Genomic DNA, 121,896 nt, shown 5'->3' on the forward strand with positions numbered 1-121,896 from the left:
GTGGAGCTTGCATTTTATGTTTAATATATAAGGACTTTAAATTCAAATAATATATATTAAAACTGATACTTCATATCCCACAGACTCAAAACTCCAGTGCTTCAGATAAGACTAGGACCATGAGAGTTTATTCCCATATTCCACTGTATGCAAATAAACCCTAGGCCAGATCCTTTTCTTACTGATACCAATTGTGTAGTTCCCTATATTTTTAATGACTGAGTAATTAGATCCATTTTCACTTTTCTGTAAATGTGGTCTCTATTCATTATATTCTCTTTCTGACTGACACCACCTGTTCTCAGGTCTTTACACATGCATTATTTATCTCACATGTATAGGTTTCAACTGTGATAAACTTGATTAATCTCAGAACACAACTGAACCCACATCTGTAAAGAGATATTGATGCAGATATTGTATATTAGTCTTCTTCCCTTTAATTCTTCACCAGACAACACTAACATACATTACACCATCTGCTGTTGTTATTTAAATGAAATAGTTATATAATCTATTGGTGGTGGAAGTGATGTCTAATGCAGAAAACTATTTAGAATTACACCCATTATTTCTCCTGAGTGAGAAATTATGTTTTACAAATCATTTAATGTCTTTATTTCTTTGCACCTACCTAATAATATCCTTTATTACCTGTGACTTTTAATAACAGTCTAGCTTTCAGGAAATATCTTAGCATTTAGTTGCACAGTCATAATAACACAGAATGATACAGGCAAAATTAAAAAATAACCTTAAAATCCAATATGTGTTTAAAAGTGCTGTGGATAAGGGAACTTCCTTAATACACTGTGACAAAAGATATTGCAGAAATGCTCTGCAAAAATGGCTTTTGCTGCTACTAGTGTATTTCAGGATGAAAAACACTAGAAAACATCTTAAGAATATATCCAGAGATATAAATATACATGCAAATATATATATAAGCACATGCACTTACATAATGTAATTACTCATACCAAAACTATTATTAAATCTTTCTTCACTGCTAATTTCCTAGTCTGATGAAGATGTGTTGTGTAACTCTCACTTTCAGATATACAAAAACAGAGAAAAAATTAACTGCAAGTTCTGATCACAGAAATGAGCACACAGATGTGTGCACTACCCAGACTAGCTGAAAAATATCCTAGCTATGGCTCACTTAAATTAGAAAACAAAACAAAGTAAAGCTCCATTTTAAGTACAGAAGACCAATTCAATTCCAGACTGATGTGCAACTCTGTGAGCTTGCAGTTCCTTTCAACTTCCATGTTTTTTGGCAAGCATGGCTTCCACACCCTTCCTTATGCTGTTCCTGGAGTCTTCAGGTGACAAGCTACCCTGTGTACAAGGGTGTCAGACAAATTGTGCTGCCATGGAAATGGATAAACTACACTTTAATTAATCTCAGTCATAGTCTTAACTTGTGCCAGGGGAAGTTCAGGTTGGACATCAGGAGGAATTTCTTCCCAGAAAGGGTGATTAAACATTGGAATGGGCTGCCCAGGGAAGTGGTGGAGTCACTGTCCCTGGAGGCACTCAGTGCCACAGTGCGGCTGACATGGTGGAGCTCAGTCACATGTTGCCATCGATGACCACAAGGTCTTTTCCAACCCAACTGATTTTATGATTCCCTCCTGCCCGGCAGCCAGGGGAGGAGCAGGCAAGGGAAAGCACTTTGAAAGGTTTAGCGGTGGGCGCGCAAAGGCCCGAGCCGGCAGAGCCTCCCGGCGATCCCGGGGAGCAGCCAGGAAACTCCCTCACCGCCCGGCCCGGCCCGGCCCGGCCCCAGCACCGCTTCGCTTCCCGCCCCGCCCCGGCTCCATCGCGCATGCGCACGGCTGGCGGCGGCGCGCTCACTGCACAGGCAGGTAAGGCGCTAGCACAGCCGCATGCGCAGCGCAGCGGCCCTTTCTCTTCCGGGTTGGCGCCCGCTGTGCCCCGTAAGGAGTCGCGGCGCTGCCGGGGCACAGCTCCGAGGGTCCCTTTGCGCTGCGAGAGGCGGGGAGAGAGAACGCGCGTGCGGCCGCGGGACGCTCCCGGTCTGGCCCAGCCCGGTGTGTGCGGCGGCGCCACGCGGTGTCCCGCCCCGCCCCGCCCCGCCCCGCCATGCCGACAGCCTTTGCGCCTGCGCAGTCTGGCGGTGCCGGCGCGAGCTGACAGCGGGCGGAGCTCTCGCGGCCTGCCTGAGAGACACATTAATTAAATATAACCTGTCTTTACGTGGTGCCGGGGAGTCGTTAGCCTTGCTGATTATTCTTTTCTAAAGTAACGGAAGGTTGGCACTGAGTAGCTCTGAGAGGCTTTGTTACACCTGAGGCTATGGCAGAGCTACGAAAGGGGAGTTAGCCAAATACCCGCATTCGTGCCCAGCATGAGCACTGCAGCCACGAGTCAAGATAGGGATGCTTGGAGTTAGTCCTCCTATAATGATATGTGAATCACGCCTTGGTTTGTAAACTTAGTAGCGTTTTGAATATTAATCACAATTTATTGCATGTAATAGAATAATCTCTTTGGTGTCTCTTTAGGAGGAAGGAACGAGAGTTTTGTCTTATGGCTGCTCCAGGAAAGGTGGCAGCTTTCCGTCTGCCTCCCCTGCCAACTATTGGAGAGATTATTAAACTCTTTCGCCTTAAAGCACTGAAACAACTTTCCCAGAACTTCCTACTGGATTTGCGATTGACAGGTTCAATATTTTATTATAATATTTTTAGCTAATGTGGAACACATATCCCAGTTGTTGTGAGAATCTGGAGTATACCAAAGGAGATGATGTTTGCATGATGGCATTTGTCAGACTAATGGGAGCTCAATGGTGAACTTAAAGACCTCTTTTTAAAGTTGTTTTAGCTTAGACAAATTGTTTTTACCTATTCCTCAAAACTAGGTGTCTTTATAAATTGTAAGTTTTTTAGACAAGCTATTTTCCCATATAAAATTTGGGTTATTGACTGAAATGCAAAAATCTAAGCCAAGGTAGTACTTTTACCATTCAGGTGCTATTTTGGTTTATAAATTTGACTCAAAAATTTGTATTTCATGCATATTATTCTGTATCACAGAAAATACTTAACACACTGTGCAGTTTAGGCTTTGCTATATGCTGTAGTTAGAAGAGGCATTTACCTCAGTTTATCAGAAGTGTTGTAGCTTTTTTGAACCAGTTTCATTGTGCTGAACAATTCAGTTTTTTCTAGCTTCATGTGAGCAGTGGGTGACAAAGCTGGCACTGGTCTGTCAGTCAGGGTGGGTGTCTTCTGTGCCATAGTGGTGGCTGTGTTTTCATTCACAAATGCAGTATGGCTTCATGTAGCAAATGATTTGATTATGTTTGAAGATTCAAGTTGATAAAGATTCAGAACATGAAACTCAGTTCCACTTCCTGAACAACTGGATTCTTACCCCAGAATGTAAATGTCTGCATGCCTTTTGTAAAAATTGGCAAGTAGACAGGTCTTCAGATTTTTTTTTTATTTTTATTGCACACATAAGAGATTATGGAATGAACAGCATAATTTCTATCAGTATCTTTTCTCCATGCTTCCTAAGGATCCCTTTGTTTCATTAGCTACATTTTTAATCCTCATTTTAGTCCTTAATCTGTCTTTTTTCATGGCTATAAAGCTTTCTGATGTTGTATCCTTTCACTTATGTATGGATATTCCTTCCTCACCTTTCAGCTGCCCTGTTTCCTACAGCTACCAGTTGCTTGTTTACAGCTCTTCATTTAGTCCAGTTTCGCCCTCATAAAATTGCTCTGTGCATAATATAATCTTGAGAAAGCTTTACTGTATCTTTCTTACTTCTTAAATTTACTTGAAACAGAAGCACTGTAGTGCAATACCTTTATAAGGACAAGTAATGAGACTTCACGATATCAAACAGAAGTGCTTGTTTGCAGAGCAGTAGTACTGCTAGTGTACAGATGAGGAGTAATATTTGCTTTTTATTTGATTCTGTAATAAGCACAATAAATACTAAAGATGCAAGAGTAAAAATAGCTTTTTTCAAATAGCTCAGTATATCTTGTAGTATGAAACAAATCTGACTTCTGTGCAGTCTAGCGGGTATGTGATGATTTAACTGGGATGTGTCACTGTTTATGTCTGTTCTGAGATAAGCATGTTTGTGCTTGTGTAACAGCGAACAATGAGGTTATCTAAGTGAGCTGGATCGCCTGTAAAATAAAGGCTTAGTATGTTCTTTGTGTCTTGCAGACAAGATAGTGAAACAAGCTGGTGAGCTGAAAAATGCCCATGTTTGTGAAGTGGGCCCCGGGCCAGGAGGAATTACCAGGTCCATTCTCAGTGCTGGTGTTGAACAGCTCCTTTTAATTGAAAAAGATGCTCGATTTGTTCCAGGATTGCAGGTACCAACTGGAGAATAATTTGTATACATGCATCCACAGCATTGAATAAAAACATTTTAAGAACTTAAAGAGGTTCCAAATGTCTTGGGATCTCAGCACTGAAATAAGTTTGGTTTTGTGGCAGAAACCGGAGCTATAATTTGCATGAAGATAAAGATACACAGTATAACAATGAATTGGTCCTACTTTTTCATAGGCCCTTCAGGACCTGATCCTGCGACTGAATTAATGTCAAGGCTTGTCAGGGCTTTTTTTTCAGGTTGAGACACTTCAGGTGCCTTTCACCATGATGGTGAAATCATAATTTGAAGGCTGAATGTAATGTCCTTATGTATGGTCTTACATTTTCTTTTCATCCTAATAATTACACTTTATAAAATTGGGAAGACATATCTCCAGTTAATACAGTTCAATGTGGGTTAATATCCAGATAGCAAAGAATAAAACAACCATTTGTTTTTACATTTTCAAGAAAACACTCTTTAACTTTTCTTCCTTTCTTTTAAAGTTGGGTTCATAAGTCATTGTGGCATTTTCAAATGCTGTCTGCTTATGTTGGTGTTAAATTTCCATGTTTATGGAATTTGGTTGTATAAATCCATCAAGAAAAACAGAGTCCAAAAATCTCAAGATTTGACTGTTTTCTTATGTCTCTGCAGTCTCAGATTAGAGCAATTCAAAGGGCTTTCCTTAAATTGCACTGTGTCTTTTCCAGTAAATCAGCAGGAAAAATTAATAGGTAGTTCACTTGAGAACTGCTACCATCTCTTTATATGATAAAAACAGTGTAAGGTATGAATGAAACTTCTAATATCCTTAAACCTGAATGTGCATGTAATTATGTCCTTGTAGGGTTAACCACTGATAACGTACAGTATGCCATCTTAGTTTTATGAAATAAGAAACCTTCATGTTTTCACTTGAATGGGGAAAAATTAGCATTTTTGATTTAGATTTTAAGAACTGGCTTGAGACTGGAGAGAATTTGAGATTAAATGACACTTGTTTTCATTAAGAGAGCTTTTTGAGTCCTTGGATGTTTTTTCTGATCTTCGAAAATGCATCCACTGCAACAGATTTATCTGAATAAAAGTATACTTCTTGGCATTTTAAATGAGCTTTTGGTATGTAATTATCTTTACTGTTCAAGTGAGATAATGTTAGTCATTATTTTTAATTGCCAATCTCCTCACAGTAGAAGTGAACGTCTGAATGAGGTTATTGAACGTAGAGGTAGTATAACTCAGTAACAGTGGATGTGAATGAGCAAGAAATGCATTGCATTCATTAGTGTTAAATTCAGTATTGCTTTTTTTCCATACAAATAAGAAGATACATAACACTGAAGCTTTCTTTTCTGATAATGTGGTAATATGGGATGTAATAACTTCTCTGGTTTCCCATTGTGAACTATCAAAACTCATGCTCACAAAAGGCTTGAGATTTGAATAAGGGAAAATATCAGGGATTAAAATAACAATCGGGGACTATTACTCTAAAATGTCTCTTAGATACTTTTAAAATTGCTTATGTAAAGCATACAGTATTTTTCATTAACTCTTTTTCAAGCTGTGGTCTCTATCACAAAACGTGGGGATTTTCTTTACTGCAAAACTGAAATACAGTGAAGAACGTATGTGTACAGAGTTTAAAGTTTACACAAGCTGAAAGTCTGCCAGTTCTGTCTCACTCTTAAAGAATCACAACCTCCTTATGCCATATGCCCTAATAGTTTTTAGGCTGGAAAGATTGATGAGGAGAGAAAGAGAGCAAGAGAATGTATTGAATATAAAATCATTCTAGGAACAGTGTTTAATTTTTTAAGCTATGCCCCTTATGTTTCCTTTGTGCCCTTTTGGTCGTGTGTGAAGAATGAGAGTATCTGTATGATGGAACACTCTTGGCTGGTGTCCTTGATGCACAGCAGCTCCTGGAGGTGTGTTAGCTGCACACATTTTCCCTTCAAATGAAAAAAAGCTTCACTGGGTTTCCAAGTTTTTATTTCAAATTAGACATATAGGACTGTGATTTTCTGGTCACAAATTAAATACAGTTCTCAGTTACATAAAGAATGTTGCTCAGCAACCCCTAAACTCCTCTTGACAAGAAAACTGTTATTAACAAAGAATACTATTTTCTAGCTCTATTGATCTTACATTATCTTTCATCCTATTAAAGTGTTTATAACCACTTCAAAGAAAGATTTGACAAACCATGGCAGATTAGTGAGTTTGTATGACAGATAATTGCTAGTGTAATGCTGAAAAGTCCATTAAGTGGTTTGGAGTTGAGGTTAGTTTTATTTTTTGTATTTGGAAATAATTGCACTTAAAACATATAGGAACACTTAGATTTTTGTTAAGCTTCTATTGCTCTACATAAACTTTAGCTATTTTGATAATTAAAAACCCCAGACATTTACTCAAAAAAAATTTCATTATGACGTTTTGTGAACAGTATGAGAAAGCACTGTTTTCCTTGAGCTCAGAGAATGGTGAAAGCTCTTTGTGCCCCTGAGCTTATAAACATCATTCAGATTGAAGATGGGACTAACAATGGTGAGCAGTTTATTTTGGCAGTTAGGCCACTGGCACTTAACCATTTATGAGTTTGGATTTCTGTGCAAAAGCAAAGTTGTTCTTTCCACAATTTCTCATTATTCTCTCATAGGATCAGTAAATATCCTCAAATGTCATCTTTGACAAAGTTGCCACTGCTTTTGAATTGTGCTGTTTGTGCATAGTTTCATAATGTAAGCAAAAAGATTAGTACAACACTAAAAAAGCTTAACCAATTTTGATTGTGGGAACTGACACTAGAAATGAAAGAATTTGTTGTCAAACCACAACCAGTGCTGAGTTTGCATATTAGCCTGTATTAAATACTAGATAAATTGTGCAAGTGGCTTGCAGAAGCTGACAACAGAGATGATTTTGTAATGTCTAGAAAGACAGAAATTTTTGGAATCTTCCCTACTGCTAGGTACTCATTCCCTCTTTTGAATGGATTCCTTGTTTTTTAATGGAACAAGTGTGGACTACTACAGGGAGTATTAAGAGAATCTCTTCCGCTTTTTTCATATAAAAGGAAAAAGTTAGTATTTCTGCAGCCTTGTAGCACATACAGCTGAAATTGGATAATAGGCTCTAAAGCTGTGGGCGAAACAGGATAAACAACATGAACCCTTGTAACACTAGGTAATAGATATAAAAACCTTTCAAAACCTACTGCTTGCATTTTTACTTAAATCAGGTGAGGTCCTGCTTGTGGCCTGGGGCTTGTTAATTGTTGTTGTTGAAGAGACTCTTAGCAGTCTTTTCAAATTTGAATTCCCTATTAAGAATTCTACATCTGTGAATAGTTAAGTGTTTACAGAATCATACATTAACCTATTTCTAGTGTTCCCTTTCTGAAAGTAAATATTTCCTAATAGCGTTCTCAGTTTTAACTCCTACTGTGCTTTGTTGTATATTGCAGATAAATATATAGCAATGGTTTAATTCCTGCTGTGGCTGAATCTGGAAATCAGATTGGTTAACACTTGCTGTGGATTCTGCTTGTTTGCTTACAGATGCTGTCTGAAGCAGCTCCAGGAAAAGTGCGCATTGTTCATGGAGATATCCTGACCTATAAGATGGAGAAGGCTTTTCCAAAGTACTTAAAAAAGGACTGGGAGGATGGTTTGTGTTTGCATTTGGTTTATTTAATTTTCTAGGACTTCTGAGTTAGTCTTAAGTAGTGATAAAATTGAAGTTCATTTAGTGCAAGTGTTACTCTCTTCTGGTACATGTTGAAGATAAAAAGAAGCCCTCTTTTCTTTTTTTTCCCAGAAGGAAACAGAGCTGTCTTCCTTTTCTGAGACAAAACAGTGGAATTTGTGGGACATTGACCTTAGTTATCATTGAGGAACTTTGCAGTTATTAACCTTAGAGTGTCTTAACTGTACAGAAATTACTCTTGGAAAGCATAAAAGCAGATCAAATGGTGTACTTCCTGGCTTCTTCCTCTTTTTGAGGAAGTCAGAAATCACCACTGCTGTTGTTCTACTGAAGAAATTTCTGTAACTTGCTTTGAAGGTTTTGGAAAATTTACCCTCAAAAATTTAGGTTTCTCATTGTTTGGTTTCAGCTGAATATCTTTGGCAAAAGTAAAGTCTAATCAGGATTGTGGGTTTTTTGCCTTTTTTTTTTTAATCTGAGGTTGCAATAGGATACCATTTCACTTCCCTTTTAAAACATGTAATATTAATAGATAAATCAGAGATGACCTCCCAGTCCCCTTTACCAAATTATTAATTTAAGGTAAAGTCACTCTTTGCAGTGCCTGAAGAGCAGTGAAGTGCTTTCTGACTTAGGCTGTAAAAGGCCATGGCACATTGTCTTCACCTTGAAAAACTGTGTGTTGTATTTGCCTCATTGCAAAAGGTGAGTGCTTCACAATACAAACTGGGCAAATGTATGTGTGAGAGTGTAATGCAGTTTTAAAAATTTACCTTTCTTGAAGATATAGTCACTGTTGGGTTTTGAGCTGAATAATTAGTGGTAAGATACATTTCTTCTGTATTTTTGCCATATGCGAGTCTGAAAGGCTTGTGGGTTTCAAAAACCACCATCTCTGATAAATCTGTAATACCACAGATAGATTAGAAATATCAAGCTGAAAAAGTGCATAATAAGTAAAGTGTGCTGGAAAAACAGCTTGAATTTGGTATTGTCATTTCTTATTCATGTTATTAAATATTGTAGTATATAAGAAACAGCACACAGGTTTTGGGCTTTGCCCACTTCTCTTGCACTCCAGCTTGGACGTAAGGGTCCCTCCTAATGAAATCCTTGTGTTGTGTTGTACAACACACAGAGATACTGATATGATCCATAACTGAAAACCAGGTATCACTTCTTACAGCTGTCTTGTACTTTAAGACCTTTTGATTTCAGAGGGCTCTATACAGAATGAGAGCTCTGTCCAGTGTGAGTTAGGTGGTTGTTTTGGGGGTTGTTAGGACTCCATAAAATGGCCCTGGGAGAATGTGTTGGACAGAAGTGTGAGTATGGCTATTTACTCTGTACCTAGTAGACGTAGTTTGAAGTCACAGGAATGCTGTTGTAGTTTTGCTGTTCTAGAGTATCTCAGCTGGAATTTACTCATCAGCTGAAAATAATCTGAAAGCTACTGATTTATTCAAATGCAAATGAAACCCAAACCTAACCACTTTTTTCCAAGTAAATACTGAGAATAGTAGCACAGTTTTGTCAGTGTAAGAAGAGTATAAATGGAGAAGCATAATTTTGGTGTGGCTTGATAAAATTGTTTCCATATTTTAAGTCTGGATTGATAGGCATGTATTTTTCTTCTGTTTTATTTCTTGGCAAAATCTTAAGCAAAACTTCTTGACAGTTGTTTTTCTTCTGTCAAATGTGAACAGAACCACCAGATATACATATCATTGGGAATCTGCCCTTCAGTGTTTCAACTCCTCTAATCATCAAGTGGCTTGAGAATGTTTCTAAACGGGATGGACCTTTCATTTACGGCAGGACACAGATGACGCTGACTTTTCAAAAGGAAGTTGGGGAGGTAGATTTTTTCCAAAATCGTTCAGATGCTAAATTGAACAAAAAGTGGTTTACAGGCAATCAATCTTTTGTTTAAAACAACAAACCTAGTCTTAGTTGGCTTTGAAAAGAGAGGAAAGGGTTGGTTCAATTCTTAGTTTATGTCTGTAAATTACAAATTTTGATGAATTAATTATCTACTCTGGTCGTTTCATAAGCATTTAATTTTTTTTAATGTCTTATGGGAGTTATATTTCCTTGAGGTACTCTATAGTTTTCTGAAGTCTGATTTCTTTAATGTGAATACATTGCACAGATCTTCTGTTTTTAAATATGTTTATTCTCTCACAGTCATTTTTGCACTGTCATCAGTCTGTTTTTCCTCACCTTTCATTCATCTCAAGAAATACACTTGCATTTATTTTCTTTGTCCTCTTTATTAAAAATAATTTTTAATTTTAATTTTTAATTATCATATTCCTATTTAATTAAAATTCCATTATTTAATTTTTAATTATCATATTCCTATTTGAAATAAGGAAAAATGGAAGGTTAGCATGATTTCCAGTTGTGATTAAACAAAACAGAGGGGGTGTTTGTCAAGACCATGGAAACTGGCATTGGCTTTCTTGAGCAGGACTTGATACCAGAATTATTAATGTATTGCTGCCATTCTTGCGTGTATAAAATGGCCTTAATTGACTCCTGTCACCACAATTCCAAGGGTAAATTGATATTTTACTTTGTATTAATAGTTAGTTTCTTAAAGAAGGCCAAACTGATCTGCAGTGTAGTAGTGTTAATGCCAGGTGAGTTTACATTAGGTTGGCTTACTCCACAATGCTTTCAGACTTAACAGTTTATTTCTGTTGCCATTGCATGAAACATACTATAACATAGAGAATGGAAAGCTTTTTGCTTTGCAGTTATGGAAGCAGTCTGGCCTTTTACAAGCATCTCACTTGTTTCTATAAAGAAAAAGAGGAATTGCACATCAGCCTGAAAATTGAATTTCCGTCTTTTTACTCCAATATTTGTAAATACTGTTTTTTCTGTGCAGCCTCAATGTATATGTTGTTTTAATTTCAGTCCTTCAAAGTAAAAATTCAAATAGGAAGATTTTGCTGCTTCTTTTTTTTTTTTTTTTTGTGTGTATGTGAAAATTAGTAGTAATTATATATGCAAGTGACATGTCCACTGTTGTTTTTTGGGTCAAAGAAAACCATATTGTGCTATTGTTGCTCTAGCCTTGCAATGAAGAGTCAAGAAGTATTTCCAGTAGGTGGCTCCAGAGAATGCCAGGGACAAATATTTGGTATGGAATAAACTAGATTTCTTAATTCTGTTCTGGGTTTGTTTGGTTTCAGGCATTAAAGAATCCAGATTGATTTCCCAGAAGGACTTCATATCATGTGGAATTATGTTGTGTTGCAAAATATGGGTAATAGACTGTGGTCTAAAATGCAGAGTGACGATGACTGAGATACATAGTTTTGTGACAGCAGTGAAAAAATTCACCTAACGCTGTGTGAGAGCACTCTGGGCTTTATGCAGCTGTACCCAGCTGCACATGTCATTGGTGACATGCAGATTATAGTTCTACATCCACCATAGGCTCAGTTGGGTGCAAAATACTGTGCACACTTAAGCTCTTGGACTTAGAACACTGAGAAGTTAGAAACACTAGGAAATGGAATATTTTGTTCAAGGTCATACAGTGAATCACTGCTAATTGTCGTTGAGTTTACATTCTGAGATCTTTTGATTCTTGTTCAACACAATTTAAACACAGGTTTTTTCCTCTAAAGACAAAGCTGTTCATGGTTGTTGGTTTGCATTTCCAATATTGGTTTAATATCATTGAAAAAAATGTCTTAAAGATGCTATTTTATGATTAGGAGAAAGAGCAATGTATCTTTTCTCCTGACCCTCTGGAGTTGCTTAAGGTAACCATTGTAATTTGGTGTATACAGGCATATTCAATATCAGGAAAGAGAGAAAAGTGTAATGCAGATAATAGTGAGTTGCTGTTGATATTTTATGTATTTCTGGATTTATAGTCTTGATAGGGAAATGTCTTACGCTCAGAAATTTGGTGTCCTGCCTGGATGTTTGTAAGCTAAGAGCCTAAATATCAAAGAAATTCTCTGTGTATGTCATATGCTCAACAAAAGCATAAGATGCATCATGGAATGGAGTGATGTGCTCTATAATTAGTTAGGATAACTTGATGTTAACAGTAAGAAAGTGAAGCAATGTGCTCTTTTATTTATGGCCAGACTTTTTTTTGCCAGTATAACAGGGAAGTAAATATCTTTGCCTTTCTTGCTCATTGCATTTTCTTGCTTCTCTGTTTCCTTGCAGTGCAGCAATGTTGGTGTGAGTAATGTCACTACACACCTACTACTGCAGCCCACTCTGTTCTGATATGACTTAAATAAATTGATTAAAGCTGATGAGAACCAGCAGTTACTTTATATGCTGAATCTGAGGCCTGTTAAGGAGGATAAGGCCAAATATCTGCAGCACTAAAAATAAAGCAAGTGTCAAGCAGTTAATTTTTTTTCCTGTAGCCTAAATTTGTAAAATCATTATTCACTTTGTGGGTAAGAATTTTTGCATTGTCCCAGATTCCTCAGTACTTCATCTTAAATCTGTCAGCTAGGCCTGGTTCTTCCAGCCCACTTCCTCTAAAATTGATCCTCCAACAGGGCCTGTTGCTATAGAGCAAGGAGTAATGGTTTCAAACCAAAAGAGGGTAGATTTAAATACAAGGAGGAAATTTTTTACAGTGGGGGTGGTGAAACGCTGCAACAGGTTGCCAAGAGAAGTGGTGCATGCCCCATTGCTGGAAACATTCAAGGTCAGGCAGGGCAAGTCTCTGCGCAGCCTGATGTGACTGCAGATATCCTGCCCTGGCAGGGGGTTTGACTGGCTGATCTGTGTGTGTGTGCTGTACACAGGTATGTTCCTGCTGCTGTGGTTGAAGTGGTTTAAGATGTTACTACCCAGAGGTTGATGTTAACTTTTCCCTTTGTAACTAAGAAGCAGGAACTTACTGCCTGAGATTTGCTAGATGGTTTCTGGGAGAAAAAGTGATACACAGAAATAAGTTTGTTTGAGTTGGCACTGGAAATGTTGCTACAAGTGTTGCCATTAGGTCAGTTTCATTTCCACTGCAGGGGTTAAGGAAGTGTGTGTCTGATTACATTGTTAGACTTTGCAGTCTGGGTTTTTTCAGAGAATAATAATTTCCTCTGAAACATCAATGAAGGTAGCTTTAAATGCTGGCATAGGCAAAAAGAAAGAGCATTCTTTTCAGAAAGTCGTTGAAAAGTATTTATTTGCTCCATGCTGAACTGCCTTTCAGAAGAGTTGTTTAAAAAAATGTGAAACTTCAGCAGCAGGTTTAGCTTTTGTTTTCCAGGGATAGAGTTAATAAGCATGGCAGCATTTAGTGAGTAGGCATGTGAAGCTGCATGATGTACAGATGTTACTAGATATGCAGGTTGGGGTTTAGTGGTTTTTTTTTTTATTGAGGTGGTGGTAAATAAGAACAGAAGTCATCAAAATTTTGGTTTTGCATAATGAATTCTGTAATTTGAGACTTTACAGGTTGCTTTTTATGTTTAAATTTCATTTGTGCAAGCAAAACACAATAAAATGTGTTTCTTGCCAGGTCACAAAAGTGTAGAAAACCTCTGTCCAGGCTACTATTTTGTAAAAAGTTCTTGGGAAAATCAGAGAATGACTAAATTGAATTTTAAGTATTAAATGCTCTCAGTGCTAGGCATTCTAAATTTATGTAAAGCAGATCCAGCTTCCTTGCAAATATTGTAAGTGTAGACCAGTTAATTATGACAAAATTTTGGTTTCCAGCCAATCTTGAGTTTATGAAACTTTGTTTCATCTCAAAGAGGAAAAAAAGTAGTAATACTTTTTACAGAAACAGTGGAAGGAAAGGATTGTGAGAGTACTGTCAGATGGTGTTATGTTTGTTTTGAATCCTGCAGTCAGAATAGTTTTCGTTTTCTCTTGTATCCATACAAAATTCTTTTGACATTCATTTAATTCTGCAGAAGTTCGAGGAGTTCCTTTTCATGTGCATTTGATTGCAGGACTGAGGTTGTAAATCAGCATGATAACCTAGTGAATGCTGCTATATTAGAGAAAAAAAAATCTAGATGAACTGGGCATACAATTTGATACAAGTTTTTAATAATTAACTAGTGGTGGGGTTTTTTATTTGATTATACTGAAAATCAAGCTTTAATGTGACTGATCACTTGGTCAGTTCAGCATCACTGATGTACATGTTTGGATTCTCCCACAGAGACTTACAGCTAATCCGGGAAGTAACCAACGTAGCAGACTGTCCATCATGGCTCAGCATCTCTGCACTGTGGAAAACTGTTTTGTAATTCCAGGTGAAGCCTTTGTTCCAAAGCCAGAGGTAGGTTTTCCTGTATTTATTTGTGGGTTTTATTATTTGTCAGTCAAGCAATGTATCTTATATTGACTAAGGAACATCGGTGGCTGCTCTGGTTGACATCTCCATATTACAAAGTGGAGTGATAAAATTCTTGTAAATGAAGCATGCTTGCTCTAAGGAAGTGCTTTTTTGGTTTTTTTTGTTCCTCAGAACTTGGCTTTGACCTTCAAACCTATCTGCAAGGTCAGCATAATTCTTTGGGTGTTCTGGAGAGGGAGATTAGGATTTAATGGCAGGATAGTCTGCTAGGATTGGAATATTTTTTGAAAGCTTGCTATTTTACAATTTACATTTATAAACAGTTTGGGAATTGTGCCTAAAGAATTTGATGGGTCTTTTCAAAGACTATGATAAGAAAAGCTTTTCATTTGTCATCTTTGTCAAACATCTCTAATTTTACCAGATGTATAATCTTTATGTTTCACCCCAGTCATCTTTAGCATATTTTACTCACTCCTGTGTGCTATAGTACTTTGTCACCTATATCCCACTGACTGTTTTAAAAAGTAACGATCTTTTCTCCCTCTTGTATATTCGTGAGTGAGTAGAGAACAATCTCTTTATTGTTGTCTTGTCTACTACCACTGGTCTTTATTAGTAGCCATTATGATTATAGGAATCAAAACTGAAGCAATGAAGCAATCTTGTGAAAATAAAGGACCGTACTTAACAAATTTTATTTTTTGCTTTGAGGTTTTGGCTTAAGGCTTTTTTTCCTGTCTCCTAGCTGAATAGAAAATAATTTCAGGATGGCATCTCACTGTCAAATATGTGAAAAAAATTTAAGCAAGGCTAAAATTCCAGTTTTATGGTGGTGATTTTTCAATGGTGGGTACAATCAGTGTACTAGTAGAGCTAGTGTAGTCGAAAGTCTAGTGCAGACTGTGTCCCAGAATTGGGAAGCTATAACTGATACTTCCATTTTCCTGTACTGAAAAGGCCATAGTTGACCAAGAGAGAGGTAGCACAGAGTTGTGACAAATATCTTAGTATAAGCATATCCTACAGTCAGTTGGAGCCCTGTTGAATTAAAAAAGCAGTACAATTAAAGGCAGGCTTATTTATATTTAATATAATTTTTTGAGTTAACATGAGTATTGCTTGTGTTGCAAAAGCAGAAAGTACAGTTTTTTCAGACAGAACTTGCACCTGTTTTCATTATATTTTGTTTCCTTCAAACTCCTGTTATAGATTGATCTTCTGTTTTGTCCTTGTTCCTTTAGCTGTAGACTGATGTGGTTTTAGATGTTGTCATTTCTCATAGAATCTATTTTTTTCTGAGAGCTCTTGCAGTGTCTTGTGAATGAAATGGTTTAGTGCTTGATTTTTGTTTCATAGCTATACAAAGTTCAGGTACTTTTTTATAAAGTTTCAGGAAGAAAAAATTTCAGCATATGTAATCCATGGACATTTTATTTTGTTCATGGTATGCAATTATTACCTTTTTCTTATGCCCTCCTTTAAAAATGTCTCTTGGTTATAATTTTGCAAACAGATTTAATTCACGTACATGGCAATGATCATGGCAGTGTCATGTCAAACCCCTTTCTAAAGGTGGAGATGCATGTTTGGGAGAAGGAGTTGTTCATTTGCTCAATGTATGAATATTATTTCAACATTACTATGAATATTGAGACATAAGAGACTCTTGGTTAGTGGAATGGTGCTGCACAACGTTGTGTCTAGGGAAAAACATTGGCTTTTTGGTCATAGAGAAGTCTCTGCAATTCCCAATAACTGCTGATGGTTACATAAGGAATAGTACAAAACAAGCTCCTTGATTAAAACGTAGGAAATTCAAAACAGCTATGTAACAGTACAATAAAAGCAAGATGCCATTCTGTGTGTGAAGAATGAAAACTCTATGAATAAAGATTACTTACATATTAAGTGCATAAAACAGTCCACTTTCCCACATGCTGTAACAAAAGGTCTTTTTCCAATATCCTAAACATGTAATGTTTGAGCTCCTTCATGGTGTTCTAGGAAATTTCCGACTAGTACCATAGGAAATGAAAGTTGTGTATAAATAGATGGAATAAAGAGCAGTTGATTTTATTGAAAGACTCACCCAGCATTATATTCCTAAATTTAAAGGCCTGTATCATACCCTGTTTCATTCATTGATTTGGTTCTTATTTAGGGAATTATTTAGGTAGAATATACTTTGCCAATGACCGATACAAAACAAAATCTGTATGGTGAAAGAAAAGTTTAAAGGATTTAAGGTAATTATTCAAAATAAGGCAGTTTAAAAAATAAATAAAGAAGCTATCTCTTTATCCCTGTTGTATAGTACATTTTACAGTAATAGAATACCTGGGAGTGGGGCTGAAACAGACCCTACAGGAGTAAGACAATAAGTGGCAGCTGTGTTATTTAAGCTGTCAATAGCTACTTTTAGCAAGTATAAGCCAGAATGTTTACAGATGTTTCTTGAACAAAGATAATTTAGTTTCTATCCTGTTTGTTACTGTTTGCAGGTGTTTTCAGAGTTATGGTTACATTTGTCTTGTATTTCTCCTCATACTTAACATTCACTGTGTAGTGATAGATTAGTAGCAATTGGTGAATTTCCAGCAGACTTTTCTTTAACAATAATAAATGAAACCCACAGCAGGTGGCAGTTTGGGGCAGGAAAGCAGTGTTTGGCAAGGGCTGAATGGTACTGCTGATTCTTCAGCCTGATATGCAGAGTATACAGTGCAGCTAAGGTTTGGACCCTTCAGCTTTTGTTGTGGATTTGTTTTGGTTGGTTGATTTTTTTGTGTATGTATTTTTTAATTTTTTTTTTTTTTTTACAAAATCTAGCTAACAAGGCAATTTAGAATTGAAAATGAAAGGCAGATGTGTCTGCTTTTTAAAAACCATTTAATTTGGCTTCTTGCACAAATAGGTTTTGGGGTTTTTACCTTGCATCACAATTAAAACCAAGATAAAAACGTAAAATACACTGTAAAATATTATATGTTATTGAAAGCCTGATTCACTAAACAGAAAGCAGTTAGTTTTTAATCATGTTTGCTATAATAAGACATCAATACATGAATTGTACAGTCAGTTATGTTTTTAAAGTAGTTCCTTTTTCTTCAATAAGTGTTACTTGGGAAGTCAGAAAGAAGGCTTTGTAAAATCAACATAATGAAGTACTTTTGTAGCAGACAAGTATCTTTTCCTACTTTTTTCCTTTTTGTGGATGCTCCTGTAAATGAGATACCTTGCATAAACATGACTGCAACCAAGATAGAGAAAAAGTGCTGTTTTATACATTCTTTGAAATAATCAAACTACATTTAACACACAGAAAAGCCCCTTGAATGGATAGAAATACTTTAATGGATAAAAATAACTGTTTATACATAGTCCTTCAGGCTGTAACCTGCATTGCTTTCCTGCTCTGTGGGTGGGAATTGGTGCTGCTTTGGAGGGTACATCCATGCTCCTTGCTGCCTTTTAAAACAAGAAGAGCAGAAGATCACGCCTGCGGTAAGCAGAAACCCTGCTGAGATGAATCCTGTATAAACTGCTGCTCCTGGTTCGTGTTTACTACTCTCTGGAATGGTCTGGTCCAGAAAATTTGAAATAATTTCTCTTGTGTACCAGGATGTTGGTACTAATCCAAAGATTCCTGCAAGAATGAAGCAGATTCCTCCAGCAAAACAAGCATGATTTTTGCTGTCAGCATCCCCTCCCAACTTTGTGCATTTCATTCCGACTGTAGTGATGCAGATCCCAAAGGCTGACAGGATACACGACAGTACCATGGTGGTCCGTGCAGCCTGGATGTAGACAGGGAGAGAGAGAATGGAGTATTTCAGGGTGCAGCTGAACATCCCAGTGCTGTACCATGTGCAGTCCATCCAAAGTCCTTGCATCTGTGTTATAGCTGTTATGATATTAGAGCCAACATCTGCATTTACCTTCCAGTTTGGTAAAAGGGTGGCCGCGATATCTCCAAAAACACCAAACAACGCCAGAATAAAAGCGAAGAACTGCAGGCTTGCTGATGCCATGATGGTTATCTTCTGTCACCTTTTGTCTGCCTTTTCTCTGTGCAAATGAGTAACAGGGAGCTTCGTAGCCAAGCTGTGGCCGTCTGTGTAACAGGGAGGAAAGGGGGAGGATGAGAAGTGCGAGGGGGAAAGGAAAAGAAATCAGCAAACAAAAAAAGCTTGCATTTAAAATTAGAGCTATCTGAATGAATATCTGGATACGGCCCTGCAGCAGCTGAGCTGCTGTACACAAGGTGCTTGAACAGAAATGATGGCAAATGGACAGTGCTTTAGAATTGCTTGTAAAAAGGAGCTGCTGCCCTTTCATACATGATTGCAAGCCATCAAGCAAAACTTATTTTACTGCAGTTGGTTTTGGTAATAGCATACAGATTGCAGGCTTACTAGACAAATATATTTTGTAAATGGAACACTAGAAACTTGCAGGTTAGAAGTCATTGAGGTAGAAAAACACTGGTAGAAAATACATTGTACTCTTCAAGTACCTTGTTTAAGTGTGTTGATGGCTGTAGTGAGCTCCTCTTGACTATTTTATAACAATGAGTACTGTTATACTATCTCTTATTTGAAGTATAGTTAAAGGTAACCCCTTATTTCTGATTTTTTTTTAATATTACATGTTCATCTTTTTAGTAACTGTTAAAAAATATCTGGGTTTTGGACCAGAATAAAATGGAATTTAGTTTTTGCAGTATTTTCACAATTAGTCACATGTGACTTTTCTAAATCAATATTTATTTCCTTTTTATTTAAACTTACCAATTTTTTATTTTCAGTTATTTCTGTTCCTTGACTTAAAGCAGCAGTATTTAACAAGTCAGAAGGGTCAATATGATCTATTTCTGTCTCTAAAATAATATTTTTTTAATACTGATATGAAACAGGTCATTTATGCCTTTTTTGAATCAGTCACCTGTCTGAAGTAATTTTCAAATTTGCCATGAAGTGAAAGTTTAAAAAATTAATTTACAAAGTTCCCTGCTATTCTTTGTATAAAGAGTCCAATTTCATTTGACAGATGAGAACAATTTAGACAGTGTGATAACTGTGCAGCTGGGAAGACAGAACTGTTGTTGTTACATCAGCTGGACTGTTGGGATTGCAGATGCAGAACAGTGGTTTGAAACCTCCGAGAGCAGGATTAGAAAGTGATCCCCTGCCTTGCTTTTTGCTTGGGGCTGTATAATTGGCAGGTTTTGTCTTTACTCAGTGGTAGACAAAGGGCAGACCTCTGTCTTAGAAAGCATGATCCAGACTTTCTTAATAAATATGAACAGTGATAGTAAAATGGGTCTTCAGCATCAGAACTTTTTTGAAAAGCCATAATAGTAAGGGATAAAATTGAAATAAGTTGAATACAAAATATCTGCAGCATTGTACTCTTGTTTCACTTCATTATACATAAGACAACAAGGTTTTGATCAGTATGTATTCTAACAGTCTTCAGTGGCATTTCTGAACTTATATAATTAATATATTTGTCCTCGATAAATATAATACTGTTATCCTCTATAATAATATATGGTATAGTTATCTATATTCTCTATAATATATAATTTATATACTTCTACTCTAATCTTTTTGTATTGATTTCAGATAATTTTTTAAGGATGTGCTAACTCTATCCAGCATATATATTAAAAATGCTTCAGGTGAGAATTTTACCAGCTCCTCATTGTTAAAATCTTATTTCAAAGACCTGCCTATTTCCAAATCCCTTCCTTTTGTTCAGGCTGGGAAAAGATGTTCTGGCAAATACATATCATTTGCTGTACAGGCCCATGGGAAAGATGGCTTAACTTCCTTTTGCAGAAGGAACTGACAGGTCTGGATAGCTCAAAACTCGTTCAGAAAACTCATTCATATTCTCATTCGTATTCTGAAACAGCTAATTAGTACCTTGAATCAGTCTTTTTCATTGCTTCCTTTTTAAAATGTCAGTATATACAAACATGCAGGCATAAACACAAAACACTGCAAATGGTAGCCATACATTACATATAGTGGGATGAACCAAGTTAAAGACATGATAAATTTCAAGTATAAGCACTACAATTGTAATTAAAAATACAGTTATGTTTCATTCCTGTTTGTGTAGGACTTACTGCTGGGTGTGAGGTCTGAGACGTTTTCTTCACTGTAGATGTCCTGGAAAATGCAGTTTCTCTTGAATGGAACTATCCCTTCTCATATAAAACTGCATTGGCATGTATTAACAAAATTTCTTGGAATGTTGTTTTTTTTCTGTCCTCCACAGCAAGTGCATTACTGCTGTTTGTTCTCTCTCTTAGTTCCATCTACCCGAGAATAAAGGAGTACTTTGTTTAATGAGTTTTGTTTGAAAAACACTCAGTAAGGGAAAGCAAAGAGATTATGGAATAAAACAGATGGAGGCCCTTAGTCCTAAATACATAATGATATCCAGGTTCTATGATGAAAAGTGTGAGCAGTGATTAAATGGAGTAAAATCTTGAGAATCCAGAAACTGTAGACTTACAGACTGGGGGGATCATTTAAGTTGCACTGAGAGGCAGAGAGTTTTGTTGTTTGTCAGTTGTTGTTTTTTTCATCACAGATAATCTTATTAAGAGTTTTAATTTCCTAGAAAAGAACTGTGCAAATTATTTTAATTTTTTAATTGGAACAGCAGGACAGTTCTATTGAAGTGCAGGCTTTGCTTATCTATTCCTGATAGCTGTAGCCTTCCAGAGGTCATCCTATAACTTGTTACCTTTGTCTAAGACTGTATAAAAGAGCAAGGGAATAAAGCTACTGATAAGACTTCTATGGTAAATGCACCATATTGGAGAAGTAACCTCTACAAGTTGATGTGGGAAATCAAAAAGTTGGGAGAAAGGTCTTGCTCATTGCAGCAGTGATATACCCATAAGTTCTGTACCTGACTTCTGGTCTCCTGTGATTCTGTTTGTGAGCCTGATGTGAATGGAGAGCATTACTGCAGAGCTGTTCTTGTATAGAAATTATTTCTATTAGTGCAGAGGCATAGTTACTTTCTGCTGGAAGTGAACCAAAAGTAAACTCTCATTGGAACAAGATTGCTGTGAGATGCACATGTCTGGTGTTAGACCTAACCTTTGTTTGTAGTAGACAGATAAAATGCCACTGAGCACTTGGATTGTGAAAGTGCTGGCTTAGAACTATCTCAGTAGGATCTCAAGCAGTTGGTTTTAATGAAGTTGTAGTATGTTCTGCTTAGGTTTCAGTTCCCTATGAGTAAATTACAGCTTGAGGAAAGGTTATGTGGGTTTGCTTTTAATACAGCCCTGTTGCAAGATACATGTATTGCCCATTATGAGACCTTTATTGTCAACAATTAGCAAAAATTGTCTCACTTAAGCTTATTCTGATTTAGAGTGTTGATTTCATTAGCAAGGCAGCAGACCTTGCTACTTGTACTCTCTTATGTACTCCTCCTACCCTACCAGAACATAAACCTTCATTGTAAAGATATACTAAAACAGTAAGGGGTGAATAATTGCTGTACTATTGACAGTTTGGGATGTATCAATTGAATGATTTTCATATTCATTATTTTGTAAGACTTGAGTGTTATTTTGTAAATATTTCTAACATACTTGGTGGGGTGAGAAGTGTTACTACTAAAATTATTATCAAATCAACTTATGTATTTTAAGTGCTCTTGTGTACTCAATTGGCTTTTGTAATTCTGCTCTCTATTTGATACATATTAAAAGGTTAGGGGAAAACAGCATGTATAATTTTAAAGGAGTGGCCAATTACAAATGAAAAGCTTTCCTCTGTATCTGTTGCTATAGTAACCAAGCAGCTTTCCCGGGGTCCAAAGAAAACAGTGTCTGTAATGGACCTGAGGAGTGCTGTGTTTTGTTTCAGCGGCAGAAATTGTTGCCGCCTGGCCTTGAGATTGTAAATTGGGCTGTTTGGCTCTGAAGCTGTGCACTGCATCTAGATCATGTTCTGTTTTCCTTCAGAAATTTTTGTTAAATATGCAGTTCTAATTCCCAAAGAGCCCTCATTTCTCTCTTATGAGCATTTCTGCAAAATTGAGGTGACTAGGAGATGCCTCATGGACTCTGGTTGTTTTCTTACCCCTAATTTTTTAGTGATTTTAATTTAATTTTTGCGGGGAAATAATACTTTGTTTTATTTCCTGACCAAAATATAGATAAAAAATATAGATGTGCCCTTAGTATTTCTATACAAGGAGCTGATTGGACATGTGAAGTGTATATTTGCTCTGTTCAAAAAGATTAACTTTTCTTACATGCAGTGTGAACACAAGTTTTTTCTGTATCCCTGTGTTCTTCCTGTTAGCAGCAACTTGTGGCAAAGGCAGAAGCTCTAAACATTTGAAAAATTAAGAATCTGCTTTGGGAAGGAATTCATGTGTGTTTCACTGCAGATTCCGTATGCCAAGTTTTCTTTATCACCTGATTTTTAAATGAGTTCTAATGCTTCACATTTTAGTAATTTGAAGTATTTTTTCAGTCTTATTTTTAACTCTAGCCTTCAGAGAAGGTGGACAACTAGAGAAAAACACTCTAGTAATATATACTCGGGATCAGTCGTGCTAACACTGGAAGCTTGCTGTGGGTTTTTTTTCATCAGCACCATTAATTGGTATTTTCTGTCTCTAGCCAGTATTTTTGCTCAGCTTTGTAAGTTCTGTCTACATGAAAAACTTAAGTTTTTTGGATTTTACAGTTCCTTTGAAATACAGTAATTTGTGTTGTGGAAACATTTGTACTGGATAGATGTACTTGACAGCTGAGCTGTTCCCATGGAAAGAACAAAATAGATGGATGGTACCTTTGTGTCAGAATATGTTCACATCAGAGGTTGCTATGAGCAGTTTTGGTTGAAGCAGTAGGAAAATTCCTTTCTTTTTTGAAGTACTCTCGTGCTCTGGGTTATCTTGAGCAATTGGTACACTGAGAGTGTGCTTTGAGTGGCAGCTGTTCTTTGGTCTGATTGTGTTCCTTATTTCTGTCAGAACTAGCACAACTTAATATCACATTGAATCTGTTCTGCAAGTGCTAATATTGACTGTCAGATCTTTTAAAAAAGTTGCGTAATTGCTTATTATATTAACAGACTCCTTTTTAACAAAAGACTAAATATTTTTTAAAATCTGGCATTTACAAATTTTTAGTCATTCAGTACCAGTGCTTGTACACATTGTACAAATGTTCAATGTACTCCTCCACAGAAATTTTTCCTTTTTATTGTTGTTAATATCTAGTTTGGAAGACGAACTGCTTTATTCATTGTTGTGCAGAACTTGAATTTTAGTCCAGCTCCTAATTTTTAATACAGAAGTCTGAATTCAGGAAGTTTCTGTATAGTACAGTGTCTCTATAATTGCATGACACACGTTAGATATATATATTATTTCATTCCATTTTCAGACCTGGGGCAAGTGACTGTTCTGTGAACCAGTGTGAATTGAGAAGTATAGAAAATTATATACAAGCTTATCTTTGGGGAATCATTCAAACATAATTTTGGATGAACTGTGACACAGAGTGTTAATACAGAGTTGTGTGGTCACTTAAACTGAGTGCACTTATTTCTACCTACCATTCCTTCAAATAGACTAGAAATCTTAATACGTTGAAAAGCAATTTCTTGGCTTACATTTTAGAAAAGCCTTGGAGCAACAGAAAACATATAGGGAATGGGTTTGATTTCTAATTATAATACCAATTTTCTCCAGCTGCCCTTCAGCCTGTATATCAAAAATTGTCTAATTTGTGTGTTATGTCAGAATTATCTTGTGGAAGGATCTGAAGACAGAAGTGCTAATTACTTTACAGATTACATGGAAGTTGCTCTAAATGGACGAAGTGCCATGGGGGTAAAAAGTACCAAGTATTAATGGCATGTGAACTAATTGGAAATATGTAGATAACTAAGACTGAAATTCTGTAGGGTCTTTAAAGCTAAGGAAAATATTTCCATTCCATAGCATGACATTACTCATTAGTCACTACACAGCTGGGTTACCTGCTGCAATAAATCCTTCCTATGTTGTGCCTGTTTGCTGCTGTCTAGCCAGGTAACGTAGAATTAATGTGTCTCAGAGGAAGATGTCTACTCAAATTTATCTTTCTTTTCCATATAGGTGGATGTGGCTGTGGTACATTTCACTCCATTGGTGCAACCAAAGATACAGCAGCCATTTGAGCTGGTAGAAAAAGTGGTTCGAAGTGTTTTTCAGTTTAGAAGAAAATACTGCTTCCGTGGAATTGAGTAAGTATTTTTAATGAAAAATTCCAAGATAATGTTTTTGTAAAAGCATCAGCTACTGAATCAGTTAGCTGTGCATTTGATTTTATTCTTCCCATTTTAAATTTGCCATCATAGTTCATCAGATCTTTCAATTTCAGAATGGTTTCTGGACACAAAAGTACAAGGTGAATATCTAATATAATTACGTACTAATTACTGGTGCATTTTTGTTAGGGCAGTTGGAGTTGTTAAAATCACTAGGACAAAGTGGTCGTTTTCAATAGTTTGTCTCAGAAATGTAAAAAACCCAACCACAAAAACTACAGAATGATTGAATTTAAAAAAAAAGTATCAAAATCCAGAACCAAAGATGGCAGCATGAGGAGAACATAATGTGTAGGAAATTTTATTTATTTGGGGATAATGTCCAAAGGTCACATTATTGTTTTTGTGCTTGCCCTTTTATGGAGTTCTTACTGGCTCTTTAAAAATCCCCATGTCTTACTGAGGGAATTTATTAGGTTCTCTGATGTGAGAAACCTGCAGCCTCTTCACCAAGGATCCTGTTAAAACTCCATTACAGCCACATGTCTTAGTATGGGCAGCCCCCAGCACTGAGCACTGTAGAACATGTGACAGAGATGCTGTCAGGGCTAGAGGCACCTCCTGCAGCCTGGGCTCCCTGAATGTTGCTGGGCATAGTTTTGGCCCTAATGCAGACAAGAATTAGGGTGATGCCACCTTACTGTAACAAGCCTTTTTATATCACTGTTTTAAAGGTGAAAAAGAATTTTGCATCTAGTTTTGGTTTGTTGGACTTTTTTTCCTTGAGGCCATGAATGGCATTGATGTTGTGGGATGCAGGTATTGAATCTGAGTATAGATTTCTCTGTGTTGAAGTTTGAACATGCATTTGGAAGTGTCTAGAAAATGAAGTATCCAAACTCTAGAATGGTTTGGTTTTGACTTACAGGGTGGTAGTGGTTTTCTTTTTTCTTTTTCTTTTGGGAAGGAATGATTTCAGTTGACAATGTAAGCAGAAGGCATGTGCAATCAGCATATCTATGTTATGTACAATATTTTTACCAAAGTTAAAAAAAAACCAAAACCCTCCTGACTATTGTGTAATCTCAAATTGCTAATAACTGCTTTACATTCTTTTGAGGCAAAGAGGGGCAATCTGAACTTTTGGACGTCACGTATCACCCTAGCAGCTTATCATACTTTAGCCCTAGTGTGCAGCTAAGAAACACAATCCCCTTATTCTTTAGCTGACCTGAAAAAAAGAACGAATTTTGGTGTATAATAAAGCTGTTAAGTTCATTATAAGGTTATATATCACACAGACTGTATAAAAACAAGGCAATAGAACTAGTTTATATTTGTGTATGAATTCTGGGATTTGAGATGTGAAATATAAGATTGAGCTATGAAGTGCATATTATAGTTTGAGTTGTGGTTCACAGACATTTATAAGATGGTTCATAGTCTATAAGAGTAATTAAAACATTTTTTGCTCCAGTTATGTTTTTTTAACTAACATGCCAAAGGAAAGAGGGATATGAAAATAAAAATTGATCCATTTTAACCTTGCTGACCTAGATGCTGAACTAATGGGAACATTTTGACAAAGGTCTGAAATAGCATGTACATCAAACCAGGTTTCCCAGAAGTTTCATCCTTCGCTTGTAATTTTAAACCCCTTCTTAACCTTGTGTTCTATGCACCCACCAGGAACCAACTATCATTACTTACACAAAGCCTTTTCACTAGTTTGTCCAGTCAGGCTGCCAAACAGATCCTTTGAGGGGTGGTGCTGTTACTGTATTTGATGCATAACATTTTTAGGTATGATATATGTAACAGAGATAGAACTTGAAAATTGAGAAATGCCCATGAAACATGCAGATTTTTTGCCTTTCTGGCGTATTGTAGACTGAAAACTACTGCTAATAAGAGCTGGTCCTTTCAATAGTTCACACTCTGTAGTATGCATTTTTGTCTGACATGAAAAATCACTTCACTAATACCATTCAATAAAATTTGTGGAACTTCTGAGAGAGAGGTGCTAATGCATCTGGCCCCAGAGTAAATGTACTGATGTGCCTATCTATGAACAATGACAGAGCTGAAAACAAAATCTAGGACTCCTGCCACATTCTCCCACGTTCTAAATATTAAAAACTGAATGGCAATTAAATACTTCTTTCCTCCTTCTTGGCTTTTTTTTCTGGCATTAGAATTAGGGTATTAATGACAAGTGCTAACTGTCTTTCCCATTGGAATTAAACAGTCTGAAAGAAAGTCATATGGTTTGGATCTGATCTGTTTTGCACAGTTTAATCTGTTGTTGCTCTCTAAATATGAGGCTAATTCTAAGAAGGCTCTGTGCTTGCATCCATACCCAAAGCTCTCTTTAATGTTGGCAAACATGAAGGTACATGCATATGTTTAGTGTATATGTATGTGCTTTCCTATGGTGTCATAATTTGCATTTGCAAAAAAAGGACCATTATGTTTCCATTGATCAGATAATAAGCTATATTAAGAGTGTCAGAGCTAAAATAGTGACATAATTAATACTGGATTACCATAAAGTAAATTCTACATTACTCTTAAGGGAAACATAATTGTTTGTCTGAATTGTTGAACTTCGTTTTTCTTCATCCTGTATTTTTTAGGACCTTGTTTCCTGAAAATGGACGCTTGAAAAGAACAGAACAGCTGATGATGACAGCAGATGTTGATCCAACTCTGCGTCCTTTTCAGCTCTCCATGTCACAGTTTAGAAAACTGTGCAATGCATACAGGAAAATGTGTGATGAAGACCCAAGTCTTTTTGTGTTTGACTACAGAGAAGAACTAAGGCAAAAGAAGACAACAGGACATTTACGTGGAAGTACTGGTCAGCCTGAACAGACTGAAGAGGAAAATCAGCTGTAACAGCACAAGTCTGACTTTTTTTTATTAGTTTTAACTCCTTGATCTACAGGTGTTGACTCAGTAAAAGAAGCTTATATGTTCCTACATCTGTGCAGATACAAAAGAACTACTTTTGAGAAAGTAGTAGAGACAGAGGGCATCTCTCTGTATTCCATTCAGCTGCAGGCAAAAGGGAAAAGACAGGCCAGGTTCTTTTTGCTTCTGGGAAATGGCTAGAACAGACACCAAGAAACAAGGTATGTTGTGATACAGATAATTAAGTTGCAATACTTACGACATAACTGAATTTTGTATGAACGAAAGTGCTTTACTGAAATGGAGAAAAAATACTTTTCAGACTTCAGCATGTAAGATGGTGTTTGGGTTTTTGTGCTTTTTTTTATCCTGGAACATCCTACTGTACAGAGTAATTTAAAAAACAGAAGCCAAGACTCTTATAAATACACTCAAGTGACTGGCTTATGGGAGGATAAAGTGCACCAATTGCCTCAAGGTCTGTTAATACTCTTCTCATTTATGCAGAAGCAAAGAATTCAGGATTTAAAACTCCAACTACAGAAAAGCAGCACAATAAAAAATAGAAAACATGGCTAAGTACAATACTTATTTGTCTTTTACTGTACAGGCTTGTAGAGAAAATAAAAAATACAGTCAAATAAAAGATTACAGGCCAAGCTTTTTTTTTGTATTTACACATATGTATAAAGTATAAACAGCATTGAAACATACAAAAATGAAACTTCTGCACTGTTGTGCACTAAAACACATTAAAATAACTTAATTCTGCTTTAAATAAAGCGAACATGAAAACCAAAGAAATAAAATGCCCAAGGTATTGAAAAATTCAGTTTGCAATGCTACTTTCCATTGTAAACCCCTCTGTCACTCACTAGCACCTTTTCCACATTACTTAAAATATTAACGAGGCCATCCCCAAGAACACTACATCGTCTAATAACTGCTTGAAAGGGATGAACTAATTTACAAACCTGGGCCAACTTAATCTGTTTTTGATCCACAATAAATTAAAATAACTTAAGAATCCTTTACAGCTGTTTTTATGGAAAAATGTATTAGTGCACAAAATCAGATAGTAGTTTTCCTGCAGCTTCCATGAATTTACTAGTTTTAAAGTAACATGTTTGTTGAATTTTATGTGGACTTCAAATGAATATTTAATATAGTGCTTAAAAAGCTAGGATTTTCCATGCCTCTCCACAGCTTCATAAAAACAGTCCTCATTAACTACAGATGTTAAACTCTGGACACTAAATTCTCTCTCTAAAATAGAGTTCAGATCCAGGTTTGCAGCATCAGAGTGACTGTCAAGGGATTGGTGACGTTCTTGCATTGCCATTAGAGTTCCTCTATTACGCTTTGTGCTGTTTACTTTTCTCTTCACTGGGCAGAAATGGCCCCGCACGAGCTTTGGGTGCTCTGCTATCTGAAAGCCATCTCCTTCCTCATTTTCAGCAGCTTGATCCTGTTCAGAGTCAGCATTAGGTTCCTCTGAAATCTTCAGCCTCTGGAACTGTATTTCAATGTCTTTTGTAGGGCTGCCTTTCTTTAGGCTCCGATAGTCCTCGTCATCGTCATCATCACTGAGAATATCGGATTCTTTGACAAGGACATTAGAAAAGTCAGATGCAGAACCCTCTACATGTTTATCAGGAGATGAATTTTTGGGCTCCTGGATGCTCTCAGAAGTGTGGCAGCTGCTGCTCTGAGTGCTGCTGCTCAGGCTGCACTCATCAGAGTCCTGGAAGGTGCCTTTCCCCTGGTCACCATTCCACTCACTACTGGGCGAATTCTTCAGTACCTTTAAGGACCTCGTGGAAGCTGTGCAGAATAAAAATGCAGGTTTATTTTTTTCTGCAAAATATCAGCTGGTTATACCTTTTATCTTAATATCTCACTTATGATTATGATGTACATAGTCTCATTTGATAGTCCTTGCAAGTCAGATGTGTCAGCACTCTGATAACAACAGCGTGATCCCATGTCACAGTTTTCATTCCACCTATCCCAGGGCTCTGTGCTTTCCTTCATGTGTAATACATATAAAATTCTCCAAAAAGTGTAGTCATAAATTACACACTTTTCAGGAAAGAAAGACTGACTCAGGCACCTCAAGCACTGGAGGACAAAGATGAAGGCAGAAGTTCCAGATCCTGTGATGTTAAGGGGATTTTACAGAGGACTGATCAGATAGAGAAATTGAAATACTAGTAACTACACATTTAACTAAAAGGTCTGAAGCCTGTACTTAATTACAGTATCAGCTGGGATGCAGAGTTAGTGCATTGAAAGAAGAAAGACTCCTGCCTTTTGTCAGTTGTTTTAGCTATAGATCTTATTAGGGCTGAGTTACTAAAGGGAACCCAGAGGAAAGAACACTAATACTGTATGCCAAAGGGAGTCTGTTCCTTCCCAACAAAATTAATTTGGGCCTTATTAACTCTTCTCTGAAGAGAGCTAATGACACATCACAGTGTGGGGAGGAGGGATAGCCCTTGTCACACACTGGATGCTAGAGAAACTACACCTTCTCCAGTCCAAAAAAAAATAAATGGGATTTGTGGGTCTGACACATGACACTCTACAGTCACTAATAATTGTGAATCCTCTACCAGCACTGGAGTCCAGACATTATTTTTCACTTGAGGAGGTGTTTCTTACCCAGTTTGGCTGTTGCAGGTATACGATTCTTGAGTGGGACAAGGCGATCTTTGCTTGTTTTCTCCAATGGGAGCTCACATTTGATGTGACGTCTGAAATTCTCCCGCAGAATAGAACGGATGACCTTCACGATGTTAGTCTTGTTCTCAGAATCACTGCAAGTTCAAGAAAACACAGAACTTTGTTTTCCTCTCTGAAGCAAGATGCTGGGATAAAATGTTCCCACTTCCTTTCTGCTGATATGCTTTAGTGCAGTGGTTTTTTTCAAAAGCTTGCTTTAGTAGTAGTGGGTTTGCAACTATCATAAAATCATAGAATGTTCTGGGTTGGAAGGGAAATTCAAGATCATCTAGTTCACTCCCCCTGCCATGGGCAGGGATATCTTAACACTGTTAGACATTTCATGCATCTTGTGTTTTGAGCTCTCGGTTACTTCCTTTTAGAAAATAACTTGAAAGGTAAATTCTATATGAGGAAATCACCACTTTAAGTGGTCTTTATGAGAAAGTAATTCCTGTTAACCAAGAGTCTGATAAAATTAGTTTGCGCATACCATACTGGAACTTGTGTTCCTATATCTGCAGATTTCTGATGTTGGATCACTGCACCTAATTCACTCCCATTTGAATTTGTTATACTCTATACAGTTAAAGACTGGCATAGTGCCTGGCTTCAAGTAGTGGGTGCCACTGCTAAACTGCTGATACAAAGGTCACATGGGGGAAGATTTTAATTTTTTTAAATTTGATTAATGTGGTTTATGAAATACAACCTCCATGTAAAACTTACCTGCTGCACAATTGAAAAATTGTTTCTGGCCTGCCTTCTAGTTCTGACTTGGTGTGAATCAGTTCCCAGATACAGCTGTTCTCTGTTCCTGTGCATGGAAAGAAACGTTATTTTGCATACGCTCCACAAAACCTTTGGCATTAGAAAGACAAGGGTAGAGCTCCTCCATTCTCCCAACTGCAGTGTTAACACAGCCATGTGTGCATCTACAGAAGATCTCACCCAAATTGGAACCCAGCAGTCCCCTTGAGCTCTCTTGTTGCAGCAGCCTAGCACTGCCTTGAATAACTACTCTCTTGGAGAGTTGCTTCCCCCATTCTAGCTGCTTCTCCATGTCTTCCAGCCTTAACAGGCCTTCACTCAGGTGTGCTCTAAAGACCTTGTGACACTTTGCAGAGCATACAGAAGTGGACAGGACCATAAAGATCAAATTGAAAATAAACCTGCAGCCCTCTGCTACCACAAATTACAGTCAACTTTCCCCTGTTTGAAAAAACATGAGGATCAGCACACACAGCATCAGGGTGTCACCATGATGTCAACTATGGTAAATCACCTTCCTTTTACTGGGGGTTTCCATTTTGTCATTCCTTCACATCATGTTATATCTCCCTAAATGCACAGAAGAAGTGAACATACCAAATGAAGAAAGTCTGTGAATATATCAAGCCTGTACCCCCTGAGCACAGAGACAACACAGAGTGGATAGTATTTTCTCTACACCTGCCTGTTTCCAGAGGCTCCAGAAAGATGACTGGAAGAAGCAGCATTACAGAATCCCAGAAAAGCATTCAATCCTAAAGTATTTACTGCAAGAGTTACCTGCTGTGTTCCCCAGTCGAACTTGAAGAGCAGATAAAGGAATCAGCCAACGAAATTTAAATGCATCCAAGTCACCATAATTATGTGCAGCACGAACATTGGTAGGCTGTAAAAAGAAAAAAAAGGATATTTCTAAGATGTAGAAGTAGAAAAGTGGTGGTGTTTTGTGTTACTCTTAAAAGACCTGCTTCTGAAGAAAAACTAAGTTCATTAAACTTTCCTTCAGTACCTTAAAATATGCTTTTAAATGTAGTTGAAATGGTGATAGACACAACCTTTGGAATTCGTAATTGCTTCAACTTTTAAAAGCCATTTGATTTTAATGGATAAAAATAATACTTTGCCTGTAAAGTACTACCAGGGAACAAGTTTTCTCTGAAAGAACATGCAGACTGTTGATTAACAGAATACATTAATCATGTAGCTGACTGCTGCTACTTTTAGAGCCCCTCCATCTGTTAAAATAAGCAAGGTGCAGTACATTACCACTGGTACTTGGAACATACAACTTGCTACCTGCCTTCTACATTTTAGGTATGTAAATGGGTACAGAGGAGGTTATGTCTATAATGCCCCTTTTCCTTTCTTTCCAGGATGATCAAGGGTCTGTAAAACAAAGGTTTTTCACCTACACCCTGTGTTACGGTAGGCCATCATAAATGCTGTCTGGAAGAATCAGTGATTTCTGCATGGCTATGTTTCATATTCCACCTGATAAAACTAACATGGGGCTCACACAGAGAAGATGCTGCTGCTTACTAAATAACAAAAAATATTTATTGCTACACAGATATTGAATACTTGTTTTAGCTGGGATAGCCAGAATTCCAGCTTAGGAAGGGAAAGTGGTGTTTCACCTCAAACACTCCCCCTTCAATGCTGGTATGGTCTGTCTCACATTGCAAGATAAACATCCACCACCTCCACTGATACCAGACTTACCATTTTCTTTTTCAGTTTGTAGTTCTCCTTATACACCAGTATTACAGCCCTCTTGAAAACTAAAAAGAAAACAAAGAAAGGAAAACTTAATTACAGGCATAATATTCAATGAAAATACTATCTTGGAGAAACTGATTATTGTAGTCATGGGCATGTGAAGGATAAGCAAGCGTTGAAAAGCATTTGCCCTGGATTAAGATGACAACTGGGTTTTTCATCCTGCACTTCTATGCAATGGTATTATTTTTCCCTCAGATTTTGTTGCAGGCATTTAGGATGAAGCCATTCTGCACATATATTCTGATGCTGCCAGCAACCACCTATCTCCTGTAAGTCTTCACATAAAAAAATAGAGCAGCTGTAGATTAGATGTAAAAATTTTCTTTCTGTAATCAGTGGATATTTTCAAGTGGAGCAAAGGGCCTCTAAAAGCAGAGTGCTGTGAAGGACACAGTCTGTTCTTCGTGCAGTTTGACATTTGTTTAGTTTCTCAGACATCTCAATTCCTACTTTTCCTTCTGCAAGACTTCTCTGGCTTCTACAAAATCCCACTGGAGTGTCTCACTAACTTTATCTAATCTTTCAGACTCCAGGGAGACAGGGACATGTGGTCAGGGACATTGCTCCCATCTGTAAGGAGGAACAGAAACACAGAGGCATTGAAGTTGCAGATGAACTGAAGGATGGTTCCTCAGAGCCATCCTAGATCCCACATTGGTTGCTAGGGCAGAATTAGCTCTATCGCTGCTCATGCATCCATGTTTCCTTCCAGAGGAATGAGGGACAGTGGTATGAATTTGAGTCTTATTTCTACATTAAGCCAGGATGCAGCCACAGCAAGCACAGCATTAACCCCAGAGCTTGGCAGCTTCCTTCAGTTCTACATATTAGGTGCATTTTCTAAGCTGCCTGCAGGGAGTTCAAAGTGAGAATAATCAGTTTCCCAAGTGGCAGATGGCCAGTCCAAGCTAAGCATCAGGCCCAGAGTCCTTTCATTCATACATGTCTTGCTGGGAAGTGTCCAGCATACACACATCACTGAAAAGCTCATCCCAGGGAAGGAGTGCCCTGAGAAAGAGAAACTTGTCTGTCATCAACTGAAGCTACTCTGTAGTTCTTTATCCACTGAAATATTAAAATAATATTTTTTACAGAAATGGACTCTTGTTTGTATGCTCTCATTTCCACATCAAGTTTCAGGTTAAAATAATCTGGATGGTGATTTCAGTGCAGTAGCTGTAAAGCAGAAGTTATTCTGAATTCACAAGAGTAGAATAAATCATGGTTTTCCAACAAGTCTTTGAAAGCCTCATTTAACAGATTTTTCTAAAGAGTCTAATACTGCCTCTTGAAAATCACTGATTTCCATAGTTTAAATATAGGCAAGACAGCAGCTGAGGGTGGCTCACAGAGCAAACAGTACCAGCAAGCAAACAAATAGAATTTTTTTCATATTAGGAAATACAGCTATGTATTTTTTCAGATATAAGTCCGCCCTAGATATCACATGACTACAGGGAAGGCTTTTATCCTGTGAGAAGATCTAATGTGGCAATCTTTAGATTTGAAAGAGCAGAGTCATTAAGGAAGACACTTACCAAACACTGTAAGTTCAAGGTCTTTCCTTGCTTTGCCCAGTGATGGGAAGGGATTCAGCCATGTAACTGTAGAGTGCATAAGAAGTTCTCCCATTGAAAGCTCTGTCACCTGTATTAAATTATAACAGCAGACAATATAAATAAACAGTATAAATACATACATCAGTGCTGCATTTTACACATATGTAAAACATATGTGAGTACACATTGGTAACTTTAAGGATCTATGTTTTCTTTATTTACTCTATGTATAGAAAAAGATCTGCACTACAGCAGGAAAAGTGTCAGTGACTACACAAAGTAGTAGTCCCTAAGTTATGGAAGGTGGATAGAAGTTCTTACTATTTATAACTTGGAAAAATGTTGTGATCTAATAATCTTACATTTACATATAGCCAGTTGTGAACTGCCTGATTTATTAGCTGTAAGTATCTTTAATTTCTATGGAGTAATTAGTATTAATGCCACTGCAAATGCCAGAATTAATGGAGGTCTTGTTGTCTAAGGCTCTTTTCTTCTGTGGGACAACATAATGCTGAAGAATATCACACACAGGCTGTCAAATTTTGTTTCCCCATAAATTATGAGAAAGCAGGAGTCAACTGGGACAATTTGACTTTTACTAGCAGGAAATTAAACAACTGAGATGACATCTCTCTTATCTGATATCCAACTTAAAAGATTTTATCTGCTTAGTAATTGTTTGATGTAAATGGTTAAGTTGAGGCCTTGCTGCCCCAGTTCTGGGAGATGACTGCACACAGTCTGTATAACTAATGGGTTTTGCTCTGACAAATACCCATGGATGCCTCAGCACTGGAAGTGTAGAGAATGAGAATAACAGACCTTAATGTGAAATCCCTCGATTGCCATTTTCATTTACACGGGTGAAAAAATATGTTAAGAACTTAAGAATTCAATAGCATAAAATCTGAATGCCTTGGGGCATGGATAATCTCTGCAACATTTTGACAAGAGGAGGTTTTTTTCTAGTGAGAGCTATGTCTACTTCTGCTTGCAATTCCTGTCAGTCCAGAAGGTGACTATGGCAGCTGTCTGAAAATTTTACTGGAACCTACTGACAGAAAGAAACTTGACAGGCAGATACAAAAGAGAAGTCAAAATATTAAAGGAAAATGGAGCAAGCTGGATAATGCTTCAAGAGTCAATACAACATGTTGTTTCTTCTCTTACCTCTTTCTCTGTTCCACTTTGATCTGCAACCAGTTGGTCAAATACAGTGCCATAATCTTCATATATCTTCTGCATCTCATTGATGTGACTTGCTACTTTTTCCATTGCCTTCAGTGCTTCTGTAAGGTTTAAAATTTTCATAGACAGCTATTTAATTAATTTGTATTTTCTAAGCAAAATTTTTAATTGAATTTCCCTTGAGGCACGTAAAATTATGTTGCCTTTCCAAGGTCTGGTGAACTGAATTCTAGCTTTATATCACTGCTTTCTTGTAGCAACAGTACAAGGAATACTTCCTGGTCAGAGTAAGTGAAAAATGCTCATGTGGTGTCTTAAGTGCTTGAAAAGGCTGCAATAAGCATTCCAGTGACAAGCCCCCAAATGTATCAATATTTATAGCAATATGATAGTAATCATGGTTAAATTTTGCATCTTGCAAATATAGGGCCATTAGGACCTCTGGCGTAATCTACACTCATCCTATAATAAGTTATCTAATTATCTTTAGGAGAAACAAATTGCATTTGTCTACCCCAGAATGGACAAAGAAATACAGTGTGAGGCTGTACAGGTTCCTCATAGACTGTATACATTAAATGCTGGTGGCTAAGTTTTGTTTAAATTTCGTTTTCCAAATAAGAATGTCATTAGACTCCACTAGATTTTTGTATTAGTTCAGAACAGAATTGGACAAGGGTACTTTGTTTAATCAGTTCTTAATGGTACAGCATTTTAGCAGTTTGATATCCATCCTGACCTGCTCATATATCCCCTCCAAAGGAAAAATATCAGAAGCTCCTTTGAAGTCAGTAAGAGCCTCACGAGTTTTTACTGACAATGTATTTTGCCTGCATCTGTTTTGTGAAAATGACAATCAATCCATAAAATAGATCTCTTGATTTTCATCCACCATGTGCAGACAGACCTGAACTGGAATTTGCCAGGGTGAACTCCCAGGCATCTGAGCCTAGAAAAGCAATAAACTCTAATGTCGGTTAGACAAGTCACTCTACATGGGAGCACTGTAAAGATTTGGCAAAGATTTCTTCTACACAAGCAGGAGTCACAGAAAGACTTCAAATAACAAACATTTCCTTCTGTGGTGCTCTTAAACTTTGACATATTTCAAGAACTAAATAATAACCACAAGATGGAGCCTTGGTCAGTGTTTCTCAAGTAGGTAAAAAAAAGAAAAAGCAGCACTGTGACCTGACATGCTCCTGAGCATGAGAATAAAGACCTCAGTCCTACTTGCCATAGCAAATCCTGGGCATAACTACTCAAAGGGACTTGGTCATACCAAGCATGACTTTTAGCCAAAAGAATGAAAAAAATACTTATTATTTTTAAGGAAAGGAAAGGAAAGGAAAGGAAAGGAAAGGAATTCTCTCTAGGTTTTGACAAGTTCTGTGCTATCAACCAGAATGCCTACCTGTATCTTCAGAAAGGGCAGGAAATAAAACTTAACTCATGTTCATTCCTGCAGAAGAAAGGGAGAAGTTACCTGTCAGATGATAGTGCTCCTCACTCTCATTGTCTGTCAGAGACACTAGCTCTTTTAAAAGCAGAGGATATTTCAGCACTCTCTGAACAGGCTTTATGAGATATGACTCCAGTGTTGAAGAATGTTGCTTTGTGGGATTTCGAGCATCCAGAAAGGTCTTAAAGGCACTATCCGTTTTGGCTAGATGAAAAAAAAATATAAAAAGAAAAAAAAAGCATTGGTCACTTGAACATGGAAGTCATAGAAGCTACAATAATTTGAAAGTGTGGAATTGCAACTTGCTTGAACCCAGCACCTTTTCAATGGATGGTTTACAGAGTAGTATACACTATTCACTTCATACTAATTTCCTGCATTAAATCACATTCATAAGGGCTGAGAGAGCAATTTTATGAAGATGAGATTATTCCTATAATTTTTCCACTCCATTGCAGCGAATAGCAGAGGAAGTAATTCCTGACTTATTCTACCACTTGTTGCTGCTTTTGGGAGCCCGGGTCTGCAGACAGCACAAACTTGGGGAAGGAGTTTCTACTGCCTGGAGGTTACAAAAGGCAGTAGATCCTTCAGGTCTATACCATATTTCAGCAGAGCCTCTGATCTTAGATCTTCCTGTTGAAAGATACCTAATTAGACTTTGTTTTATAGCAATACTTATTCCTTGATTTGTACCAATATTCTCTGCATGTTCACAAGATTTGTTACGGTAGTTCACTGCAGCTTGAACTCATGTAAATGAATTACAATAATAAAGACAACCGTTACCTCTCTCAAGAACTTTCTGAACTTTGATGTGGTTTGCACAGAAGCCACTGTACAGTTTGAAGTGGTCAGCATAATACAGAAAGGAGCCTCCGAGGGAAAACAGCAATTTCTGAAATCAACACAATTAAAACACAAATTCACTACTAGAGTCCTAAATAAATATTCAGGCACACAACACACAGACTCAATGGCGCAATTATCTGCTATCTTTCTGTACAGACATATATACAACATGAACATACTACTGGTAGTAACTTGATGATATTTTTGTATTTTGTGGAGTGTAGAGGTCAGCCTATTTAGGCACAGCCTGCAATTTTCTCCTTTCTTCCTGTGCAGGTATTCTGTTTTACTTCATATTTCAGGCAGCATGGGAATAAAAATCAACAGACATGTAACTATGTTGTGCTGGGAAAAAAAACATGAGCAATAGGAAGCAAGATATAAAAGTGCCAAGCCAGAAGAGACAGAGTAAAACAAATACAGGATTGCTTTACAACTGTTTTAATTTTTTCAGGCAGGTGGTAATTACAAGACACCTCATGTTCTTGGATGAAGGGGAGGTTGGGAAGATGTAGGAGGGACTGATTAACAAGAGAGAGGGTTTTTAGAAAAATTCCTTTCCAAAGCAAATATAAGAAAGAGGAGTAGTGAGGAAGGAGAAAAGCAGCTCTTTGCCCTCTTTTAATCAGTGTTTGCTCCACAAAATGCAGCAGGTGTTGGGGAGACCTGCCAGAAGTTGCGCTCAGTCCTGAGCCAGTGACTCCATCGCCAGGGAACCTACTTCCTCCAGCCAGGGCAGGTAGTGAGTGGTGCTACAGCCATTTGCACTTTGCAGGCCCTCTGCTTGGACCTCACAATGTGGGAAACTCATGTGGCTTTTAAGAAGAAAAGCTCCCAGTCTGTAGTGGGTTAGTTGGGCACAGCAGTGAGAAGCATAGGCAGGGCAGAATTCAGTATAGCAACAAGAACCTCTCTACAAAGGAGTTCTGCCTCACAAACACTGTCAGTGTATCGTGTCCTCAAAGTCTACTCCGCCTTTTCCCATGCTGTAACTTTTGCCATGGGAAGGAGGAAGATAAGGCCACAAAAAATAGCACTTATCTTTCATTGCTGAATAGAAGTCTGTAATCCAAAGTAAAGCTTCAAACACAAAAGCAATCTTATGAAACTTCTTAGAGCCAGAAACTTCTTAGAGCCAGATTTTTAGAAACATTTGCAGGCACACTACAAAGTATGAAATGATGAAATATTTACCCGGAACTGAGATGGTGTTTCCAATGTGTTAAAATCTGAGGAAGAAGATATTCCATCTTCAAGGGTCTCCAAAAACACCTTCTGGAAATCCAGCATTTCTGGCAGGCTGCCAAACAAGGACTCCATCTGTGGAAAACAACAGGCTATGAAGTACAGCACTCCATGGACCTAAGAGTGGTCTTTTGAAAACAGTGCACTAAGGAGATGTAACACACAGAGATTGCAAAGGCCAATCATGTTTTCATTAATATTTTTCAAACAGGTTTTATAAAAATATCCATACAAAATGTGAAGATTTCTCAGCAGTTAATTCAGAAGAACAATTACGCTATAAGAAAAGGAAGTGACGCACACACCACACAGAAAGGCACTGACTGGTGTCATTCCTATTGACATCTTTGCTGTTTGCTTTTTCTGTTATGTTCTTAGCAATGAAAAACCCAAGTCCCAAGGTCTTAGCCCATAAAAGAATGAAAAGGATATTTTTCAGATGTTCCCTCACCTCATCCTGAGTAAGGAAGGTCTCTTTTTGAAGAGGCTCTAAGTACAGCTCGAAGAGGCAGCTCAAGTCCTGCAAGAAAGAGTATTTGTTCACTATTTATGTAACATTTTGAAACTGTTCTTCAAGTGGCAACCTTGAGATAGGGGTAAGTTTGGGGAATGAATTAAAGATACAATTCCTTTTCAGTAACAAAATTACCTGCATGTTGTTAGCAAAGAAGCTACTGCTAAATTAGAGGCAAACTGATTTCAGGGTAATGTTTTTATTTCATCCTTAAAGCTTCACAACTTGATTATAACAAATTTTAGCCTAGCATGAGGAAAAAAATGTTACAGGAAATTGTTTTCCAATGAGTCTACCTGTTATGGACAGCATCAAATGTTTTCATCATGTATGTTAAATAAACTATACAAATAACCATTTATTTAAACATCTGTAATAATATTCAGAAGATAGCATTTTAAAAACCTATTAGTTATTAAAGCGTTCAGTTATGTTGTCAGGTAGGTGTGGTCAAGGGCTTTTTCAGTCACTTCTTCAGAGAATTGATGCCACTTTTGAAGGCTTCTTCCCCCACACCAAAGCATGACAGCAGGGCTGGGGCCCACTACAGGGCTCTCCGACCCTGGGAAGAGACACACCAGAAATGCTATGCAGAAGGAATAATCAGCAGCTCCCCAAGAATGCCATAAAAAGTATGTGCAGCCTGCCAGGATTTTTCCTGATGCAAAATTTAATATATATCAGTGACCTCCATAGTAAGGCTTTGTTCAAGTGACTCCTCTAAAAGAAACATCAGGTGGACATAAATGAGGGTCCAGCATATAGCTGTATTAGTGCCTTGGTGGATGTACAAAGTGTTTTCTTTTCCACAAACATTATTGCAGCAAGCACTGATATCTGCAAATACATGTTTTCAGATCCAGAAAAGGAGACCTCCTTCTTGCTGGAAGTCAATGAAATCAATGTTTTCATGTTTCTTTTGGCATCCAGTCACATGCATTTAGGGTTTATTAAAAGAAGAGAGACACATTGAAAAAAATTACAGACTTATCAGTCAGAAGAGAAATAACTTTCATGTGATACTACAACCCACTGGACCTGTGCCTTCTAGCTTTGCTGATTCAAAAATAATCATGCACTATTTTCCACAATTAAGCTTTCCTTTCTCATTTTGTAAGAGACTATTCTATTCTTCTACCAGATTTATTTTCATCTTGAAAACTAGGGAGACATCCCCTGGAAAACCCTTTTTGTATTGCAGGTATCTTCTCCTCACAAGTGACCACTCTCCGATACAAACTGATGACAACTGATGCTACTACATCAAATCCTACAGCCTCAATTACAGGAGCACGTCTGCCAAAAACAACAGGAACAATTAGGTAAGGAGACTTTGTAGGTTATAGCCCTTGTAGAGGGCTGGTTATATAAAGATAAGATCAAAATATGCTAAGACCACCCACAAGTCATGGTTAGTCTCAAAAATAAGCCTCAAAAACAAGTGAGCCTTTTTTTTTTTTTTTACCTTGACATAAGATTTCTCAGTGTCCATAAGCTCTTGGATGACTTTCCTAAGTCTATCTGCATCAGAAAGGTGGCGAGCCAGTGGTCGTGGAGGTGGATCATGGTTGTCCTTCTGTCCTTCCATATTGCTTGCTTGGACTTCTTGGAAGTTCCGGCACAACGCACTGATCTGTTCCGCACTCTGTTGAGTAAGAAACAGACAAGCGACGATGTTTTAGAATACAAGTTGTACTACAATTATTTCTAAATCACTCTGATTTTGTTCATGCTACAAATTCAGGGGCCAGAGCATGCCACTGATTTTTGTCAGATGTGTATCTTGACAGCTTTGAACATCTTTAATTTATAGCAGAATGACATCATAGCAGTAAAAAGTATTTAAAATTTGCTAGAGATTTTCCAGCACAAATTATTTTCAGTTGTCCAATGCAAACTTGTGGAATGCAAAAGATGAGAGAGCACCTGGATCTACTGCATACTTTGATTCTTATGGCCCTAGCATCACACTGTTTTCCATCTCTCTGACTTTGCAACACTCACTGCATCAAAATAGAAAGAATTAGCAGATAAATATCTTACGAACATCCAGAATAATTCTTCTTTTTCGTCTGCTGCCTAAATTGTGTGTTTAGTTGTTGTTTTTTAAACAATGAGACATGGAGCTGAGGGTTAAGATTCCAATGTCAGAGGGTGTCAAAAGATGGTCAGATGCTTTCTCTCCAAGGAGAAAACTACATATCAGGATCTTTTGCTTTTAAAAAAGGCAAATGGAAACCAAAATCCTTCAGATTCTTTAGGAAGAATGAGATTCTTTAGAAGAATTTCTTTAGAAAAGAAAACAAAAAACCAGGAAATTTTCAAGCAAGGGTGGGAATTGAATATAGAAGAACAACAGTTAATCTTGTGAGGCAAAGATAGAAGAGAATGAGATATTTCTGACGCTATGAAATAGGTATGTAATTTGCTCATTTGACCACCACTAAGAGCAACTTTTGCAGGCAATAATCTTCAAAGCCTAATTTGACAATTATTTCACTATTCTCTTTTTTATGTGTTGCTTTCCTGAATGCTAAAATATCACCACCATTACCCAATTCTATGATACCAGCACTTGGTATCCACATTTTGAACTACACTTTGTAGTATACAAAACAATTCTTCTGCAGTGCTTCTGTCATTGAGACAGTTGCATATGCTGTGCGCCATTTACCACCTTGTATTTAGCAAGTGCATTCAAATGAGGACTTCATGAAGCTGCCTTATTTTCTCTGTAAGTCTTATTTCAGTGATGATATCAGGACATGAGTGCATTTCAGAACTGTCTTAATTTGTACTTATTTATTCCTCATGCTGTTTCAAGTAATCTTTTTTGGGTGTCCTGGTTCACCACTGATTACCTGTGTAGCTTGGTTCACCAACATACTTGGCCATCAAAAGAACAAATGAAAAGTTACTCTGAAAATGAATTGAGCTATACAAAGTCCCAGTAAAGCTGAGGCTAAATGAACTAGCAATATTTAATCTCAACCATTCCTGTGATAAAACACCTATATGATGAAAAATGAATGTTAAAATGTCTGATATTTGCCATATAGTCCATATTACTCTGTAGCTTCCCAGCTCCCGGTTTTGAAAAATGTCACCACTCTAAAAAACTTAAGTTACTTTCCTCACTGATATGTGCAACTAGCTTCATAATCCAGTATAATGACAACTTGCAGGACAATGAAATTTAGATACATTTAGTATTTTCAACACTTATTAGGATCTAACAACATGCAATATAAATTGAACAATGTTTGTTAGAATTACAGCTGCACAGTGATGGAATACATTTAAAAATTATAGTCAGTCTGTGACACTTAAATTAATTAGTGGTTTGCAAACAAATTGTTTAGGAAATGGTGTGTGTGTGTGTGTGTATGTGGGTGATTTTAAAGCAGCCTCTAAAGAACTGAATGCCAAAGCACTTCAGTTTTGTTTTCTTTGTTTCTGATGTCAGAAAGGTTTGTATTTGTATCAGAATTTTTCATATTTTACACTCTCTACAGCTCAAGATGCACATGGGCAGGTTGATTTACATCAGCCTTATGACTGATCAAGGACACAGGGATCAAGGATGCCAGGCAGCCTATTGAAAACAAGTCACAAGCACCATCATCAGGCACAGTTTAACAAGGAACAGTTAGAAGTCCTCTATTCCTCCTCAACCACCTTTGCATATAGAGCAGGCAGACATTGGGGAACATGCTATTTCTACATCCCCTTGAGTTTTGGGGTCAGTGCTGCATCTGTCACCAAGAATCACTGTATGGGAAAGCGTATGGAAATAGATGATACTCCTCAACATAAGTACTTTTTGATCACCTAAGCAATATAATTCTGCTTTCAAAAATTGTTCTGCATAGCTGGCTTAAGCCCAAGACACAGGATTACCTCTCAGATACTGCCAACAGGCACTGATTTTTATAAACTTCAATATGTTCCTGAATATGTTTGCAAATTTGGCATTAAAAACATTGCCCTTGGCCTCCCTGCTCACAGGATCTTTTCCTTAAGTCTTGCTGTTCTGTCTCCTTCCCTTTATGGGAGTCTTCCAGACTCTGCAATATCCAGACCTCATTCTTTGTACCCACTGTGGTACTTACATTTGGGTCAAAGCAAGCATGAAATGCTACTTGATCACAGGACAAAGGTGTTTCACATTCACTCACACATGTTGCACAGGCCACAGAAGATGAAGGATCCCATTTTGCCAGTGGAACCACTGGTTCTCAACAAAGAGCCTCGTATAAATGAGATACTTCATAGCAACAAATAAGTAGAGAAGTATAAAAAAATTCTTCCCCCACGTTTCTTCACAAAACTCTCTTACCACCTAGACTGGGATCTCTACCTTTTTCCCCTAGTGTTCTGGATGCTGCTTTCTGCCTCTGACATGAAACCATTTCCTTCTCTTTTAAAGTGTTTAAAACAGATCTTTTCTAGAAAGTCTCTGGTGATAACTCCTAGGACCATCTCTTTCCTATCTTGTATGTGTGGGTAAGAGAGGCTGAGCTGCTGCCCTGTGTTTGGAATTGTCCTACAGCTGGGATTTCGAAGCCAGCTGGGCATTCTGGATGTCAAATCAAAACTTGTTAGTCCTGTGCCCTTAAGCCAAGAAGTCTCAAAAGGAGCCCTCTGTTGATACTACACACATCCACTACAATCTTGAATAAAGGAGGAATTAACCCTGAATTTGCTCTGACCTTGACATTGCAATTGCTCGTACAAGCAGACACAACTCTCAGATAAAACTGATAAATTTCTCAAGCACACAGCTGCTTTTATTTGCGCAGGACCAAGACTGTTTGTACTTAGTATATGGTAAAAAAATCATTTATGCCAACCTGTGTACAGCTCATCAGAATAAAAATCTTTAAGTTTAAGAAAAGTCCAGATAACTGACTCTGGACAAGGCAGTTGGGTACAGATAAAAGCTGAGGAGAAACTACAGTGGAAGCAACGAACTTCCTCCAAAATCCATCACTTGACCTTATGTATGCCACTTTCAGCAATGTGTATAGGGGATTGCAAGCAGCTTAAGCTTACCTTTGGCACTGAACAGCAGACAGGTAAGGCTAAATATCCAAAAATTAAGACTAACAGTGCTAGAGCTGGGAGAGACAAATTGAGTTTATGCAGGGCTTATAGAAAAAAAAAACAACCCACATATACTTGCATTTCAGGGAGAAGGAAGCTAAGGAGCACTGTGCTGATTTATTTGCCATATTCAAGATCTTCCAACAAAGCTGTATAAACCCTTCGACAGATCTAACAGTCAGGGGAAGCAACCTCCTGCCCAATGCTCTCTTGGCCTCTTAGAAAACAGAAGGATGTGTAGAAGTAGCCTGGAGAAACATTTCTTTCATCCCTGCATATTTGAGACTCAGTCTTACGTTCCACATCCTTTTGCAGGGAGTATTCTCTGTGAATGTGGACTGCTTAAAGTAACCTTTGAAGGGAAAGTTCCAATTCACAGAGATGTCACCTTGACCCACACAGCCAACCACTGCAGTGGTGCTCAGCTTGTCAGATAGAGATATAGCACATTCCATTTTCAATAATAGTTCTGATAAGAAATATTACAGATTATTCCCCTAAAGTGAGCAAAAAGATACTCTTACAAGGATGTCTTACAAATTTTCTCTGGTCCCTGCAGACAAGCATATCATCATTTGAAGCTGTGCTATCCCCACCAGAGTAACAAAACCCCATAAAATTAATCACTGAGAAAGCAGAAGACACTAATCAGCAGTGGTTAAGAACTAGCACAACAATTTCATGGCTATCCTGTGACTTTCTACCAAATTATACTGATTGAGCATAAATGCTGCACAAGGTCAATTAGTGTTACAGGGTCTCTCCATGATGCTGTTTACTTTACCCTCATTTATACGTATCATGTACTCTGCCAGTCTGTCAGGGTTTGTTTGAAAAAGTGATAGAAAGGAACCTTTTGAGTAGGCTTAGAAAACTCTACACAGCTTAAGAAAGGCTCCTTGATGAAGTGAAAGCCATGCATGTCCTTTGAAGAGTTTTCAGGATTCTGTACCCTTTTGCAGGACACAGACCACATCTACAGGGTGGATCACCAATCCTTTGAATTGCCTACCCTAAGAAAAAACATGCTCAGAAACATCCTGCAGAAACAGATTAGATGTGTGCCCTCTAAAAATGAACAGCTAACACATCAGCTCTGTCTGATGTATGTATTTCCAGGAAAACTGAATGCACCAGTCAGCAGAAGAAATACAATTACATGGAATTTTGAGCAATGAACAGCTGGCCTGAGACCCTTCACATCACTTACCCTTTGTAAAAGGAAAGCTCTTGGAGATGTCTATCCATTTTACTTTGTGTTAGATAGTGTTTCTCTCCAGAACAAAGGTAGCCCTGATAGTCACCATTTTTTTATGGGTGCATCACTCTATGGGCATCTCTGGCATCTCCTCAGACTGGAAACTTCTTTTGTAACCAAGCAATAAAAAAGGCTAGAAAGTTGCAGGCCTTAGCTTCATTAAAGACCACAGAAAAAAAGTTGCTTTATGTTACACACCAGTACAATACCTCACTCCTCTAATTTGTTCATTAAAACTGGAAAATGCCAGCAGAGGTACAATACATCCCTCCTATAATTTGTTCATTAAAACTGGAAAATGCCAGCAGAGCTTTACTGAAAAATACCTTGTGCGATTTTCACCATAGATGTCTGGGCAAAAGTGCCGCTCAGCTTTTGGCAACAGAAGCTAAACCAAAGCAGTAGCCTCAGTCATTATTTATCTTCTGTTCTTTCTCCTTTTTTTCCCAACTTCAAGGCCACTCAGAATATGAAATTGTTCCTGACTGACAATGAAATTCTAGGGGTCTGCTTTGTTTCAATCTGTCTCTTGTGTGTCTTTTAAGTAAAATATTTAAAACTTTGCTAAAAGAAGGGCATTTTTTTTCAGTGTCCTCTCAGATTCTTCATAGCAATAAGCAAAGCATAGTTAGAGCTATGTTTTAAGGAAGGAGAAGCAAATCCTCTGCACCACAGTATGAGAAGCTGCCCTGCTAGACATTACCAGAAAATACAACAGGCAAGGAATTAACAATGAACTTTTGGTTTTGAGTTAGAATTTCCCAGTTTCAGAGAGACTCATGTTAGCAAATCAGCCTAACACAATTAGATGTCACCAACCTCATTTAGAATTATCATAGATACAATAAGAAGAGGGGCTGATGACCCAGTAGTTCTTTCCAGAGAACACAGGGTAAGGCCTGAAAGAAGGCTGAACATACAGCTGTGTAAAACAGCTAAGATGCAACCCACCTGATGTGGTGCCTGAGCTATTGATATTTGCAATGTGGCAAATCTTCCCTCTCACTTGTCACACAGAGAGATGCCCATCTTTCTCCTTGAGTACCGAAGATCCACCAGTGGTGACTGAGGTACTTGACTGAAACTCTTGTTATAAACCAAGCCATACAGCAGGGATCTGGGCCCAAGAACCTGCATTGACCAGGTCCCCAGGACAAGCAGCAACCACTGAGTTCATAGAGGCTGTGCTCAGTTTCTCTAGAATCAGTCCCCAAAGTCAACTGACCCAACTCATACCAAAGTCAAAAGCGAAACAGAAGTGATTTCCATCTCAGGATACTAAATCCTGACTATACAAAACGTAAAGGTCAGAGCATCAAGAAAACAAAAAGAGAAACCCTGACAGCCCAGCTCACAAAAAGGAGAGTTTCATGAGGTAGTACCAAAGCACACAATAAAAATATTCCCAAACTCTGATTTTGTAAAAACACTGTCAGTTCTTCCTTCCCTGGGTCCTTACCCTGATGTTGTCAATTATAATGCAGAAGGCTCATGTATTTTTCTGTCACCTGTGTAATACATATACACAGCTTCCTTATATTTTCCCAGCAATACCTTGATTATAGATCATATTTTTCCCTCCCTATTTCCACAATATTAACTTAGTTGTGAAAAAACACAGAAACAGTTAAAATATTCACGCTGCAGTTATTTCCAAATTTCCACAAAAAATCTCTTTTAAAACCTTCCCACTTCTTGTCAAAATATGGATCTTTCTTAGTCCTTTCTCTGAAAGATGTAAGAAATAACAATTTTCCTGAGCCCAGCAGCAAACAGTGCAGGCAACCAACCCACCGTTCCCTCCCCCAAACTTCAGAAACCCCAAGCTTTTTCCCATGCAGAGTACTGGTACAAACTCCCCCACCAACTACACACTGCCAGAACACAGTATTTGATTACAAATGCTGGGACAGTCATTATTTATCGAGTCCAGGCAGCTCAGATCTTCTGCAGCCCCATCACCCCAGCCTGATCAGGCAGCACCCCCAGCTGAAGCCACGCCGCTGCAGAACTCACCACCGAGAACATCCTGTGCAGGGAGCCGTAAGCTGCTGCTGCCTGCTGCTGGGTTTTGCGAGCCAGCGCTAAACTCTTAGCCCTGGTTTTACTCCTCCTGAAGGCGGGCATTGTGCCTTGTGAATGCAAACTTTGCCAAAGGAAAAGGGCTCTCGGAAGGAAGCCACGGATGTTGCGATACCCCACGAACACACCTTCCCTCTGAGCTCAGCTGCACAAGTTTCTCTTTTGTGCTGATTAACCAAAATCAGAGGCGCTGACAACATCCCAATGCAGCGAGGCTAAGCAGTGTATGAAAGTACAGACAGACCTGCCATGCCTCCCTTTCTTGCTACAAATGAAGGAAAAATATGCTAGATGTGAGTGCAGGAAAAGTGCAGTTATGACAAGGCAAGATGGATTTGATCTCCGCAGAAATATACCTGCCTCCCTGCCTGTGAAATTTACTGCATAAACAAAACATCAGGTGCTTTGAGAAAGTTAGCCAAATACCTAAAAATATCTAGAGGGTGCTGACTGCCCTGAAGGTCAGCATGATTTATCAATAGCACTGATGCTCTGTCAAGGGTATATATGCTGCTAAATGTTGTGGCATACAAATGCTCTTACAATGATAAAATGAAAAACAAATAGGCAGCTCTCTGGATGATTTCTTTATATAAGTATGCTTGTCCTTTGTTTGAACTTTTTAGCCATAATTATATCAATAAAAAGAAATTTAAAATGAGCTCAGTAATAAATTCAGGCTTGAAAGTAAGAGTCCTGATGTTGACATATTTACACAAAACCAATTGGGTCTATGGATAGATTACTCTAAGAACAATGCAACTTTAAATAAAACATTATAGGACATGACAACACTGAACTGAAGAGATAAAAGACTGACAACCAATTAATTAATAAAAGAGAACTACACCAGTGGCATAACAAAACACAGCACCTCCCATGTTGCCCCTATCACAGCACTCCTACAGTGCAACGAAGCTGAGCTCTAAGGCTTCATTCCACACTGCCCTTGCCAGCACCTCTTGCTCTCTAGCAAACTCTTCTCTTGAACCCAAATGATACACCAAGCCTGGGCATCTATATGTGCACTGCTTTAGAGGTTTCAAGGATATTCACCTTCATACAAGCAAGGGAATAACACAGCTTTCTCCTTTAATTACTGCAATTAAACTTACATCCATCTCTTTCCAAATCATTAGCACAACTTGACAGCTCAGCATTTGCCAAACTGTGCAGCTCAGTCACTGAGAGGCTGCCTATCAGAGGAAAAATGATGCTGGAGCTCTGAAACAACATGCTGCTGATAAGGCATGCAGAACTCATCACAGCAGCAGGAACCTCTTGCTTAGCGGATGGACTGTGCCCTTTCTTTCTCTTGGAGACCTATCAGGGTCACTGAGTGAGAAGACTATATTGAAGAAAATTGAGGAAATGGTCTCAAAGGAGCAAGAGAGGTTTTGCCTGCTCCCTAACATTTCATTTTCCAATGGATGTACTGTCTGGTTTAAAAATCCAATTACACAGACTACTGTGCAGTTTGTACAAAGCTACTGCTCTTATCCACCATTAGTGGTTGCCTCTGCAGTAGTCCACAGATCCTAGAGATCCACAGAGAAATTCTGAAGAAACAAAATTAAATAAGTAGTTTGTGGAGATCAAAGGTTTGCAGTGCTTCATATGGCATTTTAAAAATAACACGGGACAAGTTCATGTGTACTAAGAGTCTAACTATACTTTCTGGAGAGGTATTGTTTCTTTCTGGAGAGGTATTGTTTCCTATCTGCGTTAGTCATGGCACTTCCAAGCTCTGTTTTTCTAATAGATACATGTTAAAACACAGCTCATCCACTGGGACCGAGAGGAAAAAAAAAGGATGCTAAATTTCATGTCCAAGCAATATCGTCAATCTTGATGAAAAACAATGACAGGCCTTTTTAATTCCATATTAGGAAGTTATTCTTCCCCAGATTTGCTAATTAAGCCTGCATTATTAGCTAGCCATATGCCAGCTAAAAGATGTTACCAATTAACAGCTTTTTTTTAATGTGTATTCATTAGAAAAAAGACAATTATATTTCAGTAATCTTTCCAACTCCTATTGAGGGACTTGGACAAATCAAAAAAGGGAACAACACAAACTAAAGTAAAGCAAATGAATGAGTGCTTTTTATTTGGCCTTTCTTTTTTTTCTAGAAGCACACAAGCAGCACTCAAGCACTTTTCAAAAACACGTGAAACAATCCATCACTGTGAAATATTTTTAAGATCACTGGAAAAATGACATAGCCCAGTTGTTTGTTCCTGTGTACTTTCCTTTCACAGACATCTGGTTTTCATCTTTCTATTTCAGTGGCACCAGGCTTGATAGTTACCATAACAGTGACATCCTTCATAGTACAGGCTTCCCTCTATTGTCCTGATACATGTAGGTGTGCTTATCTGCACCCAGTTCATTTCCCATCCTGCCTTTGCCCTTAATGCATGAAGGTAAAAGGCTAATTTTGCTCCATCGATGTAGGCTTTGAATGAAAGGAAACAGTGGCTTGCCTCCAGGACAACCCTGAGCACTTTTGGGCTACTTTGTAACATCAGTCTGGAGCACTGGTGACATGGAAGCATAATTCATATACACAACATATATGTGTACACACACACACACACACATAAATATAAATATAAAAATATACAACATGTACTTACATACCCTGCACTAACAGGAGATCTGCGATGCTAGTGGTCTCTAGGCACCATAAACTCAGGATTAATGCAGCTTGTCTCCAGAGCTCTACACTGATCTAGAGGGAGTCTGTTTTTTGCTTTTTATAACTGTGGGTGGATGATTTTCTGCATATTTTCCTGTCATGCTTATTATACTAATAACATGGTTTTTAAATGCCTTCAAAATGTATTTTCAAAGCATAATTGACCACAGTGAAGACACTTGCTCCAATTCCAGTGATAAAAAAAATTGGTTAGCATTCCAAATGTTTAAAATGAATTCTTGTTTTATTTTTAAATATTGTTTGTAACATTCTCACTCAAAGTGTTTTGTGCTGAACGCAAAAACTTTTCTCAAGTATTGAATTAAAAACTATGGCAACCACTGAGACATTATCTTTGCAGTTGCATTCATGTTTCACAATAGAGTTTTGCAGTATGCCACCTTTGGAGGCAGAGAAGGCAACTGGAAATGCTCTTGTTAGTAGCCAGCATATTGCACTCCAAACGTTCAAAGATGCAATAACTCCCCTGTAAAGACAAATACAGATTCTCTCTCTAACCTCTACACCAACCTCTCCCCAGGTTTTGGCAAGGCTTGGTTTAGGCACTACAGCAGGATTCTGTTGTCTCAGAAAGAAATAATCACCATGTGAGTGGATGCCTGTGTCTGCTCACAGTATGTTAACAAGAGACAGCAGGTAACAAAACATGAAAATGTGGTGGAACCTCCCTGTGCATTTGACTCAATTGATCCCTTACTGGTTTTTTTAATTCTTCTGCCTCTTCCATTCTTTCAGGTACCTTTTTGTTACTTTTTATTTTGCAGAATCTGCTGCAGGTAGCAGATTTTTTTCCAGTTTTGGAATTTCAGGTCTACTTTTGTCATTACAAGTTCCTGACAGAGTAAAATAGGAACCAAAGCCTCAGTGAAGTTATGATGGTACCCAGGATGCAGTATTTGCCTGAAATCCTATACTGAAACTTTGTGCAAGTTTAAAGTGACTTCGTGTCCTATGGGAGACTGCTGGGCACATCACATACCTTGGCATGCACTAAAATCAAGCTTAGATGCTTTTGCATTGCAAGGATAAAACACATATGTCACTGTCAGCACTGTAACCGAAGAGTATCTTTATTTTTTAAAAAAATAAACAACCCACAAAATATTCTGCAGCTGGCGGAGAGGTTACCCAGTTCCCTGGGTCTGTCAGAAGTGTGATTAGATATCTGTCTTTCACTGTAAAGTGAAATGCTGCCGTCATATCCTGCACTGCAGGTGACCGGGGCTGCTTTTGGAGGCCCAGGGTGATGAGCTCCCAGGCAGCTTCCTGCTCTTCATCAGTGAAATCATGGGCGTCTCCAGAGACACTGCTAACCATATCCTGTTGCAATCATTCAGGACTGTTGTCATATGCTTCCCTTTTCACCTGCAGGTAAGCCTTATGGATTTTTCCCAGATGACTACAAAGAAAAGCTGTGTTATAAGTCATCTCCCACCGGCTTCCTTCATTTGCAAGCATCAACACAACACAGCTTCTTTTCCTGATCAAAACCATCTGCATGTTTTACACCAAAAGGTGTCTCAGTACTTTTGAGAAGACATTTCCTTCCACTGGAGGAAAGACAACAAAAACCCCCTCTCCCCAAGCCCCAGTGACTCAATGTAACAGCAGAAAAACAAAGCACAACAAGGTCACACCTCTGCACACGAGAACTGCAGCGTATCCCTTCTTTCCTACCATTCTTGTGCCTCCCTACCAGTAACAATGCAAGCAGGTCTCCATCTACAGCCTGACCTGGTTACAGGTTCACATCAGATACTGTGCACTTTCTGTGCTTTGGGCTTTGTGGTTTTGAAGCTCCTTTGCTGTGTTAGCAAAGATTTGCAACTCTTATATTTGAATTTTGGGCCATCCATAGTGGATGCAGAACTGCAGGATCAAGGCAACAAAGTGAAATCCAGGACTGGGCAGTAGCACTCACTGGTAGGTTTACAGCAAGCCTTCTGTAACCTGTAGTCCACCAGTTTTGGTGACTTCTCTGAGCGACAGGTTAATACATGGAAACCTAGATTAATTAGCAAAATTCTTATGGACTTCTAAGAGGCTACAGTTTCACTGATACCCTTCTTTCTCAAAAGGCACAGGAAGACAGCAGGGGTCCAGCAGCAGCTCCACTCTGCTGGAGCCACCAACTCTGGTAGGGGTCACCATAGGCTGGGCTATCTGCAAGGGAAGCACAATAATTAGCACAACTCCCCACAGGCTTGTCATGCTTTCAACGCAGAACTGTCCCCTCCAGGCACAAATGAATCAAGGAAACCACTGCTGAGAAACATGCTATTTTCCCATGTTAGCTCTGAGATTCCCTAAATGCATGTCACATCTGGAAGAAAATGACACTTGGATTGCAGAGGCTATACATGATTTTGAAAGTGCCATGCTGTTAATCCCCCTCCTACAAAGGAAAAAAAAATGGTAATTGCAGACTACTCCCCAAGCTTTTGGATCTCATCAACTGCTAAAGAGAAGTTTTCACTATTAAAATAAAGGAAAAATCCTTAATGTCCTATGGATGCTGAGTAAACCTTCAGGCAGGCAGCTCTCCTGCAATTAATGACATGCTGTGCAAGTGGGAACTGCCCAGGCAATGCAAAACAGAGCTAATGAGAAGCCATAACGACATTCAACTGGATTTGCCTCCATGCAAGGAGTAGGTTTGGGGCTTTGTTGAGCTTCTGGTCATTTCTGCTTGGCTTTCTTTCAGTGGAGCTCAACAATTGATGTTCACTTGATAAGTACTAAAATTTCCTTTCCAAGATTTTTGATTTTTACAGTCTGCTTAACAAAATTACTTGTACACTTCCAACCCCTCCCCCCCACTAGTTTTCCCACACTTTTATTTCAATGATAATATTTCTTTGATGTTCTGAGGGTTAGGGATCACTAACTGACTAGAAAGAATGATGCCAAATGGAGAGAAATACAGCTCTGAAATCTAGCAGACACATGTAAAAACACATACATAGCCACACCATCCTAAATGTAACCAAAACACAATTTATGCTTGTCAGTTTTTATGTTTTATGCACTATACAACTGCAAATCTTCCTTCTAATTCAGTATCGTTTGTTATATCTTTAACTTTTTCGCTGAAAAGTCATACCAGGAAACTGTTTAACTTTGGTGGAAAAGAATAAACATTGGACATTTACCCACTAAAAAATGACCATCCACTGCTTATATACAAATATTCAGACTGATGATCCCAAACTCACCTCTGAGAGTGAGAAGTGCCATCACCAGATCAAAATAAATAAATGAACCACCACATATATATTATCTATAATACATATGATCCGTATAATAAATAGGATTACATTTGCTGACAGCAGCAGTACTAGGCAGTTGGGCTGAATAACAGTTGAGTAACAGTGCCCTGAGCTACTCCACAGCGCATCTGCTACACATCACAGTGCACAACGTTTTCTAGGTAATAAATGATAGGAATACATCATTCCTAGCATCCACTTGCATTCTTCTGGAAGATAAAATACCATTCAAACCTTCCACAAACACTGAACAATTGCATGAATCTTCTGTTGGGATTGGACTATATGAGTAGTGATTACTAACTGCTTTCCACCCCTGCCACAGTTGCCCCCTTCCTCTGCCCAAAAACCACACTATGCTTTTTCTCTCTAACAGCTGAGCGTTCAGGCAGATCAGCAATGAGATACATCTTCTCTCATCCAGGTTGGAACCTAGACCTCAATGTATATTGTATCTCAGGATTTTTACCCTTAAATTATTCTGCATGAGAAGATGATGGCTGTAGTCCTACTGTTAATGAAGGGGTTCTGAAATCAGCTCTAGAGATTTTAAAGACAAAATACTAATTTCTTCAACTTATGAAAACCACCCCCCCAGCGGTGGCTATGTTGTATACGCAGGAGACCAAAATCACAAAATGCAGCAAACTCTTCACAATACTTGCTGATTTTCATTACACATATAGCTGTGTGAAATCAGGTAACAGAGGGATTTCCTTTTTGAAATCCTAGCACATGTATTTTGCATCTGTTGAAAGCACTGCTTTGGGAAGCTTCTTAAGGTAGCTGCATGATGTGGAACTTGGAAGGTGGGTTTGCTTTCTGACCCAGTCTCCCTCTCTCTCTTCATTCTCACCTCCTGGGCACGATCAGATATGCAAACGAGCTGCTCAACTGCATGTATACTTTATATCAGGAGGGCTACAAAAAAACCCCTGAAGAGTTTCCCCAGTCAGGCATGTTTGCATGTTGGCTCCTTGAGCATGAAAAGCGGCACTGCGTGCAGGGAGACCAATACCCAGATTTCTCACCTTGGTCCCTGACATGCCATCTTCACAGAAACATATTTCTCACTGCACTGTCAAGTGGAAGAATGTCCACAATTGGCATCACAATAAACAGAATACACAGCTTCAACAATACTGGAAGAATTATTTGATATTACAGAGGAAACTCAAGCCTCCAAAAATCAGACTCCAGAAACACACAAGGACGTACTTTTTCTACCTCATTTTTGTCCACTATATCTGTAAATATGGGCATTTCAAGTAGGGCCATCATATTGACCTGGACCTCACCCCCAGGAAAAGCTGAAGGCACTTGATGAAAATGTTCCCTCCTGCAGATTTGAGTTTGTCAAAGATGTCATGAACTCTGCTGATCAAACTTGCCATGAATTCTCATTTCCTTATCATATGAAGGGAAAGTGAATAAGGTCGTGAAACAGGAGGGGAAGATGAATTAGTTGAAATAATTTAAATAAACTCAAGATAGGGAAACGTGTTCAGGGATTTTTAACCGTAACTTCTGTTCATTGCATTAAGGATGGTATTCCCAAGGAAAAGAAGTTTATTTTCCATCTCGGCAGTGTATAGAATTTTTTATTTCTTTTTTAAGAGGTGATGGGGATAGATTTGTCCATATATACACATATTCATGTACGATCAATAACTTCTGCTGAGAGTAAAGGGACTATTTCAAGAGGCAACAGCAAAGGCAATTTCCCCAAGTTTCTATATTCAACTTATTCCCAGGATCAATTTTACTTCATTTTTTTGAAAGAAATACAGCACCATTTCAAAAGCATTACAAAAATTAAACCAGTTGGACATTCTTGAGAAAGCAAATTCTAGTTAACATTCAACATTTCTCACACAGCAGCTTCCATTTCTGCACCTGCAAAGTTAATTTTTGAAGATGCTTCCATAAAACCATTCTGCATTCAGTGACTATTTCTATAATGATTACAAGCCATCACAGTAGCTATTTTTACTGGGTTTCTTGAGTTTCTTAAAGACCTTTTAAGATACAACTGAGGATAAAATGAAGTTACGTGAAATATTTGCAGAGAGTGTACCCTAAGGTTTTTCCTTATGTTCAGTAAAATACGTAAAATGAAAATACATCTTCCCTTTCTCACACATGCATAATTCTTTATGTCTGTTAGAATTTAATATTATTTCAGAAATGCATCTCTCTGATGATACTCAAAAGATTCAGAGCAACCAAAGTCAGATCACAGCAGTCTTTCCAGAGACCTTAGAATAACAGGTAATTATATGGTAAAATTTCCCCTTCTAGTTATGTTTCATAAAAAGTTATTTTTAATACACTAAAAATACAAAGTAAGGATAAGGAAGTTAGTAACAGACTACTAAACTTCACCTTAAAACAGCAGGCTAGAGAAAACATTTCTAGCCAATATAATTTGCAATTAGAAATCACAAGCAGCTAAAGGAAAAATCGCAAATTTTTGTTCATTCTGCTTCATGCTACTTTGATGTAGAGAGAGATTGATTCTTGGCAACTGCCAACATAGCAGGATTTAACTGAGCACCAGAAGCACAGACAATTAGTTCTCAAAATGATTAAACACAACTAAATTTAATTACACTGACAGGCATGCTCAATTCCCAGATTTTCTGAGGTCACATATTCTTCTGTCAACAGAACACCTAGATACTCCAGAACCAACAGTAGGGAGGACAATATGCTACTGCAACATAAATAGTATTTAATATAGTGTGAATATGTCCTGCAGCAAAATGTGTTAGAAGCGTAGTATCTATCCCTGTTAAATAAAGTTAAAAATAAGGTTAAAGATAATAAAGTACAAATGTGGTATCCCAGAGAATACAGAGCTGTCAGAACTAATGAGCATCTCGACTGGATGGTTCTTGATATCCATGTATTTTTAATAATATTTTATAACTTAAGGAACAGCTTCCATTTCTGGAATGATATTACTCTCTGTTGCCCTCCTAATTCGTTTCTTAGCTCTCAGATGAAAAACATATAACTATCCTAAATACATTCATTTCTCAGTCTACAAAAAAAAAAAAAACAATGAATGACTGACTGAATGAAGAAGGCATGTTTGAATGTAGTACACATGCAACAAAAGACTTATTTCTTTGAGATTACAAGGCACTTCTGAAATGCTTCACTGTACTTTCAGTTAAGATGATGCCTAACCTTAGCTTGGTATGAGATGAAGAAAACAGTGAAAAGAAAACAAACAAAACTGCTCCAAACAAGAAACACAAAATCCAGAAATCAGACATGCAACCATTAACTCCAAAGCTTTAAGACTGTTTTTTATTTACTTACATGTTATGGGACAAAAATCAACCAAACTTCAAAGGAGCCTGCTCCCTCAGAGCCAAACAATTACATCTACACTTGCTGTCAACTGGAAAGTGAGCATCTCTAGCTGTGTCTCCTCTGAAATAATCCCAAACTGCCTGTTCTTCCAGGCTGTGCTCAGAACCTCTCAGAACTGCCAGCATCTCCTCCACAGAGCTGTGCTTACAGAGCTCCTCTCCCCCATACTTCTGCACCATCGCCTACTTGCCTACTGCACTAAGGGTGTCCCACAGGCGTGGGAGGTCAAGTCAGCACATGCAGGAAACAGAAGGCAAAGGGGAAAAAAAATCCACAAACCCAAATCCAGATGCTATGCTTTTCAAGGCTGCACAATTTCCTCAAACTAGCTTTTATTAGCAATAGTTATTGTTCATCTGGTGAGCAGTACCAAATCACAGCTATAAAAACAGAAATCATTTTAATTCCTGTTCTACACAATCACAAAAGCACATCCAATATAATATACACCACCTGAACTTACTGTTAGGTTTGGGTTTTCTTTACTTTTACATCTACTGGAGATATTAAAAGGGTCAAACAAAAAGCTCTGATGGTAATAGGCACCCTCCAATAGAAAAACAGCAATCAATTACAAACCATTTGCAGAAATTGTAGAGCTGTCACAGACTCATTTACAGCTGCAGTCCAAGTCAGACTGGCTCTGATTGCCAGGCTGTTTTCTACTCTTGCACCTACAAAACTAGGACAGCCTCAGATAATTTTTAAAATGACACTAGCAGACCTGCATGTCAGCTCAAGAAGTGAACTACAATACAGCATGGGCAATTACTTCAGCAAATCATGCAAAAGCCCTAATAACTGCTGAATCTGACAGATTTGAGGCTGTAGGGAGGGCAGGGACCAGACCTGTCCATTTTCCCCTCTTTTTTTGAGCGTTAATTGCAGTATGCAATTTAGAGCATTGGAGCAAATTCAGTGCATTAAGAGCAACAACTGGTGTACATCAATTGTTCTCTGTGTATTTAAATCCTCAGAACTCTCCCTAATTTTCTGGCACCTGGTGGATGTGACACAGGAGATCAGGATTGGCTTTGTTCCTCTGCTAAAACAAAGCTGATGCCTCAGAATCTCCTCCCCTCCAGCAGGACAGAAGGTCAGCATTTTTGTCCCCACAGTGCATGGGGAGCAGCACATACCCTGGGCAAGCAGGGCACCCCAAGACACCCAGGGGAGGCTGGCCTGGTGCAACCAGCCATCACCTCTGCTGTGCTCCCACAGAGATCCCCACCCCTAAAGCCAGGCAGAAGTCCTAAAACAGGAGACTAGAGAAATCCACAATAGTCCTTCCAAAGGAACAACGTGTCCTAAGGAGAGAAAATCCAGTTTATTCTTGTCTGATTGCAAACACTTTGGGGAAGCATAAGCAATTGTTACACAGGGTACAGATAATCTCTGTGGGAATCCCATTGTGCAGCAGGAGATGGACTGAAGATCCGCAATCACCAGGGCTCTCCTTACTCTCTAGGGAAAGGGCATAAAATCACCTATATAAAACTGAAGTAAGTTACAAAGTAATTATTTAAGTAAGATTAACAGCTCCTCTCAGTGGGTATGATAAGAGGCACAATGTATCTTCCCTATTCCAGTCTTCTGAGTTTTTATATTCTGTCTCTTCTCCACCAATTTTTCATACAACCTAGCACAAGACAGTAATGTATTCCAGAACCATAAAAACTCTAACTTCATCTCTGTTATGCAAGAGTGCTGACACAAGTGTTATCACAAATTTGCTCGAAGATACAACCAACTCATCAACAGAATTTAAAAACACATTTCTCTTGTCAGAATGGCAATGCTGGGTAAAATCAGGGCCACCAACACAAAAACACTACCCACGCTAGCAGTTGGAAGGTTCAAAACAATATGCACTTGAGTTGGACACAGGTTGTAATTTGCCTGATTCAGAGTAAAATGGATAAAAACCTGTTCTTTGGAGACCAGTGCATTTGAAGGTGAACGTTAATTCTGGATAGTCCTGCCTCAGTCTCCAAAGTCCTGGCTAAGAGAAGGATAGTCATTAGTCCAGCCAAACAGTAACTGCAGACACATACAGGGTCTCCAAATTAGAGAGTGGCGATCGCCACTTGCACCTCTCCAAGTCTGCACTCTGGTTTAGAACTACTGACACAGCATTGCTATGGTCACTGCAGTCTTAACAGCAAGCCCTGGAAATATCAGCAAAAAGAAAAGACAAAACAAACTGAATCAATTAGAAAGCTGTAGCAACTTTACTGTTCTCTGCAGGAACTGGGTTCAAGCCATACAGAAAAATGAATTTGACAAGTCTCCACCTGTTTGCCATTTGCCCTCATCACTCTGCTCCTGCAGATGCAGCAGCTGTGCTGTAGATGCTGACATGTCAGGGTGATACTAGATACTCAAGATATTAGAACACCAAGTACAGTTAATATGCATACAAAATTTTTCAAATTAATGCCATATGTTAAAACCTTTCCCACAAAATGCAGAGCATTAATGCTATGACACTGCCTTTTGGTTCATTAAGGATTGTTGTACTAAGCACATTCTTACCCTGAAAGGTGGATCAGTCTTCTCCCTGTGTGGCACTTGGTCCAGAGTGCCATCAGTACTGCTCCTTTTCAAACTGGATGTGACGTCAGGCACATTACTAAAGTCTGCATTTGAAAGAAAGCACATAAATAAATTAGAGGGTTATAGGACAGAAACAGGAAAAGTATTTGTTCTTGCCTGCCAACACTTTCAGTGTCTAGTACAATTGCACCAGGGGGAGAGAATCACAGAATCAATTAGGTTGGAAAAAACCTCTGAGACCATTGAGTCCAACCTATGACCTAACACCACCACGTCAACTAGACCAGGACATGAAGTATCATGTCCAGAAAGAACATAAAATTTGCAATCCTCCCCACTCCTCAGAAAACAATGGGAGAGGTCAAAGCAAGGAGCAACTATGCCTTGAAACTCTGCTCTCCAAACAGCAGCTGGGCATCTGAGACTGTCTGAAGCAATGTGCATATCTGATCTACCAAAATAAACCTAACGCTCTTGCTAACAGCATGCTTTTGAAGGCAGCACTATCTATAATCAGCACACTCTGTGCTGAGACAACCAGTGAAAATTATTAAATGCACTCAGCAGTTCTCCTTGGATGAGCACAGCATTGTTTGACATGACTTAGTCCTGAATCCTTTAAAGATTTCAGAAGAAAAGAGAATTTTGCCCTGGAACAAAGACCACAATTCATAATACAGACAAAATCCCTTCTTCTTGCAAATAGTTTACCAGTTTTACTAAGTTTGGAGTCCATCTCCACAGAAGCTGGAACAATGCAAAAACCAGAGGCAGCACTGTCCTGCTCTATTTACTGTCAAACCATGGGTTCCAATAGCATTTACATTTAAACTCAAGGGCTACCCAACAATGCTGAACATTGATATAAAAATTATGTTCTTCCTCTTTATATTTCCTCAACTGGCTGCTGAAAATCTGCAGAGATGTTCACATGGAAATTCTAATAAAAAATCCTATGAGCAAAAATATGATTTTTGATCTGCAGTATTATCAATCTATGTAACTGAAAATTATAAAGCAGCCGCCAAAAAAAAAAAAAGAAAGAAAAGAAAAAATATTTTCAGCAACCTCAGATGGTAACAAAGCAATAAAATAAATGGGGAGGTAAAATTTGCTGCTTTGTTTCCTGGCCTTTAAGCCTCTAGAGTATAATTTACACCACAGTACCACACTTTCAAATTCTTTCTCAACACCTACAAATGCTGGAGATTTATTTTTAAGTGAAAGGTAAGATTCTTATTTAATCGCTGACAGCAGCAACTGAAACAGTAATTAAATACCACCCATCTTGCAGTGAAATCATGACAGCTTGCAATAAAGAAACTGGGATGGACAACAGAAGTTAGCTGCCTGGGTGTTGCTGTTGTCCTGTCCATGCAGAGCAGGACCAGCTCCTCTCAGAAAGAATGGACCAACACAGACTGAAGCAGGGAGGAAAATGGGAACTTTAGGCCCAAAAGAGCACCTTGCAGACCAAGAGGACACTTTCTGGTAAGCCAAAACATGGCTGACAGACTCCAGAGGCAACTTCAGAGAAAGACATGTAAATAACTCAGCACAATGTGAACTTGATACTCGGTGTTTCTATGTGTTATTAAGGTGCCCAGGTCAATCTTAGCATCAAGGCTGACATTTTCCACCCAAATGCCAAAGACTTGACCACTACCCTATTTCCCTTGCAGAAACAAGGTCTCATCACTTTTCTCCCCTCACATTTTATTATCTTTTCCATCCAGTTTCAGGTGTGGCTCATGATATGTAAGAGCCTGTGTAACCTGCAATACCCCAAGAGTTACCACTTTGGAAGAAAAACCACATTTTGTACAACTCCACTCCATCCATCCATCATCTTTAAGATCTTAAGAAAGAGTCTGTCTTGTCAACTTATTTTATTATGTTTTTACCTCTCTTCCTTCACCAAGCCTGAATAATTTGCTCTTTCCGTCTGGACTTTTAAAGTAATTTTGAGGCTCTCTTCTGTGTATGAGTACACATGAATGCCTCTTAACTTCCACCTTCGTCAACTCCTGGGTAAGCCAACCCCTAAAACTTAAATTGACTTTTAAATAACATTTTCTTCAGGGTAAAGTGATGCCAAGGATATTATTTCGTCTTGTTTCCCAGTTGAGCTCTCTTTACTTGCCTTCAGGGTTTTAATGCCCTTCTCCCCCCATACATCCAAACAGCATGAACCCGAGATACATTTTGCAATAGCATAAAGGATCTAGAGTTTGATCTCAAGTAGCTAGCTAGAGAGAAAAAAAAACCTATGTCCTTTCCCTGATTTTACAGAGTGACCATTTTTCCTTTACAAAGCAATAAAACTAACCTACACAAGCAATGAAGAGAGAGTATAAATGTGGGAAGAGGAAAACAGGGAAAAACAGTCAGCAGAGAACATAAACAGAAGAAATCAGGATTACAACACCCAAAGTAGGCAAACAGAATATTGTATTGCTTTTTCCAGATGACACATCTTTTCCTGCCTTCACCTTCATTTTGTTTTTCCTTTGTAGTCCATAGGACTGTCAGAGCTAAGTCTATATTGTCTTGCCCACTTTTATAGCATTTGCTGTTGGCAGAGTGAGTTGCTGACGATGGAGAAGCAACAGTACATGTTATTTTAAATAGCAAAATCTAAAAAAAGTTACACAGAAAGAATCCAAGGTGAAAAAAGACATCCTACTGCATCCTAGATTGTATGCAGAATTAACATGGGGAGCGAAGGAAGGAAGGAAGGATGTATGGGTTGTTGATCAGTTTAACGTCCATATCCTGTCTCCTCTTCCTTCTTTGCTGTGGAAGGAGACTTCCTTTTTATCTGCTCCTACAGATCATTCCCAAAGAGCATAAAAACAGCAACATCACCTGCATAGCACAAAAAAATCCCCAATAAAACAAAACACAAAACCAAAAAAAATCAGGGGAAAAAAAAAGTAGTATTACCCTAGAGAATGGGTAATTATAAATGCAAAGCTTAAGACCATGACCACAGCAAGAAGTTTAATACTGAAATTCTTTCTACTTCCAGTATTAAGTGGAAGGAGAGTAGCAAAGCCAAGCCCTACAAAATGTATTTTCTTTAAACATTCAAATTTGGATTTAGCTCTACAATGGTATTATCAAAGATGGTCACAAATAGTAATGTGAAAGTGTTATCTCACAGGCTGGGTAACCACTACTCTTTCAGGTAAGACTGGCAATAAAACTGTAGAGTATGCACAGAATTAAGTGAGATGCTGTCATTGTGCAAGTACAAATTTGTTCCAGTATAAAATATTCTTGTTCTTTGTTGGGAATTAGCATGGAAAAGCAAGGAGATATATGTTCCTAAAAATCATCAAAGTTTAAGGTCAAACCAGCACTTCCAGGATTTTTTATTATTATTAAAAAACAAATAAACATACAAACAAACAAACAAAACTACAAAACATCTCTGATGTTACTAGAATTACATTTCTCCCTGCTTAAAGAAAGCACGGAATCCTTCACTGAAAGCATTGCTTGAAAGACTCTCCAGCATAGTATATGGTAAGTGTATCATGGCTAAATCTGCCCATACAGCTCAATTACACTAGTACATTTGATTTATTCTACTGACATACTTGTGATAAACCTGTCTGGAAGAAAAATGGGACTGATAATAATGAGTTAAATGAAACATGGTTTAAATCTTTTAACATAATTTTTATCTTTTTTTAAGCAGTACACTTCTCAGCCCTGTTTACACACACACATTCATGCTTGGTGAGTTGAAATGTTTATCACTTCCAGCTGGGATATGGGAATCTCTGAAGCAGATACTTTTTTCTGGTCTAGCAAACAGGAGTGTCTCCAGACATGAAAATACTAAGTCAGTGTGGTGGGCTGACCGTGGCTGGACACCAAGTGCCCACCAAAGCAGCTCTAGCATACCCCTCCTCAACTGGGCAGGGGAGAGAAATATTATGAAAGGGTCATGGGTTGAGATAAGCCAGGGAGAGATCACGCAGCAGTCACCTTCACAGGCAAAACAGACTCGACTTGGGAAATTTAGTTTAATTTATTACTAATCAAATCAGAGTAGGATAATGAGAAATTAACCCAAATCTTAAAAACACCTCCTCCCCACCCCTCTCTTATTCCTAGACTTAACTTTATTCCCATTTTTCTTTCCCTCCTTCCCCTGAGCAGCACAAAGGACCAGGGAATGGGGGTTGTCAGTTCATCACACATTGTCTCTGCCACTCTTCCCTCCTCATGGAGAGGAGTCCTCACACTCTTCCCATGCTCCAGTGTTGAGTCATCCCATGGGAGACAGTCATCCACAAACTTCTCCAGCATGACTCCTTCCTGAAGGCTGCAGTTCTTCATGAACTGCTCCAGTGTGGGTCGTTAACACAGAGTGCAGTCCTTCTGGAACAAACTGCTCCAGGGTGGGTCCCTCACAGGGTCACAGGTGCTGCCAGCAAAGCTGCTCCAGCATGGGCTTCCCATGGGGTCACAGCCTCCTTCAGGCATCCATCTGCTCTGGTTTGGGTCTTCCACAGGCTGCAAGTAGATCTCTGCTCTCCTATGGATCTCTGTGCACTGCAGGGGCACAGCTGCCTCACCACGGTCTGCACCAAGGGCTGCAAGTTCTTCTCCAGCACCCAGTTTGTCCCCTCCTTCCTTATTCACTGACCTTGGTGTCTGCAGAGTTGTTTTTCTCAGATATTCTCACTCCCCTCTCCTGCTGCAATCATGCATGTTTTTCTCCCCCCTTCTTAAATATGCTATCCCAGAGGAGCTACCACCACTGCTGATGGGCTCAGCCTTGGCCAGTGGTGAGTCTGTACTGGAGCCAGCTGGCACTGGCTCCATTGGACATAAGGGAAGCATCTAAAACTTTCTCACAGAAACCACCCCTGTAGCCCCCTGCTACCAAAAACTTGACACACAAACCCAATACAATCAACTTGTTGCAAACAAGAAGAGTAGCAACAGCAGATAAATACTAGAATTCCCAGAAAAGCACAGGAGGGAAAGAATGCCTCTATGTGAGAAGCTTAAACTATATCACATGAAATGCACATGAAACATTTTTCTTGGTTTCTAGAAATGAACCACGAAGTACTAAGAACCCACTCAGCACCTTTAGCTGCAAACAGCATCACCAAAGAATGCCATTACTCCTGCAATATTGTGTCTTGCTGGCAGGCAGGTAGGTGACTCAGTCATTCAAGAAAAGTTAGAATGCAACCACTAAAAACTGAGAGAAAGCACACTTCTTAAGTCATGCTCCTCACTGCTCAACATTCAATTAAAAGTAGGCACAGAACACACAGATGGGGCAGTTGGTTTGAAAAACAAACACATGCAGCATATCCAAGAGCTCTGTATGCCTACGGGAATGTCTCTTCCCATGTTGCTGCAGTGATACACGTACAAGTGGTGAATGTGGAAGTTATTCATGTGTTTGTGAGCAGTGAGGTACAATGGAAATGCATCCTCTAGCAGATGTGTAAGACAATAATAATCTCTGCTACAATCCCAGCCAAGAATCCAAAGGAAATCAACTGGAAAACATCAACATCGACCATCCGGCAATTCATTCACCATAAAGAAGCCATCAGCAGATGCAAATGTCACTTTTCTCTCTTATTCTGTTTAATTAACCAAGAAGCCTTAATTACTTTCTAGTCAGAGATGCTCTTACCAGTTTAGCTGCTCACTGCAAAGGCAAAATCATCATGAGGAGAGAGTAGGAACTGAGGATCCTGTTTCTTTATTCATAATTCTTTTTTCATAATGCATCAGAGTTTGTTCTGTTTCGGACTGCTCTCACTAATTTAAAAAAGTGCCAAATACCCATCACAAGCATGTCAAGTATTATCAAGTGCCAAGCACTTGTAGTTTCAAACTATGGCAAGAGGGTGTGTTTCCACCTGCTGCTCCAAAGACAATGACAAATTGAACAAAAAATTCCTCCTACCTCCACATGAGAAGACAACATGAAAAATTCAATGTACTCAGTCTCTCACTTCAAGACAGATCTGTAACCTATGTAGTAACCTTAGGCTTTCACAATCCATGCAAGGAAAGAAAAAATTAAAATGTGGAGATAAATGGAATATTACATACATTTACTATGGGTAAGCAGATTGTGTCAAACTGATCTGACATCCGCCTTTAATAAAGGATTTTTTAATGACAAAAATATAGGCTAAATCTAACCTTCTGGAAACCTAGTTAAAAAAAAAAAAGATATTTTCATTATTTGTCTCAGCAAAGAAAGCACAATAGGAAGTATTCTAATTAAATAATCATTCAAAGTTAATACAGAGAATTAATTAGGAGCATGACTGGAGATGCATAAAGGAGATGTGGAAGACCTTGAAGAAAAAGCCTAGAATTAAGTCATATGGAAGAACGTTTCAGGGACCTGTAAGAACCATTCGTTCTATAAGCTGTAACTTATGAGTTAGAAACATGAAAGAAAAGTGTGGAAGTGGGGAGAAGGGGCTGGCAACATGTAGTTGTGAGCTACAGCTACTTAAGCAATGGCCAAGGCCAGCAGATACTGACCTTGGCCAGGAATATGTCTATGCTGGCAATTAGAAAACTGGCTTTCAACCATCAATGAATAAATTTCTGAAACAGTCTTACCTTGGCACAAAGAATGCAAAGTCAATTCTATTTTAAAATGGAATAGGGTAAATGCATCAATAGGGCTGTCCAAAGCCATAACTAGCAGAGGATTGGACATTCTGAGACTGGAAATTCCTTCCCATCCTACGTTTGTCTATCACCAGCATAGCACAAATATTACACAGATACATACATACATAATACAGCTACACAGGCACAAATGGCCAGAAGCCTCTGTCTGTTCAGTGGAGCACAAGAAATACTGTAAGTTTTATTAATACTGGTACTTAAAGATCCTGGCAAAGAATGTTATGACTAAGAGACCATTTATATCACAAGTACATGTGGGTTATGAGCCCTGACAGTTGTCCTACCAGTTTCTTGCTGACTCCAGCTCTGGTGCTCATTAACAACTCACTGCAACAAATTGATCTTTTTCTTGTTTGTAGCTCTCTGGCACTTGAAAGGGAAACATGGCCCTCACTTCCTGTCCTCTTTGCTGCAGTTTTTAATCAGCAGCAGTCAGATGCTGTAGATACGGTGACACTCACACAGAACTTCAAGCAGTTATGATGGGCTTGGCCTCGTCTGTAAAAGACTGATAACCTGACCTCAGATCAGAGCAACTGACAGCATTTTTAAACTCTGGTACTGCCCTCTGATTTCACATGATGCAAAACAGCTGTAAAGTGGGCATCAACTTACAATATCACTTTTATCTAGGAAAAAAATAAGATCCTCAGTTATGAAGGACTGCAGGAGGTCCAGGTTGTCCACTAGGAAAGAATGTATTCAATATTTTCACTAATTACCAAATTTTCTAGAGACTGCCAGTAGAACAACATAGCCGATCTTCAGCTGATATTCTCCCTCTCCGTATTACAGAGAGTTTCCATAACACAGCTGCATGGGTTATCTGGAAATTACATACTACATTTGGGTAATAAAGCTAAGCCAGGTGTATGGAAAGCTGAGTTTTTCATTGCTGTGCAAATTCTCCAGACTGATCAGTTAATTATTATAAGCTTAGAGGTCTCATATTCTTCTAGCCAATGTTACTATCAAGAGAAAAGCAAATTTCCAGGAGAAGATAACAAATATTTTCAAAATCCCTGGTGCAAATAATACCAAAGTCTAAGCCAACTCTCAGAAAGGAAAAGAACTTTGGTGGTCTTCATGCCTTCAGAATTACTGAAAAACAGGGAGTGGTAGGTAAACCATTCCAGTACTGCCTGGAGAAGAGAAATATCACCATACTGAGCTCTAAAAATGCTCCCTCAGGGACCAGCACTCATAACTTCAGTTGAACAGTTCAGCCTGGCAGGTAACATTCATGTGTTTATTTCTTTTGGTTTGATACAACTAAATATATTTGAGGTTTTCAACATCATATTTACTCTTTTGTAATGAAGTTTAAAAAAATAGATCTGTAAGTATTTCCTTCTGTATCCTTTTCCTTTCTCAAAACCTTCAAGAAATATCTTTCAAAAAGTAACAGTTGATCCAAAGGGATTTATTGAATGGCTTTCAAGAGACACTCTCACAGTCTCTGTTAAAGAAGGCATCCAAGTTTCACCAGAGAGATGAAGGGTTCTGGGTTCACTAGTTCAGCTATGAATACCTCATGTCTTGCTTATGCCAGGATAAGACCTTTCAGTTCTTTGGCTCATGTTATCCCCTGGGATCAGCATGGAAGGGGCACCAAGCAGTTGGTATACATGACAGAGCCCACACAATCTCTACAGCCCATTAGATTTCTGTTTAGGTTGCAAAGAACACAATAACTATGGTCAGGAAAAAGAAAAGCAACAGAAGATTCCATGAAAGACTCATTAACTGACCCACAACGACCATTTGCACTGAAAAAATGTTTAGTAGAAGTGAGGAGGATCTAGGAGATGAAGTGTGGGGATATACCTAGGTAAGTTTAGTAAAGTTGTGATACAAGAAGACATCGGAGATGCTACTCCAGGGTTTCCATCATGAAGGCTCAGGTCTGGGTAAGCATCAAGAGGTGTTTGGAGACATAGAATTCTTCTAGGCCTTCAAAGAAAAGCAGGTTTTTTCTCTAAACAATCTTTGCCCAGAGAAAGATTATCTGCAATTTAGTGATAAGTCAGCTGAAGAAAAATTCAAAGATCATGACACAAGAATGGTCCAGCTCAAGTAACAAGTGGAGATCTAATTTCCACCTAGGAAAAGTGGACTGGAAAGTCCTACTTTACCTCAAGCTATCCACCTATTTCCTCTGCATGTCATAGTAACAAATCAATGAATCCATTTTTTGCATTCTTACATCCTACTAGTACAAGCCTCAACATATGAAAAATGGCTGCTACACACTGATCTTATGCATGAAGAGTTTTATGGGCACATTTGATTTCTAGGCTGAAAAGTGTCTCTAGATATCTTCTGCATTAAGAAAACAGATCTCTAAGAGAAGGCGAGTAGATTGCACCACAGATGAGAAGTATATATTGAAACACACCATATTCTCTACCACTTCAAGCTGAAAGCCAAAGCAATTTGATTCACTTTATTTCTTCATTGAGGTTCTCTATGAATTTGGGCAAGAGGCTGAGGTACCATGGACCCCAAGTGCAGATTCTTATTCATCTCCAATTAAGTTTTCCAGATTTAAGTGAGTGTTCATGTAATCTCAATTCTTGGAATTTATATAAGTTTTTCACTATTGCACAGTACCAGTCCTTTTTTTCCCCCACAGTTGGTACTCACAGTATTTACTCCAATGCTGGAGTAAATCCAAATTTATTTGCAGGCAGTAATTATGGTTACTAACTGTACAGTGGTTTACAGCTTTCATGCTGCTTTAACTAACAGTTAAAAAGATAGTGAAACATTAAATTCATAATCAATTCAAAAACACCTTCCTCTTTTCATGTAGGAAATTTTCAAGTTCTTCTGAAAGCCTCTGAACTAACTTCAGATAACAACTAGCTAAAATTCTCATTGCTAAATTATTGTGACTTGAGTCTGCCAGTATAAGTAACTTAAGTTTCTAGAAAACTGAACATGTTAGAAAAACAAAAATAAAATTAATTTAATTTAGAAATTCAGAAATTATTAAATCTCTGAGACATTTTGGGTTTTATCACTTTTAGTGGTCCAGGTGTTTTATAACCTATTTTGGACACTGGCTAGAAGGTATATTCTCAGCTTAGCTTCAAGGCTGTAACAACTGACTCCTTGGTGTAGCTGGAAACTCATTCAGGAATCCTTTCCATATGTTAAAATCTGGAAAATTAGCATACAGCTGTCATAACATCAGACTTGCTAAATAGGATTCTTAAACACAGAATTTGTAGATGCCTGTCACTAACTAGACTAATTGTTACCAAACAACACATGCAATTACAGACCAGCCAAGAAGATTCCCTTCACGGCCCCTCTCATCCATATGTTTTGGCTTCAGGGATCAAACTACAAAACATCAGAAGGCATTTTACATGCTTCCCAATGTACAATGCAACCAGGCTGCTTCTTTTTGTGTGTGTGATACTACCTAGACAAAGCGAAATTCCTTCTTCTGGCTGGGAACGGAAACGATCAAGCAGGAAAAGTCTTTCTCCTTTGTTCTCACCCTTCAGTGAGGAAAATGACACTTCTTTTAACATTCCACATTTTCAAGTATAGAAAAAGGCAGTATGTTCATGCAAATATTCTTGTATCATACAGCTTTCTTAAGACATTTTGGGTGACATGCTGAACAGTGGCTTCACTCCAGTCAGCCACCTACCTACTTTTGCTAGTTTGACTTTCTATAGGCCGCTTTATGCTCCCTTGTATCTTTTTATTTTTTTCTAAATATCTACAGAAACATCCATTTTGAAGTTGGAACAGAGTCCTTTAGATTCCTTTGTCCATTAACAGCTCATGGTGAGGCAAAGTAATTTGACTCATTAGCTAATTCAGTAATCAATAGGGGATACAAATTAGCAACACAATAGGAAATAGCCTCCTGCACTTCTGCAGCAAGGCCTGATTAGCCCCTGCATCTCGGTGGTATGTTTCTATACGGTTATTTAACATTCTAAACCTCCTCTATCCCAGTATCTGCCAGTCAGGCAGCTGTTCAGCTTTTCAGTTTTAAGCTTAACACTTCACACCAGCTTCTCATATTGTTCCCTAAATGCATTTGTTTCCTAAGTGCATAACAAATGCCTTTTCCCATACAGTCTCTCTGGAGGCCAGTGTCAGCCATAGCTAGTGCATCACCCTTCTATTCTGGCTCAGCAGCTGGAGATGTGTGGCTGCAGTATGGAGGAAGAAGACACAGCAGAGCCCAAGTTGGGTCCTCAACACCACCATCCTCTCTAAGTCAGCAAAGGCTGCAACCCACTGCTGCCATTAGGTCTTCCAGGCTACAGGTGCTAGATATGCAGGGGTGCTGTCAGAGGTACCTCTCCTCATTTTGGCTGCTCCTGCAGGATTGCTCATATGGGACAGCTTTGGCTGCCCTTAGAGGTCCCTTGCATTGAGGAGAGCTGGAAAGCAAATGGAGTTAGCCCTGGACAGGTTCCAAATACACCACCTCAGCGGTACATTTTCTCCTCCATCTCAGATTTATAAGCACAAAAGTAATGAAAATGGAAAGGAAAAAGGGGAGGAAAAGTTACGTAATAGTTTAGCAAGACTTTGTGGCTTGCTTAGATAGCTTTTATCATTACTCAACCTACCTCACCTCGGTGAAACACAGAACATCTGCTGTTTGATATGTTTTAAATCATGCCTACGGTACTAGTCTATATGTGGATGTCTCTAACTTTATCACAATTAATAAACCTCCTTGCTATCCATATTGTCACTTTACAGACTTCAGTAGGAGGGGCAATATGATGATTTATGCCTACATATCACTGAGCCAGAAGGTGCAACTATGCAGGGTTTAATGAAGTTTACACAAGGAAAAAAAAACCCAACAATTTGGCCCACTGACTTCATAGGGATTAAATCACAGCAGCATTTAGCAAAGCAGAACAGAGTGCTCTTTCAGTAGAAAAGCCCAACAAAGAGCATTTAAGACTGTCCCATTTCATAGCATAAGAAATCTTTTAATTTGCCGAACACACATCTAGCAGAAAGCAGAAAGCCAACAGGACAGTTTGTCAAGTGCCAGCAAGAGCTCATTAAACCACCACTCTTGGGAAACACTTGTATTGCAAAACACACAGTAGGCAACAAGTGCTCCAATGGATCCAGCTTATAAAGAGACAGACGCATTCTCTGAATTAATCTCTACACTGCCACAGCCCCAGGTATTGTCACAGGTCAAACCTAGTCTTTTCACAGTGATTCACAAGAGCACAGGACAAAGAGACTTGCGTTAGCAGCACACAAACAGCTGGAGCAGGAGCAACCCACCACAATTGTCAAAGACTACTGTCAACAGCTCACCCCTTGAGGTTGCCCTGATGAGCATGTCCTATCACATCTACGCAGTTTCCTGCTGAATTGGGTAATAAGCAAGAAAAAGAAAGTCCAGCGGATCTATCTTCAGGCAGATAAGCAGTCATGCTGCATAAACAGCTACATGTCTGTGTTAAAAGAAGCTTTCCTAGTATGTTGCCTCACACCACACAAAACCATCACATACTGGTGTGAGATCCACCAGGCAAGAGGGAGCAATGCATGCAGACCTGCACAACAAACACAGATCAGGGCCCATATCTAACAGAACTGTGGGTATCCTTGGGACTCAAGAAACTAAGAAGCAATATTCACCTCTTCTGAGCTTGAAGGAATTTCCTGTGAAAGAATAAAAGCAGATTTCTTTGATACCTCACACATGAAGCACAAGGAAGGAGACGCCCTACAGCACAATGAAGAGAACTTTTATGTTGAAACAGCAGCTAGGCAAACAAACAGGACCTGATTTTGGCAGAACTAAAAGTAGAAGTTATTTTAGAAATGAGTTGCAATTAAGTTTTAGTTTTACTTTAGTTTATGAAATGCTTTTGGCAATACATTAAGAATATTTGCAAAAAACTATGGACAAACAGCAAGAAGCAGAGTGGTCTGAGCCAGTGGTCCAGGCACAGCTGCCAGAGGCTTGAGACCACCTACCTTAGCGTCAACATCCTCCTAACTTTATCTCTTCCCTTGAAAGGGACACACAGATCTTTCTGATATTCAGGGTAGGTTGGGGCTGAAAGAGGATGTAGTGGGTGCTATCTGGAAAGGTGTGCACACTGACATGCAGAGCGACAGCTGGCAGCAGAGCCAACCTCTGTCTTCCTTTTCCTCCCTCAACTCAGTGGTATCTGACAAAGCTGAACGGAGCAAAGTTTTCTGGAGAAGCAGTGAGTTGTAATTATACTTTACAGAGGCATCTAGAACACCTAGCAAAGTGCATTTGAAACAGGAAGTACTTTGGAGTTGAATCCAAATCAGTTATTATTAAGATCACTTTGTTTTTTAATAATTTAGTCATGTGAAAATTAAACTTGTGGCCAACTGATGTGCTTTCTGTGAGTGCTTACTATGATTAAAATCAGAAGCTGCAAATGTCTTGGTAAACAGAAGAGCCACTTTCCATGTGAGGATTCAAACCACTGAGCCTCCTCCTGAAGCACTCACACTTTGCAGGAATATCTCAATGTTTAGCAGATCAGGAGCTAAAATGTAATTGCTCCTCTCCAGCACACAGCCCAGCCATTTGTCAAAAAGGCATGAAGCTTGACTCTCTCTCTCCCTGACTCCAGCCATGCCTTATACAGCACGAAACATCTTCATCAGCAGTGACTCAAGCCAGCATGTCCCAGGCTATGCTGCTGCCCAAGGATTGGTGCAAGAGGCAGGAAAGCAGAGGGCAAAACTCTTGCTCCAAAGTGGCAAGAGCAGCGCTCTGTGGGCAGCTCAACTGAAAGAGAACTTGCTGCCTCTGAGAGTCACTCTCCTTGCAAGCAGCACTCCCCAGCACCTGCCTGCTTCCCGCTCCTCCTCCTCCTTACCTGGCTCTGGCCCCTGTCAGAACTCTGCACCCATCAGCTCAACTCCCTGAGTGTGTGGGGGCTGGGGCGGGGGAGAAAGATTTCTCCTTAATTAGCTTCAGGGGCTGCAGCAAGTGCTGCTGCCAGCACAGGGGTGGGAGGAGTGCTATGGGGCTGGAGGAAGAGGAGGAGGAGCAAGCCTCCTCCTTGGCAGCAGCACCCAAGACTTCACTGCTCCTGGGACTGCACTTCCAGAAAGATGGGCCAGACAGGAACCCAGATCCTGCACAAAAGGTAAGCACCCTACCCCACAGGTGAGGACTACAACATGGAACATGGGAACAATATGCCAATTTATTTTTTACTTTCTAATTTTCTTTTTATTTTTTTTAAGTGGTTTCTTTCCCATTTAACTTTCTAACCCTCATAGATAAAAGTGTTTCATCATGGAAACTTGTTAAAGCATATCCAACTTGCTGCCATCCCCCACCTTTTTTTTTTTTCTTTTAATCAGAGAGTTCTATTTACAAATAAGGGTTGATTTCAACAGTGTCAGCTAACCAAAAACAACAGCTTCTTTGGCAAAAACACACTTGCTGAGGAAAAAGAAAAATTGCCCAACTCTGACAGCAACTCACATAGTGCAATGGCTTTTCACACCTACTAACACTTCTACCTCCTGCGTCATACCACAGATATGGTATATCTATAGATACATGATAAACCCACACAGCATTGCCCTAAATATTCAGGTTTCAATTCTTGTGCCTTCTCTGTTCTTTATTCCTCAAACATCCATACCATCTTAAAATGAGGTGCTTTTGGGGGGGGGGGGGTTTGTTTTGTTTTGGTTTTTTTTTGCTTCACAGCTGTAAGAACTTCAGTCCAATTTCCTCATTTTTTAATTCTGCATAAATATTTCTTTAACTTCTTTAGCACTGGAGCTTGGAGCAAATTTAGTTGCTCTGTTACTTGGTTTTCCACATCTATGAGGGCATTTTTTAAAAGTATTTCATCTCATTTCTTTTCCAGGATAAGCTTATTACTAGCCAAGCAGCTAAACAGCAGGAACATAGTGGTGCCATGTGGGAGATCAAATGATACAACCACAGCAGGTCCAAAATACAGCTACAAGTGCTCTTGGAGAAAATGAATCACCCTCACAGAAAATTCCCTGGGAATGATTTTCAGGAGTGGCAGAATTAATGGCTTTGGAGAAAGTCAATCACTTCCCTTCTGTACCGTAAAGGCTGCCAAAGTTTGCCATGAGGTATAATTGGGTATCCTCAACATAGCAGAGTATGTAGGAAAAAGCATTCATCAGAGTTACACTAAACAGTTACAAAACTGTAAACAAATGTGGACAAATGTGGACATTGTTACCATCCAAGTTATATGAAGCCACTGATTTTACAAAGTTCTGATTTGCTTTTGTATTGTGGTCATTGCCAAGCACTGGGCAGGGCATTGCTGTGTGACTCAGTGCTGAAAGTTTCCATTTTCTAAGCACTTTGTTAATCTTAGCTCATTAAACCTCATAGCACTCTAGAAAGGAGTTAATTTTCCAGAAACAGGAAGGCAACAGCAGAAACATTGAGATTTTTTAACTCCCAATATGTACTTCGCGCCAAATTGTGCTTCATTTTTTAAAAAGGTCCCATCTTCCAGCACTGACAAACTTTCAAAGGTGCTACTTCAGAAGAACAGACTCCACATGGACAAGCAAATGTTAGAAATTATTTTTGAAAACTGTGGTCTTAAGAGTGACTCACTCAACTCTACCAAAGTAGACATAACAGTATTAAACAAGACAAGCAGGGGATCAGGCTCAGCCTGCAGGGGTTTAGGAAAGGCATATCCTGCTTGAACAACCTGATCTCCTTTTATGACCAGGTGACCCAACTACTGGATGAGGGAAAGGCTCCAGATATAGCCTAGACGGATTTCAGTAAAGCCTTTGATACTGTCTCCCACAGAATTCTCCTGGAGGAACTGCCAGCCCGTGGCCTGGGAAGGTGCACTCTTTGCTGGGTTTGAAAATGGCTGGATGCTGAGCCCGGAGTGGTGGTGGAATGGAGTTACATCCAGCTGTAGGCCAGGCATGGGTGATGTTCCTCTGGGCTCAGTACTGGGGCCAGTCCTGTCTAAGATATTTATTGATATCTGGATAGGGGGCTCAAGTGCATCCTCAGTCAGTTTGTAGATGACACTCACTCTGGCAGGAGTGTTGATCTGCTGGAGAGTAGAAAGGCTCTGCAGAGGGATCTGGACAGGCTAGATCGATGGGCCAAGGCCAGTGGTATGAGGTTGAACAAGACCAAGTTCCAGGTCCTGTCCTTGGGTCACAACAACCCCAGGCAGCACCACAGGCTGGGGAAGAGTGGCTGGAAAGTGGCCTGGCAGAAAAGGACCTGGGAGTGCTGGTCAACAGCAGCTGAACATGAGCCAGTTGTGCCCAGGTATCCAAGAAGGCCAATGGCATCCTGGCCTGGATCAGCAACTGTGTGGCCAGCAGGACCAGGGCAATGATTGTCCTCTGTACTCAGCACTGGTGAGGTTTTCACCTTGAGTGCTGTGCTCAGTTCTGGGCCCCTCACTGCAGGAAGGACATTGAGGTGCTACAGTGTGTCCAGAGAAGGGCAGTGGAGCTGGTGAAGGGTCTGGAGAGTGAGTCCTATGAGAAGCAGCTGAATGAGCTGGGGGTGTTTAGCCTCTAGAAAAGGAGGCTCAGGGGAGACTTTATCACTGTCTACAGCTGCCAGAAAGGAGGCTGTAGCCAGGTGGGGCTTAGCCGCTTCACCCAGAGAACCAGCAACAAGACAAGAGGAACAGCCTCAAGTTGCACTAGGGAATGTTCAGGCTGGACATCAGGAAGTATTTCTTCACTGAAATGGTTGTTAAGCATTCGAATGGGCTGCTCAGGGATGTGGTGGAGTCACCATCCCTGGAAGTGTTCAAGAAACAACTGGATGTGGCACTGAGCGCTATGGTTTGTTGACATGATGGTGTTTGGCCAAAGGTTAGACTCGACCTTTAAGGTCTCTTCACTCTTAATGATTCTATGATTTCCTAAAGACCGGATATGAATTTAAGAGCCCTTGGCCCCCAAATCCCCACTTGGGTCATTAAATACCCTCTCTGCTAATCTAAAGTCTTATTCAATTTCTGAGTGAGTAACAGGACACAGAACAGTTAAACCTTCTATGACTATCTATTAATTCAAAGTAATGCCATTTTCTTCTGTTTCCATTTGAACTGATCAGGTGATCAGACACTAAGCACTGAATTCAATTAACATAGAAGTTCTTCTCATGAAGGTTAATCTAGAACTATTTGTTCCCTTTCAGAATAAAATAAATCTTCCTTAATTGTTTTTAAGCAGAAAAGCAAATATACTATGTCCCTTTATCCACTAGTGCTTAAAGTATAATACATACTACAGTAGTTTCCTATTATAATGGAATATTTGCACAGATTGCAAATTTGTCCCAGAGGAATGAGGAATCTAGTGAATGGACACATACATTTATTACACTGAATACTCGAGGTAATGCTGGCCTATGATATCAAGCCAATAAGCTGGATGATAGCCCTGGTATAATTATGTAATTAATTAGCTCTATCATAATTTTTGGTTTATGACACTAACTTTTATGTGCCACTAGTCAATTTAATGGCATTTTAAATTGAAATAGGGCCCCTGAGAGAGATGCTACTTACCGAATCACATATCTTGTATTCAGATTTCTTTTAATTTCAAAAGATGACCTAATAAAATTGCTTTATAATTAAATCCATTCTAGCAACTTCTCCTATGTGATTCTTTCTCTTCTCCCATTTTTAATTACGAAAAAAAGTTCCAATCAGAAAACACTCACTACTATAATTGTATGCAAAAATCAGTGATCTCTTTTTGTATCTCTTGCTGCTCCCTTCACACAGCACTGCATCCTGGCTAGCTTTCCTGCAGAATTTTACTAGCATCCTCCAGAGGCAGAGCGAGGAAACTGCACCTTTTACACTGAAAATCTAGTTAAATTTGCTTTATCTTGTTTGAAAAATAGTCAAGCTGCTGGGAAGAAAGGGGAGTAAAGCCCCACGTACTTTCTATTTCAGACAGACACCCACAAGTACTCTGGTATCACAAGCTGTGGTTCTCCAGCGAAGTAATATCAGATAAAGGAAGGGAAGGGAGTCCACAGCTCACCTCCACCCAGAGTGGCAGACCCCCTTGATGTGTCACCTCCCATTTCCAGCTGGAAAGGCAGCCAGCAGTAGACATTGGTACCTCCTTGGGGCTGGGGGCTTGGGATGTCATCCAGGAGCAGTCCTTACCACACAGGCACCTTCCCCACCTGGTGCTCCTCAGATGGAAACCCATCAGGATCTCACCCTGACACAGCACTGTTAGGAAGCATCCTCCATCCAATGCTTAATACGGTGGCATTACACTGAGTAAGGAATATGAGCAGGTAGAAGCAAAACAATCCCTCTTTTCATAGGATTCACTCTACACAGTGGCAGTTGTACCCGATGGGAGCACAGTATCACAGCATGGGAGCAGAGCTAAATGACTCCTTTCTGAGGTGATGATTATTGCATTGAAGGTACTCTCAATGTACGTGGTACTTTACCACACAGAAAGCATGGCAAACTCAGAACAATACTCTGTTTCTGAAGCCATCACATCATTTCAACCACTGATGCCTGGGGAATGGATGTGTTGGAGATACCCAGGATGACACAGAACAGTTAAGAGAACACTTGATAATACCGGATGGTACAGACAAACAGATTAAAATATTATCATTTCCCTGCAGACTTAATCATATTCTGTTCCATTTCTACTCCCGAGAAAATAATAACAGACAGATATTGAGCATAAATGGAACAGTTTGTACTTGTGTTATTAAGGCAAGCGCATAATTTTAATCACGGCTGAGTTTTAAAAAACAGTGATATTTAAAGTCAGGTGAAAGTGATGGAATTCACTGTCAACTTCTTACCATTTGCTGTGTTCTTTCTGAAGTTATCTAGAAACTCTTCCAAGAGCTGTGACTGGTTTGGAGGGGGCAACAAACTCTTTGGGTCCCTGGAAATGTCGCCATCTGACCAGGACACACATAAGGGCTGCTGGGTCCCACAATGGTTTGTTCTCACTGTAAGCATTACACTTCTCTCTGAAAACAGTAACTCCATCTGCCTGAGATCAAGATCAGACACAGCCTCTCCATTTATGCTCAGGATTTCATTGCCTACTCTGAGCCCTGGGAGCATGTGAAAGCAAAGAAAGAAAAAAAAAATAAGACGGGGGGGAAAAAAAGAGGTAATAAAATAAAATATAAAAAGGGTCACAACACAAACCTTATGCTGACTCGCCTTGTATCTTTTGGGTTTAACATCAAATATCGTACTCCTACCACAAGTCCCTTAGAAACAATGGGAGCTTTAGTCGTGCTGTAATTATACAGATTGACCTCATGCTTCCTTTGATAGGTGCTACCCACAGTACAGCAATCAAGTAGCTTTTGTTTAAAGATGCTACAGAATTGGGTGGGTGGAAGAGCAGCACAGCTTTCAGGGAGATTAGAATAGAGGCACCTCTCACAAGCAGATATACAGCACCATAACACATATTTCATTATCTATGAACAACGAGGCACTCGTCATGTAGATCAAATTATCCATGCAAAGCTGCAACTAAGGATGGAGTTTTTATCAGCTTTTATATAAGCCTAAACAGTGGCAAATGCTGTCTTTCAAGGTCAGCAAAACCAAGTAGACATTACCATCAGGTAGCAAATTAGTAACTGTCTCAATTTTTCTGGGTTCATTTTTCAGAGAGCAGAACCCACGTGAGCCTCACATGTGCTGATGAAGAGAAGCACAATTTCTGAGCAGCGCAGTGGAAAGGCTCTCACAGAAATGTATGCAGAAAACTATTCTGGGGAGGAAGGCTTTTTGCCAGCAAAAGTGGAAGTGATGGGTCATGCAAACTGATCAAGCCCACGAAGTTCCCTAGTGTGAGATGAACTCCTTCTCCAGTTTGTTCCTCTGTGCAAAAGTACTCAGTTGGATGGCTGAGCACACACTTTGTCTCCAGGGGTGAACAAGAGCTCTCCCCACTACATTGAAAGGATAATTCAGTTACTCTGTGTACACTATTTTTCCTAGTATTACATACTTTCCATGGTCTTTAGGAAAGCAAACTGTGAACAGTAAAAGACAACAACCATTTCAGACAGCATTACTAAAGCTCCTTCAAGTTTTTTGACTTGAAAAAGATAATGAAGAGTAGTTTTAAACACAAACAGGATACAATACCTTCCTTGTATGCCAGTCCATCAGGGAGAACATCGCTTACAAAGATATGGGTGAGATGCTCATTTTCAGCAACTTGGGCTGTGACAGCAAAACCTGAAGTAAAAGAGGTTTAAATCAAATACACTTTCTGGGAAACATTTCCCTTTCATTTTGTGTATTTAGCGGACTTCACATGAGAAGGAAGATACTTCTTGTGAGGACACACCCACAGCGCATATAGAAATTATCACATGGTTTCTCAGTCATTCTAAGGCCTGTCAAAATTAATAGGACTTTTCAACTCCCAGAAAATGCCATGCTATGCTGTAAGAAAAAAAATTACATTAAAAAAAAAAAGATTTCCTACCTCAGCTCCATGACATCTCAATAACACAGCACAGCACATTACATTAAGAGTTCTCCAGAGTGTCCATCAGACATAGAGGTGCTTTAAACAATTCCAAAAACTGGAAACTCAAACTATAAAGCAGCAAACTATACAGACTAGTGAGTGGGAAGAGCCAGAAAATAACAATTTAAAACAGACTTGCAGCTAAAGAACAGCACAAAGTTGCTTTACAAAGATATCCTTGCAAGGTATGCAATTATTCCTAGGCATAACTGCCTCCCATGGATAAAAAGACTGTCAGAACTTGTTCCAAAGGATACTTTTGATACTGTGCCAACAGAGGATCCCACTACAAAAAAAATAGCAGACCTTGACCATTGCCTGACTGGAGCACTTACATTAGTCCTGGCAAAGGATGTTTTTCTGACAAGTCTGTACTTCAATTATTTGGCCGGCGTAGCCAAATTAGAATGTGGGCCCTTCCAAAACATAAGAAATATTCTTGTCAGCATAAAACAACCAGTTTTGGTCTTTGCTGTAATGCCTGGAGTTCTTTGCAGACTCACACTTTGAGCTATCAAGGATGGCTCTATTTGCTGTCAGAGACAAAAAAGTCCCAAAGAGAGAAAGTAAGTAATGGCAAGAATAAAAAAGAATTCCTGAGAGCTTACCATAATCACTTATGTTTTCAGTCTTCGTAAGATGAACATGATAAACAGTTAGTGGACAGATTTCTATTTCATCATACACCTGTTGGAAAAGGACAGTAGCAGAAGTCACCAAATTATGAAAATACAAGCATCAAACCCCAGACAAAGTATGAAAAACAAGCTCAATATTCTTTGCATCAGGACTTGCTGTCTTTACATAGAGAGCTGTGTTACTGTGTAAGCATCACTGCCATCAGCTAAAGATCAAAAAAAAAAACCACCCTGGAGTACAAGCTGACACTGCTTTTGACACTAAAAGCCTCATTCAAATCTTCAAACATTTCTTGAAGAAAGTGTTTGCAGTGCTTAGCCACCCAAAACTGTGAACCAGAATGACAGAATGCGTCCCAGAACAGCTTTAAAACCTTATTTTAGACCTAAATTTCACATATTTGTAGGTGATAACTCAACTGCAGCTACAAACATCACAAAACTTTATCTGAAAGGAGTCACACTTTCCTGGTCTACTATGTATTCATATGGTTCAGGAGCACAATACTCAGTATTTTCATCAACCAGTCTTCTGAGTTGTAGGCCATAGTGTCTTGGCTCCAGCTGTTTCATCTAAAGAAGAAAAATAATGGAGTTTGGAACTTGTTAGTTATTTCCAGAATTCTAGAAGACAGAGAAGTGACACACACACAACAAGCTCCTAAAATCATGCAAAAGCAATCTCAAAAAGTCATTTTCTACCTATTTTTGTAGTATAAACAAAACTAGACGCATTGCTTAAAAGATAAGGTTACAGTGCAATTCCCACATTGCCTTCTGATCCTCCCACATCCTTTCATAAACACGATGTCTTGGCTATTGGATCCACTGAGCACTAATATATGCTTCCAAAGATATCACAACTGTCTTCTGTCCTTTTGAACTTAACACTCACAACCACTTTTTTCTATGACTACTTGTAATGATTCAGTTCTGCTCAGCAGCTTTTGCTTCTGATGTAGAAAATGTAAATGCATGTATGGGCAGTTAGGGGAGGGGAGGGGAGGGGAGGGGAGGGAATGGCAAGCAGGTTCCCTAAGGGTCTGCCTTTATTAGATTTTATTTTTATTGCTGGGTTTCATCTATGATCAGAGAGTTTCCCCTATTTTTTTTTTTTTACCACATGAGGTCAAAGCAAAGATCCTGTCTCAGCAGGAAGTCAAAGGATAATAGGGATATTCCCAAAGGATATTAGCCTGAAAGTGCTGAGCCCCTGATGGGAGGCTCTGAAAAATCAGGATACTGGTGAGACCATGGTACAAAACATTTCATTTTAGCATATTAATTCAGCAACAATACTAAAACAGGAGGAAGCAACATTTCCAAAGAAAGAGGAATGACAGCCTCCCTGAGGGTTATTTAACCCCTTTAACACATCTCTGCAGCTTACAAAATCTAACTCTACTGAGTAACTAGTAATTACCATTTTATTACCTCCTACAGTTAACAAGTTACATGTGTTCTGTATCCTGAAAAATTTAATTCAATTGCACAAGTTTTTGTATACATGCTATCCAAAAACAGATGGAAAACAGAAATGAGAAAAGTATAAATCCCATAACGCAAGGATGAAGGGGAAAATAAACCCTAACAAGTCCTCTGAACTTTAGCCTTATTGACATAGCATTCAAACATTTTCTCTTAAGAAGAAAGATTCCTTACACTCACCAGAGCAGAATGAAAATGTAAGAAGGAAAAGAACCAGGATAGATGAGCAGAAAGTATTCAGCATTAGAGAATGCTTATGAAAAGCTTTACACACAGAATAGAAAGACAAAATAAAACAGAAAAACATTTAAGAAAAAAAAATCAAGGAATTTAAAACTAAATTTTCATGAGATACAGACAATGAAATTAAAAGTCAGCTTTACAGTTACAAATATTTTGGAATGATAGAGTAAGAGAGGTAAGGAATTTCCTTTTCAACTTAATTTTACTTTTACAAATTTTATTTCCTCCTTTCGGGTTCTTGCTTGGCGCCCTAAGAGCTTCAAAGTGTTCCGGCTCTTCCGTGCCACCTGGTGGCCAAATCGTGTATCACACAATCCCTTCAACCTGACAGTACAGCCAAGCTTTTAAAAGTAAATCCAAATATTACACATTTTCTCCAGGATTCAGTCTCCACCAGGAGAAGACACAAGACGATAATTTCTCCTTATATGATGCCTTAGAGATGCATCGTGACTTGCCCAAATCAGAGTGTTTATTTTGATTTTCAAAACTATAGTTTACTCTGGATTGTTAAAATCGTTGGCCCCTCCCCCCAATATTAGCACGCAAAAAGAGCCATTAAATTGGGTCTTTTCCTCCATTAGAAGCCTCAAAATTCATTACTTCAAGCCAGTTCAATGAGTTCACATGAAAATTCACCGTAACCTATGCCAAAAGCTACAGCTGAATCTTGTCCAGCACAGGACATTTTATTCCCCTCTTTTTTCCCCTTGTGAAGCAAATAAAATATATTTACCAGTTGCCCAGAAAACACAACTCAGGGGTAAAAAGTTATTTTTTCCACAAAGCTTGTTAGCATAATTTGACTTGGATCATGAAGCTGGAGCAAAATTCAAGCACTGACACATGTGGAGAGAGAAGTGTTAGGTATATTACAATGTTCCAGAGGCACTGGTGTTTTGTTTGTAGCTAAAACTGGTATTTCTATTTTACCTTCCACCTGTGACTCAGTTTTCTGTCCCATGATCTATAGCAATCCCTCTCAAATTGCCAGCACTGAACTTTCAGACTGGAATTCTCTCTTTGAAATTCACAAGTAGAGCTTGTATTTAATCAAAAGCTTAAAAGGGTTCTTTCGGAAGCAAACATATATGATAGCCTTTGTCACAACAGTCTTAAATGTCTTCATCTCCTGGCTGTAACTCAACCAGTCCCTGTTGCTGCTCTGTGATTAATTTGAACAGAACAACCAGGTTTGGTGCAAGGACAACACAGAGGGGATGTGTTTAGACTCCCCAGGGCAGCTACCTGGCACACTGTCACTGCTCCTGAAGTACAGTCATGTGCTTTCTCCAGCAACACTTTCTGAAAACCTTTCCACAACCCTGCAGTCTTGGCTACAACATATAAAAACCACAACTGAGGAAAGAGAGAAATGTGCCTTGAGACAGTGACAGGGAGATGCTGCTATTATGCATTATTAGTACTATATATTACCTCATTACTCTGTTATTACATGTAATGATAATCTTATCACAGTTTTCGCTGTTTATGCATCCTCTGCTATACTACATTCCTTCTCAAGTCCACAGCTATTTACAAGGTGCAATTGTGCATGAAAAGTAGGTACCTTGCATGCCAAAGACAAAACATCCTCCACCCTGTGCTCTGGCTTGAGTGTCAGCGCCACTCCTTGGCCGTCACAGAAATGAACATATGTCTGTGCTTCCCACGCATTCTCCTTCTGGATGCTCTCTGGCAATGAGCAGTAGACATTCAAAAAATCGTCGACTTGCTGCTGGAAACAAGGGAGAAAAGTACAACATATGTGGATGTTAAAAAAAAATAAATAAAGTGCAATTACATTAGCAGTTTGCAGTAGCTATGCATTCAGACAGTACTGAATGTATATTTCCCCATGGCAAGCCAGGAAACAATTCTGTTACCTGCTCTCATTTGCTGTCCAATAACTGATTTTCTAGAGCTTGGATTGCACTTGCTCTGCATTCCCATTATAGAATTTTATGCCTTTATCTCATACTGATCACTGATTTAACTCATTGTGGAAGTATGTAGCTACCTGTTATTGTATCACAACTGAAATAAAATTTTAAGAAGAACTGACAACTACAATTTTACCTAATCAATAAATGTAAAATAACTTTGTAAATAAATAAACAAATAAATAAACAAATAAATGTAATTACTGTCATTTTGACAGAAAATGACAATAAAATTCCAGCAGAGAGCACTGTGGAGCAAGGCTAGCCATAACAAAATAAAGGACTAAAGCAGGAATAAAATGCTCCTACTCTATTTACAGTTTGAGAACATCATGTTTCATTGGCAGCGCAGGGTATTTGCCTGTTTACCATTTTGCTCCACATTCTCCCTCTTTCCAAAGCCACTCTGCTTGATCAAATAACATCAGTCCTAAATCAATTCCCTGTCACTTTCTCAGCCTTTGCTTTCACACTTTCTCCTGTACTGTACTTCAGGCTCCATATTTCAAAGGAAGCCACACAAGGAGAAGACAAACACTGAGAGCTGTTCAGAATTTGGATACTCACATATATATATTTGGGTCAGCCTATTCAGTACCTCACTTAAATACCCATATCAAGGCATTTAACTTTATGTAGATGGGGTCCCTTGGTTCCACATGCAGTCACTGGAAAGGGACAGTAAGTCCATAAAGTGGCAAAATTTCCACCCAAGGCATATCTTAAGATATCCTGAGCTGTTCTCAGGGGTCCCTTCCTCCTTCATGCTTTCTCTTAGTATTTGTGGTTTGTTTGTTGGGCTGGGGGGGTTTGTTGCCTTCATAAAGACCCTTGATTACCTAATTCTTCCTCCTCTCCAAAGGGACACAAGCCCAGGGGTGCACTGCAATTAAAAGCTGCTGTAAAAGCTGCACAGGGACTGTTTCCCTTGCTGCAGGCAGCAAAGTTACTGACAACAATCTGTCAGTAGCAACAGAGAGACTGATATTTTGTTTTTGCAAATAACAACTGTGGCTGTAAAAATGATGAAACAAGCAATCCTAGCCAGGTAATTACCAAACAAGGCAGAAATTCAGGCTGCAGACAACCCAGAGTGTGGTACAGAAATAATGTGATGCCAGAGTAACACCGGTTTGGTGGAATAATATTAATGACCTAGCTCTATTCATTAAACTTGTCTGTCTTGCTCAACTGTCCCTTTTAACTAGTTGAACATGAAATTTCAATTAACACATGTAAATGGAAATCCTATGAATGCCAGCAACTTATACGTAACAGGAATCACAGAATCAATTAACACAGTGATGAAATCTACACCAGGTGAAGTTTGACCTCAGTGGCTGCAGCTACAGACTGCTCGTAATGCTGGTGATGTTGAAGAAGATAATTCTTGTGGACCTGTAGTCCTCTCAGCACTAAATCAAGTGCCTGGGAATGAAGGCTGACCTATCTCCACAGTGTAAATCACAGAAAGGAGAAAGGGGCAAGGCAGGGGGGGCTGCAAGAGATCAGCACAAATGAGTCAGGCAGAATTTCCATGGTGGCTTCCTCCAGGGGAAACCAATGCTATGCTTGCCTTGGCAAGGGAGTTTTGCAACTACTACAATGGTTTATTGCACTGTAACAGTAGCTCTTCAAATCTGTGCAACTGAAATAAATCTCACTGTTGCCAGAGATGAAAAAAGACTCATAACCTCATATCATAGAGGATTAGGGCAATTTGGTCCATGGCTACCTTTTGATGTAAGCTTTTATGACAGGACAGAAAGCTCTGCAGTCAATGTGAGCTACATCCTTTCCTTGCCATGTACTAGGATGCTCAAGCATACAATTTGAGATAAACTCCCCCTGTTATTAAACATGACTGTGTTCCTTAACTGCAGTCAAGGAGCCGTTGCTTCATCCACATTTTCCATCTCAGAAAATCTGACATGAAAAGATTTTTTTTTGCTGTTATGCCTGCAGTGACTAATTCCACAATAGTTCATTCATTCATTGCCACATAAAGTTATAACAACCCATCCAATTTTCCAGAAAGAGGCGCCAGGATTTGCAGACTGTCACACGTTGTGCCACAGGGCTGCTGCAGGACCAATAGGTTACTTCATAATTTCCTCCCACTATTTGCCTCTGGTTTTATCATCCTTTTCAGGGAAAATACAGCTTCCCTGGCAGACTTCACTATTTGTCATTCGTTACCCTCCACAGGCAGCATTTTATAAAAGTTTTGATGCTGGTTTTGTTTTTTCATTTTAAATCAGCCAGTGAAACCAGGCTGATGCCAGAGTAACGGTTTTCAGAGTTATGATGAATCACTTCTGAGTTGTTGTATGATTCACCAAAATGTCAGGATCTTAAAAATGCCCACGCTGTATTTAATACCCATTGAAAAAAGGTTTCAGAAATAGGGTTGAGATAATAAGAAAAAAATGTTTTTCTAGCTCCAGAGCTCTGCTCAGCACCTAAATTGGGTGAGTTTTTCTAGTCTTAAAGACAACCCTGCTAATTTTTTTAATCCTGGCCCAAAACCTGCAGCCACACTGCCCTCTGATAGTCCCCCTCTACGTGAGGGACAGGGCTGTGAGTTCCTGGGTGAATTTGGCGAATGCTGCTTTACCTAGAGCTGGGACAAGAAGACAGACCTTGTGCCTTTGCTGACACTCCACCAAAGGGGAAGAACTTCATTCTGCCTGCTCCCTAATGCCTTCAAAACATTTCTTTGTCTCCTCAGAATAGTTCAGGACAAGTAAGTGCTCCTGAAAGGTCAGAGGACAGGAGACCAGCAGCAGACCCTGCTGTATAAAGCAGCTCTGTCAACCTCTCAGCCCCAATGGTACTGACATCCAACCAAGGGATTGGTGTCACAGCCCTTCAGGAGAAACCTTCCGGGGCTCTGCCCAAGCAATTTTGTCATTTCTCAAGTGGCAAACCTTTCCGTGTTTTAGGACATTTGAACAGGAATGAATTGTGTTTGCTGTGTCTGAGATGGGACATGGATGCCATCTCACACCACACACAATGGTACATTCTGGAGGTATTTGTTAAGTGCTCTCTACAGGAGTTGATTTCTATCCCATAGTTACAATTAATTTTGAAAAGAGAGGAGTGACTTGGTTTGAATATTTCCCCACTCCAGGAAGTAACAAGCAAGTGGCCAACGAACAAAGGGAATTCAGGTATTTCAGTACACTTTTTCAAAGAACAAACAAACTATGAAGATACTTTCAGGAGACAAAACAGCATTACAGGATTAGCTGCTGTCAGTGGGAGATGTCTCTCCCAGTGGTATAACTTCTGTGTAATTAGATATCTCTTACCTAGACATTAAATGAATGCACTTGATGAGAAAATAAACCATGTAGTACATACCAAAAAAACCCCATAAAAACCAATGAGAAATTATGAACTTTGTCCAGACCTTCCTCAAAAGATTAATTACAGCTCTTCATTACAGTTAATCATTTTCAAAAGCAATATTGCATTTTAAATGCAGATTTTGGCTTTTTGTCTAATACCTGGTACACAAACTCATCTGAAACGGAACAGTGCTGTAGTATGATTTTTTAAAGTCTTCTTTCAGGTTTTAAACTGTATCAGGTGACTATCTGGTTCAGGGAACAAAGGAGGAAAAGGGACAGTGGGCAGATGGGAAGGAAAACACCCCTTTGAGTCTAGCACACGTTGCCATTAAAGAAATGCAGCTATATCATTCAGAAAACAAAGTTCAGAAACCCTGTGCCTAAGACTTAATTAACCTTTTATTATCTGGAGCCTGCACAACCCTACTGAGAGAGAAGGATATTGTCTGTCTGCATAAACCCTGTGGCAAGCAGGCAACATTAAGTGGTCCTACATGTATGCAGTTACAGATTTTGGAATGACCTCCTTTGATTCCAGACTGGGGGCCAGCAACACTATCCCCCAGGGAGGCTGCAGGGATGGAGAGGGACCCTGACTGAGGCCAGGCAGGCTCAAGCAGCAGATTTCCTCCTCCTGGGCATCAGAAAGCATCAATCACAGCTATTTACTGTGTAATTCTGCTGAGGGGATGCTGCATCCTCTTCCTTTACTTGGGCAATCTCCAGCTTTATATTAAATCTCACTTCTCTGATGCGATGGTCCACAGAACTTACATAGATTCTATTGCTTTAAAACTCAAAATACAGAGCTTCTGTCGAAGTAGACAAAGGGGTAAAATACACCTTGGCTTTCATCCCATCCCTGGAAACCATCAAGAGCAGATTGAATGGGACTCTGAGCAGCCCGATCTAGTTGAAGATTTTCCTGTTTATTCCAGGAGGTTGGACTAGATGATGTATAAAGGTCTTTCCCAGTCCAAACCACCCTATGATTTGCCATACTGTGACGGATGCTTTCAAACAAGCTCAGCCCCAAGTCTCTCTCAGAGAGACTTTAGTGCATGGAGAAGTTTCTAGGGGTTTGGTTTTGTGTTTTAAAGACTACCATGGATGCTTAGAAACTTATGTTAAAGTGGTTTCATTAGCAGAATTATAATCCTGTCATCTAACTATAAATACATTTTATTAATCTCTTTGGGGTCTCTGAACCAGCCCCATCATACATTTAGAGAAAAGTATCCCGGAATTTAAAACATGATGATGCAGAATGAGAACAGGCATATCTTACCTCAGCAGAGCTGGCTGAATTCTGGACACCAGCAAATCCATGTCCTCCTGCTGAATCAAAAACCTATTGAAAATATTACAGATAAATCAGTAGGTTAAACAAATAAACACCTTTACTTCTTATCTGTTTTGGGTAAATCCTTTGAAAAAATAGGAAAGAAAACTAAATTAATAAATATATATCAACCTGATAAGCTCCAGGAACCTTTTTGTGGTTTTTATTGCTTTATTCTGACTAGAATTAATAAAGAAATACAACTCTCTCTACATAAAGAAAATTTAAGCAGATTTTCTCTCTTAAGCTACATGCACAGTCAGATTCAAATATGTATAAAACATGTCCTTGTTTTTTCCTATGTACTAGTTAGTAATAAGATTAAAGTAATTTACTTTCAAATCATGCACTACACTAGAATTATAAGTTTCACCCTTCATGAGACTGTTAGGGAGAGCTACAAATCTCATCATGATTTCAAGGAACTATTTCAAGTCACTGTTCCTGGTTTCTAAAACCTCCCACCCTACAGTTTTTCATCTTTTCTAACCAAGCAGTTTTCTTGACACTATTAATTGAAACTTTTAGCTTAGCTTTAGAAGCATACTTGACCCAAACCCCACACTATTAAGTAACAAGTAGCTGACTACTGTGCCTGCTTTGGAAGTGATGAAAGCAGGACCTGAGATGTACATTGCCCATATGTTTTGGAAATTTAACTACTGGAATCTCACAAAGGTGCTAGGCTTATTTTTTTTTTTTAATCTACTAAATGGCTAAGGATACAATCAGATATTTTGGTGATAAGGCTGGTATAAACACATGGATGGATCTATACACTTTATACATGACATTGAGATTTGCAAGTAATAACTTTGCCCTCCTAAATTGCAAATTTAACTAGTGTTTTTTAAACTCCTTCTGAAGTCAACAAATCAAGACAATACCAGACTTACATTTGAGCTTTCAGGGGGTTTTGGTATTAGCAAAAGCCTTTCAGATAATCTAAGACAACAACAAACTCTCTCTAGATTTCATACAAAGTCCAGTTTCTGCCAATGCAAATAAAGGGCACCAATTCTGAACTTCCTTGTCTCACCCACAGACACAATCAAAGTATTTTATTGCTTATGATTTCTCAAAACAGCTCACCATTTAGACATACGAAAGCAGATAAGCATTTAAGAAACTGAGGATAATGTGAGCCTAGACATCACCCATCTGCTACAGTGCAGTTTTATTAACTGATCTGTGGAAGACCAAGCCACTTCATTAATGTTTACGAAAGCTTCCCAGCACAGAAACTCTGAACATTTTTTATTAATGCCATAAAAATAAACAAGATAAAATTAAAAACTTCTCTGACACAATGATGTTCAAGAATATACTATCTGATTTTGAAGCTAGGGTACTGTAGATTAAAACATACCAGCTACAGTCAAATGAACTTATGTCCAAGAATGCAAAACTTTTTAAGTCTATTGTTTGACAGAAACTTCTCAACACAATGACCAGAGAAGCAATCTCCTCTTCTCTGCTTAACCCAGCTGGCTGAAAGAGACAAGAAAGTCATCCTCAGGCCTATTCTGATTTTGATGTAGAATTATGTGCACGTACATGAGTCTGAACAAGGAAGTGGCTCTTTTTTCAGCCATCTTCAAGGTTCATGGGTCAATTTTCAAGCCATGCCCATAAAAATTCCTCACTTTTATGGGCAACTCTCAACATTTACATTTCCTTAATTGTACCGATGGATGTTTAATTAAGAAAAAAGGAAAAAAATCAAGAATCCCAGTTCATGTATGAAAATGAAAACATTTTTGGGGCAGCTTGGTTTGTAAGGTTTGGAACAAGGGTGAAGACATCCTGCATTGGAGGCACCTCAGCCTGTGATAGGGCTCCCTTCTCTCTGCTAAGAAAAGCACTGGGAGGGCAGCAGGAGCCTCCTCTCCTTGCCACAGACATAAGATTCCCTGTCCCTGAGCTCCACAGAATCCCCTTCACGGGCTATAAAGCATATGAGAAGACATATTACCAAGTTAAGAGCAGTGTGAGGTATCAGCTCTGCTGCAAACAGAGCTAAAGGGCATAACATTCCTTCCCCCAGGGCTCACATTAATAAAGAAATAGAGGGTGCAGGGCTCGCAGACCAGACTCAGCTGCTGGGGAACACAGGGGAAATTACGTGAGGAGGATGACCTAGGGAAAATTTCTACTTTAGTTCCTTCTTTGTAAGACAGACTTGAGTTTTAATAATCAATTTCACCATGCTAACAGATCTCAATCAATATGCTTGAAAGTGTTAACAGGCAGATAGATGTTTAATGCCAGTGTAACACACAGATATTTACCTATTAAAAATACAAACCATTAGACCAGAAAATCCTGATGTGTTATTTTGCTACACTGAATCTGTTGGATCAACTCTGTGTCTATTGCAGGACATGGACAGATACGCTTGTTTAAATATTCCACAACAGACTACCAGACATGCAAGAACAGCCAATTTTCAAGTGCTGATCATAGATCTTTTGACTACTAAAATCAATATACAAGGGCCAGGGAACAACAGGAGCAAGGTCACCTAATGAACAACGCATAAAACACTGTTTGGCAGGAGTAAGAGCAGACATGTCAGAGGCTAGTGAAAACAGTAGTGTTCTCAGTGAGAGTATACCTCTGTAGCTTCTGCCTCACTGTAAAGAAGTGTCTCTGCTCCTATTACCCTTTGTTCAGGGAAAGGCAGCAAACTTCTGTTTCACATATAACTGAGCTTTTATTGGGAAAACACAGACTCGTGAAAGAGTCTTGAAAGAAACCCCACTTCCCAACAGTTTGCAATGTGCCAGAAGAGAAGTTTTGTTATAAATTCAAACCTGATGGTCTTATGCTGACGATGATTTAATTACTGGGTCAAAACCTGTCATTCACCAATCTTATTTATCACAAAAAAAACCCCAAATTAGATATATACTCTTCACAAGTGATGATTGCATTGCAAGTTTGCCACACCTACTGAAACCTTGGGTGCAGGTTTGATGGACAGATGTCTTCTGCCCTGTGCACCAACAGCACCTTGCAGGATGAATCTCAGAAGAAACAAGCCATTCTGTGATATCCCCAGCAAATAAGATCTACCTGAGTTATGGAAGGTCGTTTTTCTTTTCCTTTTCTTGCCAATGTGTCCAGTCCTTTCAGGGAAGAAAATAAACCCTTCTTATTTCGAACCCTTTGCGACAGAGACAGGGTACGTTTCCTGAGAGCAGCTTCATCCCTGGAGCAGATCTATTCAAACACAGAGACAGACCATCCTGTACCACTCTCATAACAGCAAAATATTGACAGTTATTTGAACCTGAGGTATCAAATGAGGGTTATTTCAGTTCACCTCAATGCAACATGCCAAAGTGCAAAGACAATGTTTTAAACTTTCGGCAGTAATGCTTGTTTCAGTATTCCAGTGGAGTAGCAGCATATTTTTTTGTCATGGGGCAAAATTAGAAGTCATAAGAAGGGATGAACTGAGAAAATATTGCTCTGTAAAACAAAAGAAACTAATGAAAAGGCTCTGAAGAAGAATGATAACCTATCATTCAGATATGAAATTGCTAGAGGAAGACAGACTCCAAATTGCCACATAGGAGATAAATGCGCTATGGCATTGAGTTATTAACAAAGAATGGCACAAACCACACAGATAAAAACAGTGGCAGAGAGAAACACATTCCTTGACAGGACTTTCAGTACTACTATTCAGACTTCCCATGCAGCAGATGTGGTCCAGCCCTCTCTGCCAAGATCAGCCTTGCAGCCCTGCCAAGGTTAAAGAGCAGAGGCAAACCTGCTACTGCTGCACTTCCCTTGAAGCCAACGGGGTGACAACAGGTTACAGCAGCTGAGGATCTCACTCATTCTTCTTTACAAACACAGCCCACAGTTCTTAAAAAAGCAACATATAATTTTGAATTGTCTCTAGTTTTAGCCTATTCTAAGAATACTTCCTTTTTAGGAGCGACTCCAAGTCTGGAGTCCTTTGGGGCCAAAAAAAAAAAAAAAAAAAAAAAAAAAAGCCATGACTATATCCTGTAGAAGAAAATTTATTTGCAGTCAAGGAACAGGCAAAAAGGGTGAGAAGGGAACAGGGCTGCCTGAGCAATGGATGTGGGTGCAGCCATGTATTATTCCAGCTCAATTCCATATCTAAGCACATGGTGTTTTTGTGTAACGCACCCCTGAGAGTGCATTCAGACTTACCAGTGCATGGAAGGATGAGACAGAGAAAATGCCGAGCCTCCCCAGTGCCAGTTTTGAAGGACGACTGGCAGCAGCCAAAAGGCTCTTTGGGTTTGGGAGCTCCCCGCCTTGCAAACTGGATAGGTAACATCTCATTCGGAAAAGGTCCATGTTAAATTTTTCCAGGTTCTGCTCCCATTGCTGGATCTGTTTAGATATAAAAAGGGACAATTAAATGGGGGGAAAATGTCTTTGTGGGCTGCACTGAAACTTCGAGCTCTTCCCCAAACCCATAGTAAATTGCTTTCATCTGGCAGTATATGGATTAGATTAGTTATTCCCTGCCAAAACACATTCAGTCATATTGTGTTACATCAACCCAAAAGATGACTTGAAATAAAACAAAGCTGGTGGTCTTAAACGCATACTGACAAGATGAACATACCGTGAACTTCGGGTAGTTTGATAGCCACAAAAACAGTTACATAAAAACACAACCCTGTGGCTCACAAAGGCTTTTTCCTTTTTTTCCCTCTCTTCCCTCCCACCACCCCCTCCTTTTTGGAAATTAGTCTTGGTTTTTTAGCTTAGATTGTGTAGCTGTCTGGCTGAAAGCAAAGTAGAACAGCTATGCTAACACACCATGCAAAACAAAGTAGCTACAGCGGTAGGTTCTGTTCTTTCTTTACTACCATCCTATGGCTCCTCTAACAGTAAACAGGAGACAATACTCATGGTTCTTGTTCTGATAGGGGAAGACACGATTACACTCAGGCACACTGCAAAAACAGCTACATGGAACCAATAAAAACTACTGGAGCAAAAGCAGGAATGTAAATATGCAATTCTTAAAATGTATCTAGCACAGGTACACGAAGATCTAACAATTTAATCCAATTTCAGTGTAAAATTAGGAAATTGAAGACTCAAATATTTGCTAGACAAAGCTCTGAATCAACATTTAGATGACAGATTTTAAGTATTTGTGTAGATACATACTCATTTAACCAAACGTATTCACACTCATTTAAACACATATTCTTGTGCACTGCACCAAAGTAAAATTTTGCTCCTCATTTCCCCAACTTGCATACTGGTAGTTGCAGCAAAAATCTGCCCTGCAGATTATACAATTAACATACAGCATACATTAATACCTATAGGTAGTAGAAATAAAAAAGGCACCAGGCACATTGATATGTGGGAAGGCAGAAAAGGCATGTCCACCAGGTCAAGGTACACCAAGATCCTGTACTGAAGACTGTTGAAATCCCCTGACAATACTAATCTTCCAATGTCAGCTCCAGTCACTGAACACTGCCTGTTCAACACGTGGTTTAGGGCTGTGGAGAAAGTTCATCAAGTTTTCTATAACCAGCGTTGGCTTCATACCTTCTGCTGGCACACGCTGCCCGTCCCCACGTGTACAGGACACTGTCACCTCACACTGGGATTAGCCAAGGCTGGGAAAAGCACCTTTGTGACTTGGGAAACAAGCTGACAAATATAAAAACCTCAGGTGGACTATGCCCTTTAGGCTCATTTAGAAGCGAAATCAGTTCAGTTTCCTTATAATGCTGCCAAATATTTCAAGAAGTAAACAAGTATTTGGCCGCTTTACTTTCAAGAATTAAGAAGTAAGGGATGAAAGGGCAAGTAGAAGAAGTAAGTGGAAGAAGTAGAAGAAGTAAGGTTTGTGCTACAGCTGACAAAGACCTTACCTAATCCAGCTTCTTTATACATGCACTCACAAATTGTGGCATCAGTTACTTTTGGAAATAAGAGGTAAATCTTATTTGGTGCGAAAGGTGAAGAAATGGAAGACAATATATCATTTTGTACAGGTATGAATGCAAAATTGTAATTTACAGTACACTTGAAAGATTTTTCAAAGAATGACTATTAAAAAGAAAAGAGAGAATTTACAAAAGCTTATCATGAGATCAGTTCTTGGAAGTCTAGTGAAAATGGACAGAGAAACACATAACAAAGATGCTGTGTCTAATCTCTCATCACAGGCATTTCAAACACACATTGTCTGCACTCCTGAAAGAATAATCTTTTCTCTTCCTTGCATTTTGGTTTTTTGGGGTTTTTTGTTTTGGGTTTTTTTTTTCTTTCTTCTTTGTGCTCTCAGACACTTCTCACAGAGCATTTCTCTGCTTGCCAGTACTTTACGCATGGGACGACTCCAATAGGAGATTGTGAGATGAGCTCTTTCTCTGTGTCAACATCCAACTAGAATGAAAACATGGTTGTCAGCTTTTCACAAAGCCAAAAGCTACAAGCTCAGGTAATGTCTTTCCCTTCGAGATGACACCTCTGTGGGTACAGAGCCAAGTCAACTTTTAATAGCTCAAGAACAGAGCAAGTCTTGTTCTGGGCACTGCCGGAGTGGAGCATCCTGTCCTCATTGAACACAGGCTGAGCACAGGCATCCTTGTGTGTCTTAGGCCTTCTTCAAAATCCCCATTAAACATTTGCATGAAACTGTATTTTAAAATAAAGATAATCTAAGAAGGGGGAGTAGGGTACAACATGGGAGCATTCTGAAGAAATAATTAAATTACAATGTTTAGCAGTCACACAGGATACTAGCTAATCAGCTCCAAAAGCATCGGTAATCACAATGTTACATTTAATGGCATTAGCAAAAGCGGTAGGCAAGGAATTTCTGGGATTGTCTTGTAGTCTTATCAAAACCAGGGATGTCTGGAACCAATTGGAGACCATGAACCAATACCAGCTGCTATTTGTCTAAGCCTTTTAAACTATGATAATTCTTCCTAGAGATTTATATTCTTGAAGACTAAACGGGAGAAGCACACAAATAAAAAAAGCAACAACATCAAAGCACAGTATGACCTGGTCCATGAAGTTAATTTACAGCCTGCAGACTCACTGCTGCAATCCCTATTTTGCTATTGTGTGAGGCAAATCTCTGCCCCACGTGGGTGGACTACCCGAAAGATGGCTCAAGGACTTAACTTCATCATGCACAGAGAAAACAGCCCTTTTGAATTGTGCCTGAAAGCACACAGGAAAAAGTGGATTCAGCAGACAGCTGTGGGAGCAGGAATGGGTGACAAAGGGTAACAACAGCACAAAGTGAGTCTGAATAGAGGTAAGAGATATGGCCTGAAGTGACACACACCAAGACAAGCGAGCACGTGAGAAACGTGAAAGCATTAAATGTTTTTTCCGGAGGAAAGGGAGGATGTCATTGTCAGTCCAGGCAAATGTTAGGCAAGGATTTCTCGGTTTAGTGGCAGCATGAAAGAGCTTGGGAGAAAGGCAAGGAGGGGCCACCCAAATAAATATATTGAGCCTAGTAGGATCCTGTAAGGTAGAGTGAAAAAGGAAGCTGTGGTACAGAGATAAAAAGGAGTAAAATGTGGGAAACCTTGAGAATTATTCAGCCTGGGCCAGCAGGAGAACTCATGCAAGGAAACGTGGTGCCAGGACAAGACCGTAATTATGTGAGGGGATAAGTTTTGCATCAAAGACTGAGTGCAGGAATGAGTTATTGAGAGTTAACACACAAAGGAACATCAGCACGGTACTTTTGGCAGTACTTCAGCAGCAATGATCATTTTCAGAACATAAATAGTCGATTCTCCTCCAGGTTAGTGAAAAATCTGTTCAGACACTAAGAGAGAGTTGCAAGTTAATTACATTTTAAATCACGCACAGAGGAGCTAAAGGAAGTTGCTTGAAAGCAGGTCTCTCTCAGGTCAATAGCCCTGCTAGGTTTTCTATAGCTAAACTTTAAAGTGGGAGCTTGGGAAAAGCAAGGGATAAATATATAGAGGCCAATGGTTTGCAGCAGGAGATTTGGGGATGCATAGCTCCTACATGCTCTATAGTTCTATCTGCAGGTAACATTTACAGTGGGATCAGCACCTCAGCAGGAACAGGTTTGGGGTTTGCAAACTGCAAAAGGAAAAGCCCCAGCAGCCCCAGCAAAGCTCAGGGATTGCCCTTGGCTCCTTGTCCTTCATACACTACAGTGCAAACCCTATCTTCTGGGGGGCTGAGGAGGAACTGTCCCACTTTCAAACACGTGTTCTGTACAAAGAAGAAAGAGCTCAGTATAATAAAACCCAAACCAGTGTGTGAATGGTGTAAAGTCAGGCCAGAAATGACACCATATCAAATCAATGTAACAATACTTCAAGGACCTAGAAGAAGGATGGAAAAAACTTCCTGGTCAGCTCACCTGATAACAAAACACCAGCTTTTGACTTGGCACCTATTCAAAGCAGCACAAAAGAAAATATGCACAGGAAGGAGGACCTTCTCTCAGTGCTTAAGCCTCAAAAATTGATTTTATTTATAAGTAGTTTTCATACCAGACAGAAGCACGAGGGCCTTGCTGACACAATTCACTATCTATCGCAATAAAAATTCTCAGTTTTTCCCTACACAATATCTTATTTCCAGATGGAAAGTCTCCCTGCAAGCTGATATAGAGAACCCTGTGGATTGAAAGGAAACTTCTGCTCCTATTTTATATGTACAGCTTTTCAACCACATTACAAACAACACCAAACTCTTAGCATTCCAGTCCCTGGTTCTCAGACACAATTCGTATTGTATCCATCTGGAAAAATGAGTCACTTGGTTTCTGGGGACAAGGAACAGATTTTTATTGTCATTACTTCCTAAAGAGAACTCGAAGAAGTAAAAACATCACTCTTCCAGAAATTCCATTACTTTAAAAAACACTACTGAGATGCTATCATAAATTTTAGTTTAAAGAAATAAAAAAGGCATTGTAATAGAGTACAGCAACACTCATGTGCAATTAACAACACTTTATTCTTCATTCTGCATGTGACTTAAAAGAGGTTAAGAAATCTTCCTGAAATAACAAAACAATGGAGTTTTTTTTACAATAAATGTAATCTTTTTGGTTTCATTGGAAGAACAGAATTTTCATAATTTCTAACCAAAATAGATAGAGGAAATCTTATTCCCAATACCAGTGATAGCACAAAAGTGCACACATGTGTACCCGATTTACATCTTGTTGATAATCCGATTGAAATTGGTGGTACCACATGTATGTCTATAGCTAGGGATGTAAGTAAGGAAGCCACTGAATTTTATTATTCAGCTGCCCCTCCCCAGAACCCAGACCACCAGCCCTTTCTGCACACGCTCCTCACCAGCTCCATTGTATGAGATAATGCTATGCAACTCCACATTCATTTTGCATTATTTTATGCTAAGTCTTTGCAAAACAAAGAGGGAAAATCACCCATCTGCAAAACAGTAACAACAGTGCCGAGAGAATGGAGATGATCTCCCCTAACTTTGTCTGCCTACTCACTTCACTCCCAGTCTACTACTACTAAAGAGAAGTATTTTGCTAATGATGTAGGGAAGGACCATCCTTACTGGAGAGTAACACCTGGAAAGAAATTGAATCAGTCTCTCAGAATGCAGAGCTCTGCTTTAGCCAGTTCAAAGACCACACAAATTGAAGATCTGTTCTAACAAGCCTGGACAATGTTGGGGTTTTTTTCAGTTTAAGAGGATATGGAAGAATGAAAAGTTACTATGTGTTGAGATTCCAGTTGAATTTGTTTGCAGCAATGCTGGCATGTGCTAGCAAAGTTCCCCAAAAAGATGCTCTTTGAGTGTTGTTGAGAATTTGGATCTCAATGTCAGAAAATATTTCATCAGATGCTTTATAGAAAGTCAAGACATGAAATTTGGCTTTTGTGGAGCCTGAAGAATAAATTCCCAGACCTATTCCAATCATCTTCCTTCAAATGAGAGAGAAAAGAGAAAGAATCAAGTAAATTTTAAAAACAAAGAAATGAAATTATGCTTTTTGTAAAAAGCTTAAGACCACTACAGGGAAAGGAAGAAAGAAGAAAGGTATTAATGGATTTAATGACTACCCAGAATAAATAGACCAACTAGTTTTAGGTGGAGGACACATATGAAAACTTACAAAAAAAATCTCCAAGCATGTGCCTGTTCTTCTCATTAATGCTTCACTGTCTCAGTGTCTGCAATTAAATACACATATTCCTAACCCTCTGAAAAGTTAAGAATCATACGCAGAGAAAATATGAATCACATCAGAAGTCTCTGAATAGCTTGGAAAACATGATTATACCAACATATTAAAATTTGAAGACAAAACTCCATAATGCTTTCAAGCAACTGTTAATCATACTATTGTTCTAAAGTGAGACATCAGGATAGACTTATGTACCAAGTACATAAACAATTACACCCAGGGCAGCAGTGCCCTCTCTTGCGTGATAAATTTTCCACCCCATTAAAACCAGTTCTGCAGGCAGAGGCAGCTCCACTTCTGATTTAATGTGCAATATTTTGTTAAAAGAGCTCTGAATAAATGCTAAGAATCCCTTTCACTCACAGTTCGACAGGGCTCCATATTCACAGTAAACACTGCGGTTTCTCTAGGAGATTAAACATCTAGGAAAGCTAAAATCTTTTCAAAGAAAGGCTTTGAAATTCATCTCAGCATTGGGAGATTTTCAAACTTGCTACTTTTTGTCCTAATTCTCTTCATTTTAGGGGAGAAGTTACAAGTTGGGAGAATACCATCACATACAACATACTTATTTCACATAGTAATAAAAACATACGTGGCTGTAGGTAGCACGTGCAGTCTTCAGATTTCCAGCCACACTGCAGTGGCTGCTGTATGTACACTGCTCTTGCAGATGCTTCATTGATCTCTTCTAAACTGACCAGCATTACCCACAGCTACGTGAAGGGCTACCAATTTCTCTTTAACATTTACAAAGTCTATTATTATTATTATTATTATTATTATTGGACAAGTAAACCCAGATGGAGAGAATCGTTCATATAAGCCACATGACTGAAAACATTTCCCAACCAGTTTGATAGCATCAAGTCTATAAAACAACAATTTCTCTAGAAAAACAACATTTTCCTGGTCTTTTTTTTTGTTGTTTTTGTTGTTTGCACTTTTATTTAGCATTGGTTTTATCAGTTGATTGCCTTCAAAATTCACAAAATTTGCCAGATAGTATCACATGAGCTTCTCCAGTCCATTTGCTGGATGCCAAAAAGAAGCATGTAAGTATATCAAAATATTTATAGCAACTTTAGAAGTCCAGGTTTCCTTAGTACAACTGCCTTTCAGGTGGTGGTAATATGTGAAACAAGAAAAGGTTCTGCTTGCTTGTAAAGCCCTGAGAATTATTAAGTCTTCAGCAGAGAAGTACTGGTTTTAAGTCAAGGCAGATGTGAAAGAAAAGAGCAAGTTGAGGTTTGGTGGTTGCTTTTCTGAGGAAGAGGAAGGAAAAAGAGAAAGGCTACAATAGAAAACAGAGTTTCCAAGATAATTCCCCAGTGAAAAGAAGTCTTTCTACATGAAAAACCACCATGGTACTTCTGAAGTCAATCACACTATTTCCACTGACTTCCCAAAATAAATTGCCAGTGAAGATTTCCAGCATAGGATGCAGGGCATGCTTATGAACTACAGTATTGGCAATACTATGTACCTCAGCATGGAGGAATCATATGTGCCACATGATTGAAACACCATCAAATTTACACAAAACCAAAACCAGAATTTAGATTCTCTTGTTACTCAAAATAGGCAAAAGGACAACTAAACAACCACAGTTACTAAACAACTACAGCTACATATATGCAAACTATTCCCTCAGGAATAATGTTTTCTCAAAGTCATTAGCTTACTAAGTATACTAAGAATTCTTCGTTACTAATTACATTAAGATTTTTCTTTTTCTTCGCAAAAGCTTATCTGAGACAACAAATTAAAAGATTACGAAACCCAGTTATCTATCAACTTTTCTCTGAAGGGACTTTGCCAGCAAACCTTAGGCAACTGTAAGGAGATATTTTAAAGAGATCAAAGGGATCAAGAATGGAGAAAAGTCTTGCTATTAATTTATTTTTTGCTAACTACTGGATGTTTGCAATGATCCATTTCATCCTTTGTATCAATGGTCTACCCCCATTCAATCTTCTAAGACACACATAGACAGAAGATTAACAGGAATAAATTTTCTGCAGCCCTAGAGATGGATTTCAGCTCTACAGAATGAAGCCAACTTCTGCCAAAGCTGGAAAACACTGACAGTTCTTCAAGGACAGAACATCTAATTAGCAGATATTAAGATAGATCATTAATATTCTTCAGATGACTCTAGATGAAATACTAACAGGAATACCTGAGGGAGGAATAAATTAAGTTAATATACATCAGAATTTTCCCTCAGTGCATCACATGTTACAAGCACTAGACAGCTATAGAAATCTGTATATTCTTCTAGGTCTCAAAGCCCTCTGCAATAAAAGGATGCTTAACATTTTTCCTCCTCCATTCACCTCACTCAGCTCTGGACCATGAAATAAAGTGACCTGGAAATAAATTATGAACATCTGAGCACTCAAAGGGGTTATGAACATCAGCACCACAAATCCCTACACAAATCTGCTTGTTATTTGAACTCTGCTCTTACAGCTTCAGACTCAAGTGTGCCACAAGAGCTTGGCAGTGAAGTCAGTACCAGCCAGTCTACTTTTCACAGAGTCCAAGCCAGTAGAGTAAGAATTTTAAATATTATACGCATCAAATCTCTGAAATTACAAGTGTTTCACTAACCAAACAAAAATAATTATGCAGTACTGGTTCAAAGGAAATAAACTTCATTTGGTACTCAAGGGGCCATAATATGCAGCATGAAGTACTGACAGAGGAACAGTTGCTCTGACTGGAAAGGCAGGTAGGGATGGGTTCTCAAAGACCAGTCAATGAGTTCAAATTATCAGAACTTTTTTGTAAATGGCTAATAAAATTAAAGATACAGCAATCTCCATCCACGGACTTATTTAGGCTAAAATACTAGACAAGTTTAGTACACAAGAGGCCATGGGTAGTGAGGTCTTTGCCTGAACACTAAGCATGTCTAAATAATTAAAGCATCTTCTGCCAGTTGCTACCTGCAAAACTGGGGGCATGGGCAAGACATCAACACTGCAAAATGTACTTCCATAAAATATCACCCGAGTGATTCCTGGTTCACATGCTAGAAGCGAGAGCAGAGTAAGGCTTCATGTTTGTTCACCACCATACAGACCATCAGGTGATCATTAGTCATGGCTAAATTTCAACTGGAAACACATGGTTTTGTCTGCAACTCTACAAATAAAGCTGGAGGAAGGACTAAGTATTCTTCATATCCTGTCTTAAGGTGCAGGACAATATTGCCTAGTACCTACTCTTCAATCTCTTCTGCAATACAAAAATTATTCACAGAACATACTGTATATTCTGTGGTACGCAATGTAACAGCTAGATATTATTAACAGTAAAGTATATCATAAAACAGTGAAAATTAATTACAGTTTCACAGAAGAGAAAAGAAATAGCTTTGTGCTCATAAAACAGACCAGTCTGATGCTTGGCTTTGAGGATCCTACCTTCTGCACTCCTCTGAATTACTCTAGAAACCTCGCAGTAATTACAGCCACAATGCCAGCTACCCCCAAGACAATTATTCTCAGGCCTAGAAAGCACAAATAGAGACCAAAGCAAGATGTAATAACAAATATGCTCTAATAAAAAAATTGTTTACCTGATTTTCTATGGCCTTTCTGTTTTTTGGATCACTAACAATTGAGAGCTGCAACTCCGCCATCTTTTTCATTTTGCCATCCATGTCAATCTTCTGGAAGAGACTCTTGGTCTGATTTTTCAGCAGCCTGACAGTGTCCTCTTTCCCAAGTTTCTTCGCAAAGAGGGAAGCACAGGCTGAATGTATGGCAGTAACCCAGTTTTCCAGATCTGTCTGGCTTGTTGCCTGTGAAACCAATCAATGGTGCAACATTATGAGCAGATAAGAGAATAAAATAAGAAAATCAACAGCTCTAGGACATGAAGTGCTTGATGGGTTCACTGTCATCCTAGGTGCTTTATCTTAACCAATTGAAAAAAGGTTTTCTTTAGAACTGTGTAAATAAAGGAAGTGTGAGATTTTCCTGCACTCTGTCATGATTTGTCTCCAACCTTCAGCTTCTGCTTCTTAGACCTGCAAGGTCTGAAAGCCCCAGGAGCACAAGAGCCATGTAAGCTGTGGGAAAGATGTAACTTGCATCTTTCATTCCTCCAGATAATTAAAGTAAACCCTACCAGATGCCAAAGACAAAGTTTCACTGTTGCAACAGCAGAGATTTTATATGTGAGGTTCTGAAGAGAGGTATTTGCTTCCTTAAAAAGTGCAAAGTTAGAGGAGAGGTGACATTGAAGCAAAGAGAATGCAATCTGCACAAAGTATCTCTGGAGATATGTACAAGTGTGCCTATGAATCAACATGTTTCTATGCAGGCAGTTCCACATAATATTGTTCTTTATTAACATTTCCAGTAGTGCACTTGAGCAGCCAAGGTATTTTGACTATTTTTAGCTCTTGAGTATCTTGCTCAACCAAACTCTCTGTGGCCAGCAGATTCAGGGTTGAACACGCCATTCTGTAAGGATGGAATGCTAATGGATGTGAAAAACCTTGATAATAAAGTTAATTTTTTAGAAGCTTGTGATCAACCAGGCACCCAGAGTTTCCTGAAGATTTGTGATCCTTGTTCTTTTTGTTTCTGAACCATAACTGACTGAGCCAACTAGTGGAATACTTGAATTCATTTCATACACTTGGTATTATAACAGTGTAATGCAATAGGGCAGTTGTGTTATTATTTTCAAGTCAAAGGCACAAGCATGATGTGTGTGTGCGTGTGTATATACAATCATATGGATACCTGTGCAGACTCATAAACACATCCTAAAATGGAAACAACCACAAAGTTACGCATGCATCCTGTTACCTGAAACAGGTAGACATCTCCGAAAGAATTGCTGAGACAGAACACATTTTCCTTCTTGGGATGTTCTGGAACAGACTGAACTATACTGTCTTCTGCAAACAGAGCGTACCGAGGCAAACTGCTCTGCTCCACTGAGTTCCTTCCATAGGTCTCATAAAACAGTAGAGTACAACCTTTCCAGTTCAGAGGGAAAAAAAACATAAGGAGAAAATGAGTTATGGATCTCCCAACATTATATTAATGTTTTTGTGAATTAAGACACCCTTCAGAGGCAGGGAACATCAGTTCTGCTCCTCTTTCGAAACAGACAGAAAAGGAAGATCTTCAACACAGAAAACCAGGCAAAGTTAAGGATGAATTTGCCAATGAGAAGTTGAAACAGACATCTAATAGGGACACAATAAACATCTATGGACTTAATAAATAAATCAGGACACCTCAATATGGAAGCATCTAAGGGTTAAGGTAGGATGGGGTTTGAGTAATCCGGTTGAGTGAAAGATGTCCCTGCCAATGGCAGGGGAGTTGGACTAAAGGTCCCTTCTGACCCACAATATTCGATCAATAAACTCAGCCTATTAAAATGTTAAGGTATGTTGGAGAGATTAACTCCTGCTTAGTTAAATCAGCTTTTCTGTTTCTTTATTAAATTGAACCAACTCTCTCATAACAGCCATTTAAGAAACCTTTGTACGTGTTTTTAAAATATTTGCAGAATCTTTTTCTTCATACAACATGCTTAGTGAATAAACTTCTCAAATTTAAACCCGCTTTCCTTGAATCTAGCTGAAAATTGGAGACACAGACAATTCTGAGTAACTTAAAACAGTTTAAATGGGCTGAGTTTGAGCATGTTTAGTCTTGTAAATAGTGTAATATCTAAGGTATGAAGCTTGCATCCAGAAAACAAATTTCATCCTTGATGATGACAATCCCGAGCCTAACAAGTGGAATTACTTCTGGAGGACAGAAGAGGAGACTTGATCCCAGCAGAGGACACTTGATCCTAGCCCACAGCAGTATGACTGCAGTGCCATGTTGCCTTTGGCAGTGAAGCTGGCTCAAGAAGGGCCTGTCCCCTCCATCCCGTACAGCCTCTCCTTCCTGCCTCATGTTATAAGCCCCTGTCCTCTGAGACACACCAATCTGCCTGTTCAAGGGGTCACGGACTGAACTGCACTTCTAAAATATTGTTACAAACGGAAACACATCGATTTCTGATCAAATCATCTGTTGATTGAAAAGCTTTCAGAGTAAGGAATCTAAAACATAGAAATAGCTCTAAACTATGTAAGTGCACCTTTTCCTATTACTGTCCAAACTGACTGGCAGAATATTTTGGGTAAGAAAAAATCCTAAAGAGTTTGTCCTGTCTTTTCCCTTGGGCAGCCCTCACTTTATCTTCTTTAAGCCACTGAAACACTTAGAGATCTCTGCAGCCGGAAAAAAGGACATGGTTTGTTGCACTCTGCATATCAGAAATGGCATTTGAACATAACAGGGCTAGCTAAACCAGCAAAACTTCTCTTGTATTCAGCTTCAGCAGCAGCAACATACAACCACTTCCACTTCTGCATTTTAGGAAAGTGCGTATTAAGTTCTATTTTAAACTCTCATATTTCCCCTATTTGCTCTAACTGAAGATAAGTCATATTTTATCCTGAGAGTTTATATCTAATTAAATAATAAAATTTGAAGGGCATGCATGTATGCCTGGGTGTATAGCATCTCTGGTATACCTTTGAGCTAAGTTCAGTGATCCCTGGAAATAGCTAGTTTCATAAGCTCTGTAAGACCCACTGGGACTGATTCTTGCCCAAGTATTTTAATTAAAACTTGAACTGAAGGGGGAGGGCAATGGGAAAGCAATTTCCCTTGTTAAAGTAAACTAACTGGACAGGAGAGATGAAAAAGAGAGTTCCTCTTGGTACCCAGTTACTAGTCAGGCTCAGGTCTTGATGGCCCCGAAAGTGAAGCAGAGGCCTCAGCACATGTATACTTTTAAGTCTGGCAGGTAACCAGATGGTTATAAGCTTTCTGCATATTTATAATTAAACACATCTCAACAGAGTGCAAAGAAACATGCTGTTCTCCATTTACATATGTGGCTATTTTAAGTCATGCTTTAAAATATCTTGGCTATTTAAACTTCAAGAACAAATTAAATACAGATTTATTCAAAAACCTGTATAAAGAGAAACAAAGCAATTGCCTTGATCTTGATATAGCATATTATGAAAACAGAACTATGTCTTGATATCCAGACAGGAAAGTTTACTTTGGCATCAGAAGTCTCCACAGGACAATAAAGGTAGGAGATCAAGGAAATGAGGAATGTATATTTAAAACTGCTAACAAAGCGGAAGTGACTCTCTACCATGAATGCAGCCATATCAATCACTGAAGTAAAAAGCATGGTATCTAACACTTAACAATGTTAGAAGTTAATAAATCTTTTTACAAAGGATTTTATTATTCCTTTTTTGTAGCTGCACAAATGTGGGTGGTAAGAAGGGACACAACTTATTCAAGGTCACCAATAAGCCAATTTATAGAAAAAAAAATGAACACGAAGCGCCTAAACTCCTCGCCAGAGCCTCATCTTCCCAGAAATGCACAAACTACTAGTATATAACATATTTCAGTTTAGAGTTTTGAGATAGGATTGTTTAGAAACTGAACTTTAGAAGAGGCAGATCAAACTCATATTCATACTCCATAACACAAACACACACAATAAGAGGGTGGAATTCAGGTACTGTTTTTCCCTTTGTATACACTGCTTGCAAGCATAAATCACATTATCTGATGATCAGGGTAAGTGATTTCCACTGTTAAGGCTGCCTACATTTTGATCCCTTGATAATAAATCTCTGAATTATAAGGCAGAATTACCTAGTTCTAGAAAGTTTGCTTCTTTTAAATCAGCACTATCAAGGACAACACTACCAGCACTTGATGTTTGCTGTTCATTTTTCTTCAGGTATACACCCATGCACAATTTTAAAAAGAGCAACCTGTGGGAAAGTTGTTATTTTCTCTCCTCTAGTCCCAGATATGCCCCTTACTCATTAACTTAGTATTATATTTACTGAAAGGCAAATCCTTTGGAAGCAATTCAAAATTTAAAAAAAAAGCCTATGAACTCGCCCATTAAATTTCCCTTCCTCCCCACAACAGATATTATTTTCCTTCTCACACTTCCTGACACCCTCACACTTCTTGCAGCACCCTCTGAGCCATAAATGGAGCACAACAATCACACCTGCAGCAGATCCTCTGAGTGGATTCCCTTCCCATGGGGCTGTTTGCACAACAGGAGCAGCAGCAGGAGATGGGAAGCTAGGGCATGCAGGGAGCAGGCAGGGTGAAAGACCACCCAGGGAAAGGAGGGAGACCTCCAAGTCCTCAGAATGGTCCATGGCAACTATGCCTTGGGCACCACAGGGCGTCTGCTGCTGCTGCTGCTTCAGCTTCTTCTGCTCTGAGCCACACACTTGTCTGTGTAAATGCTCTGCCACCAGGCATTCACCTCTTCATTATATTGCCGCTTAAAGTGCTAGAAATGAACTAAACATTTTTACATTAACTTACCCCATCTTTAAGTAAACTTCATAGCAGAGTCTAAGTAACTGTGTGTCTGCACCAAGGAATTGGGTACCAGCTACTTCTCCCAACACTTAAATTTTGGTTCAATTTCGTCTTTGACCTCCAAATATCCACTAGCATCTTTTAAGTCCCCAGTCTGATGTGAAGAGGCAAACTAGGAAGTCAGACAAAACAATTCCCCACTATGGTATGAAACACAAGGCTGCACATGCAATCCCAAAGACATTGAACAGCACCTCAGTTCCGTGGGCTGCTTAGGCACATGCTCTACTTTAAGTGGTGGGTAGACCTTGCAAAGTTAGGTGTGATTTTCTGATCCCCTAAACCTGCCAACAGAAGCCAGCATGAATGAAATGCTGCTGAGACACTATGGAAAGAGCTGCTGCAGCCAAGGTGAAGGATCAACACGGTGGTTTACCTTTGAGTGTGACCCAGTACTGCTTCCACTTCCGTCGTGTGACCAGCTCCAGCTTCTTCTCCTTCTGCAGGGTCACCAAGGGTTTGAAGAACAGCCATCCTGCCTTGCGCACCACTCCTTGCTCTTTCTCATACAACAAATCCAGCTGCTCCAAGGAGCTAAGGGACTCGCCACTGGAGTCTTCTGTTTCTGACGAGGTCTCTGTATTCTCCAAGTTCATCCTGCTCATCTCCAGCTCGCGCATGAAGTTCTCATAAATGTTCTGCCTCAAGGCATCACTGCTGACCGCATTGCTGGACTCACTTCTCTGGGACAGGACATGGCTGGAGCCAGGTGACCACAGTAAAGTGGAAAGCTGTGATGGTGCCAGCGTGTCTGTAGTGAAGTTTTCCACTCTGCTGTCGAAGTATTCACTCCCATCTTTACACTTTGGCTCCTGTGCATGAAAGGAATTTATCTGTGATTAGTCACCAGAGTTACAATCAAAAGACACACCTCATTTGTCAATTAAATTTGTTTCATGTTTAGCCACTTCCAGTTCCTTCATCTTTCCACCATTACATCATAGGCTTTCCCTCAGCAACTGACACCACCAGTGCTACCATTCAGTTTTTTCAGCAGAACCCCATCAAACCCTAAGTCTGGGCAGTTTGTTAACTCTGACACCTGTGAGTAATCTCAAATTTCACTAGTAACTACTGGAGCTCCTACTGGAAGTACTGAAACCCAAGGTATTCTGGGAGACAACTACATCCTCCAGCTGTAACCCAAGCACCATGGCTTACATCTGAGTACAAGCAAGAAGTATCACAACAGGTTTCTTTATTATTATAGGATTTTAAATACTTTGGTGCTATCACATTTGTGCAAGGTGGCTATGTTTAGCTTCAGCACAGCAAAGCTGACTTTAACCTCCACTTTCTATTTGTCATACAAACTGTGCTTAACCAACAAAAAAAAGGTCAAAAGTTGAGAATATTTTAAGCTTGTTAGTATTGATCAATTGACTAAAACCTAATCTAAAAGAATATGTGATTTTAAAAAAGACACGCTTGCTGACTGGCATAAATCCAACCTCCAGACTGCAGAGCTGTGTATTTTCTGAATTGCTGGGAACACCCTGAGAGCTTGATTATCCCATCAAGCACTGACAGGCCTTTCTCCTAATTGCACTATGCAACTTCATCCCTTGGATTGAGAGGGCTGGCTAATTTTATTTTAAATAATCAGGCCTGATGGTATGACTTCAACTTTGCCTTTGATATGGATGCTTGAGTAGGCCCATTTCTTGCCACTGCTTGTCAACATGGGACTTTGTTGGCAGATTGGACCTTTTCTCTCTTAAGTCTTTCCAAGTAATGTGCTGACTGGTCCCAACTCTCCCAGGCTCCAGGGATGGACAGGGATTTTCCTACTACCCAAAATATAGCTCCTTGGACTAATTTCACTGTTGAGAACCACACCATCCATCCATCCATCCATCCATCCATCCATCCCTCCATCCATCCATCCATCAGAAGCCATTTATTGTCTTCCAAACTCAAGCACTGCCAATGCTATTTAAAAGCAACCAGCATTTAAGAACCTAAAGCACAAAAGATGTGTTGCCTTTTGCAGTAAAAGTGCGAGGGAAGAAAGAAGAAGAGATTATAATAAATGATTCGAGAAGTGAAGATATTACCCTCGGTAATAATAAAGCCATTATACTTTCAAGTTTAGGCTGCCTCTCTAAAAGCATTTATTTTCTCACAGACTACTGTACTAAGAACAAAGTAAATAAACATTGGTCTCCTGTGAGCTGTTCTCACCAGCAGCTTTGAAAACAACTACGTTTTTGTTTCTTTGCTTCTTACTTGATGCTCTTCAAAACTGCAGTGGAAAAGCTGTGCTCTGCTTTGATAGCATCAGGACCTCTGGTGTGCAGCCAAGACTGGAATTGTACAGCCTCCCAGGCAATGCCAGACAAACTACTTCTCCAGCAGCAGGACACTGCCAGCCATGGCCTTACAAAAGCCAATCTGAACTGAAATCCATGTTCCCTTATAGTGCATTGAACTTCAGGTCTGGATTTTCAGATCACTGTTGGGTGATGCAATTCTCCTGGTAAAGGGGCACCTTCCTCAAATCTTATTGCAGAGTGTTAATCAGTGCTGTCAAAAAGTAACTCCCTAAACATCAATCATTTAGCTGGTTTTTATATGGTAAAGGGAGGAAGATTGGCACATGGGGTGGCAAACCAGGATATAATCCTGCATGTAATGCATTTATGCCACAAAGCGACTGTAGAACATAGATTGTACAACCACACTGGCGATCTGCATTTCAGGGGGAGACTGAAAGCTTTCTCCATCCCTGTTTTAACTACTGTCACTGTATTTGTGTGCCAAAATTCAGCATTTTAATTGCTTGAGTATTCTCTAGGAACTGCTAGTGTCCCCTAGAAAACAGCAGTACACAGCTTATTAAGAATATGTATTTCTTTCATTCCCAAAGCACTAGTAAGAGACACGACATAGGCAAATACATAAGAGTCTGTTGTGGAGACCCACCACTGGAACAACAAACATTAATGAAAAGGGTGGGATGCAACCTCTCAATGACCAACCACTACCCAAATCCTACATTTTTCCCTCACACACAGAAACGGGAGGAACGAGGAAGTACCAGAGCAGAGAAAATAGATAAAGAATCCAAAATGACTACATAAACTTCACCAGGACAACATCACTCATATTTTTCTTTTCTTAAGGAACTGAACTGGCAGAGTCAGGCAGTCTCTGTTGGTCCTTGAGGAGGCTGTCATCGTAGCAATATCTGCCACCACTGAAGAGGTCTGACCCGAGTTGTTGCTCCAGGTGGTTTCCCTGCCAGGTGACTTTCTGCTGGTTTTCACTCTGTTGAATCTAGTGACGATAAAAAACTACCACTGTTTCTTCTCAGCTGCATTCAAGGAGATCTCTCAATGTTTGAGATATACTCAGGAATACTTATAGATAATGCAAAAGATAAGATACCAATTAGACACAGTGATGCATGTAATAATGAGCTGTAAAGAACAGCACAGGAAACAATGCAGCCTGCTACATTCATTAGGACCCAAGATAAACGGAGAATCTAATACCAGTTTTCAAGTCAAATAAAGAGGTTGACTCAATGTACTTTTCTTTTAATTTTTTTTTACACCACACTTAAGGGCTCTGGCTCATAAAGTGATAAAATTTCGGAAATTATTTCTGTAGTGAGGCTATTTTACTTAATTGAAGAACCTTTCTTCAGTAGCTGTGTCTGGTGGCTGGATTTTCATTTTACACAGAATTTGCTAATGTCCTCCATGTTAAAGGGTTGCACAGAGTTTACACCACCTCCTTTAGCAGTATCTCGCTGTGCAGCAAGTCTGTCGAAATTCTGTCCACAGGCCTCACATATATCACACACACCTTTCAGCTCACTCACAATGCATTGTGAAACAGCATCATCACAATGCCATTTCAGCACGGATTAAACTAAATGAAGATATGTGCTGCAGTAGAGTTCCAGTGATGCATTGAGGGAACACTTTAGGACGCCCTCATGCAAGGAAAGCTAGGTCATGGAAAAGATGACTGCAAGTCTTGATGCAAGACCATTATTAGAAAGGGAAACTCAATTCCAGGATACATCAGATCAAGTCAGACATGAGGAAATATCCAAGTAACTGAACAAGGCATAGCCAAGGACTCCTCTGGAATATCCCATATGCAAAACTGTTTATGGATAATTTAAAACGGCTGTAGAGGAAGGGTGCCAAAATGAAAAGGAAATAGACTTCCAATCTTAACACAGGAGACCAAGGAGACTCTGTACAGCCCCAAAAACACAGGCCAAGAAAAGATACCATTTCTCCCTTTAAATAAATTATTACAGATTAAAAAATAGGAAAGAACAACTAATGTAGCCAGCAATACTGACATCAGAACAAACTGGCTGGGACTACATTTACTCTGCCAGTTAGCAAGCATTGAGCAAGAGGGTCTGGCAAGAGCCTTCAAGATGGAGAAAAGCCTACCTGTGTTTAAGCTGCAATTTGTTCGCAAAGAGGATTAAACTCCACTGCCTTTCTAGTGTCAAGGGTCTGGCCTCAATATCCCAAGCCTATGCCTCCTAGTCCTGTGTCCCCATGAAGCTGGGGGCTTGGTTGACTTGTTTCCACTGGGGCAGCTGGAGAGACTACCCAGCCACCAGCAGCACTTAGGACCACTTATAGGGAAATATTCCAGCTTTCACCTACGTTCAGCCCAAGTGACTCACATGCAGTTATTACTAATGTACGGAGGAAGGGATGCGTTGTTCAGAGCAAAGCACAGACGCTGCAATCGCCGAGACAAACAGACAGACAAATAGGGAACAACCGTCTGACAGACCAGAACCATGTACACCTCTGTGTTTTGAAGCTAAAGGACCTGGTAAGGGTATAAGAATTACCAAAACTACAACACAGCAACCCCCAGAAGAGATGGCAGGTTACTTAAAGTGTGAAAGATGGAAAAGAACCAATCAAGCCACACAAGGAGCAGCAAAACTAAAAAGCATTCACTACCTCCCTCTTACCCTTCCTGTCACTGGATATTTGTCTGATTAAAATCAATGACTAACCATTTCCTATGCCTTTTTCTAAGAAACCACCATTTTTGGAGCTAGGGCTGTTTTCCTTCTACCAGAAACTGATTCAAGCTTGATGCAATCTCGCCAGCCAAATTTCCTTGCTGTGTCTGAAGTCAGTTCACTGCACAGTGAATTCAAAACAGCTATGAATCGCGTACCACAAATGCCATTCTGTAAATGTCATAACTAAGTAATACATAGTAAAGGTCTGGGATGCAGAAATCATATGTAAAGCCTAGAAGTAAAATCCAGAACAGCTACAGATGTTGAAACCAGTGAAGAATCCTGGAACACAGCACTGAGGTTCTTCAGTGATTCCAGGTTTTTCTGCCCTCTCTTTCACAGCTGAGTAAGAAGGTGAAAAGACAGCATCTGATAAAGCACATGAACACCAACTCACAAAATGAACATATGAACACCAAACTCACATGAACATCAACTCACAAAAGAAGTGATCCAAATAAACAGCTTTCATTTTCGTTTCCCAGTTCTATAGACCCCAACTAGGATGCACACCAGCAAACCTTATGCTGACCTCTTTCTGAGCCCAAGGGTCTGTCAGAGTTTTACACTGCAATGACAGATGCACGTGGTTAAGCACACTACCTGTCTGAATTTCCAGCACAGGAGACAGCATTTGCTCTACATGCCACATAAAGCATGTGTTACGATCTACTGCTTAGCTGCTGCCTAAGCTGCAGAAGTGGGTGTTCCCTTCACTCTCTGCTAACTTCTGAAGTGGCCAGCACCTCGATGTTGCTAAAAGGAAGCATACTTCATTTAGGGAAGAACAGAGACTGTTCCTGCATGAGAAACACCAGAGAAGATTCAGGGGAAAAAAAAAAAAGAAAGAAAACCAAACCAAATCCAAAAACAGTCTCATCTCAGCTTGCAAACTCACACACAGAGACCAGGCACAGTCTGGTATTTAAAGAGCCAATTCTGGGGCCTGCAGCTAGAGATGAGAATTTCATTCCTGACCACAGGCATCCTAAATTCCTATTAATGGGATAAGTCTTAAATTCTTTTAAAGAAACATCCTTTCCCTCCCTCTTGCTCTCCCCTCCCTTCTCCTTCTTCACACTACCATCTCCCAGTGAGCCAGATGGCAATTCAAGCTTTTCCATCTGGTGAACCAAGCTGACACACAGGAAGGAGGAGGTTGCTCCATGTAATGCCTTCAGAAGAGGTGGAGGCAGAACCAGCACCTCTGGTCAATACAGCTGCTTGCCTTGCTAGAGGTGGACCGACAGCAAAAAGTGAGTGCTAAAGCCAGTAACACAGACAGGGAACATCTTCAAAGATAGTTATAATGTCCTCCTTCTAGTGCTCCTTCCACACTCTTCAGATAATGTATGCTAATTTATAGCATATATAGAAAGAGAGGTAGTATTTTGATATTTGAAATCAAAAGAAGGTTTAAAACCCAAGCCAACTTTTAAGCAATGCAACAATTTCAAAAGAAAATTCACTGAGACATTAGGCTGAAAAGATTGGAGTTAACTTAGAACAAAATAGGTTGGGAAAATTTGAACACACTCCTGTGTCTTTTTTTGCTGCTGACATTTCAGACAGCACCAGGGATGCAGTGTTTCACAGAATTCTACAAATTACTAAGAGAGATAAGGAAGTAATTATCCTGCAAGAAAGACAAACATGATGCAATCACTATGCTTATAAGAACACAGTTGCTAAAAACCAACTTTCAGACACTTAGGCTGGGGTCTGTACATACCTGCAGCTTCCTTTTCTTCCTTGAGAGACTTCCTGTCCAGTCACTGATGCGTCGCATTCGGTTCTTTAATGTATCCTTCTTGGATGCATCGTCCCCAAGGGGCTTAGACTTTCTGCACGGGAGTGTGTAGGAGGTGTAATGTGCAGGACTTCCCTGCTCTACCCTGGAGGGAACATCAATGTCTGAGGCAAACGAGACACGGTTGCTTAGGCTACCAGGAGTGTCAATATACTCATCAGACAGCCTGATCCCAGGTGGAGGGGTGCTTTCCAAATTTGTATCCTTATAGAGATCTCGGAGTGAGGAAAGAGATGAACTTTGGTTGAAGGGCTTCTTGTTGTCGCTTGCTGGGAAACTGGCATGAATGCTTGTATCTGGAGTGCTCCTGGTCAAATATGAACCATCCAGCTCATTGATATCCCCAGCATTTCCCCAGAGGGAGTCATACCATGAAGACTCGGAGCTGAGGGAGCTCCCTTTACTAGACCGAAGCCTTGAATCAGTAGGTGACAGACGATGGCTTGAAGGACAATCTGCACTGGAGTTCCTCCTGACGTCCAGCAGGTTATTTGGCTTAGATTCCAGAGCAGGCGAATACCTCAGCAGCTGCACTGGCCCACTGGACTCCTCAGTTGGTACCTTGCTGTTGTTGCTGTTGTGGAACTCGACCCTCAAGCAACCATCCAGCTTCCCCAGAGTTTTAATGAGAACTTTCGGACTCCTCCTGTCCTCTGATGGCAAGGTTGATGCAAGACCCTCACTCTTTCCATAGCAATTTAAAATGTGGCCGTTGCATTCTCGAGAGGCAGCATGATTACTTCCAGCTTGGAAGCCAATATAGTGGAATCCATTCTCCGGCAAAAACATTGCGTTATTTCCTTGGCAGTAGTCCCCAGAGGCATTTGTCCTGTTTTTGGCATGGACATTGCTTTTGGAGATTTTCATCACAGTGTCACCAAGTCTAGAGGAATAAGGCTGACTAGTCTTGAAGTGTGAAAGGCAGCTTCTGGCAAGGGACCTTGATTTGTAGTTTGAGCCACTGCTGGTATGTCCCCATCCATGCATAGAGCAAGACTTTTCATCTTTAGCATGAATACTGCGAATTTTCAGAGAGCAAGGCTTCTGCTTGGCACCAGCTGTAGTAGCAGCATGATTTTTTGATCCCTGAAGACTGTACTGGCTTTCTGAATTCCCCATTTTCCACTAAATTTAAAAGAATTTCATTAGAAACAATGGCTAAAAGACAGAGCAAAAAATAACAGGCCATTTTTACCCTCTACACAGGAAAACACCTATTCAAAAAATGATATGGAGCAATTGTTTTTTTTTTAAAAAGTCATTAAATAGCCATGTACAACATGAAATTCATAACTGAACTTATTTTAGGGGCAAGCTAGGAAGGCCTATTCTCTCCATGGTTCATTACCCCTCTGTTATAAAGCTGGAATCTAACTCCATTGAAATCATGTCAACACCTTTCTCCACCCACACCCTTGGCAACATCCTTTTCTTATAACTTACAAAATCTCTGGCTCCCAAGAACAATGGCATAATGAAAGGGAGACAGCAAGATAATCATAACTTAGATGTAAAGTGAACTGTACTTTCAGAGAAATCCCTTCTGCCAGCAGACAAGCCCACTGCAGTTGCAGCTTGACTGATTTCTGTGCAACCAAGTGTTGCCTCAATAAAATGTTCAGAAAACCCCAGCTATGCATTTAAATTGAGCTAATCTAGGAGAAAGGAAAAAAACACAAGGCCAAAAATCAGACAAAAAATAACTTGCTTAGCAAATAGCTTCATCTTCCACTACAGCACAAAACTGCATTATGTTCATTCAGCACAGCACAGTTCTCTTAGTAAAATACTCCAGCTTTTCACAGTGTTTGCAGTGAATAGCACACACTGGAGCAGTTAAATTGCCCCACTGAGGTAACTGAAAATTTCAAACCTACATAAAGTGCACCCCAAAATAAAAAAGATTGTTCTGTTCTTTTTGTTGCTCAGAATGAATCTCCAGTGTTTGTGACTTACAGAAACAACATCAAAATGCTTTTTCAATCAGCTCTATGCTTCTTTACACATCAGATCTCAGACTATCACCTGGAGGAGGACACACTGCTGCCTCATTAAAATTTCATCAAAATAAGCCACTGCAAAAGCACAATCTTATCTTCTGGAGTTTGTATATTTTAACATCCCTACTTCAAGCCCTCAGCACTTTTAGATTAAAAGTATAGCAGGAAAGAAGGAGCAAACCTGTAGGAACACTCTCAAACACGGGCACAGTTAGCAGTCAGCATGCTCTGCAATGTCTTCGTGGCCAGCCACTACACTTGCCAAAACCAGAATAGAGCTGCACACAGCCTTCCTAGAAAACACCAAAAAGACAAAAAATGGTCTTCAGTCAAGTAGAACTTATACTTTACTCCAGTTGTTTGTAAAATAACTATAAAAAAAAATCAAAAGTTAGAAATTAAAAGAAGTCTGATGAAGGGCATTCCTGGACTTTAAACATACATTTTTATGAGCATACTTTAACAATTGACATTGAATTAGTAGAAATAAGTCATTTAGTAAGTATTTCATTTCCTAGTTTTGTCCTTCTCCCCTCTCACTGACAAGTTAAGACAAATTTCCGTTCCTCTCTGGTTTTCCTTTTGGAAGACCAATTACAGTTGGCAGTATTGTGCAGTCATCCTTTACAATGTGGATCACACTGATCAGATCAATGTCCCTCAGCATCTGTTTATCCTTCCCTGTGCCTGGATTCCAACTATGACCTTTGCAGTGAAAGGCCACCATGAAATTTACTCCAGCAGTCACCCAGTAACCTCCTTCTTTAGGTTTGTTCTGATTTTAGTTAATCTTCCAGTAAAACAAGAAAAAAGCTGCACCAAGCATTGCACAGACCCAGAGGTAACAAGACCCAAGCCCTTCCTAACTCTCTGAAAATATTGGCTCATCACTTGGCACACAAAGACTACATGGCAAAGCAAAAGGACCAAAGCTGGATCTCATAGAACATACCAGTACTTTAAGGATTGAAACACTCCATAGAAAAGAAGTAGAATAAGATTTTAGACTCCATTTTGGAACACACAATTAAGTTAGAAACTATTCTTAACACACCACCACCAAATTTTTTCCTTTCTGCCTAAATTGCATCGCTACTGTTCATAATGTTCAGTTGAATAACTACTTGATTTGAACATGCTGGGGTTTGCTCTTGTTGACTCTTTTTATGCCTATTTACTGTATAAGAACCTTGAAGGGGCATAAATTAATTAATTGGTATTTAGCTAACCTTACCAAAAACAAAGGTAAAGGTTGCAAACTAGAACTAAAAACAGTCATAACAGCAAACCTAGAAAAAGGTTAGCAATTAAATCACTTAGAAGAGATATATCATGACAGAGATGCTACAGACCTATAAACACTAATTAATGCCTGCTGTCACAAAGATATCTGATAAAACAGATAAACCACAGAAATTTCATCTTACATTAAAAAAAAAAAAATCTGTAACTTTCTTATTCTCTCTAACAATTTTCAAGTTTGCTATTTATGATACCCTTGCCTGTGCAGGTTTGATGTGCCTATGCTGCTAAGTGCACTTCTCTGTGTAAACAGTTTTTGAAGTGTCATATGCAACTTGGATTGAACAAAAGACTATTGATTCAAGGTTAGCAGAAGACAACACACAAACTTCCTAAGCTCCAAGCTCCTGTACAAGTCACAAACACCCAGCAGAACTCTCCTCCCATATCCAAGAGGCACAGACCACAAACAAGCAATGAGTTTACATTTGGAATTCCTCATCTGGGAGCAGAAAGTGCATTCAGCAAGGGGGCTTTGAGGGGCTTATATCTATTCATAAGGAAACACTGCACTCAATTTGTCTAAAGAAACAGGCAAAAAGACCATCTGGTCTCCACAGTGATTGTGCAATGGTTAGGTAATCCTTTTAACAGAGTAGGCAGCGAGCAAGCTGCTGTCATGAACCTCAAAAGACAGACATTCAATTCGTCAAGGCTCGAGCCGTGGCCACCAGGTTCCATTGTACACATCTGATCTGATACACAGGCCACACAATGGGTGAGAGAATAAATTTATCTCAGGGTACAATGTCTACAAAACAGTGTCTCAGTCTGTGCAGGAATCAGTCTGCACTACAACAGAACAGTCAATAAACTCCATAGAAATAGCCCCAAGGGATTTTTCTCAGCATCCCAGCCACTCAGAAAGCTGTGATGGGCTCAAAATCCGCACACACTGCAATAACCCATTGAGGCATCTCTGAGGCTGCACAAAGACCACCACCCTGGAAATCAGCTGCCATGCCTTTCTCTTGCATCACACTTGTGTGAAGTGATTTTATTTCTGTTGCTCCCAGTTGGTGGAGGAAGAGCAGAGTGAATCAGCTTATACCCAAAGGCTGCATGATACAGGGGCAGGTTGGTGGTTATGGACAAACTCTGGCTGTGCTCACTCCAAAACACTCGTGTTTTACACTATTTGATCTGTGGAAGCCCTGGAAATTACAGTGCAGAGGTCAGAGTTCAGCTCCAGCTGTATTTCTCACAGCTATCCACTGCTGCAGAAGACAACGTGCTTTTCTCGTTTCCTATGCAGAGGGATGAATACTTCTTGTGAGTAAAACCAGTTGCTATGAATATTTTCAGCAATTTTAATCAGCATAATTAGAAAGCAGCTCACGGTGCCTGAAGATTACTATTAAGAGTTTATTTGCTTTCAATTATAACCACATTCCCTAAAAAGAAGTTTTCAATCTTCACCCTGGTTCCCCTTGACACATTCAAAAAAACCCAGCTATGCAAACATACTAATCCGGGAACCCCACCATCCCCACCACACCCAAACATTAACACCAGTCATAACCCTAGAGCTAAAAATGTATTTCCCCACCTTGAGGCTTCTCCACATAAAGTTCTCCTAGATTTTTTTCCCTTCAAAAAACAAACACACAAGCTCAGGCGCTGTTTCAGAGAAGCGCCTGCTACCTCTACTCCCTCATTATTACCACCACAGCTGGGCTGCTTTATGAATACTAGAGGAGAAAATTACTTTCTTTAAGGTGAACACACGTACAAGTGGTGCTCAGCAATTGCAGGGGTGCTTTCCTCTCTAGTCTTAATCTCTCAAAGTTTTCCCAACTTGAGTCACTAACCTTATTTCAAGCAAAACTGAATCATAGTAATAATATCCCAGTATTAGGTTTGCTTAGGAGATACAACAAGGAATTATTGTGTTATGAATTGGTGGGAGATCTGAGTCAAGGAAGACAGGCTCCTGCACTGCTCTCATCTGCTGCAGTGGGAACACATACCAAACATGATTTTGCTACTGTCAGCCATCTACTTCCCATACAGTCACACTAACTGGGCTGAGACTCTCTAAAACTACAGGTCAGAAAATGGCAAACTTCCAGATGGGAAGCCATCAGTAGGCTGAATTCTCCACAACCACAGTCAGCATCGGACAGTGGCCCTAAAAAGGCAAGAGGCCCTAAAAAGGCAAGTGGTAGCATCTTCCTAGGGAGATTCAGCAGATTTGCCTGACCGGGATTCACAATCTCACCACCTAGGATGTTGAAAGAGTTCAACTAAAGTGAACCCTAGCAATGTTAAACTTCAGTCTCATGAGACAAACACATGTACCAAAGCTAAACCTCTGATGTATTTTGATACCTTTATTCCTCTGCGTGGCTGGTGAAAACAAATCTTCACTGGTAGATGAATAATAAGTGATCTACAAACCAATTACCCTTGCTGAAGCTTCCCCAAAAATCTACTGAAGAGTTACAGGAATGTTAAGTCTCACTTTACTAAATATGTCATCTGTGCCAGAGTGACAAATACAATTAAAAAAAAAAAGAGTTAAAAATAACAGTATGGATGGGTGCAGATGAGGCTAACACCATCCCATCAAATTGGCACCACTGAGTGAGGGCTCATTAAAAAATGCAGGAATTCATGAGAGTCTTCAGTACTACTGGGAACAAAACTCTTCATGCACAGCAGAAGAGCCTAAATTTAAAACCTTCTATCTTTAACAAGGAAAAAGCATTTAAAAGAAGAGCTAGATTAAGAGCTAAATAATAGGTAAGAGCTAGAGCTAGCTGTCTCATCCCTATAAAATAAGATCCTACACAGAATCATAAAGGTTGGAAACTATCTCTAAGATCATGTCAACCCAGCTCTGCCAAGTTCACCACTAAACCAAACTGTCACATCCACATGCCTTTTGAACACTTCCAGGGTGGTGATTGCACCACTTCCCCGGGCAGCCTATTCCAATTCCTGACCACTCTTTCAAGTGAAGATTTTTTTTTCTGGTATCTAACCTAAAATTTCCCCTGGCACAACTTGAGAGCATTTCCTTTGGTCCTGCCACTTGTTACCTGGGAGAAGAGAGCAACCTCCATCTTCTCAGTTCTTCACAATCACACAGCAGGACGTGCAGTTTAAACGTTTTAAGAAAGCCTTTCCTTGAGGAAAGAAAGACAGAAACTAACCAAGTATTTTTTATTTTTACTTGTAGCTTAAACAGCAAGCATGTATCACAAACTCATCAGATTTTCCTCACTAACAGAAGCACTGTTACCTGCACCACTGCAGTTCCTTTCAAGGCAGGATAGGACCAGGAATACATGCCACTGGGCACAAGTCCCTCACAGCCACCCACCCAAATTTAAGCATCTGCCAAAGAAGGACACAGCTTCAACTGACTCCACAGTGATAAAAAGTCTTATACAAAGGGCCTTCAAGGGCAAATATACCATCAGCTACTCTCCAGTGATGAAGCAAGAGGAATCATCTGCTTTCTGGTGTGTTTAAAACCTGTATGTTTCCAAGGGCAGGTAAGGGCTCCCAGCCACGGATCAGGGCTGCTATGGCCACCTCTGGACTGTGCACAGGGAGCAGGGAGGCACAGAGGGGAGAAAAGGCAGTGCCAGGGTCTTTGCACAGGCAGCTGTCCTCAATGCATGGCTCCCACGTGCACCCCAGGAGACTGTCATCAGAACTAGAGGAGCCAGGA

General features: G+C 39.3%; 3 protein-coding genes across 9 annotated transcripts; 1 reads left to right on the plus strand and 2 right to left on the minus strand.

The window, feature by feature from the left end:
* Positions 1-1,835: 1,835 nt before the first annotated feature.
* On the plus strand, positions 1,836-28,270 carry TFB1M (transcription factor B1, mitochondrial). 6 transcript variants are annotated; one of them, XM_085055802.1, is made up of 8 exons: positions 1,836-1,874; positions 2,535-2,692; positions 4,224-4,375; positions 7,947-8,055; positions 9,801-9,952; positions 14,264-14,383; positions 24,560-24,687; positions 27,348-28,270. In XM_085055802.1, the coding sequence occupies exons 2-8, from the start codon at positions 2,560-2,562 to the stop codon at positions 27,607-27,609; spliced, it is 1,056 nt and encodes a 351-aa protein (XP_084911928.1). In that variant the 5' UTR covers positions 1,836-1,874; positions 2,535-2,559; the 3' UTR covers positions 27,610-28,270. The 6 variants fall into 6 exon arrangements, with proteins under 6 accessions (XP_084911928.1, XP_084911927.1, XP_084911932.1 ...); XM_085055801.1 differs by lacking the exon at positions 1,836-1,874 and adding an exon at positions 1,895-1,946; XM_085055806.1 differs by lacking the exon at positions 1,836-1,874 and adding an exon at positions 1,998-2,060.
* Positions 17,445-21,112, minus strand: CLDN20 (claudin 20). Its single transcript, XM_085055807.1, has 2 exons — positions 20,541-21,112; positions 17,445-18,518 (listed from the first exon to the last, which is right to left on the minus strand). Exon 2 carries the CDS (start codon positions 18,433-18,435, stop codon positions 17,776-17,778), a length of 660 nt encoding a protein of 219 aa, XP_084911933.1. The 5' UTR covers positions 18,436-18,518; positions 20,541-21,112; the 3' UTR covers positions 17,445-17,775.
* On the minus strand, positions 28,201-117,207 carry TIAM2 (TIAM Rac1 associated GEF 2). Of its 2 annotated transcripts, none has more exons than XM_085055796.1 (26): positions 117,094-117,207; positions 114,835-116,037; positions 108,459-108,894; positions 104,432-104,604; positions 103,189-103,413; positions 93,584-93,769; positions 92,468-92,614; positions 89,336-89,398; positions 84,316-84,480; positions 81,482-81,587; positions 80,985-81,062; positions 79,986-80,078; positions 78,668-78,928; positions 60,082-60,185; positions 41,190-41,369; positions 39,662-39,730; positions 39,160-39,285; positions 37,903-38,011; positions 37,138-37,317; positions 35,634-35,752; positions 34,440-34,548; positions 32,842-32,900; positions 31,900-32,005; positions 31,078-31,165; positions 30,289-30,443; positions 28,201-29,448 (listed from the first exon to the last, which is right to left on the minus strand). In XM_085055796.1, exons 2-26 carry the CDS (start codon positions 116,029-116,031, stop codon positions 28,805-28,807), a joined length of 5,178 nt encoding a protein of 1,725 aa, XP_084911922.1. In that variant the 5' UTR covers positions 116,032-116,037; positions 117,094-117,207; the 3' UTR covers positions 28,201-28,804. The 2 variants fall into 2 exon arrangements, with proteins under 2 accessions (XP_084911922.1, XP_084911920.1); XM_085055794.1 differs by having other exon boundaries at positions 84,316-84,483.
* Positions 117,208-121,896: the final 4,689 nt, after the last annotated feature.

This window comes from Lichenostomus cassidix, chromosome 3 (genome assembly GCF_008360975.1).
Source record: "Lichenostomus cassidix isolate B80296 chromosome 3, HeHo_3.0, whole genome shotgun sequence".
In the NCBI taxonomy this organism is placed as follows: Eukaryota; Metazoa; Chordata; class Aves; order Passeriformes; family Meliphagidae; genus Lichenostomus; species Lichenostomus cassidix.

Bases quoted from the DNA above. Each gene is read 5' to 3' on its own strand.
- TFB1M (XM_085055802.1), top strand. From the start codon at position 2,560: ATGGCTGCTCCAGGAAAGGTGGCAGCTTTCCGTCTGCCTCCCCTGCCA. The intron at 14,384-24,559 runs GTAGGTTTTCCT...TTTTCCATATAG, and splicing joins CCTTTGTTCCAAAGCCAGAG to GTGGATGTGGCTGTGGTACA. The intron at 24,688-27,347 runs GTAAGTATTTTT...TGTATTTTTTAG, and splicing joins TACTGCTTCCGTGGAATTGA to GACCTTGTTTCCTGAAAATG.
- TIAM2 (XM_085055794.1), bottom strand. From the start codon at position 116,031: ATGGGGAATTCAGAAAGCCAGTACAGTCTTCAGGGATCAAAAAATCAT. The intron at 37,318-37,902 runs GTAACGGTTGTC...TTTTTCATCTAG, and splicing joins TCAGAAAGTTCTTGAGAGAG to CCAAAACGGATAGTGCCTTT. The intron at 32,901-34,439 runs GTAAGTGTCTTC...TTTTCTTTTTAG, and splicing joins CCTTGAACTTACAGTGTTTG to TTTTCAAGAGGGCTGTAATA.
- CLDN20 (XM_085055807.1), bottom strand. From the start codon at position 18,435: ATGGCATCAGCAAGCCTGCAGTTCTTCGCTTTTATTCTGGCGTTGTTT.